This window comes from Rhodnius prolixus, unplaced genomic scaffold (assembly GCF_049639745.1).
Source record: "Rhodnius prolixus isolate KJV_2025 unplaced genomic scaffold, Rpr scaffold_3, whole genome shotgun sequence".
In the NCBI taxonomy this organism is placed as follows: Eukaryota; Metazoa; Arthropoda; class Insecta; order Hemiptera; family Reduviidae; genus Rhodnius; species Rhodnius prolixus.
This window is the reverse complement of record NW_027411603.1, coordinates 51,128,895-51,253,906: the sequence shown is the minus strand read 5'-3', so window position 1 is coordinate 51,253,906 and position 125,012 is coordinate 51,128,895. Positions and strand designations below refer to the sequence as shown.

The 125,012-nt window shown below is 36.2% G+C and overlaps 2 protein-coding genes and 1 long non-coding RNA gene across 3 annotated transcripts; 1 reads left to right on the top strand and 2 right to left on the bottom strand.

Annotated features, from left to right (window-relative positions):
* Window positions 1–26,479: 26,479 nt before the first annotated feature.
* On the bottom strand, window positions 26,480–95,120 carry LOC141452745 (uncharacterized; the record flags this gene model as incomplete). The annotated part of the gene is made up of 5 exons (XM_074125144.1): window positions 26,480–26,815; window positions 26,921–27,019; window positions 33,031–33,141; window positions 87,375–87,430; window positions 95,009–95,120. Coding segments are annotated over 5 exons (633 nt in total), but the record flags the coding sequence as incomplete, so codon positions are not given.
* A 13,258-nt stretch (window positions 95,121–108,378) lies between these two features.
* On the bottom strand, window positions 108,379–110,844 carry LOC141453421 (uncharacterized). The gene is made up of 2 exons (XR_012457986.1): window positions 110,696–110,844; window positions 108,379–108,817 (listed from the first exon to the last, which is right to left on the bottom strand). It is a non-coding gene; the product is annotated as an uncharacterized lncRNA (long non-coding RNA).
* A 2,225-nt stretch (window positions 110,845–113,069) lies between these two features.
* On the top strand, window positions 113,070–118,661 carry LOC141453420 (uncharacterized). Its single transcript, XM_074126634.1, has 3 exons — window positions 113,070–113,213; window positions 114,605–115,805; window positions 118,061–118,661. Exons 1-3 carry the CDS (start codon window positions 113,202–113,204, stop codon window positions 118,063–118,065), a joined length of 1,218 nt encoding a protein of 405 aa, XP_073982735.1. The 5' UTR covers window positions 113,070–113,201; the 3' UTR covers window positions 118,066–118,661.
* Window positions 118,662–125,012: the final 6,351 nt, after the last annotated feature.

Below are 125,012 nucleotides of genomic sequence, written 5' to 3'. Positions count from 1 at the left end.
TGATTATTTTATGACAAATTCCATTTTTGTTTATGAATTTTATACCTCGACAATAAATGACTTTTACGAAATGCGAAATACTAATATTTGTTGGAAATTAACTGCTCTATAAAATCGGTGTCTTATGTTTTGGCGATAAAGTTAACCGTTCAAAAGATATTCATCATCAAACTTTCATGTGTACGGATTTTAAAAGTTTTTGATTAGATATTCGAAAAATTTCAATTTAATTTATAAATTTCATTTCTTGTCATTAATATAAGTATTATTTGAGTTTTATTTTCAAAATTATCAAAATTTTTCTTCATTTATTCTAAACATTTTAGTTTTAATCATTAGAAATCACGAGATCCTAGGGAAAATTTCTTCTCTAGAGAATTTTTGTTTCGTATTTTATTTCATCTGTTTGAATTGTGAACTTTGAACTAGCACCACCTACTTTTTACTTCATCGTTATGTTGTCGTTGGTTTGTATACATTTATTTCTACAGCATTTTTAGTGTTTCCAAAATTTATGGTCTTGTATATGTGATCGATCGATTAATTATTTACAAATATTGTGGTTACTACGTGAATTAACTTGATATTTATCGAAAATATGGATAAAGAAATCCATTTGATCGGAAAACTTGTGCAAAAACTTTCAGAACGTAAGTTACCAACAGTGAAAGAGGTTATGAGTGTTTTTTTTCATCAGCTCAAAGTTTTGAAATGTTCTGTCAAACAAAGTGCCAAAAATGCAGCTGATCAAGTTATTGAATTATGGAAAAACAACCAGATTGCGACTAGTGAATCGACTAGTGTAATAAAAAAAATTCTTCGCTATCATAATCGATGGTTGAAATTGCAAAAATCTTTTGCGCGAAAAAAATCATCAGGACGATGCAAAAATGAAATAAAATTTCAGAACGAACTTAAAGCATTATTTGATATTGTCGATAATAAATCGAGACAAATATACTTAAACATAAATAAAAACTTAAAAAATATTTTGACGTTTCTCAATCGATAACAACTAAAATTCGTGTAAATTTTCTTAAAAATCATAAATTAAATTGAAATTTTTCGAATATCTAATCAAAAACTTTTAAAATCCGTACACATGAAAGTTTGATGATGAATATCTTTTGAACGGTTAATTTTATCGCCAAAACATAAGAAACCATTTTTATAGAGCAGTTAATTTCCAACAAAAATTGGTATTTCGCATTTCGTAAAAGTCATTTATTGTCGAGTTATAAAATTCATAAACAAAAATGGAATTTGTCATAAAATAATCAAAATTAAATCCTTTATATCTTTCAAATGGCGAGGTTTACGAAAAAAATATAAGGTACCTTTTTTGTAGAGCATTAAATTTCCTACAAAATTCATTCGAAACATTTTTTTGTACAGTCAATTAATAGAGAGGTATGAATTTTTTTCTATTGGACTAAAAAAAAAATGAAAAACTGCGATGCGGAGGATCTTCCCTTCAAAATTAAGAGCTCATATTTGGTGGGAATTTTTTTAAGGTGTCTAGGAACCCATTTTTCCGTTGCACTTGTAAAAAAAAAAATAGTCGATTTTTTTGACCCACCCTAATGTGCTGTTCTTGATAATTTCCTAATTATTGTTATGCATTAATTATACTAATGCATTTTGTATATTAATTTAATATGGGTTAACCTAAATTGTTTTCATATTAGACTAAGTGCGCTCACACACACATAACGTGGTCTTGTCTAAAGCTTGGCTTAACACCAATAAGTTTGAGTGCTTCTAAAAGAAGAAAAAAAAAGTTAGATAAAATGTAAGAGAATTTAGAAACGTGGAAGAGGAAAAAGTATAATTTGTAGGGAATAATCCTCTTAAGAAGGAAATCTAATGTGATCCATTCTCGTTTAATGCTAGAAAATTTTCTCAAAGTAAAACATTTTATCAAGTCTTAGCGGTAAAACAAAATGCGTCCTTTCCCAATTTAAGAAAGGACAACCAGGTGTTAAAAAAGGACTGTCGTTTCCAAAAAAGGGCAATTGGCAACCCTACCTTTAATCTATCTTTTGAATGTTAACTTCCATGAGAAGCTCATTTCGGTGAAAATTAAATTTCGAGCCCTTCTAAAGGTGGGCAGTATAGGTAGACTTCTCTCAATGTTATTATGCCATTTTGGTATAATATACGGTCCTCACACTTACACTGGGCCAAAAAAGTCTGTGAACACTAACCTAAATTTTATTACTTTTATTACTATCTTATTAGAAACTTCTTTTATTTTCAAATGAAATATACTATTCGATAGAGAGAAACCAGAGTTTTTCATTTTATATTCAATCTTTTATTTTTGTTCAGCAGGAATATCACAATTAAATGTTTAACAAAACAACACCCCAAACGAATGCAAAAAAAGTCTGTGAACACTTTGCAGAAATAAATCATTGTTACACATTGTACGTGAATTATAAATTTTAAAAACTTGTAGGACCTCCTATGTTCCTAATCACTTCCAACAAACGAGCTTTCATCGATCCTAATAATTTTGTGGTCGTCAATGTTGGAATTTTATCCCACTCTTCTAAAATAGCGTTTTTTAGTTGTTCACGGTTTATTTATTTCGCGGCTGATTTCATCCCACAAATGTTCTATTGGGTTAAGGTCTGGCATTTGTGGAGGGGTGTTTAGGCGCCAGAGTGTATTATTTAAAAGCCATTCCCGAGTTTTTGGTGCGGTATGTTTCGGGTCATTGTCTTGTTGGAAGACAAACGTTCCCTCCAACCCTAATTTTTTTGAATTTTCTTTTAAATTGCGTCTTAATATATCCACATACACATATTGGTCCATCATACCATTAATTAGATCTAACTTGCCCACTCCTTTAGCACTCATGCACCCCACACCAGAATGTTGCCTCCCCCATGCTTAAAAGTAGGCTTCATATTTTTCATTTTCATAGCTTCATTTCTTTTTTGCCACACTTTTTGTCGTCAATCAGACCCACATACATTGAATTTCGACTCATCTGAAAAGATTACGGTTTCCCAGAAACTAGAAGGCTTAGAAACATATTCTTTCGCGAAATCCAATCGGCGGTTACTATTTATTTTATTGATTAAAGGTTTTTTCCTCGGGACTCGACCGCAATAATCGTATTCATGTAATTTATTTCAAATTGTATGTGGTGTTACGCTTACACATAACCACTTGATAATTCTTGACTGATTTTTTGAGCGCTTGTCCTGGGTTCTTCTCGAACAGACTTCAGAATTTGCCGTTTATGAAAGGAATTAAGTTTTGGTGGCCGTCCACTGCGTGGCCTACTAATCACATTTCCGTACTTTTTAATTATATTATGCACCGTTGAAGGGTTTTTTTGAACTATCTTCCCTATTTCTCGAATACTTTTTCTTTCATTTCGCAACGTCACAATAAGTTCTCGAATTGGTCTGGGAACTTCCATATTAGTGGTTAAATATGTACTAATTAGATTATTTATTCACAAAACTGACTGTAGTGGTTTCTACAATACAATAGAGAACTTTGAAACTTTATTCAATCGTTTTTCTGTTTGTTATCTTAATGTTTTTACATATTTATACAGCTGTTCACAGACTTTTTTTGCATTCGTTTGGGGTGTTGTTTTGTTAAACATTTAATTGTGATATTCCTGCTGAACAAAAATAAAAGATTGAATATAAAATGAAAAACTCTGGTTTCTCTCTATCGAATAGTATATTTCATTTTTAAAATAAAAGAAGTTTCTAATAAGATAATAATAAAAGTAATAAAATTTAGGTTAGTGTTCACAGACTTTTTTGGCCCAGTGTATATAGAGCGGATGAGAAAATTAAATTTGTCGATAAAATGCCGTGATTCAAGAAGAGTTCATCTATTCTTATTTTTCTAAACTAGCATCTTTAAAGGGAATTTATTTACTAATTTTTAGTATAAATGCAAAGTTTCAAGAAAATGTGGTAAGAAAACATCGTGTGAGGAACAAATAAAAAAAAAAACCCAAGATTTTTGTGAATATTATAATCAGAAGTTCAATTGTACGATGTAGAGTTCTGTATAACAAGAGGGGGTGGCCAATAACGGTTGAGGGTGGCTAAAGATTGGGGGCAACATCTGGAGGCGTAGCGAGGGCTGCCGCCAGTGCCTGTCAGGTCTCCGTACAGACCACTTCCAAGCGTCATGTAACCTCCGTAGTTCTCGTTCTGCACGTGTTTTGCATCAATTCTCGAAAAAAAAAAACACCTTCTGGTTTCATCGAGTACAGGGTAAAATAATCATACATTTATTTTGTTCCATATGTTTAATTTTTTTCCCCTTTTAATAAACAAATATTATAAATTAATATGAAATTTTGGGCTGTATACTCTCACGACTTTCCCCTACTACTATCTCGACGTTCTAACTCACAATTTTTTTTTGTTTCAAAAATTTTAATTATTTTAGAGTTAAATTTAGTTCTTAACAACACTGTACAGTTTGTAACCTACATTATTCTGAAATGTAACCTAAGGCTGGAAACATAGTGGAGCGGCGAGCAAAGCGGCGCTGATAGCGAAGAGCGAAGCGGCGAAATCAAACACAAGTAAACATATGGGACCGCGCATAGTGGCGAGCAAAGCGAAGATAGAGCAACTCTATCTATTTCTAGTTTTTGTTTTTGCCGCTTCGCTCTTCGCTATCAGCGCCGCTTTGCTCGCCGTTCCACTATGTTTCCAGCCTTACCGAGATTAGTGGCATGACAGTGTTTATATATAAAAAAAAATCAGTTTTTATAGTGATCAAAGGAAAAATAATAAATCTATGTGTAATGTAATTGTTTTTAAAGAAAAATCCACCCTAGAAATCATTTTCGAGAAAGTGAGCAATCCATTTCGCAGGATCAACAAAAGGTCTTCTCCCGCTTTGCGTAGATTGCAATGAGGAGGAGGATTTCAAACATATAATAATGATAAGTCCACCTTTTGTACTAGAAAGGAAACGAATGTTTGGCGACATATACAGGTATTTAGATGCACCCTTTCGCTACGAAAACATAATATTCTCCAGCCACATCTATGTGCTTAAATCTGTAGCAGAGCTAGCAAAGAAATATGAGTGTATATAAAAGTTATAGCCGATTAGAATGAATGGAAGAAAATGATTAGAGAAGGATTACGGTGCTTTTAATTTCGGTTAAGCTATAAGGATGGCAGGAATATAGAGTACTATCCATCCATTAGTTGTAAGTTTGTATGTACATAAATAGTTGTATATAGTAGAGGGATGAATGAGTGAAGCGAATGTATTTATAAGTAAGAATGGAGAGTGAGTGATATTCTAGTGATAAGCACCTAGACGATGCTGGCTGTATGGCGAAAAAGAATCCACTGAGAAAAGATAAATTTTCGATTCAAAATCTTAGCAACACATTTTTCTCCCCTTAAATAGTCGCATAAAAGATATGGTAAATACTTCTAAACATTTTTTTCGTAAAAATATTAAAAGTTGGGACTTTTGGAAAATTACAGAAAGATACAACGATGTGATTGTTCTCACGAGATTTTGTGATACGCGTAATAATTAAGAGATTCCGTATCACAGAGAATAGTGGATATATATTGAAATGAACAAAAGAAAACATATTGAACAGCTTGCAGAAGAACATCGAGAATTAAGTAATCGATTAATTTGTGTTTAATAGTTTTTCGATTAAATAATTTTTGTCAATTAAACAATGCTTTATTGCTTTCCATAAGGTACATAAAAGCATTTTAGTCCATGTACGAGGTGTGTTCAAAAAGTAACGGGAATTTTCGTTTTTTGAAAAAAATATTTATTTATTCATCTACATTAATATTGTCGCCTTCAAAGTAGTCCCCTTCGCATACAATACACTTGTGCCAGCGCTTTTTCCAATCCTCGAAACACTTCTGAAACTCGATCTTTGTGATAGCTTTCAGCTCTTTCAGCGATTCGCTTTTAATGTCATCTATGCTTGTAAAACGACGGCCTTTTAATGTTCTCTTTATGTTTGGAAATAGAAAAAAGTCACATGGAGCCATGTCTGGCGAATATGGAGGCTGGGGCATCGTTAAAGTTTTGTTTTTGGCCAAAAATTCACGAACAAGCAATGAAGTGTGAGCAGGTGCATTATCGTTGTGCAAAATCCATGAATTGTTTTGCCACAAATCCGGGCGTTTTTTTCGGATTGCTTCACGCAAACGGCGTTGAACTTGTAGGTAGTACTCCTTATTGATTGTTTGACCTTGTGGCAAGAATTCATGATGCACTATGCCATTAAAATCGAAGAACACAGTGAGCATAACCTTCACATTCGACCGCACTTGTCGAGCCTTTTTCGGTCTTGGCGATCCAGAATGCCTCCACTGGGACGATTGAGCCTTAGTTTCGACATCATATCCGTAAACCCATGTTTCGTCACCTGTTATAACACGTTTCAGTAGATCCGCATCGTTGTCGACTTCATTGAGTGACTCTTGAGCAACTTCCATTCTCCGCTGTTTTTGTTCGAAATTCAACAATTTTGGAACAAATTTTGCTGCCACACGTTTCATACCCAAAACATCCGAAAAAATTTCATGGCATGAGCCAATTGATATGGCAACATCATCAGCGACTTCTCTGATTGTGATTCGGCGATCGTTCATAACCATTTCTTTCACTTTTTTCACGTTTTCATCGGTTGTTGATGTGCTTGGACGTCCAGGTCGTTCGGCATCTTCAACGTTTTCGCGGCCATCTTGGAAACGCTTATACCACTCGTAAATCCTTGTTTTACTCATAGCAGACTCACCATATGCCTTTATTAACATTTCACACACTTTATTTCATTTTTTACGCAAAATTTAATACAAATTCTTTGATCCATTTTTTTTAACAAACAAAAATCGCCAAGCTCGAAAAACACGTCTAACCTTAACGGCTGCCACTTAAGAAGTAAACAATGAATATTACTGAAAATTTTATCGTACTTCAGGGGCATGTGTACCAACATAATAAAAAAAAAATTTTACAATCAGACTCTCCAAACCCGCGAAATTTAAAAATTCCCGTTACTTTTTGAACACACCTCGTACAAAATTACAAATTACAAAAATAGTAAATAACAAGAACACTAATAAATTAAATACATTCTGCTAACATTTAATAAATTAAAACCATAATAAATATGGGAAGGGATCAGCTGAGTGGACAGCGTCTACTGAGAGATTCCTGGTTCAAATTCAACTTCTCTTCCTAGGATCTCCTAAGGTGTGGTGATGCACAGTACTCTGCAACGAGTGAACACTGTCAGTAGGCCGACAGCGCACTAGAGAAAATTGACGCGCCTACAAACAAATAAATTTTTTGTATTAAAATGCAATTTTTAACACAAACAAAAAACAAAATTCCTGTGGCTAACTTCGTAAATTTATTTTTTCTAATTTTAAGGATTTAGCAGATAAAGCAAGATTATAATTCTCTTTGTACGTACAGGAGTGTTCATTTTAAGACGGCTCAAATACATATCATGCTTAAACGGTTAATCTGAGCAAAAAATGGTAGAGGAAAAATTTGTTGCCCGTCACCTCTAGTTTCAGAATATGTGACTTGATTTTTAGATTCCTGCCCGCATACGCGGCTGACGCGCGACCAAAAGTGAGGGTTCGCAGTTGACCCCAATTTTCATGTACACAGTTTTAAAGAGTACAAAAAGTTATGAAAGAAACGGGAAACCACAATGCGATATCTTCAAAATTAAAGGTGCTAGGCCATTTCAAAATCTGGTATTTATTAATCATATTTCAATTTTTTAACTTGTTATCAAAGAGAAAGAAGAGCACGCGATAGGTCATTTTTATGTAGTTTTTCATCACCCTTCTTCTAAAAAATATTGCCAAGGCAGTAAAGCTAGTATTTTTCTTAATATCGGGAAATAAATAGTCTTCCGAGTGATTTTCTAAGAAAAATCAAATGTTAAGAGCTTTAGATGTTCTCAAGCATACCCAAAATGGCTAAAAATTAATTTTACTTCTGTTACAAACAAGAAGGTTTAATAATTATTTGGTAATTTTGGGATAGTTGCGTTTAATTGCCAAAAATATTGGAAACCTCCTGCCACATATTTAAATGATCAATATATATTTCATTTAAAGGATCAAACTTATTCCATAATTTATCAAATAATGCACTCTACTCAACTTGTGAAGCATGTACTGTGCCTTCAATGGCTCGCAAACCAGGTTAGCCTGGAGGTTATCAACTGCTCTCTGTATCACTTTTGGTCGCGCGTCAGCCGCGTATGCGGGCTGGAATCTAAAATCTAAGTCACATATTCTGAATCTAGAGGTGACGAGCAATAAATTTTTCCTCTACCATTTTTTGCTCAGATTAACCGTTTAAGCATGAAATGCATTTGAGCCGTCTTAAAATGAACAGCCTGTATAATTTCCAAAAATTTGGGGGAAAAAATCGATTAAGCGTACTTCCGGTCGACGGATTTTGGTCGCTAAGTTGTAGTAAAAAAAAAGGAGGAAGTTTTAGGTATCCTGCGATTTTTTTTTTCCAGGAGAATTTGAAAATACGACATCTCTAATATTTTTCCTTAACTCTAAGAGAAAATTAATCAAGTACTAATAGAATTTTACAGAATAAATCCATTAGCCATCCGCCAGGGGTCATCTGAACTCAATATATCATCTTTCCGCTCTGGAGTAGTTTACACTATTACTCGCCCCACTTCCCTTAAACCAACATGGCGCCGGCCAAAACAAATATTTTCCTCTTCCTGCGGGGGGGAGGAGGAGGACGTCATCAAGAGATTTCAATTTCCTTTCGTGGAAAAATAACAAAATGTAGAGTGAGAAATCACTTGCTTCCTCTTATTTCGAATTGGAAAATACATGACTTCCGATAAGCTCAAATCGGTGGCACTCCCTGAAGGTTTAAGGGATAGGACCTTCTTCTTTGGAAAATTTTGTTAAAATAAGTTTCCCCCAACGTTAATAGGGGATAACAAAACTCTTACCAATTTTCTTTTATTTAGTTGCTTATTATATTCTTTGCACCAGCGCCTAGATACGCCGTAAGTAACAATGACAATAACTGACACCACTACAAACTCAATAATTGAGGGGAGAAGTTACCCAGTGATAACACTCCCTAAGTCGTCTCCAGGGTTAGCTACTCTCTTCAGAAGAGAGAAAATCGCGAGGCCCACTGGCTGATTTTAATCGTCTGGGAGGATGAGCTGGAAGGTGATGAGATGGTGAATGGCAGACAAGAGGATTGGAATGAGAGTGCAAGTTCTGGATGAAAACTTTTATAACGAGTTCGTGCAACCTGGACCTACAAATGGAATTTCCAGGTCTGTGTGGATCTGTTGGATTTGAAACGTAAAATGGAGCCGTTAACGATAGTGCGGAGAATTTTAGACTGAAGAGATTGAATTCGTTGAAGATTGAAGCGTTTCGTTGAACCCGCACAGTTGTACGCCCAGGCGGGTTTTAGAATAGAATTGTAAATCAGTCTTTTGTTATTAAGTGAAAGATTTGATCGTTGGTCTAGTAGTCTTTCAAGTAGTCGATAACGTCTGTTAACTTCAATTCGTTTAAGTCGTGTGTGAGGGTCTTTGATTTAATAACTAATTAAGAAAATTATTTTTTTAAATTTGGGCGATTTTAAAGCATTATTTAAATAAAATAAAATAAACAGAATTTTGAAATTGTTGTTAGGTTGGCAGTGCTGGTTAATATCTTTGATTTTACCTGTCGAGGCCCGCGCATCTGGATCTCTGACCGGTTTTGGGGGTTCAGCAGTAGATTAATCATTTTGGTAAAAAGATTTCCGACTGCAACAGACGTCTCCGTCTCGCACTACACTCGCTAAATCTCTTAACACCAAACTGATTAGTCTGCCTGTAATGATGGATGGGAATCCGAAACCGGACAGGAATGAACATGTAACGTGAACATGATGAAATAAATGTTAAAATAGTAGTATGAAGTAAGACTTGAACAAAATTTAACCAATAGATAAACTGATCTGTTTAATGGCTTTAGCAAAAAATCACGAAGCCACCTAGCGCTTCAATGGGAGTTGTTAACTTTGTCACTTTGTTAACGGAATGTTATCAGATCGGACACAAAGGAAATGGAATAGGGTCGTTGTGTAGGAGGCGGGTTTTATTGGTAGCAGAGAAAGAAAGCTATTGGTGATTGATTTTGTTCATAGGATTCTAGATTGATCTGCAAAGTCTTGGGGGACAACTCACTTTCAGATCAGTACCATTGTTTCTCTTTGAGTCTGATAATTAAGATTTTTAGATTAAAAGTGATTGCATGCTCCTTATTTTTGGAAACCTGTGACGCATAAAGCTGAAGTGAGAGGATTGAGGAAATAAACACGAAGAAGCGGAAATAGAGAATATTAGATTATTTCCAGCGCTGAAAGACAGAAGCTTTTTCCTATTCTGTGTCATCTCTATATCACTTTGTTTGTTTGGATGAAGGAGCCGTCACCCGGGAAGCAAGTGCCTACTTTATGTGCATATAAAGGAGTTTCCTTCTCAAAGAGTAACTTGTTTGCATAAACGTCTCAGATGCCTAATTAAAGGAATAATAAATGAGCTTGAGCTTGTCTTCTCTCTTATTGAAGTTGACTGGTTACAGTAAAGTTTCCACTAACACAACTCAACCGCGCATAAAGCTCTAAAATTTAAATATGCACATATATATATGTTCTTAGTAAAATTACTAAGAAGTAGGGAATTTTGAAGAGTGATGGCGGAGAAATAGTTTTGTGCCGAAGCTCCAATGGCTGGATGAGCTTTGGCAAATCCAGAGAGTGAAGCTAAGAAGGCTGCAAGAGCTTTGCTGCAAGTCCAGCAAGCGTCTCTTGCTGATTCCTCTAGTTCTGGTTTTTAGAAAAAGAGGTAACACACTTGCGTACGCTGGACCATACTACGAGTACAGTGGAAATGATTCCAACAGATCTCCAGGAAATGAGATTGGGAAGTGCTATACATGCTAGAAGAGCGAGGAAGTTAGCGGGACAAAATTACACTTCAACGAAATATATAATACATACACTGGCGGGGGAAAGCAAAGTGGCCGCTGTTTGGAGGTGGCCGTTAGAAGGAGGAAGGCAAGTTTCATAATGAAAAAATATGGGTTTTTTTTTTCCAAACATCTATTTAAAAATTGTTTAATATTAATAGATTTAAAAACTTTACATAATAGCATAATTATTTGGCTATACGATATGCATCAAATCTTTCTTAATAAAAAAAAAATTACCAAAAAACTACATATTATTGATTTAATTAATAATTTTTATAATAATCATCACATTTATTCATAACAATAATAATTTATGGCAAAATTATCATCATACTATCATCTATTATTAGAAAAAATAGTACAAACCTTTCGGCAAATTGACGATGGTTCGATTTGATTTTTGCAGTCTTTCAATACATTTATTTTCTCTTCTAGAGTTAAACCACTTTTCGTTTGAGAGACAGACATCAGAAAAAATAATATTGTTCGTCCAAAGTAATATTGAAAAATGATTAAAATGGTACAAGTTGTATGGAGCTTATATAGGAAACTTTTAGGAAAAACCAGAAAAAAAAAGAAAAACTTGAGAGGGGATAATTCTTTTTATCACCGCGTCAAACAAACTTTTAAGAATAAGGTGGTCGTTGGTGGGAGGTGAAACATATAATCTGTTTCCCAAAATCAAAATGTCCGCGGTCGCTATGTAGAGTGGACCGTTAGACGGTGGAGGTTCTTTTATATAGAAAGTGTATAGGGGTAAAACGGGGAAATCCAAAAAAACTGCCCGTAAATGGAGGTGGTCGCTAGTGAGAGTGTCCTTTATGGGAGGCTCGACTGTATTATAAAATATATTTCCATATAAACAAACCATTTAAGAAAACTTAACATAAACATACCATAAAGTTAAGCATTCATTTATTGCGTTACGTGTACCAATATTACAGATAACAAAATTTCAATAATAGCAACGCTATCTTTGAGCACAGCCGAGAACTTTTCACCTTGCCTCCTAGTACTTAAGATGAGTTGCATCAGTTCCAAGATGCATGTATGCACAAACCCCAAGATGTTGGATATAAATAATGCATTAAAAAGTGAACTGAGAACGGAAGCACTAACAATGCAAAGCGGAAAGTAAGAGAAAAAGGAACTTATGTAAAAAACTAATCCTCCCCATAGTGCTCTTGTACAGTTATATCAAGCTGGCCGTGGTCCACTCGACAAGCTTCCGTTGTGAACTTACACAATGCTTGTGCTGATGTAACATTGACGAACATTAAGTACCATTAGCTACCTTTCTACTTTCAACTGATGCTCACTCCCTTAAGTGGGTTCACTTGCTGAATTATATATACAGAGTAAGCTCACGACTACAATCTTAACTTAGTTCTAATCGTCTTACCTGGACATCCTGAGGTAATAGTAGAAGTTTTTCTTTGGCAAGGTTAGTCGAGGTAAGTTCTACACTATTTGTAATTCCTTGTATACTATCTGGAGGAAATTCTGTTAAATGGGGTGATTTTAGGGTCGATCGACCGGGATAATGATGTTGTAGGATAATTCTACAATGTAGGGATAACCTTGGAATGACTCTGTTGCTGCTAGAGTTCGACACACACTTGTGAGGAACGTTTAACTGCATCCTATAATGAACACGTTATGAGATAATATTCTGTTGCATGTGCAACATTATGTACTAAAAGAAATGGACAAGTGCTTATTGTTATTCATCATTGGACAAAGGGCCAAGCTCCAAACACTCCACAGCCCTTCTGAGCCCTTAAAGCTATCCAGAAGAAAAAGAACAAAATCAAAATAAGTTTTTTTTTTTTTTGTTTGTTTGTTGGCTTCCTGTCTGTGCAGATTAGCCAGGGATGTACTAATGTATTATTTAATGGGATGTGTTATGAGTACTATTGTTATTTTTGTTTTAGTTGCTGTTATGTTTTATTTTTTTTTTTTTTTTACTTTTTATTTTCAAAGTTTGATTTTGTTTTTGGTAATGAATTGGAAAATAGCCAGATACGTTTCGAATATTGGTTCTGTGAGGATGGTATGTAGGTTGGCAGGAAGTTGACATTTCGCTTTGATGACTGCATTCCACAGTTTGTCCCTATCATCCTGGTGACTATTGCAATCAAGTATCAGGTGGTTGGCGTCTATAATTGTATCAGAAGGGCAAGAGCAAATTGGAGGGACTGAAATTCCTATACGGCTGAGATGGTGGGGCGAGAAGTTATGGTTGAAGCGCAGTCGTATCAAAGTAGTAGTGAACTTTCTACCTTCTGCGAAGTCAAAGTACCACGGTTTTTTAGGTATTGTCGGCTGCAGTGAAGTGTAAAATTTACCTTTGGCATATTTTGATTTTTCGTAATCTATAGACCATGCCCTGTAGTAGGAACGTTTAGAGAAGTTTTTTATATCTGAAGGGAACAGTTTCTCGAGCTTTAGATTCTCCTGGCGAATTGCCTCTTTTGCCTTAGAGTCTGCAATATCATTGCCAGTTATCCCTGAGTGGCCTCTAATCCATATCAATCGAACTGTCTTTCCGCTAAGACCCGCTCTCTTCAGGAGGTGGACAGTTTCGAGCACCGTGAAATCGGCTTTATGCCCGGGGCATTTAAGCTTGTTGAGCACACTCTTGCTATCAGAAAGTATGACAACTGTTTGTGCCTCTGTCGAGGCCACTAGATTTGCGCATTTATTGATGGCAGTGAGTTCAGCCGAAAAGACTGAGGCATGGCGGTGTAACTTATATAGTCTACTGAGGTTGGTTTGCGGGTCATACACTGAACATCCCACCCCTTCAGGGGATTTAGACCCATCAGTGTAGAGGAAGTACGCACTTGGGAACCTGGCATTTAGTTTTGCCGATAAGTATTCATTATTTGCCGATTCAGAGATACTTTTATCGTATTGGTAGAAGTTAGTTATGACACATTCTGGAGCTCCCAGTGTACACTCAAGGTCAAAAGAAAATGTTGGGAGATGGGTACTCCGGTGTAGGGACAGCATGAATTGCGACAGAGACCAGAACTGATGTACAAGAATTGGTGTACTTTTTTTATACCAATAACTTTCAGTGAGGATTCGGGGAGCTAGTCTGCTTATTTTCTGAATGACGGGTTGATTCAACAAGGGCAGTCTGTCAGCGATGTAGCGCGAGGCTAGTAGGTTCCTTCTTATTTTCAAAGGAGGTTCCTTCGCTTCCGTTAGTAAGGCGTTAATGGGGGTTGAGTTGAGAGCGCCCAGGCATGTACGAAGGGCTTTGTGTTGGATGCGGTCAATCTTTTGGAGATGTGTAGGAACGGAATCCCCATAGAGAAAGCAGCCGTAATCAATCCTGGAGCGAATTAGCTGACGGTATATCATCAAGGATATTTTTATATCTGCTCCATACATTTTATGATTCATAAATCTCAAAATATTCAGACTCTGTTCACACTTAGCTATGAGATATTCTATGTGAGTCCTCCAGAGGAGTTTCCCATCCAAATACATTCCCAAAGTTTTCATCACTGGTTCTAGTCGTAGACTGCATCTCCCGAGAACTACCGGGGATGTCGCATTATATTTTCTACGTCTCGTGAAGATGGTTACACTGCTCTTGCTATCAGAGATAGACATGCCTACACTGATGCACCAGTCATTAAAAGCGTACATAGCCGTATCCAGAGCATCAGTGGCTGCTTTGAGTGACTTCGCTTTACTGTATAGGATGATATCATCCGCAAACTGGGAAATTTTGATGGAAGGACACAGCGTCGTACACATATCCGCCGTATATAGGTTAAACAAAATGGGACTAAGTGCCGCCCCTTGTGGTAATCCATTGTGGGTAAGACGTGGCCCATATGTTTTCCCTTTATGACGTACTGATATCAGCCGTTCATGAAACAGGTTATAGATGTGAGTAGTTATACGAGAAGGAACGCCCATGTTTATCATTTTTTTAACCAAGACTGAAATGCTGACGTTATCGTACGCATTGGTTAGATCTATATTAGCAGCAACAGTGAACATATTGTCTGAGAAACCATTATGGATGTCCATTACGAAGTTGGAGAGTGCATCCTGTGTGCTTCGTTTCTTACGGAATCCAGTCTGATGACTCGGGAGCTTGCCTTCTACTTCAATCCACCACTCAAGACGCGTTTTTATTAGGCGTTCAAAGGTCTTACACACGCACGATGATAGCGCTATTGGTCTGTATGACGTAAACTCAGACGGGTCTTTGTTTGGTTTTAGCAGAGGTACCACAATTTGTTTACTCCAGTCTTCAATTGAAATGTGGTTGATCCATATATCGTTGATGATTCGCAAGAATACCTTTTTTCCTGTATCAGACAGGTGAAAGAGCATTGGGTAGTGTATGGTATCCACTCCAGGTGAGGTATTCGCATTTGTTTTTAGTGCATGGAGCAGTTCTCCATAACTGAAAGGGACACAGATTCTATGGGGGCGTGAGGGGATCTCAGGAGGTAGTTCAGGTACTGTTTCTGGGGTAAGAGAATCTAGGAAATCTGGGAGCCATTTACCATCACTTTGGGGGGAAGGGCCCCCACGACTGAGCGCCCGCACCCCATCCCAAATTTGTTTTATAGGCGTTTGAGCATTAAACGAGTTACAGAACTCGACCCATTTAGTTTGCTTTTTAGATTTATAAATTTTGCGACATATCGCTGTACATCTCCTGCTGTTGATAAAGTTTGAGAGAGTCGGGAATCTTTTAAATTGTTTGAATGCTTGTATGTTATCATTTCTGACCTCGTCGCACTCATCGTCCCACCACGCCTTTTTCAGGAATTTTGGTTTACATCCCTTATAAGGCTTGGCTTGAGGTATCGAATATTCGGCGGCTTTGAGAATGGCACTGATAAAACTGTTGTAATTAGCGGAGGGTTCGGTGGAGAGACACCTATTGGTGAGAAACTGATCGGACAGCAATGAATACTTCTCCCAATTTGCGGATTTCAATTTCCATTTTTTAAAGTGGGGGTTTTGATTGGCTGGTATTAGGCAATTAGTTTTGTCTACATCAATGCGTATGCCCAGATGGTTGGATCCGAAAGGTTCTTCAATTACTTTCCATTCACATCTAGTTACTAGGGAGGGAGAGCACAGAGAAATATCAATTGCGGAAGGTCGCCAGTCCAATCTACTGAATAGTGTGGGGGATCCATCATTCAAAATACAAAGGTCTTCCGAATTAATTGCATCTAGCAGCTGTCTGCCTTCGTAGTCACCGAACCCACATCCATAGCTCTGATGGTGCGCATTCAAGTCGCCGCAGATAAGAACAGGATGTTTAACGCTCCTCATTAATGAAACCCAGAAATCGGAAGATAATTTGTGTTTTGGTGAACAATATAAGGAAAGGATTTTTAGTTCTGTATTTTGTATGTTCAAAGTAATTTCGCATGTCTGAATGAAGCGATTATTAAATTTGCGGTTAAAACTAAGCTCAGAGAAGTATATTTTATTTCTAATTAATATGCAAGAACCTCCGTAGCCATCTTCCCGATCAGCTCGGACTGTAGAGTAGCCAGAGATACGAAAAGGTTTATTATTTTTCAGCCAAGTCTCAGATAGCAAAGCGATGTCTATGCTGTTAATTTTTAGGTATGCCTCTAGATAATTTCTGTTACTTGAAATACTACAAATATTTAATTGTAACACTGAGATCATTATAACAGCCAATTAGCATTAAAGGAATCGGGTAACGTATTAAAAGGAATGACAACTATATGAAGCGGACCATACTGCACAAATATTACTTAGTAGGGACGTGAATTGGGAATACATATAAACGCAGAATGGAATTACGTCGTTTGTTGTGAAAGGTTGGTTGGGCTTATTGCACTGTGTGTTGGATTATTGTTTAAGGGTACGATACTTGGTCGTGTAGCAGCTGTGATTGTAGGGTTTTGGTCCGCTGTTTTTTTACTATTTTCAATTAAAATTTCTTCTAACCTATTAGTGAGTTGTTTAAATATTTCCTCACTGTTGGAGTGATGACTATCTATTTTATCAATTAGATTTATAATGTAGTTGATGTTGCTGCTTTGATTAAGGACCTTTTTCTGAGGTGGCTTCTTAGTTAGGATTGGTGCACTCGCCTCTTCATTTAGAGGTTCAGAGTTTTCCAATTCAGGAGAGTGTTTGAGGCTGTCTCGATACTCTTTGGACATAATAGGTTTAATTATAGGTTTGGTTTTGTTGTTTATTTTATAATTTTTTGATTTGTTAAATGGTTGAGGGGTTGAGTGGGTGTCCGGTAATTGTGGAAAATTTTCAATGTCAGTTAGTAGTTGGTACTTGTTTTTGGTGACAGCTGAGAATAAGGGTTTGTTCAGGATTTTATTTTTAGCCTCAACATTGTGGGCTAGCTTTACTGGGCAGTCCTTGTAGGTTGATCTGTGCTCACCCTTACAGTGTACACAGACGGGCTTCCTCGCTTCGGTTGCTGTACATTCTTGAATGGTGTGAGATTCAGAGCAATGGTCGCATCTAGGCTTACTACGGCATTGGTCTTCAGCATGTCTGAAACGCAGGCAATTTCTGCATTGTCGTATTGGAGGTACATAGGGATCGACCCGGCATCTTGCTCCGTATAATGTAACATATTCAGGTAATGACTGGCCGTCAAATGTTACAAAGCAGACCGGGGTTTTTTCGTGCACTGTGTTATTTTGGTTGTAGGTTCTCTTTGTCACCCTTCGAACATTTATAGGTGCAACAGCGGAGATCAATTCCGTTATTATTTCCTGCTCATCCAAATCGATGTCCACATCTCTGATGACTCCTGTGCATTGAACCCTGAAGTTGGGGATATATGCTGTTATTTCCCTCTCTTTAAGGGTTTCCAGTGTCAGTAGATTATTAGCTGCTTGTGGAGTTTTGGTTGTTACCTTTATTCGGTTTTTACCGCTCACAGCGATGTCAATAATATTGTCTCTAAGCGAGGAAGTAGATTTCAATAGCCACTTTCCCACTGCCATTCTATGCACTTTCCCCAGATTCCCGCGGTTGCCTTCTAGGTTCACTACATAGGGCCCTTTGTCGTTCATTTTATATCTATTATTTAAGGCTTTATTCATATAATCGTCCTTTGTTGTTGCATTACTTTGGTTGACCGAAAGTTTATTTTCATAAATATGCACTTTCCTTGAACCATTATTATTAGAGTCAGCTGGACGTTTATTTGGGTTAATTTGTGTTTGAGAATCCATTTCCATGTCAACGTGTTGGTTACTGTTAATAACATTAATTAGGGTATTGTGAGGAGCTAGTTGGATGTCAGAACTTTCTGTTACTTTGTTACCCATGGCTCCTGATGTATCTGCACTTATCTTCTGCTTTTCCGGAGGCCCTTGGCCCCCACTATCCGCAGACATACTCACCGTTTAAAATAATTAAGAGAAAAACAATAAAAAGAAAAAACAATTCACAAACACTTTTTCCAATATTTACAGGTTTGTCACGAACACTGTTGCCACTATTTACTGTTTTTGCTTTAATCAGTTATTAAATAAGTTAAATACAACTTATTTTTTAAGAGAGCAAAAAACAAACACTTCCACTATTCAAACGATCATATGGAATGCAAAATAAGTTGAGTAATTGCTTATTTTTCAGAAGGGCTTTACGTCCAACTACCAATTAGATGTTGTGGACGGAGGCAACTAGCAAACATACTTTACTCTAAATTTCTTTTATTCACCATTAAATAAAATCCAAGGCCTAATACCGGGAATCGAGCCCAGTACTACAATACATGTTAGCTTTACAGGTCTCGCCTCTAACTGCTCGGCTACCGTGGCGCCTACAAAACCAATATAATTCGGGGTATAAAAGAAAAATTCAGCCCTGGAATTCAGTCTCTTGAATTAAAGACAAATATATTCATCTTGAGAAGGAAACATCCTGAGCTTTTCCACTAAGATCCTGTACCCATCAAAAGTCAAACAATACCTGTAGGGATTAAAGGGAATTTCCTTCTGTCACGCAATAATCCTACAAAACAGGATCTGCCATGAGTTCCAATAATGTAGAAGGATCTGTTGGAACCACATTGCCTAAAAAACAAGGGATTAAAAAGGGAAAGATTAACTTTCCGGCCGTCCATTCCTGAATGAAGTGACAAAGAGGCGGCACATCAACATCAGGTTCGAGACCAGGTTCGAAGAAGAGGCGCCCGATTTTGGCCAAACTTTTCCCAGCTCTTCATTCTCTGAGGCACTCCTTACCAGGAGAACATTCTTGCTAGAGGAAACTTAGCCCAATGTCTGGAATTTACTAGCTCTAATTTCGTTGAAATGATCAATGAATGCTTTCAGTGTAGCCAGGCAGTACGAGAAGATAGAAATTCCATTAGAACCTGAGCTCTAAACTAGCTCTTCCTGGAATTTCAACAAAAACAGAAAGACAGTAGTCTATTCATCATAAGTGTGATGCCCAAGCACACTCCTCTTACAAAATAGACGGCTTTGTTGAGGAAAATGTAATAAACGACGTCGAGCCGCCCCATTAGAAATAAATTTTAATCGACAGGGTGCGCAGGTATCGCTAACCGACTAGCACAAGCGCTCGCCAGAAGGTACTAACCTGTTTTGAGATAACCTTCTGACCTCTTCTTAAGATGATGGATATATATGTACGTGCGTGCTGCCAGTTAGTGAGATCTCTTTAATTATGTGTTGTTTATTTAGTAAGTGCCCAAAAGTAAGTGAGTAAAATTGTCTAAGTTGCAACCAAGGTTTATAACTTATTGTTTTTTCTTTATGTACGAATGTAAACTTTTATTGGAAGAATTAATTATAGTTTGTTTACACTGACAATTGTTATACATTCTGGACACCACACCTCTCCCCGCAGATTAACAACTTCTTCCCAAATCTTCCTTTCTTTTCTGTACAATCATTAACCTAAATGAATTATCGTGAAGACAACCTGACGTTGTAAGAATCTATTCCACTCTGTCAGAAGGTTCTTTGGCAAACATGTTCAGAGGGCTTCAAATTTCAAAACTTTTTGGGCAGATCGCAAATACTTTTGACTTATTTTGAACAAGCAAAAAGTTAGACAAAGTTTTTTAACTAAAAGTAAATTAACAGTTTACATTATACTGTAATTTGGTAAACATTTCCGGCAGTAATTCACTTTTAAAAGAAACAAAAAAGAAGGAAAGAAAACAAAATTTAGCGCCCTTACAGTATGATTACACAGTTTGTAATAATGTAAACTGATATTAAATGTAATTTGACAGGACATGGACTTTTTGTGCCGGGGGGGGGGAAGAGAGGGGAGAGACTGATGGAAATGAATAATGAATGCAGCGAGGGGGCCAATTTGTATTCATTAGCAGGAAACTTCTAGCCCCGCCTGCAACTGCAGAGAGGCGCCCCCCCCCACACTTTTCATTCTTGTAAATACACAAGTTACTTTAATGTCTTTATTTTGATTATTAAAGTTTCCACTTGATCTCTTCGTACAGATTCCCATGATGTATCAATTTTGTGGTCCCCATGATTCTTGATTTTGACTCTTGAATACGTCTTAACAATTTCCCTATCATATGGAGGCAATCCTAAAAAAAAAAATCTAATGATAACAAAAAATCGGGGGATACAGTTTGGCATTATAGTTGCGAATCTATCGTCTACATCCAAAATTAAATTAGACCACACTGGATAGCTAAAGGATCGAAAGAATTCATTACGATAAGCGAGGACTGTGATGCATTGCGCGCGGTGGTGGGGGAAGCGCCACCATTTTTAGATCATTTTGCTGCGTATCGAGATTTGCAATTAGTATAACATTTGACTTGGAGAAGCAATGATGTTCGTTTAAGTTTTAATCGTCAGCTGTCGTCACAATCTATTGATTGTATATAAAACATTGGTGTAAAATAGTGACAGTGAATATAATAAGGTGTTAGAATAAAAAAAAATTATCAAAAATAGATACTGAGATCGTATACGGTTGGAAAGGGCTTCTCAAGAACAATCGAATGGTAATAATAAAACACCATAAGATCGAGTCAAGCTGTAATGTAAAACGTAAAAGAATGAATGCGGCCGAGCGGATCAACGACGACGGTGTCATTACATCTGCAGCTGGGACCGGTTGAAATTATGCAAGTGGATGATGAAATCGCTTCTACATCGACAACGGACTGTATAGGCATAGATTGTGTTCGATCGTCGATTATGAAGATACATTGTTTTCATCCTAAATACATAAATAAAAATATTTTATATAAAAAATATAACTTGTTACGTAAACGTATTCACTTTACAACACACGGCCGTGTCCATGACACAGCCACACGTTAATTTTTTTTGTTTAAAAATTCGTCTGTGTGATCATTTGTAAGAGAGAGAGAGAGAGAGAGAATTCTGTCTTCTGGTTGCCTTCCCAGGGCGCAGTTTTCTGGGATAAATTTCAAAAAAGGTGAAATCAGGTTAGAAGGGATTAGAAAGAAGGAGTAAAGGATGTGAGGAAACCCAGAGCCCCCACTCCGGAACAGCGGCACTCCCAGGGTACCCTTTTAGTCGGCTCTGACGTCAAGCAGAGTTTCCTCTGTGGATGTATTCTAAATCCCTACTCGTAGGGATGAAATAGGACATGGAGCATATGATGCGTAAAGTAATAGTGGGATATAAAGATAAATTTAGTAAATAAACTGCGCATATGTTGGCAAACAAGCAGAGAAAAGCTGTTGTTACGATTTTTCCAAAAGAGTAATCACTATTTCCGGATATGTCTATTAAGGGATACGCTACTTCTATCAAGTGACCTGCATGCAGCAGAACTAAACAGATTCCATAAATTCCAGAGAAAAGTGAAAGAGAACAAGGTCGGCGGTTAACTTACACACACTAGTTAAGAATTATTTAAGAATGCTGTGGAAAATTGGTTAATGAAGCGAGTTCAAACAGGAAATTGTATGCAAGCACTTCCTGCAATCTCAACACATGAATCCAGGTGCACTGTTTTAACCATAAAAACCACAAAATTAAACTAGGTTAGCCTCCCCTAACCACTGCAGCAGGCTCTCGATGAATTAAAAACTTTTATTGAGTATTAATGGAATGATAAAATAAATTAAAAAAAAAAAACTGGGCAGTTTCGAACCCAGTAATTACAACATTAAGTTTTAAAAGGTAGGAGAACGAGGAGTTCCCTAAGGGCAGAGGGAGAGCGCCAAGCGTATTAACAGAGACACTGTGTGCTTGCACATACCAATGAAGGAGCATGCAAATAAATTATGCCTTAACTGCTGCGTAGGGTCTTGCATTTATGATCAACTTTGTAAGTGAAGGGCTAGCTGGCTGGCTTCTCCAATAAACGATTATTTTGTAATCGATGAATATTTTGGTATCTATTTGTGGCGATTTTTTTTTTGGCGACGATAGTAATAATTAGACGATAATGGCCAGTGACGTCAATGCGCTAACGAATAATAATAAAACAATAATCCAACAATTGTTTGGTTATTTTATTAGTTTTATATGATTTTCTAACAATTGGTAACATCCCTAGACATAATCAATTACTTGGAAAAGAGTGGGGGGGGGGGCTAGGCCCCTGAAAGACCTTGAGAATTACAGGAAATTGGTTCACCGGAAATACTATTATCCAGTTTTTTCCAGTTTGTTGGGATTTTCTTGAAAATGGTTCTAATAATTTTCTTCGAACTGTAGAAGTTTTGTTTGTATATCTCTTTTAAACAAAATTGAAACTGCAGAAAATGGTGGGACTATGGGAAGAGGCTAAGAGGTAGTCGTAAGGGAAGTCATACCATTATTTTTTTTTTAAGTATGACTCAATAATTTATAGGTAATTTCCTGTGATGAAGTTGGCGCCAGGGTGGCTACCATAAAGTGGTGTTGGCTAGTCTAGTGAGCAGGAGGTGGCTATTGTCTGTTAGATTAAATAGTGCCATTGTTGTTGAAGAGGTGTAAACTCCTTAACCCTCTACTCCCCCCCTCCAAGCGCCATATTGCCGAACACACGCTTTAATTCTAAAGTACTTTAAATGTTTTTTTTTTTAAAGAGGCGGAAGAGGACTTGAACTTGCAAAATGTTTTCACAAAGTATCTCCTAATGATAATCAACTTATCGCAGTTGGTACTTGGTTTTCTTCACCGGATGTCACATTAGCACCCCCACAACTTTTCCAGAAAGGGGTGGGAAAACTGTATATTTCCAATAAATAAAGACGATCGACTAAGCATATTGTATTCTTGGCAGCCATTATGCAAACAGCATTTATATATTTATGTAAACTTACTTATTTATACATATATAAGTAAGTTTATGTACTATGTAGATTAAATTAGGGGAATGTTACTGGTTGATTTATGTAGCAGACCACCGCTTCCTATTGGCTAGTAATCATTCACCTGAATGCAGTTTGCCTTAATGATGTGTTGCATTTCGTAGCGCACCTTGTTCCGTATTTCAGAGCAAGACTGGGACGTGTGTTAACATTAATTAATTTGACATGCATTGTGATTCAGATAGCATTTGCTACAATGGGATCACATAAATTATAGTAATAAACTCACACGGAATCTTCTCAGTATTGAAGTTGATAACAATATCTTTGATGCTTGACGATTTATTTCCGTTTTTTGTTGAATTGTGGGTACGTGTGGGAGGATGCACTTATAACCTAAGTAACTTCGAGGGCTAAAATCCGATCACTACCTCCTGTGGGTCTGCTGGCAAAACTGCTCCAAGGAGTGGGCCACAGGGACAGTGTGAGGACTTATTGTATAGCCGGGATGACACAACCATCAATCTCACGCCTCTCCCGCTAGTTGAGAAGGAGCAATGAATAACTGCCTTCCCTTTTTCTTCTTCTGAAATAGCCTTTCCTGGTTAACTGAGGGGCTTAGGAGAGCATTTGACCTCTACCGCAAAATGTCAGGAGCGAAGGGAGGATATTTCCTCATTGCCGATATTTTCTCATTATCAACTTTAAATTCCAATAGTGAGGCGCCACGATAGCCGAGCGGTTAAGAGACTAGACCCGCAAAGCTTAGATGTATTGTTGGTTTAGTAGGTTCGATTCTCGGTGTCTGTCTAGGTCTTGGATTTTATTTAATGGTTAATATGAGGAATTTACAGTAAAGTATGTTAGGCGGTTATAGGCTAGACCCGCAAAGCTAAGGCTTATTGTTGGTTTAGTGGGTTCGATACCCCTGGTATAGGCCTTGGATTATATTTAATGGTTAATATGAGGAATTTACAGTAAAGTATGTTAGGCGGTTATAGGCTAGACCCGCAAAGCTAAGATGTATTGTTGGTTTAGTGGGTTCGATTCCCCTGGTCTATGCCTTGGATTTTATTTAATGGTTAATTTGAGAAATTTATAGTAAAGTATGTTTGCTAGTCGCCTCCGTCCACGACACCTGATTGGTAGTTGGACGTAAAGCTCGCCTGAAAAAAATAGGCACTTTACTTTTATTCCAATTGAGGTGTTAAGGTTTAGGCAATGGTTGAAAATTGTTTCTTTTAGTTTTTGCATCCCTGTTTTGGAGCATCTGGAGAGGACTTTGCAGAGAAAGCGGTACAGGAGACCGGGTAATCTGGTTACAGCCAATCATACTAAGGAACCACTGAAGAATTTAGACCCTTCATATTTCACTTCCGCCCCCCCCAAACTTTGAGAGAAATCTCCAATTTTTTTTTTATTTTCTCAAACCATCAGTGTATGAGAAAGTATAGAATTAATTTCAAAGCATCAAATAGCAAACCACTAGAAGGCTGAACTAGCCTCTGTGACCCAGAGTGGAAGCCAGTTGTTCCACCAGGAATCGCGTGATGCATTCCTGTTATTGATGTTTGTCACGTCACGTGCAGGGTCTAACTCGTTTATATAAGTTAAGAGAAAACGCTGTTATTGTCTCCAGAGATCTTTGATAGTTTTGTCAATATTAATGTTTACAATAAATACTTAATGATTTTACAATGAATGTTATTTTATTTTTATAATGAATGTTAGTTTTGAAGACTCATACGATACGAGAGAAAATCATGTGTGATGTAATACTCATCACCTAGCAACCTTCTTATTACAACAAAAAGTAAAAGTTCCAAGTTACCATGAAAAAAAATGCAAAAAATATATTTTCGATAGCAATAAAAAAAGCAATTTATATTTTGATTGGGTGTTGAAAGGTCTTTGAAGGTGGCACAAGAAAATAACTTCCATATTTATGGAGTAGAAGAATCTCGAGGGCCCGGAAGTACTAAGTCCTCCAACTGCCAGGAAACCGGGAATTTAGCTGACCTCTAAGCTAGCACGTCGCCTTGTCCAATACTTTGATTTATGGTGGAGACCAGCTGTCGTGTTCTCAACTTTGTGTACATCAATATTGGACCAACGGGGCAAAAGTAGGCGGACCAATAATTTGGGCAAATTGATCGTGATATTTTTGATCAAATTCATGGGCTAGCTGGTTTTGTTTTCTCTTACAATCTTACCAAGAGAACCTGTTGTAATCGTGCCGGGTGAGCTTCTTTTAAGGAAGTTCTGTGGAGAGATGGTATTACCCGAATATAGTTCGGGAAATATATGTAAGACGGTTTACAAATTAAATTACTAGTTATATTTCACCGTCGTTAAACACTAAGAAAAACTGTAACGTAAACACTCTAAAATGTCGCTAAACCTTCCTAGACTATAACCTAACCTTCAGGCTGTGTGGCGTTGTCGTCAGCCCCCTCTGATGGCCCTTTTACATATAGTTTATTTTGTCTTGTTAAGAATAGGCTAGAAGAACGGCCGGAAACCCCTTAGTCCAGTGGAGGGAAAAGTGAATTTTGTAACAGGAAACTGGTGGACGCGGCGGCCGAGACAGAGTATTGGAGCATCTTTCGATTGAGACGGACATCCACATACAGTTTGATGCCGGATTTTTTTTTAAAGAACTTCTTCTTGTGGAAAATAGGCTAAAACAGAAGTACCCTGCCAGTGTACCTGCCTGGAAGAGTTTTCCCAGGTAGACCACCTCTCAGGGATATAGGGCAACGCCTACCACCTACGTGGAGACGACCGAAAGTGATGCTACTTTAGCCTACGGCAACTGTGAGATTCAACTTCGGCCTACTGTGAGACTATTTTTTATTAATATTGGCCAATATTTAATTAGTGACCTTATTTAATTTAATAGTAAACTGTAATTGTATCTTTTTTGTATTTTTTTTGGTCACTTTAGTTATAAATAAATATTGCGTTTTGTCTTTCTCATATTAACTATAATTATTGCAACCAAATTTTAGGATAATAATTGAGGTAGATTCTCTCTTTTAAAATGCCATTTCGTGACAATGTGAGAATTTAATTTGGTTTTGAAACTGCAAGAAAATGAACAGGTTTAGAACCTTGAGTATTGCTTTTACACTCTTAAGTGTGAATGATCGATAACACAAGATTTCTTTTTGTTCAATATAAAATCTTTATTTAAACATTAATCGATAAATTCCCAGCGATAAACTAACATCGATCAATCCAGTCAATAGTGATGACCATGATGATGATGATGATGATGATGATGATGATGATATCCATAGACGGGAGAACGTTCGACTCTCTTCACTTCATCATTATGATTATCAGCTGTATAGTGTAACTCTCTGATGGTGTCGCCAGACTCGTTCAGAGTGTAATAACCTTTGACTACATCACCTTCCCTGGTCTCATGTTGACTGTTCATGTCGCCGGTATGTGGATCATGGACTTTGTATTCATAGTTGTAGTGGGGTACAGCCTGCGGAGGAATCGTTCCCGCAAGAATTAGTTCTGTTTTCTCTCTCTCTTACAATGATTAAAATTGGTTTAGTAATTACTGGAATTTTTAGGGTAAAATACTTACGTAGTAATCAACGTGTTTACCATAACCTCCAAGTCCTCCAGCCAGTCCGCCTCCAACATCAGCGGCTGCCACAGCGAATACGCCAACTATCACCAAACTCTGAAACCAAAACCCCCAATCACTAAATGCTCAGAGAATTTGATAACCAATCAGTATACACAACTAATCGTGCTAGGTAACATACTTGTACGCTGAACATATCGACTACAATTCTACTCACTGACCACTGGTGATAATTCCATGTAATTCTCATGTATTTATACATAAAAAATTCCACGTGTTATACACATCCTGTTATTAAAAACTGTTTACACGAATTCAACATTCAAAATCATGGAATGAACATTGTTTGGTTCTTTATGTTTGCCTTTCTAATCGAGAACGTAATAATAATAATAATAATTTTATTTGTGTAAACATTTGTTTTTACAAATAGAGTAAGGATCAGTACAAAATATAATACGTACTGATAATAGCATGGAGACAAAATAAGAATGTAAAATAAAAATCAACTTTGATTACAAAATAATAACAAAATCAAGGCTTTGATTACATAATTTTAAAAACTAAAGAAAAACATTATGTTGGAAAGAAAAACAAATAGATCAGAAAATCCTAGGTAATAAAAAGAAAAACATTTATAAGATAAACAAAAAGGAATACATAGAATGAATCTAATCAAACAGATCACGGAAAAATTGCCTATCGCTCCAATGGTTGGAGTCTATTTTGGTTGGCCCCCTTCTTAAAATTTATCAAAATAAACGCGAATGCACGATTTTCTTTTAAGGCAATTTTGTAAGGAACCTTTTAAATATTGATGTGAATACGTCTTTAAATTTTCTATCGTATGGAGGCAATCCAAAAAACCTAATGATAACAAAATCGGGGGATACAGTTTGGCATCATAGTTTCGAATCTATCGTCTCATCCAAAATTAAATTAGACCACTGGATAGCTAAAGGATCAAAGAATTCATTACGATAAGCGAGGACTGTGACGCATCGCGCGCGTTGGACGGGGAAGCGCCGCCATTTTGAGATCATTTTACTGCGTATCGAGATTTGCAAATGGTATAACTTTTAGAAGCTACGATGTTCGTTTAAGTTTTAATCGTCAGCTGTCGTCACAATCTATCGATTGTATATAAAACAGTGTAAAATAGTGACAGTGAATATAATAAGGTGTTAGAATAAAAAATATTATCAAAAATATATAATGTCGGCCTATACGCGTCGAAAAGCCAAATACAGAGATCGTATACGGTTGGGAAGGGCTTCTCAAGAACAATCGAATGGTAATAATAAAACACCATATGACCGAGTCAAGCTGTGCCGGGAACGTAAAAGAATGAATGCGGCCGAGCGGATCAACGACGGTGTCCCGTACATCTGCAGCTGGGGCGGTTGAAATTATGCAAGTGGATGATGAAATCGCTTCTACATCGACAACGGACTGTATAGACATAGATTGTGTTCGATCGTCGATTATGAAGACACATTGTTTCATCCTAAATACATAAATAAAAATATTTTATATAAAAAATATAACCCGTTACGTAAACGTATTCACGTACAACACACGGCCGTGTCCATGACACAGCCACACATTAATTTTTTTTTAAAGGAAATCGTTAAATTATTAAGGCAATCGATTTTCTTAAAATTTGGATTGTTATTGACATATTTTTAATCGAAATGCGTTTCCTCGGCAGAATCCTTGATGCACAAACTCACCTGGTGGCTGCAAATCAACACGAAAACTGCAACAAGCATAGACTGGACTTGGAACAGTTACAGCCCCCGCTAATTAAGAGAAACACTGCTGGCACTGTACTGGCTCTACAAGATGCTCCTTAAAGATCTCTTTTAGACCTGTCCAGTCTGGATTACTACTAAGCTAACGCACTGACTAAGGTTGCGTTCCACTAAGCGCTCACAATGATCACGCTCACGAACCACGAAAGGGTTTTGTCCCTTTCCACTTGTACTTGCGAGTGTTACAATCGAAAAACCCAAGTGGAATGGACTATTAGGGCGTTTTAACCGTTCATGTAAACATTACAAATGGCGACCTCGAAAATAAGTCAGAAGCTTGAAGAGGTTGTTTTTTAATTTTAACCCCGTTTATAAGCAGTTATAATAAACTTTAATAATTATTGGTAAAGTTGACTTATATTAAAAATATATATATAATTCAATTTTTATATTACATTTTCGTGGAGTACTTATAAAATTTACGTTTAAATAAAATTAAAATGTCTTTTGTGGCAACAGTAGGATATTTATTAATGCAACGTAATAATGCTTTAGAAAGTTCTTCATCTAGTTCCGATGAAGAGTGGAATGCAATTTTTCAAAATCGCAATGGTGAAAAGCGAAAACTTAGGCCACGCATTATTAACTATCAAAGTGTAATTGGTCGTTATTCAGTGATTTAATATGTAAAGGGATAAGTGATTTTTCATTTTATTACTTTTTTTTAGACTTCCGAGAAACACATTCAATTATTTACATTTCATTTATCTGATATAATTTTTTCGGTCGCCATCTTTGCTTTAAAAAATTGCGCCAAATTTCTGAACGCTCACTTCGACCTACAGCTCTTAAGGTGGGTGGGCGTTGTGAGCTTCGCGTGAGCAAAAATAATGACGTCATTAGTGACGTTTTCGCCACGACCACAACGACCGCGGTCTGTACGGCTGAAGGTACATTTTGATCGTTGTGAGCGCTTAGTGGAACGCACTGACTAAAAGACTTGATCAGCCTGGACAAATATACCGAGAACTGGACATTCAAGGCCATTCACACTCACATGACCAAAACTAACAGATCTTTTTCTTCCACATCTTCATTACCACCTTAGAGAGCCCTACAGCCTCAAGAGGACTGAAACCAAGATTGTGTCCAAGACCTTTGAAAAAAAACTGAACTCTTAGTGAGCTGGCCCATAGTTTGTAAGTATAAATACCTAAATTATAAACTACCGGATATGATACCTAAATAACAAAGGGGGAGAGCCTCGAGGAGCCTTTTCCGGGAAATAAAAGTTATAGATCGAAATGCGGCGTAATGAGAATACCAAGAATAGCCAAGGAAATCGTTGGTTCCGTTTACAAGGAAATCCTGAAAAATCGATTCAGTGAATTGAGACTTTGATGGCAGCTGATATGATCTTATCCAGGGACCATTGCCACCAATATACGAAATAACAATTCGGAAAATTCAGCGACTTCCTGTTCTTAGCAGATGTACGTACAAACCAATTTGCTGCAAACCACTTTTCAGCAGTATCACGGAAATGGAAAGCCTCGCAAGACTTTCTTTTACACACACAGACACACAAAAGCTGCTAGCATTCCATACTTAATGAAAAAAAAAATCCATGGATTCGTCTTCTATTAAATAACGCACAACTAAGTAGTCATTTGACCGGAAGTGGCACGTCATACTTAAAGTAACAATTCGGTCAGCTGATTTTCTTTCAACTTCCCTCAATATTGTAATACGTCCTTGAAGTGCCACTTCAGTGAGGGGAGAGAATTCAATAAGGGATACTCTTTCCGGTTGGTCGATTCTGGATTTATTTCCATGTGTAGAGAGAGGTCTCTTCTAGAGGTCGTCGCTTTGATGCACATCCTTAAATAAAAATATTTTTCTTTACTAGTAGCCTGGGAAAAAGGAAAAGATCAAAGGTAAAGGAAAAGTCTGCAGTGTACATACTCATATGATTTCCTCTTGATAAGAAATTTTCCAGTTTCTAACCCATCATTGGAACTCGGAGTTTTTTTTTTATTTTCCATGAACTGTCAGCCTCCGGACAGTGTTCTCTCGTTGTAGACAACAATTTCGTAAGCTGTAAAAAGCTTCTAGAAAAAAAAAAAAAAAATTCAAAGGGCCATCAGCTAGAGAATTGGAACTCAAGATCACCGCTGAACTAATTCCTTAAACATTTTAAAGAAATCAGCTTCCATGATGAGGGGTCTTTGAAGCATCATCTTTGATTACATAGACTTGTGCGTATTTGTCTGTCTGTTAACATCATAACTCAATACGGAAAAATCGGAAGTGTTTAAATTTTAATATTTGCTGACACAGTTTGGGCCCGGAAACGAGCTTTTTCGCTAATATCGGTTAATATAGTTCCGCTTTATTGAATTGTAATTAATAAAACATCATATTGTTCCTTTAAAATTTATCCTCCTCAATTTTCCCTATCGAACAATAAATTAACCCATTTAATTGTACAATTTCCACTAATTGCCGCCAATTTCCCGCTGATTTTGGCAATTTAATGGAATTAATATCCACAATATGGATGCAGATAAATTTAATTTAAAGCTAAAATAACAATTCACAGCTGGAGTGGACCAATACCTCTCTAATCTTCCGCCAATCTGAACTGCGGCAACACGACCACCAATTCAATATATCGATATTATGATTTGAGTAGAGACAGTGACAGTATTATTGGAATGCCACAAATTATTGTGATCGTTTTTACTATTGGTGCTAAAATGGATGTAACAAAATTAGGAAATATAACCTCCTAAGTGGTTAACATTAAATAAAAAATTGTGATATTACTGCTTATCCTCTAAATCTTCGACCCTTTTCGACTTTTACTCGAACGTACTTAACAGTGTACTCAGCAATCGTGAGCAAAATTATTTCCATCCGGGTTTCCCCGGAAATAGCCGTTTTTAGGTGCGGAAATACGTGAACAAAAACAAAACAAATTGCACAGGAAACTCGCACCTAAAATGTCCCGAAATAAAGTAATGTAAAGCTACATAACGTTTATCTTTCTTTCACTCGATATTAAAAGTACAACTTCTTTAGTCTTTGCTATTGTTCAGCCAGTTGTTTGCAAAGAACTTCACATTGGTGATTTTAATGCAACGTAATCTGTGTTGTTAGCGATGTGCTTCTAGCGGAAGTCTTGACGAACTATCCCCCGTCTTACAGGAACACTGATCTAAACTCGAATATACAGCTGCTGCTGATTCTCTTGAGACAGCTACAGGAAAAAATGAAGACAAGCGAATCTAGGAGGCCAAAAGACCGCTTTTCCTTAATTAATTTGGTCCCTTATCTGTCTGTTAAGCGCGAGCTTCCTGTCTAGAATTAGGGAGTGATACTTGATAGTTGCTGAACAAGACGTGCCGATCTCCACTTGAACAGAATTGCCACAATTTTTTTTTTGGACTGGACAATCTTCCTGCTGTTAAGGTATTTTATTCCAGCAAAGTATTCAGGAATGACTGGTATCCAGTGAACCCAATCTTCTAGGTTCATGTTAAGAAAAACATCTTAAGATGGAGTGCCTTAGATGGGAGTGGAGTATCTTTATTGGATGAATGCGAATAGAGTTGTGTGTGAAGGAAGGGGATAGGGGAATGTATCTGTTTAGGTGCTTCAAGGAAATGTTTTCTGGAGCAGGGCTAAGCCTTGGGAGTCCTGGATGGCTACCCACCTTTGAATTAGGAATTAGGAGGTTAAAGAAACGTTCAAGGTACTTCGGGGAAGTAACTTAGGCTCTCTACCAAGATCAAACCCAAGGATCGTGAGTTAGTTCGATGGGAGTTCCGTTTTTCCAGCTCATGAGCTGAGGAAAGTTTACGAGGTGACCTCGCACATTGTGAAAATTAGCTTTACAAATTCCATATTACTTTTTTTTTATTTTTTTATATCAAAATCATTATTTAAACATTAATCGGTAAATTCCCAGCGATAAAACTAATCAATTGATCAATCCAATCAATGATGACCATGATGATGATGATAACCATAGACGGGAGCATGATGAGCATGACCGATTCTCTTCACTTCAGCATTGAACCCATTATGTTTATCGGCGGTATAGTGTACCTCTCTGATGGTACCGTCAGACTCGTGCAGAGTGTAATAGCCTTTGACTACGTCACCTTCCCTGGTCTCATGTTGACTCTTCATGTCGCCGGTATGTGGATCGTGGACTTTGTATTCATAGTTGTAGTGGGGTACAGCCTGCGGGAGAATTGTCCCGCAAGAATTAGTTCTGTTTTCTCTCTCTTACAATGATTAAAATTGGTTTTGTAATAACTGGAATTTTTAGGGTAAAATACTTACGTAATAATCCACGTGCTTGCCATAACCTCCAAGTCCTCCAGCCAGTCCGCCTCCAAAGCCGCCTCCAACATCAGCGGCTGCCACGGCGAATACGCCAACTATCACCAAACTCTGAAACCAAAACCCCAATCACTAAATGCTCAGAGAATTGATAACCAATCAGTATACACAACTAATCATGCTAGGTAACATACTTGTACGCTGAACATATCGACTACAGTTCTACTCACTGACCACTGGTGATAATTCCATGTTACTCCCATGTATTTATACATAAAATTCCATGTGTTATACACATCCTTTATTTCATAATCTTATTTTTTTACGGTCAGATTCCTGGGATCAATTTCAAGTTTAATTAAATTCATAATAACAAGAATTATGCATAAAAATTTCCTTAATTACCCTACCAATATTTTTTAATTTCCTAATATTTCAATTAATCGATTTGTATTTCAAAAGAGGGAGTATTGCGTTAATGTCGTATTTTGGAAGTGTTGGGATAGAGAGGAAGATCAGCTGTATACAGGTTGTAGAGGAGTGGAAAGAGAATTCCTCACTCGTGGAACCCCTGCAACGATTGGGTAAATTGCAGAGGAGAAACAGCCTCCTGGATAACTTGAAAGAAGAACGCCGATAAGGAGGAATTAGGGACAAGGTAGAGTAGGTTCTGAGCTGAGCCGGAAGGCGTTAAAGCCACACTTTGTCGCATACCTGGAAGACATCCAGAAAACTTCCCTGGCAATATTTTATTATTTTTTGAAACCTTCATTACCCTCACAGATCTACAGATATGACGGAGATTCTGAGATTTTAGAATTCCTATGAAACTTATTGTCGCGACAAAATGGTGTCAGCTCTACCACTAAATATACTTAGGACCAGTCCTACATCATTTTTTTTTATTAATTTAGAAAAGAATTTAGCCAACAGCGAACTCCAGGAATTCGTGACAGTATATTCACATAATATTTTTTCCCAGAAATTGCCTCAAACTGGAAAAGTGGCCTGGTTTATTAAGTGGGAAGAATGGGATAAAAAAGAAATCCGGCTTAATGAAATTCTAGGTAAGTGGGTCACTCCAGCAAGATGGGTTCTAACCCAATAATTTTGTTTATTAAATACCATTTTACTGTTATATTAAATTCCAGCTCCAGAAAACGTTCCCCTTTTATGATGGAACTTCATTTCAGGATATATGTTTTTCTTCTTTTATTTTTCGCATTAATTTTCTTTTGGAAAATTTTCTTTTACTTCCTCCAATCCCTTTTAAATGGAAATTTGGTTTTCCTGCTGATTTTGCTAGTCTCCGTTTCCGCCGGAAACACGCTGAATCCTAAGACTTCCTCTTATCGTACTGAATAAATATGTCTGTCCTCACACCTTTCTAGAAACGCCCTAAAAGTAATTTTTCTATAGAATTCTATAGAGACTAGCTAAGTGATGATCGTAATGAATTAACACGCGGAGATCTAGGGCTCGCATCCAGCTGATGGTCCTTAGATTTTTTTTTTTTTTAAATATATTGTACAAGTTCATTTTAAGACGGCTCAAATGTATTTCATGCTTAAACGGTTAATCTGAGTGAAAAATGGTAGAGGAAAAATTTGTTGCCCGTCACCTCTAGTTTCAGAATGTGTAACTTGATTTTTAGATTCCTATCCGCGTTGCCTCCTCAGATACAGAGAGCAGTTGATAACCTCCTGGCTAACCTGGCTTGCGAGCCAGGCACAGTACATGCTTCACAAGTTGAGTAAAGTGCATTATTTGATAAATTAAGGAATCTAATTTGATCCTTTACATGAAAGATATTGATCACTTAAGTATGTGACAGGAGATTTCCAATTTTTTTTGGATAATTAAACGCAACTCTCCCAAAATTACCAAATAATTATTAAACCTTGCAGAGTTGGGCAAAAATTTAATCAATTAAAAAACAATTGAATTAAACAGAAATTTAATTTTAATCATGATTAAAATTAAAAAAATTTAATCGGCCAAAATTAGTTGATTAAAATTAAATTCACTTTTAATTTAATCGCAATTTAATCAATTAAAATTTTTAATCATAACTAAAAATTAAGATTAAAATTAAAATTAAATAATCAGAATTTTAATTGATTGAATTAAATTCCAAATTTAGTTTTAATCACTTTGGACGATTAAATTTTTTAATTTAATCAAAATATGAGAGATTAAATTTTTAAAACCAAACATTGCCAACGGTTAAACCAGAATCGGACCAAAGCATCTTTATTCCGCCTAGCTGGTGCCTCTTCTCTATCAATATTATCACCTTTCCCAAACTTGGCACCTTCATTCTACCCATCTGGTGTCTCATCTATACCATGTTGGTGACTCTCAAGACTTACATAGGACCACCTTACACTCACATTTAACCATGTTTACCACTCACTATACTTAGATAGGACCACCTTACACTCACATTTAACCATGTTTACCACTCACTATACTTAGATAGGACTACCTTACACTCACATTTAACCTAGTTAGCGACTCAATAGACTTATGAACAGGGTGACCAGAGTTATGTGTTCCACCCACTTTTTTTTTTAAACGGCGGGAAATTTCAAAAAAATAGAAAACACGTATTTAATCAAATCTAGTTTTTTTCAGTAATTGACCCATTATTTAAACCCCAATTTCCCCAGATACAGTATCTAAGTTTTTTTTTCAAATGGAACAAACCAGATCTAGGCAGGCTAGAGCTATTCGATATTCCAGATCTTCGATTGAAGCCAAGGGATTAAGGTTACTGTACACTTTATTTTTTAGATATCCCCTCTGAAAATAGTCTATTGGGGTTAAATCCGTAGTTCGAGGTCAAAATCGAGCTCTTCTTGAACCGGATGATAACTGGGGATGAAAAGTAGATTACCTACGAAAACATCTTAAGGAAAAGGACATATTGTGAACCCGGAAAACCTAGCCCTCCCACCTGTAAATTTAATTTCACTCTGAATAAGAGAATGTTGTGTATATAGTGGGACATTCCAGGACCTACACATTATGAGCTTTTAAAACCGAACGAAAAGCTAAATTCGGAGAAGTATTGTTAGCAAATACATAATTTAAAGACAGCAGTCCAAGCAAAAAGGCCGGCGATGTTCAATAGGAAGAACATCATACTGCATCACGATAATGCCAGGCCAAATGCTGCTTTAAAGACTCGTCTAAAAATTGCAGAACAAGGCAGGAAAATTCTGTCGCATCCACCATATTCCCCAAACATAGCACCCTCCGACTATCACTTGTTTTTGTCTTTACAAAATTTGTTGAAGGGCGAAACATTTAAAAATGAAGTAGATATCAAACAAGTACTGGTTCAATTTCACGCATCAAAAAATAATACATTTTTCAAAAATGAAATACATAAATTGCGCTCACGCTGGCGAGTAATCATTTCTCTTATACACTATGTTTTTCTCAATTATAAACTATAGTTATTTTGTGCACAGATCTAAAAAGGTAGAAGATATAAAGGGTTGAAAAGTTTTTGGGTCATGAAATTCTGTACAATTATGGCCGTTCTATATCTTCCACTGTGAACCACATATTGATATGAAATTTTGTTCTCTTGTACACTTTGTTTTTCTCAATTATAAACTATAGACATTTTGTGCACAGATCTAAAAAGGTAGAAGATATAAAGGGTTGAAAATTTTTTGGGTCATGAAATTCTGTAAAATTATGGCCGTTCTATATCTTCCACTGTGAACCACGTATTGATATGGAAATTTGTTCTCTTGTACACTTTGTTTTTCTCAATTATAAACTATAGTCATTTTGTGCACAGATCTAAAAAGGTAGAAGATATAAAGGGTTGAAAATTTTTTGGGTCATGAAATTCTGTAAAATTATAGCCGTTCTATATCTTCCACTGTGAACCACGTATTGATATGGAAATTTGTTCTCTTGTACACTTTGTTTTTCTCAATTATAAACTATAGTCATTTTGTGCACAGATCTAAAAAGGTAGAAGATATAAAGGGTTGAAAAGTTTTTGGGTCATGAAATTCTGTACAATTATGGCCGTTCTATATCTTCCACTGTGAACCACGTATTGACATGGAATTTTGTTCTCTTGTACCCTTTGTTTTTCTCAATTATAAACTATAGTCATTTTGTGCACAGATCTAAAAAGGTAGAAGATATAAAGGGTTGAAAATTTTTTGGGTCATGAAATTCTGTAAAATTATGGCCGTTCTATATTTCCCACCGTGAACCACGTATTCGTATGAAATTTTGTTCTCTTGTACACTTTGTTTTTCTCAATTATAAACTATAGTTATTTTGTGCACAGATCTATAAAGATAGAAGATATAAAGGGTTGAAAATTTTTTGGGTCATGAAATTCTGTAAAATTAAGGCCGTTCTATATCTCCCACCGTGAACCACGTATTCGTATGAAATTTTGTTCTCTTGTACACTTTGTTTTTCTCAATTATAAACTATAGTTATTTTGTGCACAGATCTATAAATGTAGAAGATATAAAGGGTTGAACATTTTTTGGGTCATAAAATTCTGTAAAATTATGGCCGTTCTATATCTCCCACCGTGAACCACGTATTCGTATAAAAAATTTTGTTCTCTTGTACACTTTGTTTTTCTCAATTATAAACTATAGTTATTTTGTGCACAGATCTATAAATGTAGAAGATATAAAGGGTTGAAAATATTTTGGGTCATGAAATTCTGTAAAATTATGGCCGTTCTATATCTTCCACTGTGAACCACGTATTCGTATGAAATTTTGTTCTCTTGTACACCTTGTTTTTCTCAATTATAAACTATAGTTATTTTGTGCACAGATCTATAAAAGGTAGAAGATATAAAGGGTTGAAAATTTTTTGGGTCATGAAATTCTGTAAAATTATGGCCGTTCTATATCTCCCACCGTGAACCACGTATTCGTATGAAATTTTGTTCTCTTGTACACTTTGTTTTTCTCAATTATAAACTATAGTTATTTTGCGCACAGATCTAAAAAGGTAGAAGATATAAAGGGTTGAAAAGTTTTTGGGTCATGAAATTCTGTACAATTATGGCCGTTCTATATCTTCCACTGTGAACCACGTATTGACATGGAATTTTGTTCTCTTGTACACTTTGTTTTTCTCAATTATAAACTATAGTCATTTTGTGCACAGATCTAAAAAGGTAGAAGATATAAAGGGTTGAAAATTTTTTGGGTCATGAAATTCTGTAAAATTATGGCCGTTCTATATTTCCCACCGTGAACCACGTATTCGTATGAAATTTTGTTCTCTTGTACACTTTGTTTTTCTCAATTATAAACTATAGTTATTTAGTGCACAGATCTATAAATGTAGAAGATATAAAGGGTTGAAAATTTTTTGGATCATGAAATTCTGTAAAATTATGGCCGTTCTATATCTTCCACTGTGAACCACGTATTGACATGGAAATTTGTTCTCTTGTACACTTTGTTTTTCTCAATTATAAACTATAGTCATTTTGTGCACAGATCTAAAAAGGTAGAAGATATAAAGGGTTGAAAATTTTTTGGGTCATGAAATTCTGTAAAATTATGGCCGTTCTATATCTCCCACCGTGAACCACGTATTCGTATGAAATTTTGTTCTCTTGTACACTTTGTTTTTCTCAGTTATAAACTATATTTATTTTGTGCACAGATCTATAAATGTAGAAGATATAATGGGTTGAAAATTTTTTGGGTCATGAAATTTTGTAAAATTGTGGCCGTTCTATATCTCCCACTGTGGACCACGTATTGATATGGAATTTTGTTCTCTTATACACTTTGTTTTTCTCAATTATAAACTATAGTTATTTTGTGCACAGATCTAAAAGGGTAGAAGATATAAAGGGTTGAAAATTTTTTGGGTCATGAAATTCGGTAAAATTATGGCCGTTCTATATCTCCCACTGTGGACCACGTATTGATATGGAATTTTGTTCTCTTATACACTTTGTTTTTCTCAATTATAAACTATAGTTATTTGGTGCATAGATCTATAAATGTAGAAGATATAAAGGGTTGAAAATTTTTTGGGTCATGAAATTCTGTAAAATTATGGCCGTTCTATATCTTCCACTGTGAACCACGTATTGATATGGAATTTTGTTCTCTTGTATACTTTGTTTTTCTCAATTATAAACTATAGTTATTTTGTGCACAGATCTATAAATGTAGAAGATAGAAAGGGTTGAAAATTTTTTGGGTCATGAAATTTTGTAAAGTTGTGGCCGTTCTATATCTCCCACTGTGGACCACGTATTGATATGGAATTTTGTTCTTTTATACACTTTGTTTTTCTCAATTATAAACTATAGTTATTTTGTGCACAGATCTATAAATGTAGAAGATATAAAGGGTTGAAAATTTTTTGGGTCATGAAATTTTGTAAAATTGTGGCCGTTCTATATCTCCCACTGTGGACCACGTATTGATATGGAATTTTGTTCTTTTATACACTTTCTTTTTCTCAATTATAAACTATAGTTATTTTGTGCACAGATCTAAAAAGGTAGAAGATATAAAGGGTTGAAAATTTTTTGGGTCATGAAATTCGGTAAAACTGTGGCCGTTCTATATCTCCTACTGTGAACCACGTATTGATATGGAATTTTATTCTCTTATACACTTTGTTTTTCTCAGTTATAAACTATAGTTATTTGGTGCATAGATCTAAAAAGGTAGAAGATATAAAGGGTTGAAAATTTTTTGGGTCATGAAATTCTGTAAAATTGTGGCCGTTCTATATCTCCCACTGTGAACCACGTATTGATATGAAATTTTGTTCTCTTGTACACTTTGTTTTTCTCAATTATAATCTATAATTATTTTGTGCAGAGATCTAAAAAGGTAGAAGATATAAAGTGTTGAAAATTTTTTGGGTCATGAAATTCTGTAAAATTATGGCCGTTCTATAACTCCCACTGCGAACCATGTATTCGTGTGAAATTTTGTTCTCATTCACTTTATTTAATGTTAGTGTTCCGCGAGAAAAATATATATATATATACATATAATTGTGTTCCGCGTCTATGAAAAGGTTAAGAACCACTGGTCTAGAGACTCGTGAAGAAGTCCAAGTCTATAAAAATTAACTGAAAAATATTTACTGAAGACGCTCAGAAAAAGGGCCTCGCCAAAACGTGGTTCGAACCATTGGTTGAAAAGCCATAAAAGTGGATGATTAAATTAGTTTGATTAACGATTGAAATTGAACTAATTCGGTGATTAAAATTAAAGTTCAATTTAATTCTCAGATTTAATCATAGTTTGATTAAATTAGTTCGATTAACGATTAAATCTGAAATTTAATTGATTAAATAATTGCCATATGATTAAAATTACGATTAAATTCGCCGATTAAATTCTGATTAAAATTAAAAATAAATTTAATCAATTGAAAAATTTAATCAATTAAATTTAGAATTTAATTTGTTTTTTAATCAGTGCCCCAACTTTGCCTTCTTGTTTGTAACAGATGTAAAATTAATTTTTAGCCATTTTGTGTATGCTTGAGAACATCTAAAGCCCTTAACATTTGATTTTTCTTAGAAAATCACTCGGAAGACTATTTATTTCCCGATATTAAGAAAAATACTAGCTTCACTGCCTTGGCAATATTTTTAGTAGAAAGGGGATGAAAAAATACATAAGAATGACCTATCGCGTGCTCTTCTTTCTCTTTGATAAAGGGAAATTGAAATATGATTAATAAATACCAGATTTTGAAATGGCCTAGCACCTTTTAATTTTGAAGATATCGAATTGCGGTTTCCGGTTTCTTTCATAACTTTTTTGCACTCTTTAAAACTGTTTATATGAAAATGGGGGTCAACTGCGAACCCTCACTTTTGGTCGCGCGTCAGCCGCGTATGCAGGCAGGAATCTAAAATCAAGTCGCATACTCTGAAACTAGAGGTGACGGGCAACAAATTTTTCCTTTACCATTTTTTGCTCAGATTAACCGTTTGAGCATGAAATGCATTTGAGCCGTCTTAAAATGAACACCCTGTATAATAATAAAAAACCTTAAAATATTTTTGGTAACCTAGGCGATATAAACATCGTTTCATTTTGGAATTGCTCCACTCTAATAATTTCTCGTTATTTTCTGGTCTGTGTAAACATAATTATTATATTATACAAGATTTTGTTACATTATGTAACATTTCTTGAAAGGGGATTTTAAGTCAGTCCAGTTACTTCATTGCTTTAAAAATAAATTAATATATTTTATGGAGAAATTCAATGCTACATTAATTCTAATCATGGCAATATGTTAGCGTGACTCCCTTCTATTTAGTGGGAAATAATGAGTTTTCAATTTCCGGCGCGTATTAATAAGATTGAACGTACAGAACAAACTGACTCTATACAAGACACTGCTAAGATCCATCTGGAGCTGAGCTGTGGGGTTCTGCGAAACCTTCCAACATCCAAAGAATCCAATTCTTTCAATCTAAAGTCTTTCGGCATATCGTCAACGCTCTCCTTATTATGTATCCAATTTCAGCCCTCCACACAGTCCTCAATATCCCCTTTTTTGTCAATGACCTAATCCATTCTCAGCTTCCTTAATTTTTATATAATAGCCTAACCATACATCCCAAGGCACAAGCCTTATCCACCCACAACAACCTATCGTGACAGTCCTTGAAAGAAGACGTTGGCCCCGCCAACTTTTTACCAATTTCCTAAACTTCCTTCCAACCTCTAGAGAGTTCCAGAGCATTGGCTGGTGGCCCCTCTCAGCATGCCTTCCCGATTGTGGCGCTGGATCCTCCAGGATTCAGCCTACAATCTGTGCATAATTCAATTAAGCACACATTTACTTGATGTATAAAGGGTTGTAAATAAATAAATTTAAAAAAAAATTAATAAGATTGTTTCTTGCATGAGATTTGTGTCCCGATTTAGAGCTTAAAAAAAGAAGCTATATTGTGTAGAAGTTTGGAGTCCAACATTATTACTCGGGGAAAGTCACAGGAAAAAAATTAAAATCACCTGGAATAAGCTGCAGGGTAATATTAAATCGCAATGTGTTCTCCTCGTTACAGAAAACACTATAAACAGGACAGAGAGCTGTAAGAAGCTCCTAGGAAGAGATCAGCTAAGGGTCAGCAGGTGGATTCGAACCTGGGGTCCTCTGCGTGGGAATCCAATACGCTAATTTCGTAGCTTTACCCTTCCCTACATATAGAAAATTAAATGCATTCCGGAATTCTAATTTTGATGGACATCCTGTACCGGAAGTACTATTTAGTGGGTTAGACTTCTTTTTTTGAGCCTTTTTTTTTTTTTAGGAAAAATCGTTCCTTAGATTTGATTTTTTTTTCGCTTCAAATTTGGAACTTTAGTCACATATCTAATCTAAAATTATCATGACTTGTAAAGTACCGTAGTTATACCGGAAATGGTACTTTGAACAAACTGAATCAAGCTCGGGAAAAATCTTTTAAATAAAAACAGTTTCCCAAACCAGAGCTCAATAAAGGCATGAAGTTGAAAGAAAATCCAAACATCTTGATAAAAAGTAAAAAGAAAAAATAAAATAAAATTGTAAGAAAAACCTTCAGAATCGGAACCAAAAAAAGTCAAGTGAGTGGTCAGAATGATTAACCAACAAGTGTTTTAGCGGTGTTTATAACTCGGTAAGCAGCATGGTGGTTAGTAGAAATGTTAAGTTCCATTGTGTGCACTGAACCGATGAAGTTAGGGACCGCAGCATTTATAAACTTAGCCTGTATAAAGTTGGTGGTGGTGGGGGGTTTAGGAAGGAAAGTGAACAGTTTGTCACTGTTAGGTTAGCCTGACATGGCGGCCATTTAAAAAAAAAAAAAAAAAAAAATGGTGTCTGTTCCAGTTTTAACCTTATAACAGCATCAAGCTGACCGAATGACAAACAGCAATACCAGAACTTTACTGCAAAGGAATTCTTCAATGGGACGAAGTCTATTCATTGTCTGTGTAATTGTGCATGCTGTAATAAAGCTGTTCTTATGTAAGTCTTCATCCACTAGTGCACTCTGGTGGTGATTCAAGTATTGATCCCCTCCATTGTATTTTATTATTTTTATTTATTTATTTTATTTTTTTGTATTTAAGGCGCGTCAACATCTGAGATTACCACCCGGAAACTTTTTTTAGTGCACCTCTCGTTACAGACATCACTGTCCATCTCCGGCTAGTGAGCTGTAAGGAACTCCTAGCTAGATAAAAACTAAGAACCAACAGCTGGATTCGAACTCATGATCTCCGCGCTGAAGATGGTATTCGCTAACCACTCCTTGATTTTATTAAATTTATGCCTATTTTTTCAGGCAGGCTTTACGTCCAACTACCAAATTAGGTGTCGTGGACGGAGGCGACTAGCGAACATATTTTACTACAAATTTCTCATATTAACCATTAGATAAAATCCAAGGCCTAGACCAGGGGAATCGAACCTACTAAACCAACAATACATCTTAGCTTTGCGGGTCTAGCCTATAACCGCCCAACATACTTTACTGTAAATTTCTTTTATTAACTATTAAATAAAATCCAAGGCCTAGACCAGAGGAATCGAACCCACTACACCAACAATACATCTTAGCTTTGCGGGTCTAGCCTATAACCGCCTAACATACTTTACTATAAATTTCTCATATTAACCATTAAATAAAATCCGAGGCTTAGGACGCCGGGAATTGAACCCACTAACCAACAATACATCTTAGCTTTGCAGATCTAGCCTATAACCGCCTAACATACTTTACTGTAAATTTCTTTTATTAACTATTAAATAAAATCCAAGGCCTAGACCAGGGGAATCGTACCCACTAAACCAGCAATACATCTTAGCTTTGCGGGTCTAGCCTATAACCGCCTAACATACTTTACTATAAATTTCTCATATTAACCATTAAATAAAACCGAAGGCCTAGACGCCGGGAATTGAACCCACTAACCAACAATACATCTTAGCTTTGCGGGTCTAGCCTTTGCATACTTTATTATAAATTTCTCATATTAACCATTAGATAAAATCCAAGGCCTAGACCGAGGGAATCTAACCTACTAAACCAACAATACATCTTAGCTTTGCGGGTCTAGCCTCAAACCGTTCGGCTATCGTGGCGTGTTGCAATTGGAATAATATATAAAGTAGTTATATTAATAAATTAACTATACAGGTTGCTAGTTACTTTGTTAGGTAACCCAACTAAAACTGCTTAACCGCTCGGCTATCGTGGCGCCTCTTTTATTTTATTATTTTGTATATATAAAATTAACTTTTACAATAATCTGCTTTAGACAGTTGTGTACATAAAATTTATTTAGGGAAACCTATCTCTAAGACATGATTAAATGGCTTAATTCTCCTAGATTTCCATAGAAACAGAATCAATCTGTATCCAGTAAAACGATGGTAAAAGTTAGCTTCTGATGAAGACACTCATCGAAATTAGCTACGTCATAACTTCTCTAATTACATAATCGAACAGAACTTAGCTTATCGGTTATCCGCCTGGTATTGACATTTCTGTAGGAACTCTATTAACTCTGGAGAGAGTTTATTACGAAATCTTCTGTGGCTCACCTCCACACTTGTACTACTGTAAATTTGATCTAATACAAATCAATATGTGACGCAATATGACGCCATCAATTTGGCTCGTTAGTTTCTAATTTTTATTACTAGTATTGTGATTGTGTTAGTTTGTAATTTTGAATATTTCACGGAAAAATCCGCTATGACATTTTCTGCGTTTTCTAAAAATCTGTGTGTGTATGCGTGTAAGTAAGCAAGTGCAGTGCGATACGGAAGCATTAACTGAAGTAGAATTCTAAATACGAAACAGAATAATCTATCTCTGATGACGAATAAAAGTCCAAAAACAGTCAGTGGTTCAACAAACTACTTAAAATCAGCTGTCATTATTGATATTAACCGTTCTATGAACACAATCAATTAATCTTAAGAAAAACTTACAGTTTAAAAAGTTCATTACAAGAGTTGATAAGGGTTATCTCACTAACTATTATCACTAAAACAATGCAATTAGTATCAGTTATAGAGCTCAGTATTCTCTACAATTTGGTAAAGAAATCATTGATATCTGATGAATAGGAAAAGAGATATGTATAAAGGTTTGAAATTTGAATGATTTGAAAACCTCTAAAATTAAACCTCTTATATCTCACTAACTATAATCACTAAAACAATGCAATTAGTATCAGTTATAGAGCTCAGTATTCTCTACAATTTGGTAAAGAAATCATTGATATCTGATGAATAGGAAATGAGATATACTTAAACGTTTGTAATGTGAATGATTTGAAAACCTCTAAAATTTAACCTCTTATATCTCACTAACTATTATCACTAAAACAATGCAATTAGTATCAGTTATAGAGCTCAGTATTCTCTACAATTTGGTAAAGAAATCATTGATATCTGATGAATAGGAAATGAGATATAAAGGTTTGAAATTTGAATGATTTGAAAACCTCTAAAATTAAACCTCTTATATCTCACTAACTATTACCACAAAAAAAGCAATTCGTATTAGAGCTACTTTTTCTCTAGAATTTTCTTTTATTTATATTTTTGGTAAGATTTCGACCTAGTGACTCAGACTATCGGGAATACTTTTTCCGTCAGGACAATAAATTTACATACTTTTAATGTTAACAATGAATAACAAATTTTAATTGCTAATAATTATAAGTTCAAAAGATTACGCAGTCCCTGTGTCGAAAACTTGGTAAAAAAAATAACAAAAATTATGTCTAGAATTGGCAATAATCTTTCTTCCTTAAGGATATTTCAAGGTCACTGGGGTAATTTTAGATAATCTCTTTTCAATTCTTTTAGCGTAACTTTAGATTTACTTGTCAGGCTTTATTCATAAAACGGCAGTAACTTCTGATCTTAGTAAGACTAAATTGCTATTTAATAATATAGAACGAGATCATTTCTAGCGAATAGTTTGATAACGATGAGAAGAAAAATATTTGAAAAAAGAGGGTAATTAAAGAAGACATAAAAATAGTTAAGGGAATAAGAAACCAGAGGGAATTAGCAAAGGCAAATTAAGGGACTGAGTGATGGTAGCGTGGAGAAGAGAAGAATGTTGCAAAGTAATGGGAAGAATGTCAACTAAGTAACCAGGACTCTACAGGCGTATCTAGGTACCAGCCTGCAAACAAGGTTAATAAAGAACTGAACTGTGGAGCGAATTAAGAAGAGAAAATGAACCAAACCAAGATCAAGATTAGAATCTTGCTGAAATAATCTTGATGAATACCTTGATGTTTCTCTTATTGCTGTCTGATTGATCGTTTACTTCCTCTTACTGCAGGAAGGAAACTACATTTCGTGAGAGAGAGAGAGAGCGAGAACGGGAAATCTTGGATAACCACTTTCCGGTCTCTGATATACATTTAAACTATTTCCACTCAGCTCAAAATTAACTTAACAAAACGAACACTGGGGAAGAAGAGGAGACATTCATTAAGTAAGTTTAATGTCATCCCATAAGCAGTTTAGTTGGGTTACCTAACAAAGTAACTAACAACCTGTAAAGTTAATTTATTAATATAACTATTTTATATATTATTCCTATTGCAACACGCCACGATAGCCGAACGGTTTGAGGCTAGACCCGCAAAGCTAAGATGTATTGTTGGTTTAGTAGGTTCGATTCCCCCGGTCTAGGCCTTGGATTTTATCTAATATGAGAAATTTATTATAAAGTATGTAAAGGCTAGACCCGCAATGCTAAGATGTATTGTTGGTTTAGTGGGTTCGATTCCCCTGGTCTAGGCCTTGGATTTTATTTAATGGTTAATATGAGAAATTTGCAGTAAAGTATGTTAGGCGGTTATAGGCTAGACCCGCAAAGCTAAGATGTATTGTTGGTTTAGTGGGTTCGATCCCCCCGGTCTAGGCTTTGGATTTTATTTAATGGTTAATATGAGAAATTGATAGTAAAGTATGTTAGGCGGTTATAGGCTAGACCCGCAATGCTAACATGTATTGTTGGTTTAGAGGGTTCGATCCCCCCGGTCTAGGCTTTGGATTTTATTTAATGGATAATATGAGAAATTTATAGTAAAGTATGTTAGGCGGTTATAGGCTAGACCCGCAATGCTAACATGTATTGTTGGTTTAGAGGGTTCGATCCCCCCGGTCTAGGCTTTGGATTTTATTTAATGGTTAATATGAGAAATTTGTAGTAAAGTATGTTAGGCGGTTATAGGCTAGACCCGCAAAGCTAAGATGTATTGTTGGTTTAGTGGGTTCGATCCCCCCGGTCCTGGCCTTGGATTTTATTTAATGGTTAATATGAGAAATTTGCAGTAAAGTATGTTAGGCGGTTATAGGCTAGACCCGCAAAGCTAAGATGTATTGTTGGTTTAGTGGGTTCGATCCCCCCGGTCTAGGCTTTGGATTTTATTTAATGGTTAATATGAGAAATTTGTAGTAAAGTATGTTAGGCGGTTATAGGCTAGACCCGCAAAGCTAAGATGTATTGTTGGTTTAGTGGGTTCGATCCCCCCGGTCCTGGCCTTGGATTTTATTTAATGGTTAATATGAGAAATTTGCAGTAAAGTATGTTAGGCGGTTATAGGCTAGACCCGCAAAGCTAAGATGTATTGTTGGTTTAGTGGGTTCGATCCCCCCGGTCTAGGCTTTGGATTTTATTTAATGGTTAATATGAGAAATTGATAGTAAAGTATGTTAGGCGGTTATAGGCTAGACCCGCAATGCTAACATGTATTGTTGGTTTAGAGGGTTCGATCCCCCCGGTCTAGGCTTTGGATTTTATTTAATGGATAATATGAGAAATTGATAGTAAAGTATGTTAGGCGGTTATAGGCTAGACCCGCAATGCTAAGATGTATTGTTGGTTTAGAGGGTTCGATCCCCCCGGTCCTGGCCTTGGATTTTATTTAATGGTTAATATGAGAAATTTATAGTAAAGTAAGTTAGGCGGTTATAGGCTAGACCCGCAAAGCTAAGATGTATTGTTGGTTTAGTGGGTTCGATCCCCCCGGTCTAGGCTTTGGATTTTATTTAATGGATAATATGAGAAATTGATAGTAAAGTATGTTAGGCGGTTATAGGCTAGACCCGCAAAGCTAAGATGTATTGTTGGTTTAGTGGGTTCGATTCCCCCGGTCTAGGTCTTGGATTTTATTTAATGGTTAATATGAGAAATTTATAGTAAAGTATGTTAGGCGGTTATAGGCTAGACCCGCAATGCTAACATGTATTGTTGGTTTAGTGGATTCGATTCCCCTGGTCTAGGCCTTGGATTTTATTTAATGGTTAATATGAGAAATTTATAGTAAAGAAAGATAATTAAACGAACGTAGTTCGGCTTAAAATCGCCTTAAAAAAATAGGCATTACTTCATTGATAAATTACATTACTAAACTACAGTAAATCTCCTGATCCTTACTGAACCTACTACTGAATGAGATGTTATCTCCACTCGTTTGTGTTAATTCAGCCAAATGTAAATATATTCAATTTCATCAAAAAGGTGAGAGCGACCTTTTTCCATTTACTTTGGGTTTATTTGAAGGGAGGCTGCCATAAAAGGCCCCCCGGAAAGCAATTATCACCGATATCACTTGTATAAAGTTCTAATTGTGAAGATTTTGAAGTAGAAACGGGGCACATCACTCAGTCTACAATTAATTACCCGAAGGCTTTCAATTATAGCCGGTGGAGATCAAAGGTCTAGTTTCAGGATAAAGCAATTAATTGGATATCCTGTGTTCTGAACTGGAGAGCCTGTGAGCACTTTACAAGCATCTGTGGTTATGAAGGTGATTTGAACGGACATAGAAAACATTGGACGGGCTTTAATTTAACCTGCAAATTATTCGCTTGGAGAATTTTCTTATCTTTCTTTTAATTCCAGACAGAAAGACTGGCGGTTCTAGAATTTAAAGGGGAGGTTTTAGCTTTCCATTTTAGAGAAATAGATTGCGGAGATCAGTGTTTGGATAATCATAACTGAGGCAAGCCTCGGCCTCACAGGACCCCTCACAGGACATCGACGACAGAGAGGGCACCTGGAAAAGTTGGGCCTAAAGCATGTGATGGCACTTGCAGATTTTGTGGGGAGATTGTGGAAACTCGAATCAGACATCTGGAAATCTACCAAGATGCTGGGGGGGGGGGTACTTTCTTTGCTGGAACCTCTCAGATCCTGGGATTTATCTGACCTCTGGTACTAGAGGGTTTTTTTTTTTTCTGGGTTCCAAGAAAGATCTCGCGGGAGGTTGTCGTTTTTTTTTGCGTTTAGATGTTAATATCGATAAGAGATTCGCTTCTATTCGCTAGTCGATATAATCACTGAAATGGCACGTTATTGGGAGGCCCAACCTCTTCCCTCGCCCAGAAGGGTCCTTAAGTTTCATTAAGGAAAATGTTGCAACTATTGCGCAATAAAAACACCATGTTTGAAAAAAGGAAATCTTATTTCCGTTTAGATGATTTGATCTAATTATTTAATTAAGTCGAGACCCATTTATAAAAACCACTTGTTGGACTCGGAAAACTTAAAAAACGTATGATTTCCGGTGGAAAACTCGCGATGAAAAATTAGACACGAAGGCAATACTTCCGCTCGGGTAAAAGCTACTTCAAATAGTAATAATAGTAGTAAGGGAAAATCAAAATTTCGAAAAAATGTAAGTGGACTTCGCCAAGTGAATGCGTTACACTCAAGAAATGTAAAGATTAAGTCACCTGATACACTAGTTTTAATTGCCAATTACATGATGAGAATTTATTAACTTAATTAAAGCCCTTAGTTTAGATTGTTAGTTGTAGTAATGTGAAACATTTACATAACTCTAGTGATTTGTCGGAGGGGGGGGGTGGCGCCGCAGTAATACGGGGATAGAATATCTCAATCTCATACTACCAACTTGTATTGTAGTATATACAAATTGTATGGATCACGTATTCAATAGAATAACTACACGATAGAGTGTGCTGTGAAGTCTACAGTATATTTACAATAAATACTTCATTTATATAGAATGTAAACAAGTTTATGAAAAAAAAAAAAAAAAAAAAAAAAAAAAAAAAAAAAAAAAAAAGAACAGATCGGTATCCCGCCATTGTTTTGGTCGTACACACGGGCACTGTGCGACAAAAAGCGCGCGCACATACTCTACAGCTGTTGACAATGGTTATGAAATGGAGGGAAATTGTGTTTAGAACAAAAATATATCGAGAAGGTTATCTTTTATGCTGTTTAAATAACACAGACAGAAACATGTTTTACTTCAAGTTTATACTTATCTCCCACCTCTGGTAGTGTGAACAGTGAAGTATTACGCATTTTACGTAATTAAAGTTCGTGGTAACTTACGATTTCCGTACTAAAAAGATAGTTAACTTCATCGCTATAAATGTTTACTGTAATAAAATTTTGGTTCTTGAAGGAATTGAATCTCTATGGTAACTGCCTCGAAAATTATAGCAAACGAGAGAAACTTTTCTGTTAAATCACACTTCCGGAATACTTTTCTTATTCGTAATTTTGGTTTAGACATTTTGTAATCAAATATAGCATAGGTGATAGAACCGTACAATATCTAAAATGGCACCCTGCTGGAGATGGATAGCCTTGCACAGCTTCTCACTAAGAACCTAGCAAAAAAGGATGTTGCTGGAAAATAGTTCAAAATGTAAGTTAGTGAGCTTTCAATGTTTAGAGAAAATTATTATTAAGTTGTATAACAGTTGGAGGAGTCACCATTGTTGCAGTCTACCTAGTTAAACTAAACACGCTTACATGGATAGTTTTGGAGGTGGTTATTAGTTTTGATTGGCCTTCTTCAGACAAATCATTTCCAACTGGGAGAACCCCCCTCCAAAAAAAAAAAAAAAAAAAAAACCTGATTAAAATTCAATTTCATTCATTTTGGCGCGATCGAAACTCTTTCTGCCATCATCAGAAGTCGGGGAAAAAAAGGGAAAATAGGGTAAAAAAAAAAGAAAAGCCCTCGGCAAAAAGTTCCACGTTACTGGATACAGTGAAAACAGCAATAGGGGAAGTTGATTGCAGATTACCTGGACACTTTTCATTTCCTCCCTTAATTAAGATGTAATCCAGTTTTTTTTTCCCCATTTTTCCATCAGCTTAAAGTGTCCGGAAGCTAAAAAGTGTAAAACGCCTAGATTAGCGAGAGACCGGAAAGAGGGAAAATTAAGTCTTCCTTCAGAAATGAAAGTGAAAAAATCAATCTCCGTAGTAGTGTTACAACCTGGGAAAGCAGTTCTTTGAAGATCAGCAGAAGGAGCAGGTAAAAATAAGGATGAAATGTCGATCACGTTGCTGCTTTTGAAGTAGAAAGAAATAGAAACTCACTGAGTGAGGCGACCTCACTTGACTATAAAATGGTAAGTAAGAATTGGTCGGTGCAAGTTTTACAATCCGGTTGAAGTTAGTTGTAAGGATTGTAAAATCCTTACAATCGACAAATATTTTATTAACAATGATAGTTTTGGTTTTACACCTTTTGTTAATTGATGATTTTTGGGGTAATATTGAAGGTAATAAAGCAGGAATGAGAAAGCAGAATTTGAATCATGTTAAGGAAAGAAATAAAAATTAGTTATTCCTAAACTATTGTGTTTATAAATAGCCAGGACAAAAGATACACAAATATTTAATTTTAACAATGAGAAAAACAAATAAATATAAGCCTGGAAGATGACGTAGTTTTCCTGGGTCGAAAGTTTGGCGAAGAAATAAATTTAAAAAAAAATGGCTGCAATTGGCTATAATTTGTCTTCCATTTTGTAAAATAAAATAAGAAGATAGGTATTGCAAGAGCCTTGTGATCGATAGCACAATAAAACTTGAAAAACTAGTTTCCTTATTGTTTATACAACGTACTGTTAGTTTCAGCTTAAGAAGGCATTGTCTGAAATTGTAAATGAAAATCGTAAGGGGGGTTTCTAATTTGGGCGGGGGGGGCCACCTTCGAAGTGTTGATTCAATTGTGGACATTTTGTTGTTGTTGTTCTCTTCCTTTCTTTCAAAAAGAGAGGAAACCAGGATGAGGATGGTAATGGTAATAGGGATCCTGTCGAAGATTTCCCAAGTGGGGTTTGTGTGGATTCATCAGCCGATATTGGATGGTAAGTGATTGTATGAGAGAGTGGAAGAGAGGTAAGTTAGAGGCGTGGAAACCGCCGCTACAAATAGGCCTCTATTTCCCCCCACACCCTCCTAAATCTACACCAATATCTAACCCAACCCTGGTACATCTCTTACACACCACTAGCGGCAGCATCAAATATCTGCCACTTGGAAGAAGTGGTAGAAGATTTTCTCTAGCCAATCATTAACTTCCAATCAGCAGCCCATAGCTAAAGGTTGTACGTCATCCCATTCACTTTCAATAACTGATTCAACTGCTCACTTCTATCCAATCAACTCTTGCTTCTATAACTAAAACTCCCTCCCACCACTCTCAAATAGGTTATTACATCTATTTTAGGACATCCCACCAAATTCTAAGGTCATCAAAAAAAAAAAAAAAAGAAGGATGACCTAAATTAATTTCCTTTGAATCAAATTCCGATATCAGTAATTGAAATTGATTTGGCAAGTAAACAGTGATGTTTATATATATACAATTAAGTTCCCAATTATGCCGGGAGATTATCAAGCAGAATATAGATAGATACATCCTAGCAGGGTGACCTTGAAGGCCTACGCTCTTTTGGATCTACTGTGGCTCTCCCACTGCTCTAGAGTTCACTCCGTTTAATCAGACCCTTAATTCTGAAGAACGGCTCCTTGGCCTTGGTTTTTCATCCTTAAGCCAGAAGAAGGATATAAAAAAAGTCCTAAATTCACGGATATCTTCAAATGCGAACTTTAGGATGAGAAAGTTCATGCCAAATATTAAGTTATTTCTTAACTTAACTCTTTCTTCATTTACGAGTAACTGTTACGTTTCTTTGTATCCGTTGTTTTCATTGAAATAGTTTAAGTCACACTTGTACTAGATCTGTCTCCAAGGCAACAAACAGAAACTTGAACACTCCAGTCTACAGTTCACTTAAAGGACCTGGTTTCGTATAACTTTGGTAATACAATATTATCTGGCAGAGCTCCAAGCTCCTCTGTAGCCAGCAGCTATTTCTTGTGATATACTCTGTCGCCAGTCAGCTGTCATTGTTTCAGTCTGCTTTCTTCGTGGTCCCATCTACGGTGACAACTACGACCTGGTAGAACTTTTTATACTTATTGAAAGACACCATTCAAAAAATGAAATGAAATTCCTACGATCATGCTTATAAACAAAGAGGTATATGAAAATAAATCATGCACTGCCTTTAAATTCTTTTTTATATTCTATTAATTTTGAATGCACAAAATTTATTTTTGCACGTTTACAATTTGAAAATAATCGCCATATCTTTCGATTGCAATCTGAGGCTAAAGTTCATCCAAAAAAAAAAGACAACATTTAGCGCATGAAAATACTAGAAAAGTTGTGGTGACGTCAATTGGTCAGGCTCCAGATCAATAAAACGCGGGAAAACGTGACTCTGAATGCACGCGACTATGTGAAAATTGCATAGATAAGAATATTTTCCAAGTATAGCAGTAACTGTTTTCAAGATAACCAGCCCAATGTGGGAAAAAAAGTTAGCCGTGAAAATTTGAATCGATAGATCAATCAATCCGTATTAATTTCGATTTATATATACAAAATTAATTAGATCAATTCGATTTTTTTTTTTTAACGAAGCGGTTAGAGGGGTCTTTTTTGTGGCCATATTATTTTGTAAGTGTTCCATAGTTTGATTCTAACAATCTCAACGAAATTCCTCAGAAAATGTATTAAATTAATGGGACTGGTACTTATATGAATATGGTCAGCGATTATCGAACAAGCGAACTCTTGGAAAATACCAGGTTCAAATACAGCAAATAAATGTCGCATGATCCTTTTAAATGAACGACAATTAAGACGCTGCAAAAGTAGTAAAAATTACTTTCAACGTAAAAAAACTACTAATATTTATCTCTCCAGCAGATAAAATACTGTGAATAAACAACTTAAAAAAGTAACAACGCGGATAAATTCAAAAGAAAAAAGGTCCCTTAAGGTAGAATTATAGTTATTTGTACGCACTTAAATTTTATTTGAGAACAGAATTGGAAACAGCAGTGCCATCTAGTAGTAGCACCCAACCATAAATTTGTGCTGTCACTATAATTTCCCTCTATCGTACCTATTTATTGCTGTGAATTGGGAAATATAAAACCATCTCTTGTATATATATTTCCATCGATGGACCGTCTTTAATTTAAAGATGTCTGTAATAATTTCTCACAAGAAACTTATTATAGTTTAAATAAAATAGTAACTTGGAAATAATAGTAATAGAAAAATAATAAATTACTTGGTTAACTTTAAGAGTTATTATTGAAATAGGAACATAGACCCCCTACAATAATTTCTTAAGTAATGAAGCTAATGATAAAGATGCTGGTAAAAAAGCTATAAGGTAAGTGGGGGGAAGATGCCACTTATTTCCGTTCTGTAGGAAACTGGGTTATCGAAAAGCAACACCAAATGTATCAACGTCCAGGTTGTTCTTTATTCTTTAATTACATATATATATTAGTATATTTAATTAAATGCAAAACCGATAAAAATGCATTTGAATGAAATTTGTCAAAACTGGCATCTTCCCCCATCATGTGGGGAAGATGACAGTTGATGCCCCCCCACTTACCTTATATGATATAAGTACACGCTTTTCAGAACTTTAAGGAGCCTTAGACTGTCCTGAAAAAGAATGAACTGAAATCTGACCATACAGAAATGAATTATCCACTTGCCGAAGAACTTACCAAGAAATGCCCAGCTATTTATCTCTTAATTTTTCCCGGATGGCTCCAAAATAAACGAATGTGTGGGCTAAGTACCTTGAAGCCACAAATCAATGTAGAAAAATTAATGAAGATTTCAAATATATTTTTTCCGTTCATACTAGTGAGACGATTACTACAATTAGAAGACCTAAAATAAGTTTTACATCCCATACAAAGTAAAGGTGCTGCAAGGACTGCAAGAAGTCAAAGTGCCTTATCTAAATTATCTCAAAATAGACTCGAAATTAAAGACTTATTGATACCAAAATTATGAGATTATATCATAAATTAAAGATTAAAGGAGATGCAGTCAGATTTATACGCAAACAGAAAACAAAAGTGCAGACTATTTAGCTAATAATGCTAGGTAAACTTTGTTAAGACAACCCACATTTACTTTAATTAATAGTTGTTTTATAAGCCTTTTATTTTAGGTTATTTTAGAAAGAGTTAAGCCAGCTAAATCAGTGGATAATTGACAACATTATTATTAATAATATTCTACAAAAATTTTGATAAATACCTTATTCAAACCCAATGCTGGTAAGAAGGAGATTTCTTTTCGGGACAGCCTTGATATAATTCCAAATATAGAACGCTTTTTTGTTTTGTAATTTTCGTCATTTGATTCTTGGGCTATCTCTAACCTGACAAAACAATCAAGATTTGATTTTACTAAACATGCTATTTCACTATATTTCTAGATTCGCATTTTTCTTGCACAACCTCCTGTAGAATGCGCTAGTTGTTAAGGTTCAAATTCAAAACTTGTTTATCCAAAACGCTTTATAAGAGTATAAGGTTATAAGATGGTTATTAGTTATTGAACACTTGCTTATTTGGGCTAGATTTTTTTAATTAATATTAAAAGTTAAATTACTAAAAGGAGTACCTTAAAGTGTGTTAAGTGTTAATTAAACAGTAATGTGTAGAATTAATTATGTTTTTTGTGATTTCTGCTCTCAGTAATTTGATGGATAATTACGATCAAAAGTAAAAGTTATGCTTCTTAAAAAACGCAGAAGACTTCAAAGCTTAATTTAATTGATCAATTTTGTATTTCTGGTATGAAACTTTTTTTTATCTATTCTTATGAATAGTTTCCAATTTCTAATCTTCTCTTCTTCATTTTCTTCAGAAGTAAGTGATCTCAAGAATGGTTTAACTGATTTGGCCCCTTCTATACGTGCATATTAAGCCGTTCGTATATAAAAGACATTGATGATAAATTCTTGCAAAAACATTCTATTGTTCTGAGCTTGGTTTTCTTCTCAGAACTAGTTCTGAAACTGGTTACAAGGAACCCTGGAAAAAAACTATGCTGAAACAGAAGTTCATTTATTTTGTTTTTTTTTTTGTGTACTGTTTCTCAATACTCAAGTAAGTAATTCATCTGGATAAAATATGCCCATTTTGTGTAGTATTTAATTAAGTGAATGAATTAATGATGCGAGAAACTGACGATGATTCTAATCTAAAAGTGTGGAAAAGGAGTTCTGATATTAAGAACGGTTTTGCCAAAAGAAATACTTAAAAGTATTAATACTAAACTCAATAAAATTATGTTCATTTTTTCATTAAAAGCGAATGAAGATTGTTACGTAGATGACACCGTTTAAAACAATGCAATACAATGACGTCAAACTTTTATTTTTATAATTCTGTACCGGTACGCCCTACCTATGCTTCAAATGATTTGTTTGCAAATTACCCTTTTGGCTTGAAAGTACTACACTGTCCTCGAATTCTAAAAATAATAAAAAAACTAGGGTCTAACTTAAGGGCTTGGTGGCCCTTCTTAGATAAATCAAAGGAAAGCTAAATGTTTAATCTTAATTGTAATGTACTGTACGGAAGTATGTCAGTAAACAAAAATTTCTAAAAGTCTGTACGCCTAGATAAATTCATCTTTTCTTTTTTTGCCTCAACTTCTGACGAAGGTCTAGTATTGATTTCATAGCTAACCCATAGCTGTTTTTATCTACACCAACCCGTCGTAAACAACCAGCTGCAATAACCCTTAGTTATATTTCCGTTTTTTTTCCTCTTCGTGTTTTTTTTCCTTTATTACTTGGTGGCATCCCTTACAGCTTCACGTTCTAGATGATTCTCCAACCTGTAATGGAAATATAAAATAAACCCAACTGGGTAAAAGTTAAATCGAACTCTACAAATATCAAAACTGCAAAATCGATACTAAGTTAATTGCTTCGCTTCTCAGATCTATCAATAAATCGTTTAAAACAAGTTTAAACAAGTTTAGAAGTTAGAAGTCAGCGAAGTGGTCAAATATTTAATCCCCCAAGTAGTCTCCGAGTAATTACGTTTATTTACTAATCATTCACAGATTTATATTTGTGTTGACAATGCGTTTTTTTTACCTTTATTTTTTTTAATATTTTTTGATTAATTGTGTGTCGCGACTGATTCTGCAAGATTATGTTGGATAAAGTTGTTTTCAATGTTCTTTAATCCTTCCTAAGTAGAAGGAAGTAAAGTTTTGCCTAATTGTAATTATCAAATTAGGTGTCGTGGACGGAGGCGACTAGCAAACATACTTTACTTATAAATTTCTCATATTAACCATTAAATAAAATCCAAGGCATAGACCAGGGGAATAGAACCCACTAAACCAACAATACATCTTAGCTTTGCGGGTCTAGCCTATAACCGCCTAACATACTTTACTGTAAATTTCTCATATTAACCATTAAATAAAATCCAAGGCCCTAGACCAGGGGAATCGTACCCACTAAACCAAAAATACATCTTAGCTTTGCGGGTCTAGCCTATAACCGCCTAACATACTTTACTGTAAATTTCTCTTATTAACCATTAAATAAAATCCAAGGCATAGACCGGGGGAATCGAACCCACTAAACCAACAATACACCTTAGCTTTGCGGGTCTAGCCTATAACCGCCTAACATACTTTACTATAAATTTCTCATATTAACCATTAAATAAAATCCAAGGCATAGACCGGGGCAATCGAACCCACTAAACCAACAATACATCTTAGCTTTGCGGGTCTAGCCTATAACCGCCTAACATACTTTACTGTAAATTTCTCATATTAACCATTAAATAAAATCCAAGGCCCTAGACCAGGGGAATCGTACCCACTAAACCAACAATACATCTTAGCATTGCGGGTCTAGCCTATAACCGCCTAACATACTTTACTGTAAATTTCTCTTATTAACCATTAAATAAAATCCAAGGCATAGACCGGGGCAATCGAACCCACTAAACCAACAATACATCTTAGCATTGCGGGTCTAGCCTATAACCGCCTAACATACTTTACTGTAAATTTCTCTTATTAACCATTAAATAAAATCCAAGGCCAAGAAGGGGAATCGAACCCACTAACCAACAATACATCTTAGCATTGCGGGTCTAGCCTATAACCGCCTAACATACTTTACTGTAAATTTCTCTTATTAACCATTAAATAAAATCCAAGGCATAGACCGGGGCAATCGAACCCACTAAACCAACAATACATCTTAGCATTGCGGGTCTAGCCTATAACCGCCTAACATACTTTACTGTAAATTTCTCTTATTAACCATTAAATAAAATCCAAGGCATAGACCGGGGGAATCGTACCCACTAAACCAACAATACATCTTAGCATTGCGGGTCTAGCCTATAACCGCCTAACATACTTTACTATAAATTTCTCATATTAACCATTAAATAAAATCCAAGGCCAAGAAGGGGAATCGAACCCACTAACCAACAATACATCTTAGCATTGCGGGTCTAGCCTATAACCGCCTAACATACTTTACTGTAAATTTCTCTTATTAACCATTAAATAAAATCCAAGGCATAGACCGGGGGAATCGAACCCACTAAACCAACAATACACCTTAGCTTTGCGGGTCTAGCCTATAACCGCCTAACATACTTTACTATAAATTTCTCATATTAACCATTAAATAAAATCCAAGGCATAGACCGGGGCAATCGAACCCACTAAACCAACAATACATCTTAGCATTGCGGGTCTAGCCTATAACCGCCTAACATACTTTACTATAAATTTCTCATATTAACCATTAAATAAAATCCAAGGCATAGACCGGGGCAATCGAACCCACTAAACCAACAATACATCTTAGCATTGCGGGTCTAGCCTATAACCGCCTAACATACTTTACTGTAAATTTCTCTTATTAACCATTAAATAAAATCCAAGGCATAGACCGGGGGAATCGTACCCACTAAACCAACAATACATCTTAGCATTGCGGGTCTAGCCTATAACCGCCTAACATACTTTACTATAAATTTCTCATATTAACCATTAAATAAAATCCAAGGCCAAGAAGGGGAATCGAACCCACTAACCAACAATACATCTTAGCATTGCGGGTCTAGCCTATAACCGCCTAACATACTTTACTGTAAATTTCTCTTATTAACCATTAAATAAAATCCAAGGCATAGACCGGGGGAATCGTACCCACTAAACCAACAATACATCTTAGCATTGCGGGTCTAGCCTATAACCGCCTAACATACTTTACTATAAATTTCTCATATTAACCATTAAATAAAATCCAAGGCATAGACCGGGGGAATCGAACCCACTAACCAACAATACATCTTAGCATTGCGGGTCTAGCCTATAACCGCCTAACATACTTTACTGTAAATTTCTCTTATTAACCATTAAATAAAATCCAAGGCATAGACCGGGGGAATCGAACCCACTAAACCAACAATACACCTTAGCTTTGCGGGTCTAGCCTATAACCGCCTAACATACTTTACTATAAATTTCTCATATTAACCATTAAATAAAATCCAAGGCATAGACCGGGGCAATCGAACCCACTAAACCAACAATACATCTTAGCATTGCGGGTCTAGCCTATAACCGCCTAACATACTTTACTGTAAATTTCTCTTATTAACCATTAAATAAAATCCAAGGCATGGACCGGGGGAATCGTACCCACTAAACCAACAATACATCTTAGCATTGCGGGTCTAGCCTATAACCGCCTAACATACTTTACTATAAATTTCTCATATTAACCATTAAATAAAATCCAAGGCCAAGAAGGGGAATCGAACCCACTAACCAACAATACATCTTAGCATTGCGGGTCTAGCCTATAACCGCCTAACATACTTTACTGTAAATTTCTCATATTAACCATTAAATAAAATCCAAGGCCAAGAAGGGGAATCGAACCCACTAACCAACAATACACCTAGCATTGCGGGTCTAGCCTATAACCGCCTAACATACTTTACTGTAAATTTCTCTTATTAACCATTAAATAAAATCCAAGGCATAGACCGGGGGAATCGTACCCACTAAACCAACAATACATCTTAGCATTGCGGGTCTAGCCTATAACCGCCTAACATACTTTACTATAAATTTCTCATATTAACCATTAAATAAAATCCAAGGCCAAGAAGGGGAATCGAACCCACTAACCAACAATACATCTTAGCATTGCGGGTCTAGCCTATAACCGCCTAACATACTTTACTGTAAATTTCTCTTATTAACCATTAAATAAAATCCAAGGCATAGACCGGGGGAATCGAACCCACTAAACCAACAATACACCTTAGATTTGCGGGTCTAGCCTATAACCGCCTAACATACTTTACTATAAATTTCTCATATTAACCATTAAATAAAATCCAAGGCATAGACCGGGGCAATCGAACCCACTAAACCAACAATACATCTTAGCATTGCGGGTCTAGCCTATAACCGCCTAACATACTTTACTGTAAATTTCTCTTATTAACCATTAAATAAAATCCAAGGCATAGACCGGGGCAATCGAACCCACTAAACCAACAATACATCTTAGCTTTGCGGGTCTAGCCTATAACCGCCTAACATACTTTACTATAAATTTCTCATAGTAACCATTAAATAAAATCCAAGGCCTAGGCCGGGAATCTAACTCAATACTTCTTAACCTGGCGAGCCTTGCATCCAACCGCTCGGCTATTGTGGCACCCATAATAAGTCGTTAATTGTGAATAGACCTTTTTTTCTGCGTAATATTTCACATTCACTTCTTCGCTTTGCAGAAATGTGAGCTGAAGAGATGGACTAGAAGAGCCCGCCAGGTGGAATAGTTGAACTAATGGACAGGACAGGTGATTTGCAGAGGAGATGATCCAACGCAATGAGCCGCAGCGCTCTGGAAGAAGAAGATTTTCAAGAAGAGGTAAGACGATTTCTTCCAAGCTGTTTTTTTTAAAAAACAAAACTTAATATTTCGCTCACATGCGACCCCGGGTGTCCCGGACAACAGGTTTTTTTTGCCCATGTAATATTTGTTTAGGAAAATTGATGGTATAACCGTTCTCAGTTTGCGTTTGGTACCACAGTTTTTTTCCTGTAAGGAGCCAAGTTTTACTAACTGCGGTAATGTAATTAAATATTGGGGTTCCTGGAAAATTAATAAGTCACAACGTCAAGTAAGGGAAAAATTTTACTCCAGAATTTTTTGTAACTATGGTTACCAGTACAAACTCCATTTTTTGCACGATTACAATACTTCTCTCTTACTAGAGAGAGAAAGGAAGTAAATAAAGTGATATTGTGTTTTGTGAATTTTTAAAGAGAATTATTATCCATGATGATAATACGGGTTGTAAACATCCAACCCCCACTAGCCGAGGCAATTTAGCATAGTAATGGACGATCCGGCTAGCAGCCGGCCTTGGCCTAACGAGGCCCATTAATTGATTCAAAATGTCATCACGTAGTCTCGAGTTTTATTTTTCAACAGTATTTTTTTCATAACTTCCTCTACTTTTCCCCCTCCACCACGAAAAAAAGGACGAATGAAACGTGTCTTGTTTATTTTACAGCTGATTTTATGTACGTACATAAGTTTCATTGGAACGATTTCACTGTTACATATATCGGCAAACTGCAAATCATTTAGGGAAAAACCTACTAATAGCTTCCTATCTGAGCAATAGATAATTTTTTTGTAAATATTAATCAGGAAAATTCTTCCTTAAAACAAGTAAGTGCCGGTGTACCTCAGGGATCAATTCTTGGCCCCATTCTTTACATCATATTCTTAAACATATTACTCAACCCTAAAGATGTAAAGGCTTGCTTTATACGCCGATGATATGGCTGTCTACACCTCCTCATGGAGGACGGACACCATCGCAAACAGGCTGACCAAAGCTCTCAATCAGATTAATAGATTTTGCAACAAATGGAAGATACGTAAGATAATTAACGATGACAAGACTGTGGCCATACTGTTCACAAAGCGGAGACCGGTGCTAATATAAACACTGTCAAAATTAAAAATCTAATAATTCCCTGGAAGGCAGAGATCAAATATCTAGGTCCTAATAATGGATAGGAGGATGACTTTCTCAGCTCACATTAATGACCGTGTGAACAAAGGCAAAGCAGCTATCAAGAAATTATTTCCTCTGTTATTATCCAAGGGACTTAAATATTGATACCCAAAACAAGCTGTTAATGTACCGTGTACTTGTTAGAACAATGTGGCTATATGCCTGTCCTGCATGGAACCTAACCTGTAATACCAACTTCAAAAAGCTCCAAATAATTCAGAACAAGTTCTTAAGACTGGCCACTGACTCATCCAGGTACGCTTACATCGAGACGCTCCACAAGAATATCGACTCCACTTACATCAAGGACTTAGTTAGAAATAGCACACACAGATTTTTTACCAAACTATATGATAGCGACATACCTATTTACAGCCAAATAGGAACATATGACACCAACTTCCAGTACAAACATAACAGAGTCAAGCACATACTTAGCCTATAATTTAGGATCATAATTAGGCTTCAACATTTTATTTTTACCTTTCAGAGGTGTTTATTTATTTTTCCCTCTAATTAAATTTGTACTCCCTTACTATCCTGTGTACATATGCGATATTGTGTAGGAGTTAGAATACACAAAATTGGTACTCCTGTAAATATTTTGTACTTACTTTGTAAATAAATAAATAAAAAGGGAAAAACATAAAACAACGTAAAAGGGACTTAAATAAACTAGACTAGGACCACCTTAGAAACTACAAAAATATCTAGACATAAATACTACAGAACTACTGGGGATTTTGGACAATGACAATTACAAAAGTAAATAAAACGAATTAGTAATTTCATCCATTGTAATATAATTTTTTTTTTTTTTGCAGTTTTAAATCGGTTTAGCACTTTCATCCATCTTCAGTGATTCACTTTTTTCCGTGACTCCAGATGTTGACGCTCCTTAAATGTAAAAGTTCCTGTCAGGATCAGAAAATTACTATCAGCTGGTTTCAAATGAACTTAATTTATTTGCAAAACTGGGTAATTTATAAATTAAGATTTAATTTAAAAAAATAAGAGTTTATATTAAATTTTAAAAAAACTTTAATTGCTAAACGAAATTACATCTTAAAACTTTTTGTAGCTAAAACAAAATAGCAGTTTGAGAAACTTATAGGATTTAAAGTTGAATAGAAAGTTGCGTCAGAGAGCGTATCATCGAAGTGAGCGAGCGCGTGTCAGCGTAGTGCGGAGCGTACGAGCGTAAGCGTAGTTTTACAGTTAGGTGTGTGTGCATGAAGGAAGGCCTTTTCTATGACGTGGCCTAACTCTTTTTAATACTTAGTAACTTTTTAACAGTACCCTCTGTGAAGAGTATAACTCCCGTCAGTTAAACTTTTCCATGGGTAACGAAGAAGGGGAAGAACTTCCATCCTGTTTGGTCCTTTCACTAACTGGATGGGGCTAGGTGGATCCCTAGGAAGAAACTGGCAAGCCAGTTTCAAAAGGTTTCCTTTAGAACTCTGGAGAGATTTTGAACAATATTCTTGGGCATGGTTCTTTCAAGGTGATTTTTCTTGTACATTCTTAAGATCTGGGCCTCTTCCAGGGGAGCAAAGGCGTGCTCATTTTGTGCATGCTGCTTTCATCTTGGATTTATTGTTTGCGCCTCTTTAAACGCCGGTAAATCTAAGCTTAATGCTGACCTAATCATAAGCTGGCCATGTGTTGGGTGTATCAATGAAAATATTGTTTGTCTTGTTAGGCTGGGGATACCAGCAGGGACGCCAAAATCCCTGAAGAAGTGGCTAGCTTCCACTTCCTCCCCCCTCTACAAGGCTGGACTTTTTCTACGCTGCTACTTCCCCGTCTTTCTTAAAGATGGGTGATGGACCGAAAATGATTTGTTCTCCAGGATACCTCAAAATACTGATATTTCCAGTGGATATTCAAAATTGGAAGCATCATTGGATTACATGATTGTAATGTTCTCCTTAATTGGTGAAAAGGAGATTGTTTAAATTTCCTGTTTCGTTTAGTTGCCATTAACGGAAACGGTAATAAGAATTCAGTCAAAATTGACACTTTGAAAGCGCCCCTGTATTAAAGCGATTACTTGATCTTCTCAAAAACGGCGCCAATGATAATTAGCAGTATAAGAAAGTATTTTTTTTTTTTTTTTTCAATTTATTAAGTTATCTAAAATCTGTATATACATATATACAATAAGTAAATCAGGAAGTACTAAGATTAATTGGTACGTGAAGAGCAGGAGAAGAAAATCTACCCAGTGGTAGCACTCTCTACAGGATATAATGATCTTTAGGTCTTCAGACCTCAAGGAAGTCGCGGGGCCACTGGCGATTCAGTCTGCGAGGTGGATTGTTAGGAGGATTGTCAGAGGAGGCGAGAGACAGTACAAGAGGATTGGAGCAAGTGGAGAGGAGCAGTATGGAATTTTTGGTATTTAATCAGGTCGTTGTGAAGAGTGTGGTTAGTCACCGTAGAAAGGAGCGTCAACTATCTGTTGGAGTAGTTTTAATTGAAATGTCTGTGCAGTCCGTATGTTCTGAAGGTTTGGCTGAATCCCACAGCTCTAGTCCTGTAAGTCCACATAGGTTTGAGGATAGTGTTGTATTATGTTAAGCGTTTGAGTTCAATGGGTAATTTGGAGCGTCGTCCAAGTAGTTTCGCACGTTTCGTCATTGCTTGTCTTTTAAGTCTAGTGTGTGGGTTCCACGTGAGTCGTTTGTTCTATGTAGAGCCCAATATAGCGCACCAGATCTGTACAAGATAGAGGATTGCTGTTGAAGAGGACAGCTGGACAGGAGCCCCGCCGGAGACTGGCATTTCTGTGGGTTCATTTTAATCCGCCAGATTTTTCAGTTTAATGCGTATAAGAAAGTTGAAGCACAGCTTGATTTCAAGGACATTTCGAGGCTGTTAGCATGGAAAATATAGGTTAATTTGCATTTGAAATAAACGGTTGAAGAACAAACGATTATTTCATTCGTGCATAATTTACATCGTGTTCTTGGCTGGTGGCATGCCGACAGTTAGTTCAAAGCAATAAATTCAGGCTTTGTATGCGGGAAAGAGAAGGAAAAGAAAAAAAAAAATACAATCTTATCCCTTAATAGAGAGAAAACATATCTCTAACCCTTACAAAGCATAGAGGAACGAGTATATTTAGACACAACAAGAAGAAGTAGGGTTTGTTGTCGGGCGTGCAGGTGACAGTGGTTGCCGACAGTGTCGCCCTCGCGTTATATAGGATTAAAGCAGCACTCTACCGGCAGTGTTGTTATCCACAACTAATTACATCGCCTACAGCTTGGCCGCGCCCTGTCGACCCCTCATCGCTACGTAAACGCTTTTATATTGCAGGAAAATCATGCCATAGCAACAACAAAGCTGGCTAATAAAGTTTGTTGCTAGCTTACATTGTACGATAAAAGCAATTTTTTTTTCTTTTCCCCCAGCTGTGAGAAAAAATTAATCAAACATGGACTTTTCTCTTTTGTTAATAGTATCATGAAACTAGAGTTTAGTAGCCGTGATGATTATCTGGGATTGTGGCCATAAAACACAGATCTTGAGACTTTACAGTGAAATGGAGGAATATTGGCTCAAGATTTTGTAGAAAGATAAGTTTTTTGACGTGAATACGTCTTTAAATTTGCTATCATATGGAGGCAATCCAAAAAAAAAAACTAATGATAACAAAATCAGGGGGATACAGTTTGGCATTATAGTTTCGAATCTATCGTCTACATCCAAAATTAAATTAGACCACTGGATAGCTAAAGGATCAAAGAATTCATTACGATAAGCGAGGACTGTGACGCATCGCGCGCGGTGGAGGGGGAAGTGCCGCCATTTTGAGATCATTTTGCTGCGTATCGAGATTTGCAATTAGTATAACTTTTGACTCGGAGAAGCTAAGATGTTCGTTGTAAGTTTTAATCATCAGCTGTCGTCACAATCTATCGATTGTATCTAAAACATTAGTGTAAAATAGTGACAGTGAATAAAATAAAGGTGTTAGAATAAAAAAATATTATCAAAAATATATAATGTCGGCCTATACGCGACGAAAAGCCAAAACCAAATACAGAGATCGTATACGGTTGGAAAGGGCTTCTCAAGAACAATCGAATGGTAATAATAAAACACCATAAGACCACAATCAAGCTGTGTAAAATATATTGTGGTCATAATGTATAAAAAATATTTTATATAAAAAATATAACCCGTTACGTAAACGTATTCACTTACAACACATGGCCGGGTCCATGACACAGCCGCTTTTTTTTTTTTCTTCAAGAACTACATAGGGTCGTCAAAGTCTCTTCACTTCACAGGCAAGGGTTGGGTTATGGTTAGTCCCTGTACAAAGTGTTACAAGAACTGGAGGAACTGTCTGCGTCGAAATCGCTAGGTTGCGATGTGAGATACGTAGGGCAGAAGAAACTGACTGGTAAAGAAACCCTGGGACCTTACCAGAAAAAAAAGATTCCTCTTACTTTATCCTTAAATGGTCTCTGAGGCCCTACAATGCCTGGGGAAATAAATACGAGATCTAATCCCTATGTCCTTCAAATCAGTAAAAGGAAATGGTGCAAGAGTTTCACTTCAAGTATTTATTCCGAGATCGTTTTCGATTTAACCTCAACAACGCATAATATTTCCGGTACAAAATGAACTTCGATTGTTTATCCACGATCACTATACTTCCGGTTACTAGAGATAAAAGAGAAATTAATAAACTCAATAATTAAATATTGACTAAAATAATTTGAATGTACAAAGGAAAACCGTTTTTAATGAAACGTTTACTTACCCAATAAACTCACTCCCTAGAGAGTTTTACCTTAAACAGGTATGCCAAATGAAATTCATACATTTTGATTAAACTTCTAAATATTCATGGGAGATTTTGTTTGCTGTAGTGGATGGCAACACTGGTAGAGAGAGCTAGCTACCACTTGGTTTTGTGTAAACACTGGTTCGTTTGTATTCGGCTAGCACCGTCTGAATTTACATTTGGCTTTTGTAAATACTTTGTACATTCTTGTTTGTTGTACTTTATTTGAAATTCTATTTGGGTGAAATTCAAATTTAACTACTTAAATTCTAAATATTTGTCTGGAGTAAACATAGTCCAGCTCTCCAGCGTGAAGCATTCCTAAAGACTTTCACCTAATTAACTTTTAATGGTGCTTAATTATTTATTGGGATACAGGTTGGGTCATATTTCCGTCATATGTCACTTCAGTCAAAAAAAAAGGCTCAACTTACAATGGCTCGTAAAGGTCTGCAAGATTAAGTCTCTCTTCTCAGAGAAAGAACTCAGCCAGTTATTGTGAGATCTCGTTCAGAAGTTTGCCAGCAAACGCATATGGCCGCTAGCGTAACTGATTCATCCAAAAAGCTGCAAGCTGGAACGTGTTCCCCCCGATAACCGCCAAACCTTAGCAAGTCATACGCTAAATAAAGGCGCCACGGTAGCCGAGCGGGTTAAGAGGCGAGACCTGCAAAGCTACTAATATGCATTGTACTACTGGGTTCGATTCCCGGTCTTGGCCTTGGATTTTATTTAATGGTTAAATTAGAAATAGTAAAGTACGTTTGCTAGTCGCCTCCATCCACGACACCTAGTAAATGGTAGTTGGACGTTAAGCCCCGCCTGAAAAAATAGGCGATTACTTTACTTTACTTTACTTCATGCGCTAAATAATGAAGACCCAAAGCCCCCCCTAAGATGCCCCAAATTTAGCTCCTAGAATGGTAACAGTAAAATCTAGGTAACTATTCAGGTCAAAGTAATGCCCAGATAGGTCCTCAATTTTTCACACTTTCACCTTTCTCAAAAGTTTTTATGGCCAGATTTGGGCAACATTTTTTTTTGTGCAGCTAATTATTCTTATTAGAAGGCGCCACGATAACTAAGTGGTTAGGAGGCGAAGGCCAGCAAAGCTAATGTGTATTTTGGTTGCTGGGTTTGAGTCTCATGCAAGAGTTTTGATTTTATTTTTTGGTAAATAAGTAGAAATTCATGTAGCAAAGTACGCTTCCCTCAAACACCTATTTCCGGTAGTTAGAAACGTAGCCCTTTTGAAAAATTAGGCTTTATTTTAACTTTTTTTTCCCCCCCAATTCTTTGGCGGCTCAAGTCCTGGGATAGTTTAAATTAATCCACACTTTGATAAAAACTAGTACAAGTTGAAAATTCATAGAACTACTAGATCCATTGAAAGAAAGAAAAAGGCGAACAGCACTATTAACCTAAACTATGCTATAAATAATTTCCCCGGGCCCCCTCTGCCTAAATTTACCAAACCATTCATTATGGTGTTTGTTGCAATAACTTAGCCCATTTGATTTTCTGTATTCGCCGCGATTATGTATTATAAAAGCGTACGAAAGGCCAAACTTATGTATTACTGTAGTGTTTCCAGGGTTATTCTTTTTTGAATTATTTATAACCCTTTTTGTTGAACTACTTTACGTACAGCTGGTAGTTGTAAGTAGTGTTACTATTCCGTCCTAATACCACTTTGCCCTGAATCACTTCCTGCCAAGATTACGTTAATGCTATTCCTATGTAGAGTAATGTTTTCTATCCGGATAGTGATTTGTATTTTATCTAGCCTGTTTCTTACTTTTTCTTTCTTTGTTAAGGGCAAGTTTACGACGGAAGTGGTCCTCAGAGCGTCACAAATTGTTTTTTACGAAAGATTTTTTTTTTACGTGGAGGGTGTACCAAGGAGTGCATATTCCGTTTCCTAGTACATTTCCCAACCCTGGATTTTGAAAGGTTTAATCCCTCTACTATCCTTTTAGTCCTTTAGAATATCTGCGGAGATTGGATTGAGAACACCTGTGCATGGTATTTTTAGACTTTGGGCTGATCCAAATAACTTTTTTATGACGTTCCTGATGGAAAAATCAGTGCGACTTTCCAGTACGAGTTTTTCTATAATGTTCCTGGATAGTCAACATGTTTAACTTGAACTTGAATCCAGAGTAAGTGAATCTATATTTAACATCTCTTTTTTTTTTTGGAGAACAATGATGAGCGCATGCGGTGAAAGAAAAAAAAATTAGGACCCCCCTGGAAATGATGGAGAATCTGGTCCTGGAATGCACTCTAGTAGTAGTAAAAAGAAACATAAATATACCGAGTTTTAGAAGAGATTTAAAAGCACAAAATAATTTAGTAAACGCGAAGAGCAAGTTCGTAACATTAATTATTCAAGGTATAATAGAGCAGGTCGGCGAGCGAATTTTGGGTCTTTTGAACCCCATTACTGAGCCATTCATTAATCATAAAATTTCCTTTTTTTTAGAATTTTTTCCTCTTTTTTTTTTGTTTTTATCGACAAAGTTCGATGTATCGAACTTTTCTTACGTTTAATGCGCTAGCACAGATTAGAAAAACGATTACGGTTCTGTAATTGATCGATATAATAATTGTATAACATCCTACGAGGGTCGTTTGAAAAGTCCGTGCAAAAATAAAAACTACTTAATTTTTGGGGGTAAACCTTTTTTATTTTTCAACATAGTCTCCTTTTAGGCTTATACACTTCGTCCAACGCTGCTCTAGTCTGAAAAATAGCCATTCGTTTCTGCAATCACCTCCTCGTTTGAATAAAATCTTTTTCCCGCCAGCCATTTCTTCATATTGGGGAACAAATAGTAGTCCGAGGGAGCCAAGTCTGGAGAATAGGGGGAATGTAAAACGAGTTGGAACCCTATTTCCATTAATTTTGCGACCACAACTGCCGAGGTGTGAGCTGGTGCGTTGCCGTGATGGAAAAGGACTTTTTTCTGGGCCAATCGTGGGCGTTTTTCTTGCAGCTCGGTTTTCAAACGGTCCAATAACGATGAATAATATGCACCTGTAATAGTTTTACCCTTTTCCAGATAGTCGATGAGGATTATTCCTTGCGAATACCCAAAAGACAGTCGCCATAATCTTTCCGGCCGAAGGAACGGTCTCCGCCTTTTTTGGCGTAGATTCCCCTTTGGTAACCCATTGTTTAGATTGTTTGCGGATAGCTTTGTCATGTCCAAATGTTGATGCAAAATATTATTGTACCCGTTCATTCGAGATGCCCACAGCACTAACAATCTCACGCACCTTCACTCTTCTGTCATCCATCACCATATCATGGATTTTATCAATGATTTCTGGAGTAGTAACCTCAACAGGGCGTCCAGAACGTTCAGCGTCACTTGTGCCCATATGGCCACTCCGAAAATTTTGAAACCACTTATAAACTGTTCTAATCGAAGGTGCAGAGTCACCATAATGTTTATCAAGCTTCTCTTTAGTCTTCTCAGGCGTTTTGCCTTTCATAAAGTAGTGTTTAATCAACACACGAAATTCTTTTTCGTCCATTTTTTTGAAAATCACTCGACTTCCTCGATTCAAACGAATGCCAAACACAAAGAAATAGACCGATCTGGCTGAAACTTGGTGTGTGTTCTTCCAAGAGATGCTACTAACTAAACATAACCTCGATACGCGCCAGTGGTGCTATCTCTCTGACTTTGCACGGACTTTTCAAACGACCCTCGTATTATGAAGTCGCGGATAATTGAGAAGTCAAAATACAACCACTTGTTATTGTAGCGATGACATCATAACGAAATACCAAATAAATTATCAAAAAAATAAATAAATAAGGTCTATTTGTAATAAAAAAATTTGATAAACCATAAAAAGTTATATGGGACAATGAACGAATGAGTTGGGCTATAAAATAAATAAAAATAAATAAAATAAATAGAACAACTCTTCGTTGTAATGATGATGTTTTCTTGAAACTTTATGAGCCATAAAAATTAATATAAAATGACAAAGAGATTCGCAATAAAATCTGTTACTAGTAATAAAGAAAATAGAATCAAAATCTGGAGCTCGTAAAAAACTATTCTTAGTTATTAGTTTACTTCGTTTAATGCACCAATTAGCTTAACGTCTGGTTTAGTTAATGATACAATTATCTGATTCCCGTTAATGTAATTAATTTGATAAATTATAGATTAAACAAGATGGATGGTAATTACTTCTTAATGGCTAGTAGCGCACCTGGTAGTAACTTTTGAAGTTAGGAGTTATTTGGATTAATCAAACATTTTTTTCATATTTTTATATGGTTAGGTCATCAATCAATTTGGTAATACGAATTTTCTGAGTCGAATTTTCAGTTTTTAAGGAATTTTTTCCCCCGTAAACGGCTTCTACGACTTCCTTTTAATCTTTGGTACTTGTTGCATATACACTATCCTCCCGGATTATCCGGGGATATAATCATTGGGAGGCCAATCGAGAAACATGGATAAAATCCTAAGTATCAAAAAAAAAGTTTCTTGATAAAAAGCCGTATACAGGGTGATCCATTTAAAACGCACCAATCCGCTAATAACTTTTTAGGAAAGCGAAATTCCGAAAAAACCCACGAAATAAACTATATGTTTATTGTCTAGTTTTCAAATTTTTTACCGCCGATGCTGTATCTTTATTTTTGGCGGAGTTACGGGCAAAAACCTGATCGGGATTTCATGAGGACCACTGGTTTTGACAATGATTATGGAAACTACATAAAAAAATTGTGAAAAATCACCTTAACCCCGTTTCGATATCCCTAATATTTGTCGAGATATTTAAGATCAAAATTACAATTTTATCTAATTCGTGATCGGTTTCCAATATTAATTTTCCACCAAAAATACACCAGTTTTGGGGAGCTCCTCTGACTGCAGAAAATTGAGACACAAAGAACAAAAATAATAATAATTGAAGCTTTTAAAGAATGTAGTGTAATGTAATGGTTGTGAGTGAATCAGGATAAATTTGTTTTTGTCGTCAAATAAAAGCAATCATCACATCATTTTAATGTACCCCGAATGCAAGACTTCTTGACCTATGATTCGTTAAGAATATCTTGCCAGGGTGTTGGTCTAGTGGTCATGAGCGTGGCTTTGTAAGTGGGAGATCCCCAGTTCGAATCCCGCGGGTGAGGTCATTCTCAATACTCGTACATCATAATACTTTTTTAAATAAAATGTGCCATTTTACTAATTAAGCAATAAACAGGACTTGAACCAACCAAAGGATCTGTCTGTAATCTTTATACCTTCAAAGGATTATTTAGATTGGATTAGATTCTAGCAGGGCGGCCTTAAAGGTCTACGCCCCCGCGATGGATCTATTGTGGCTCCCACCACTCTAGAGCTTGCCCTTTAGTACCGTCCCTTTAATCAGACTCATTATTCTGGAGAGCGACTCCTGGGTAAAGCTCTCAGGCCTTGGTTTTTTACCTCCCCGAGGAGTAACATCCTTAGCCCAGACACAACACTATACAGAGTGCCGTTTCCCCTTCCTCCTCCTGACATAACCTACAAAGGCTAGCCATCTGCCAGACCCATGCTTATGCTTCCTGAGCCTGCAATGGCCGGTCAATAGGCCTACAATTATCCTGATAACCCCACGGCCTTGACGGATTAGATCTGCAGTCAGCAAGGGATTATACACTGGATTTGATTCCCGGTTCATGGTCAAGGATTTTTATTAAATCATGTAAAATCAAGAAATTGATGATAATGTATGTTGCTTATCCATGTCGGTGCAAGACTATGGAAGTAAAGTCCTCTTGGAAGAAAGGGTCATACTTTACTGTACTTTATTTAAAGAAAAGGTTGCCACTGGATGATTCCATACAAAATATTAAGGAACAATGCAGAAGATCCCTTTTTCTCCTTCTATTACGTCCATCTTTTCTTCCTTTTACTTTTTTTATTCTTTGCTGAGTTAAGTTTTAATTTTCGTTAAAGGGAAGCACGGCGAGAACAAAGGAAGTGCCTCCATTTCTTTTAATACTTCTTTCTTAAAGACTGAGCAGCATTCCTATTGTTTCTCGCATTCAGCGCCAAAGGAGCGAGCGAGAGAGGCAGAGAGAGATAAAGGAAACCTTCAAATAAAGATTAAAGAAATTGAAAGAAAATTACATTTCCCTCTTTTCTGACAATTTGAGAAAAAAAATTACTTATCTAAAACTTTTCCAACCAACATCGTTGTTACCTCATTATTATTTTATACATTTCCTTACTTACTAGGCAACGGAAGTGTTACGATCAAATCAAAATTTTCAGTTATTGAGTTTTCTATAGAAAATGCGGAAATAGCTTTTCTCTCTCTAAAAAAAAAAAACAATTTTAGTGTACAATGAAGGGTTTTTGCGTCTTACATATTATGTATAAATGTAGGTTAAATTAGTTGCTCCAATTTCAGATTTGTCTAAAATACTGAAATCACTGTAAAATTTACTGAATGCATTTTCCGCTTTTCACAATTCCCTTCCCCCCCACAAAATGCTATCTATCTACAATTTTCTCGTAAACTTATTCTGTTGATGAAAAGTTTTAATTAGGAAAATCTTTTGAGATGTACGTTAAAATATTCTTACCGGAGAGAAGACGACTTAGTGTGTTCGTAACCAGCATTTTCTTGCTGTTAGGAAGAAAATTTTCCACCCTTCTATTTCCTCAAACACCTGTAGTGTGTATAAAAAGCTGTTAGAAAAAAAAAAAAAAATCTTATAACAGTAAATAAGTTGATATAATTTCCTTACCAAGTGGCGATATTGATGCAGTGATAGTGGAAGAAGTGGGACAGTAGTTCGGCCCCCAACCCGAACTCTCTTCCAGCTGGAGGCGGCTCTGGCCCTCCTGGCACTCCGCAGTGCCGCCTCATTGCTATGCCGCTCAAGAAAAAACGTTCGCTGCCAGCCAACCCATTTTCTCCTTCTACAATGTGTTACCGTTACACGTTTCCATCGTATTCCAAAAAAGTAAGAATGTTTCCTATTGGCAAGGCAACGATTGCGGGGGAAAACTCGAATCAATCAAGGACTTTAGCTGGAAAAACCCTCTTAAATTAAAATTTACATCATGCTGGCAGTGTGGTTCCTTCCTGTTTGAGTGTATGCGTGTGTATTTCTGTCCGGGGCGGGGGTTGTAGTGGTAGCACTGCGACTCAACACAGGAATGTCAAACCTCCTTTAGGATACTGATGAGATCTCTTACTCCATAGTCCCCCCCCCCTGCGCCGGAAATTCTGTCGCTACAGGAAGTTGAGTTGGAAGGTAATTTACCCTTACGGAAAGACGATTCCACCATTATAAAAGCCGGCGAAATTTTACTTATTTCCCAAAAACTTTGTAAAAATAAATTCTTAATTTTATTTGATTATTCGAATAAATGTTTTCACGCAATGAAATAAAAGGCTTACTTAAGCTGCAAAACAGTACTCATGCATCAGTAACAGGCTTAAGGGGATCAAGGTTCAAGGATTCTTTTTTCATTAAAGAAAGAGCTCAAGGATTCTTCTTTCATTAAAGAAAGAGCTCAAGGAGATTCTTCTTTCATTAAAGAAAGAGCTCAAGGATTCTTCTTTCATTAAAGAAAGAGCTCAAGGAGATTCTTCTTTCATCAAAGAAAGAGTTCAAGGAGATTCTTCTTTCATCAAAGAAAGAGCTAAAGGAGATTCTTCTTTCATCAAAATAAGAGCTCAAGGAGATTCTTCTTTCATCAAAATAAGAACTCAAGGATTCTTCTTTCATCAAAATAAGAGCTCAAGGATTCTTCTTTCATCAAAGAAAGAGCTCAAGGAGATTCTTCTTTCATCAAAGAAAGAGCTCAAGGAGATTCTTCTTTCATCAAAGAAAGAGCTCAAGGAGATTCTTTTTTCATCAAAGAAAGAGCTCAAGGATTCTTCTTTCATTAAAAAAAGAGCTCAAGGAGATTCTTCTTTCATCAAAGAAAGAGCTCAAGGAGATTCTTCTTTCATCAAAGAAAGAGCTCTAGGATTTTTACTTTAATCAAAGAAAGAGCTCAAGGATTCTTCTTTCATTAAAGAAAGAGCTCAAGGATTCTTATTTCATCAAAGAAAGAGCTCTAGAATGCTTCTTTCAACAAAGAAAGAGCTCAAGAATTGAACCGAGAACCTCTGAACTTGGCTTTGGTGATAAGGCTTTCCATTCTACACTACAGCTTAAGGTATTCCTCTCGCGTGATACAAAAAACAGCCGAAATAAGCTCTAAGCAGGCACCTTGCCTGTAGCTGATCAAGTGCTAAAGGGGCGGTCAACTTAGGACTAGACAAGAACTTAATCGAATTGGTGTGAACTTGGAACTATGTTGTCTACGGAAGTCGAAGATTGCGAAAGCCAAGGAGTTTGCGCTTTAGCGGGTAACTACCTGCTAGCAGACCTGGCAGATACTACATCTAGACCCATCCCTGACACCACCTGAACAAGAAATCTACCCTAAAATATTTAAAAATAACTATTTTTTTTGCCACAAATTTTGTATACTTACAAAATGCCAACACATATAAGTTAGGCTGCTTAATTTAGATTTCCAAAATATTTATTTCTGCAATACAAAAAGTGAAAGATCTAGATTATTATTAGCGACCACCTGTGGCTGTAAAAAAATATCGTTAAAATAGAATACTTGGCTTTCAAAAAAATCATCTAGGCAATTTTGAACCTCGTTAGAAGGCTATAACGTATATGGATGATGTCCAGCATTCATCGTAATCATTAGAAACGTATTTACCAAGTTTCACTTGTAAATAAATGTAAGAATTTTACATAAGTCGCGGGATGTTTCCGTCCAGCCTATTGGCCATTGGCAGTACCGATCTGAAGTAGAAGCAAGCTTTTGTAGAAGGCGGTTGTGGTAGGCTAAAGTGACCTTACTACAATTAGAGAAGCCGGAAGGAAATGTGAAACCCTAAATGCTTAAGGGTATTGAATTCCTTCAGGGTATACTCCATTCAATCAAGTACCCCATACTCGCCTTCAGCGCCCTCAAGACGTGAATGCTTTCATCCCTTTTGTACTTCACATATCAATTTATCTCCTACCAGAGGGGTCTGTCTACTCGCCTTCACAAATACATAGCGGCCTTTCTACAAACTATTGATGGATTTGATAGATAGTCGTAATTTGGCAAAAAGTGGACGCAAATATTGAAGTATCTAAAGCACAACAGCAAGTTTTTTTTTACTGTAATTTTTTTTAAGAGCATTTTCATGCTGTTTCTTTGACAGATAACACATCATTGATACAATAAAGTGCATTTTTTTTTTTTTAATGATAAACTGGCAAAAAAAAGAAAAGCGCATCCTCCACGCCCAATGGAATTTTCCTAGAGTCCGATGGTACCAAGATATCAGATTTGCACTTCCTATAATACTTCCTTTTCGAATCATGCACTCACTGTTGGACAGACCAATTTGGTTTCTAGGAAACCTCGAAACAAATACTTCCGGTGATAATTAGATATTGTTCGCACGATCGCATCAATTTCTTTTAGCCACTAATATGTTAAGAAAAAGCTCACCAAAAAAAAAGTCGAAACTTTTCCAAAGGAATTAGCATTGTTTATTGGGAAATAATTTTCCTTTAAGAGAAACCAAAAAAAAAAATTAAGGAGAATCCTTGATAAAAGTTTGAAGAAGTTTGTACACAGAGAGGGGAAAAAGTCACAGGATACCTAAAAGTTGGTAATTGGTTGTTGAGCTCCGTCTGACATGATTCTCTGTTAAAAACAGTTTGCATAATCCTGATAAAATAATTTGTAATAAGAGAAAATGTTTTTGACTTTTACCTCCCTCCCCCCCCAAAAAAACAAAAAAGCTTCCACGACAAAAAATTAACCACGACAAGACAAACGCTATACTCTTCACCCAAACGCAGACCCTCTCTTAACCGACAAATCAGATGTAATAACACTCTCATTCCGTGGTCTACCCACGTGAAGTACTTTAGGGCTAACTTTAGGACAACAAACTGAACTTCACTACGCACGTTCAGGGACAAAGTAAACTCAGGCAAACTGGACTAGTCAGACTATTATTTCCTCTTCTCTCACGTGACTCCAAAATGACTGTGGACCAACAAACTATTCCTTCTACAAAGTAGTCATTAGGCTCTGATGTTGCTCTACGCCTGCTCCGCCTTGGAGCCTGGACTTGTAGTAGGTAACATCAAGAAACTCCTGGGACTACGCAAAACAAATTTCTGGAGACTCGCAACAGACTCTCTCCACGACGCACTAGAATTGACTCACTACACGAGACTGCGCGTCCATTATCCCCCGTACACTCCTTTATCCAAAATCGGCTGCTCGAACTCCTTTCCATGCTAGACTGCCATCCCAATCCACTCGTACAGATCCTTCTACAACATACAGACACAGAAGACTAAAACATATCCTACTCTAACTCTCTACACTAGCTGCAGGTTTTTCCTCTCCTTTTTTCCCTGCATTCCAATCCTCCTTACCTAACTTTTCTCTTACTTCACTTAGTTAAGAAGGTTTTTTTTTGTTTTTTTTTGGAGGGGGGTTCTCCCAGTTGGAAATGATTTGTCTGAAGAAGGCCAATCAAAACTAATAACCACCTCCAAAACTATCCATGTAAGCGTGTTTAGTTTAACTAGGTAGACTGTTTAACTAGGTGACTCCTCCAACTGTTATACAACTTAATAATAATTTTCTCTAAACATTGAAAGCTCACTGCAGTGGAACCTCGCATAACGAGCACCTCTCTTAACGAGTAATTCGCATAACGAGTAAAACAAATTGATTCTTATAGCGAGCGATGTTTCGCATAACGATAGTTTTCTAATGACATTTCGCTGACTCATCGAAAACTGCGCATTCTCCGATTAGTCATTCATATTCTCCACGTATCTAATGCATTGATACAGTCGAAACCGAACTTCACCGAATGAGTGGTGTATAGGGGAAGTCCATATAGTGATATTTGTGTTTAAATATTATTGTGTTTATTTTGTTATCCCTCTAACAAAATGGCTTCGAAAAGAATTAAAATAACGTTAGAATTGAAACGTAAAATCATTGAGAAACCAGAAAATGGTGTAAATGTGGCTGATCCCCTTTTATTTTAATTTATATAAAAAAATTGTTTCGCTTAACGAGTATTTCGCTTAACGAGTAAGGTTCTGGAACGAATTATGCTCGTTAAGCGAGGTTCGACTGTACAGTGGAACCTCGCATAACGAGCACCTCGCTTAACGAGTAATTCGCATAACGAGTAAAACAAATTGATTCTTATAGCGAGCGATGTTTCGCATAACGATAGTTTTCTAATGACATTTCGCTGACTGCGCAGTTTTCGCTGACTCATCGAAAACTGCGCATTCTTCGATTAGTCATTCCTGTTTACGCATATGCGTTTCATATTCTCCACGTATCTAATGCACTGATACAGTCGAAACCGAACTTCACCGAATGAGTGGTGTATAGGGAAAGTCCATATAGTGACATTTGTGTTTAAATATTGTAACGAAGTTGACCTGGGCAGAGAAGAAAGGCTTAGATTGTTCTAGGGGTTGAACGATCATAGTCAAGAGCTATCCACAGAGGAACTTGTTGAGTTGCAACACATTTCACAACAAGAATTGGTGGAAGAGAATTTATTAGACAAAGAGGAGAAAATATCAGAGGAACAACAATCTTCCAGCGCAATAAGAGAAATGTTGAAAGCATGGGAAACTGTTGCAACACACGTAGAAAACTATCACCCGAATAAGACTGTGGCTATGCGATCTATAAATTTATTTAATGATAATGCTGTGTCACATTTTGAAGACATTTTGAAGCGACGGCAGAAACAAGGAACATTGGACAAATTTATAATTAAAAAGGATTAATTATGAATGTACATATTTATCTCAATTAATATATGTAATTTATATTATATTACATCATATGTATATAATTTTTTCGAAATAAATGTTATAAAAAAAATTTTTATCAATATTTTTTTTGCATGGAACCAATTATCCCCTTTTATTTTAATTTAAATGAAAAAAATTGTTTCGCTTAACGAGTATTTCGCTTAACGAGTAAGGTTCTGGAACGAATTATGCTCGTTAAGCGAGGTTCGACTGTATTTTAATAAATTGCGTGACATTTTGTACTAATGCATTGTGGGTAAGTACAGAGACTGGAATCAGTGAACGATTCCAACCCTGGAACTGATTCAAATCCAACGACTCCAAAGGGGCTGATTCGTTCGTTCTTATTTATAAAAAGTACGAGATCCTCATGAGTTTTGTTCTCGAAAGTTTCTTTTGTTATTAATTTTCACATCTACTGACCGCCATCAGTAAAGTTTAGGAGCTCTCCAATACATTTAAAAATAAATGATTACGATAATGGTAGCGTTGGTGTGTTAGTGTGTGCGCGCGCATGGAGGGGGAGAGCTTTGTGCAAGTTGTGCTTTTAGCCTCTCTTCTCTTAAGTTCCTTAATTACTCGACCAGATATTCCGCACAGACGGCTTATACAATATAATTGATGCTGTGGTTCAACTATAACAGATTTCAGAAGGATTAGTACTCTGGGTGGAGTGTGGTAGGGTGGGGGAGAGAGCAGGCAGGCCAACTCTCCCATTGTTAATATTAAATAATCGTATTCAACAGAATTTGTTGAAGCAATTCACTAAAATCAATAATAGCTGTGAGAGCAGCTGGCTGTATATTGTTATGTTAGATTTGAATTCTATTAAAAAGTTATTATTTATTTATTTATTTTTTACTGTCGATATTCAATTCCATAACTGTATGAATATATAAAAATTAATTAAAAGTATTGGCTGTAGTTGTACATTTATTTGGAAGGCGGCCATTACTTTTTTAGTCACTTGTGAATTAGTCATTTTTATTCAACTATAACTTCTGAAATCAAGACAGACTGTATTTTTGTCGCCACGATAGCCGTGCGGTTATAGGCTAGACCCGCAAAGCTAAGATGTATTGTTGGTTTAGTGGGTTCGATTCCCCTGGTCTAGGTCTTGGATTTTATTTACTGGTTAATATGAGAAATTTGCAGTAAAGTATGTTAGGCGGTTATAGGCTAGACCCGCAATGCTAAGATGTATTGTTGGTTTAGTGGGTTCGATTCCCCTGGTCTAGGTCTTGGATTTTATTTACTGGTTAATATGAGAAATTTGCAGTAAAGTATGTTAGGCGGTTATAGGCTAGACCCGCAATGCTAAGATGTATTGTTGGTTTAGTGGGTTCGATTCCCCTGGTCTAGGTCTTGGATTTTATTTAATGGTTAATATGAGAAATTTATAGTTAAGTATGTTAGGCGGTTATAGGCTAGACCCGCAATGCTAAGATGTACTGTTGGTTTAGTGGGTTCGATTCCCCTGGTCTAGGTCTTGGATTTTATTTAATGGTTAATATGAGAAATTTGCAGTAAAGTATGTTGGGCGGTTATAGGCTAGACCCGCAAAGCTAAGATGTATTGTTGGTTTAGTGGGTTCGATTCCCCTGGTCTAGGTCTTGGATTTTATTTAATGGTTAATATGAGAAATTTATAGTAAAGTATGTTGGGCGGTTGTAGGCTAGACCCGCAAAGCTGAGATGTATTGTTGGTTTAGTGGATTCGTGCAGTTTTTGACGATCAACCCTTATACAACTGTCCTACCGGACAGTTTTAATGAGAAATTTAACAGTAAAGTATGTTTGCTAGTCGCCTCCGTCCACGACACCTAATTGGTAGTTTTGGACGTTCAGCCCCCGCCTGAAAAAATAGGCAATTACTTTTTTACTTTTTTTTTTAATCGAGACATAGACTGTTTTTTTTTGTGTTTTTTTGAAAGAATGCAAATTAAAGGGGCATTTTTTTTCCATTTCATCTTTTCAAATAATTGAATATCTTTCCATCTGGGGGTAGAGGTTACAAAGCTTGGATAGAAAGAGGAATATTCCCAGTTCTAATCGCTCATGTGCTTCCATCCCGAACTTGGACTTTAAAGCCCCGACTGAAAACTTAGCCGATTATTTTACTTCTTTACTTTACTGTGGTAAAGCCGCCTTCACCATTTATCCCTGATAACCTAATTTCTCCATCGATTGTCTACTAAAATCGATTTGTTTTCTCGATAGGTATTGCAACTGATACTAGGTTAGTTTATTGTTGTAATTGTTTTTATTGTTGAAATCCCTTGTTTTTAAAAAGAAATGGCTGCCATTACTTTTTATCTCTAGCGAATAATATTGTATAACTTTTTGTTGTCTTCACTTTTTGTTTTACAAATAAAAGAAAAAAAAAAAAGAACATTGGAGTGGGGGAATCGGTGTTATGGCTAAAGAATATATTTTGTGAAGATAATAAAAGAAAATTCACGCATATTAAACACCCGTCTTCTCTCTCACTCTATCTAAAAATAACAAAAAAAAATGCTTACACATGTTTAAGATGGCGTTGCTATCGCTTGGTTTGGGTGATGCGCTCTACTGGTTTGTAATGAAATTAAACTTCACAGAAACTGTGCGCTATCTAACGCGAATAATGGAAAACAATGTTCTCATTATTTTCAAAAAAAATAAATAAATAAATAATGCTCTTACTGTTGCTGTATTTTCTATTTTTATTTTTTTTAAAGAAACCTTTATTGAAAATGTCGGTAGTGATGGGTACTATCTTTTTATTTTTAGTTGTATTCCTAACCTGGTTTTTTTGGATTTTCTTCCATCATCAGAGAGTAAGATGAATCAGTTTGGGGTAGAGATTTCGACACTTTACTTAGGTTACTATCTCGCATTATAGGCAGCAAGTGTATTTACGATCTTTAAAATCTTTACACCAAGCTGTTCAGTCTACCCCTGATGATACATGAATGTCTGAAATCAATAAACATCAGTGCTATGGTAGATCAAATCAAAGATAGAAACATTTTATTTATTTAAAAGTAGAGAGTAAAGTACTTCTTTTAATACAGAGGTTGCCAAAGTGGTCTATATAAGACCCCGGGGGTCTATTTAACAAAAGTAGTGGGTCGATCTGTGCCAGGGGGTCGAAGGAAAAACAATTTCGAACCCAATATAGCGGTTCTCTCCATTAATTAAGAAGCAATACTTGTAGTTACAGTACTTATTTATAATTACTTATTATTTATTCAAATATTAAGGTATTTAAATTTCAACATTCAAGATATTTTTCATAAAACTATTTGGTTACACAATGTAAAATTACTTTAATAAATGTTTAAAATCATAAAATAAATTGTACAAACACAGTACCTCATAGATAGTTTTATTTTTAATTAACTGAAAATTTACTTTTATGGGCGGGGGTCGATGGAAATTTCTGAAAAATTATATAGTGGGGGTCCCTGATCGAAAAAAGTTTGGTGACTTCTGTCTTAGATCGAAGTCAAGCTATGTACAGATTTTTATAGCACGATGGGTTAGGGTTTCAGTACTGCTTTCTAGATTGTAGTAGATTGATAATGTATTCTACTGAAGCAACCCTTTTAGCGACAGGCCTACCAACCTTTGCCCTTAGTCAAACCTTTTTTTTTTTCTTGGCGACCCCCTGTTTTAATAACTAACGACGCAAAATGAAGACAGCTGTTACTTTAGTGAATTTCAAATATTTTGTTTAATGATTCCTAGATCGATACTGACATCGATCAGCAGCATCGATGTCAGTATCGATCTATTTTGCACTGATCTTGGTTTTTTTTTTTTAAAGCTGCTTTAGAATATAAACTGAAATAATCATTTTTATATAATTAATTCGACTTTTCGTCCATTTTATTTTAAAATTCATTAGGGTTTGGAAAGTTTCCAATTTTTTTTTCCCGCCATTACCGTTTCCATTGCAGACTTGATATTTTTTGTTTTCTTTCTTATCCTTTGCAAAGGGATTTTTTGGTTTGAGTTGTTATCGTAAGTAGATGATTTTTTTTTTTTTTTAATCATAACGAACTATTGTGTTTGTCTATAGAGTATAAGACGTCCACGCTTTGAAGGTCAATCAATTTACCCCGGAAATGAGATTCTCTAATTAGGCTAATTTTCGAGTTTTCTTCAATTCGTCTAAAAAGGAATTGGGTCAAAGGTTTTTCAGTTTGAGATACCAAGATTTTTTTTTTACGAAGAACAATATCTTTAGTGGCGTGGGAGGGTGAGTGTTGGTGTTTAGTGGTCAAGAGCGTGGCTTTGTAAGTGGGTGATCCCAAGTTTTGAATTAAGCGTATGACTAATTGTGGAAGTTAGACGTTAAGCCCCGCCTTATATAGGCGATTACTTTACATATTTTTACTTAGAATGGTTGTAGTGTGGTTCTGAGCAGAAATTACTTACATAAAGAGGGAAAAACAAAGAAAAGTCTTGTGGGTTTTTCCATAGCAGTTTTCTTTTAATAGATGAAGTTGGCAGTTCACCAGTTTTCATTTCTTTTAATTAAATATAAATCTTCATAGAGATTGCAAAGAAAGGATAAAAATAAAGAATGACGTAGATAAAATAATTCTAGTCAAATAGAATTATAAATTTTAGGATTCACAAACAGAATAGATATACATAGTTGTTGACAATGACAGAAAGACAGAGAGGGTAGAGAGAGGAGTAAAGGCGACAGTTGAGTCCAGCCTAGAAGTTAGTGATCGGTGGTGGGTTTGTTTTGTTGAAGAGAGAACCCACAGCTTCCCACAGGAAGGCGCGGATTCTGTGGGAGTTCTGGCGGCGTCGACCTTGACCGTTAGCACCACAGCCAGCGCCTCCTGTATCGACTTCCACCACACTGCCGTCGAGTCACTCTCTCTCCATTGTTTGAACGTCTTTCTTCTTTGAACCGGGAAAACACAACCATTGCAGTGCCCAAACTTTGGTACCATGAATAATAATGATTTTTCTTTATCCATTATCGATGTTGTGGTGTTTACATTTATGACTGTTTTAAACTTCTTCTTCGCAAGAGCAGGTGTTGCAATCAATCAGATTTCTTTTCTTGGAAGTAAAGATAGATTAGATTAGATTAAACTCAACCTCAAGGCCTACGCCACTGTGACCTGTTTGGATCTATTGTGGCTCTTCCCCACTCTAAAGCTCACCCTCCCAGACCCGTCCTTTTAATCAGTCTCTTAATGATGGAGAGCGACTCTTGGGTAAAGCTCACAGGCCTTGGTTTTTCCTCCACCGAGAAGTAACATCCTTAGCCATACGAGCCCCTCGCACTGGCACAACACGTGCAGTGCCGTTTCCTCCTCCTCTTCCTGACTGAACCTGCAAAGGCTATCATCTGCCAGGCCCATGCGATGCATGTGTTTCCTGAGCCTGCAGTGGCCAGTACTTTAAAGGATAAGATTTGTTATTAAATCAGAAATACTGAGCTTTGGATCTCTTATTTTGTGGCTCCAGATAAGATTAAAACGGAAAATTCTTCAGATATTGATCCTGAATTCATAAAAAAAAAGGGCATTTACGAAGAAGGTTGACTTGAGGGAGTCCATTCCTAAGCCGCCCGTTTACTAAGAAAGGCACCTTACCTTCCAAGGAAGGCATCTGGTGTCTTTGAACCCAATCACCACTGGGCCATTCCTCCATCGTCTTAGGCTAGAAAAAGTGCTGGAAAGAGAGGAGAACCACCAGCTTTATTCTCTCTTCTCTTAAATGCGTATCATCCAAAGCCCAGAATCAGCAATTGCTGACCATGGAACGACTAAAGACTTCACGTCACCATCCTGATGTCGCAAAAACACGCTGTTTACTCTTTCCTTTTCACTTTTCAGCGATTACTTCCTGTGTGCAAATCGCTAATAATGGGAACGAGGTAAAATGTAGACTCCAAGCAGGCACTCTACAAATGACATTAAGATAAAAGCACCGCGCAGGATATCACCACTAATCTTTCGCAAAGAATTATAAAGTAAACTAGGAAAATCTTTTACCAAAATCTGACAAGGAGCTCGTAAAACTGTGTTCTTTAAAAATGAGCAAAAAGAAAAGAAAAACATTAACTCGGTAATTAAAAACAGGAAAAGACGGAATTAATGAAGGCTAATTCCATTTTACGCAATGCAGAATGGCCGCCTTGTAGTTAAACTTATCACAATAATGGCCGACATAAATTAGCCAACAATACGGAGAATTAAGAGAATTAAGGTGTTGTAAAGTAATAGGTCAACTTGTTTTCGGTGGGGGGAGGGCTTGCCTAGCTTAAGGGCGGGGTGAACTAAGAGCTAGTGCCTACAAAAGAAGTCAGGGTAGATGAATGGAGGACCAGTAAGTGGGGTAGAGTTAGGAAGGGAAGATTGAAGTTGTAATAAAGAGCTTCTTGCTGGAACAAGATGTTGGAGAGGTGTAAATATCGGGGATTTCAGGAGATACTCGGTCCATGTAGTTCTTTAGAGGATAACTAGGGGACGATGAATAGATAGGAAGTCTACGGGGTTGGATAGCTGCTGATGGACATGCTGCCATTTGTCTGTCACAATCTTCTTCTAACTTTACTCTCCCCTCAGAGTGTGTGTGTGTGTCTTAACAATAGACCTACAAAAATGTGGTCGCAAAAAATCTTTTTGGTGAGATCGCTGTATAGTACTTCCTGTGTAAGGTGGAAATGAGTTTACATAATAAAAAACAAAATCACACAAAGGAAAACAACGAAAAAAAATAAATCGAAAAGAAAATTCATGAAGAAAAATTATTTTTTCCAAGAAGAAATCTGGTTTCTATAAATCCCTGTATGGTTGTTGATAAAGAATTCTATTCTCTCACACAAGTCTAGTCTGGGGCTCCTTCCTTCTTCTCTGCCGCCATCTAAATCACTGAGAATACAATATAACCTGAACACCAGCCATATATATATGGAAGAAATAGTTCACCTCTTGAGCAATATACATCCGGTAAATAGTTTTCATGGAAAGCTACCATTTGAAGCTTTACTTATTTTATTTTATTTATTAGTTCTTTGTTGGGCTTTCGATCCGCTTCTAAAAGCATAAAATATGTATTACTCTGACTTTGTTATTCATTCAAGTCAACCGGGACCAAAGCTTTCCCAGACGGGTCTGCTAAATAGTTACGTACTCGTACTGATATACGAGTAATAATAGCTGCTGATATAATAATAGCTACTGATATAATAATAGCTGCTGATAATAGTTACTGATATAATAATAGCTGCTGATAATAGCTACTGATATAATAATAGCTACTGATATAATAATAGCTACTGATATAATAATAGCTACTGATAGAATAATAGCTGCTGATAATAGCTACTGATAAAATAATAGCTGCTGATAATAGCTACTGATATAATAATAGCTACTGATATTATAATAGCTACTGATATAATAATAGCTGCTGATAATAGCTACTGATATAATAATAGCTGCTGATAATAGCTACTGATAATATAATAGCTGCTGATAATAGCTGATAAAATTTGTTTGGTTAAAAATACATCACAAATTTATGTCTTAATACCTAGAAAAAATTAAAGTAAAAGTTGTAGTTCTAAATTTTTTTAGATTTATAGCACCTAGTTGCCCAGTCAGTACATCGTGAAGTGTTTTTAAGAAAATCTTAATGAATTAGAAAAAATCTATCCAGAAAAGTGATTAACATCCAATCAATTGTGACCAAAAAAAAAAAATGGCGGCCTAAGTGAAATAACCAATCAGAACTCTCTTCTTTGAAAGGGGGCGTTGGTTAAGGTTCCACCTCTAAAGTGCTGTTACTGTTAAAACTGTACCAGTTTGTCACCTGTATATTAAATTTTTAAGAATCATTTCTTAAACTGTTGACCAGAAAACCAGCTTACCCAAAAGTGCACTTTACTTTGATCGAATACTTTTATACCGGAATCTTTTTTTTACCGGAAATTGAATTAAATGTACTTTTTTTTTATAGAGTGAGAGGGGGAGGGGTTAGTAGACTCCTTCTAAAGTGATTATACTTAAGTATGGACTCAAATGTTTTTTGAGTTGGTGGAAATTTTTTTTTAAGTTGGAATATTGAGTAGGTATATAACATTAAGAGAAAAGTCTTGTGTTTTTCAATTTTCATTTTGTGGATACACATTTTCTCATTTCCTCTCTTTTCTCGTCCATTTTTTACTTAATTTATCTTACAAATTAATTATGGACTATTTTTAAATAAAAAATAAACTTAATGACCAACTGCTCAGCTATTATTAGATGACCCAATTACACAGTTATTTCTTACCTTAATAATGAACGTTTGCTCCTTCTGTAGGATACCCAAACCGAGCTGTCTTGTTACTAATAAAGAATAAATAAAAATAAACTTAAAAAATAATAAAGATAAATAGAAATAAAGTAATCTAAAAATAGTTATTGTAAACTACTCAAAAGTTGCTAAGGAATTTATAAATAACATCAAATATAATCAACTTGCACAATGTTTTGATGTTTATCTCGTTATTTTGGCATTCAATATTTGTTTATATTAAGGAATTAATGCACTTGTTAGTCGTACAAAGGTTAATTCATTTTGATAAACCACAAAAACAAACATTGCTAATTTTGTCCTTTAAAATGATTCAGTGTTCTAATGCATTTGAAAGTGAATGAACCTTTTTTTTGCTTCTCAATTCTAATTTTTTATCATGGAAAGAAGACCTCTAAGTGATGAAAGGGCAGATTTAATTGTCCAGTTTCATTTACAGGGCCTTTCTCAGCTTGAAATTGCTAATGCTTTGAACATTGCGCCAAGTGTTGTTTGCCGAGCATTGCAAAGATACCGTGAGTTTGGAACTGCACAAAGACGCCATGGCGGTGGGAATTTTCGAAGAACCACTGAAAGAGAAGACCGCCTAGTGAGGATGAATGCCCGCAGAAACCCTTTTTTGACCGCCCGACAGTTACCAAATCGTCTTTTTGAATCCTCTGGGACTCAAGTATCTGATCAAACGATTAGAAATCGATTGAGAGAGGTTGGTTTGCGTTCGTATCGCCCAGTTAGAAGGCCCTCTTTGGATACTCGGCACAGAAGAGCAAGATTGGAATGGGTAAACTCTAGGTTGAGGGAGAACCAAAACTGGGAATTAGTATTGTTTGGTGACGAGTCAAGATTCTGTGATTGCAGACGTTTGCGAGTGTGGAGAAGGCCAAACACTCGTTTTGAGCCACAATTCATCCAACCGGTAACAGCACACCGCGGTGGCGGTGTCATAGTGTGGGGTGGAATTACTCTCAACAATCGTACTGAACTACACATCATTCAGGGCACTTGGGATCAGATACAGAGATGACATTATTCGGGGGTTTGTCTCAGACTTCCGAGACACAATATTGGGCCACAATTTGTTTTTCTCAACGACAATGCCCGCCCTCACCGCGCCAGATGTGTTCTTGAAGAAATTCGTCGTCTCGGCATTACCCACTTACCACTGCCAGCACTATAACCAGACCTAAACCCAATAGAGAAACATTTGGGAAAATTTTCAGAGACGACTAAATAACCATCAGCCCCAACCCAGGAACACTGGAGAGCTTGCTAACGTTTTAACGTTACTATGGGGAAGAAATTCCGCAAGAAGAAATAGCTGCCGTTATTTTGAGTATGGCAGACCGTTGTTCAGCTGTTCAGAGAGTAAGAGGAGGCTACACCAGGTACTGAAAAACTAAACTATTAATTGGATTAACAAAATAAAAATTGTGGAAAAACCAGTGGAGATGTTTTCCACAATTTGTTAGGCGACACTCACGGCTTTTGTTAAATCCTGTTTTATCTTTGTTTTCAAAAGTTTTATTTCTGAAAGATAATGTGGTATTAAAAGACAAATGAAGCAACTTTTATTTTAAAAAATATATAACTCTTTCTGTCTTTTTTTGATCTTTTTATTGCAATTCCTCAGCAACTTTTGAGTAGTATTTATTACAAATAAAGAATTGTAAATAATAGAAATTATTCCCCCATTGTTTTTTAAAGAATTTCAAAGAAAAACTTTAAATTAAGAAGTACTGGCCGTAATGAAAAAGAGACACTAGTTAGTAGTAGATTGTGCTGGCTAAGTATTTTAATAAGGTAAACAAAGAGAAGTGGTATTCTCTCTCTTGACTAACGTAGTCCTTTTGTTTTGTGAGTTCACTTCTATTCTTTAGAAGACAATCCATTACTGCAGGGGTCTTATTTTGTAAACAAACACTAGCATTGTTGTTAAATAATAAATAAAAGAAGTAATATAAAAATTCAGAAGAACATTTTACATTGTATTTTTAGTTGTCCATTTTTGTATTTACATATTTTTAATTTTATTTTTGTTACTTTCACTGGCTAGTTAAGGAAAGTATGGTGAACGTGTACAAATTTTTGGAATTTACGTTTTTACATTTTACGTTTTTACATTTTACGTTTTTACGTTTTACGTTTTTACGTTTTACGTTTTTACGTTTTACGTTTTTACGTTTTTACGTTTTACGTTTTTACGTTTTACGTTTTTACCGGAAGTATCTAATTTAAGTTAACAGTAAGCCGGAAAATGAACTCAATATTGTGTTTGTGTGTGTGTGTTTTTGTGTGTAAACAAAATATCTCATAAACTGAAAAAAAAAAAAATCTCAAGGGGGGAAGCTATCGATCGGAATCTCTCCAACCGGAAGTACCACGTTTCTGAGCGAATTTTTTTTTCCCACTGTTTTCAGATTTTCTCTCTCTCTCTCAAAAAAAATGGCTCTTTAACGACTTTCTTTGAGCTTTAAACTTTCAATTTGAGCCATTTTTACCCCCTCCCCCTCCCCCGGGGGGGAATACGTTTTACGGGTGCAGGAGCTTTTGTGTCCAACGTATTTTGAGTCAATCTTAAAATAAATTTTTTTTAAAAAAAAATCTATTTTTCGTAAAAGTTGTACTTTCGGTGGTAGAATTTTCTTTAGAGTGAAAAGTTCAATTCCTCACACTATCATTCCTCCTCCTTTACAATGGGAACCCCCCCCTAAAATCCTAGGCCAAAAAAGGGGACCTTAATTGATTTATCCCAGAAAAAATTAAAAAAAAAATGAGATTAAAAATTGTTGGCCAACCTGATTATTATAATGTTTAAAGAAGATCGTAGTCTTCATTTCCGGTAGAGGAATTTGGAGGAAGTTACAGTCGCGGGTCCTAAGGTGGATCCAATTCCAAGTAATAAGTTTCATTTTTCGGCGATTTTTGTTTGCCTTACAGATGTTATTTTGAACAAAATCACACACGTACGAAGACCACAGATATTTCCTGTGCGTAAAATAAATTTAAAAATTTGTCATAGTAAAGCGGAAGTTGAAAATTTGTTCCAAGAATTATCCACAAATAATTATTTTTAACTCAAATTAAAAAAAGAAAACGTTGCCCACTAATAAGATTGGTTATGAAAACCGGAACCTTTTACATCGTTTTAAGGACACGTCACTGGTTTAATGCTAAGTTTAACAATGTTACAATTAGAGAATATCGTGAGAGAGGGAATATTTATCGATGAGAAAAATCAAGCCGCGAGCAGGCTGAAAAAGAGAGAATATCGCAGCACTAAGCACTGAAAAAGGCTGATTCTCACTCTCTATCTCTCTCTCTGCAAATTCAATTCCATTGCCCAGACACCGCCAGCTTGATGAAATACCTTATCAGGTGTTCCGCGTCACTTAATACACCCATTACTTGAATAGCTGTGAAGGTTTTGATGAGAGAACATTATTAAACCAGATACTCGGTGGTTTTGGCGAAGTGTTTGAAGTTTTGGAGCTTCATATAGATTTCCCTTTTTTTTAAACATAAAACATGCCTAGGCAGCTCCAGCTCGTGTGAGCCAATTTAGTGGCCTGTTTGAACGGAAATTGATTTGAACACAATTACCAAACAGGGCGTATGGAAAATTCCGGCGATTTATTGTTCCGCATGGAAGGTTACAACCTTCAAGGTTAGAACACGTATTTGTGGAAATAAGAACAAGGAAAAAATTAGCTATGCGGTTAGCGTACTGGACTCCCACGCGGAGGACCCGGGTTCGAATCCAGCTGCTGTCCCTTAGATTTTCTCTTCCTAGGAGCTTCTTACAGCTCACTGTCCGGTGATGGGTAGTGTTGTCTGTAACGAGAGAACCTTGTCCGGAGGCCGGCAGTGCACTGAAAAAAGCTCCGGGCGCCAATAACCTTAGATGTTGACGCGCCTTAAATCATAAAAAAAAAAAAGAACAAGTCTAAACCAAGCTAACTGAAAAGAAAAATGACGTAAATGTAAGGAAAAGCGCGCTTTCCCCAATTACAGCTTTTCCTACTTACACTCTGACATCCCTTGAAGGGCCTGAGCCTCAGCCAATATATGTATATTTGGCTGACCCGTTACAATAGTTTTTAGTCGTTACCCTCGTTGCACAACCCCTAACCTGTGAACGTCTAGGATTTTCTGTAGAAATTAACTCCCTTAGCTATAATCCCAGCGCGCTCTGACCCCTCAAGGTAGTGGGAGTACAAGGATTAAAGGAAAACAGATAAGGGACCGGAGATGGAGAATGGGGGATAAGAAAGGGCCTGGGTGAAAGGTCAGCCGGACAGCTGTCCCTTTTAGTCGCCTCTTACCGCAAGCGGTAAATACTGTGGACCTAGTCTAACCCTAGAACTACCAGGGGTAAGCACACCTTTCGGGGATCACTATCAGGACGCCTGGTCCGACTTCTGGACAGAGATTCACCTCCAATTAAAATTGGTACAAGCGTAAGTCTAGATTTACATGATCCTGGCAACCGTGCCAATCATGACAGCTTCGGTAGCTTTAACAAAACGAGATGAACAGCTTCTTGGAGCATTCTTCTTTTCACGATGTGTTCGAAAAAACTGGGTTAAAGTGAATTAAAAGCAGGTTAAGATTGATGGCTGGCCCCCCGTTTAAAAAAAAAATAATTCTAATGTACTTTTAATATCTATTTGGGCCACTTTAAATGCCGAAATTTTTAGCGTGAAATTAGAATTAGAGGTAACAAAGATGATCAAGATTTGAATTCGCGTCATCTTAAGGTAAATAGTTTTTAATCGTCAGATTTGAAGGCATCATCAGAGCAGAGAGGTTTGGCGACTGAAGTCTGAGAAGAAGAATGAGAAGCTGATAAGTCTAGGCCTGGACTATTGACAGAATCTTTTCCAGCTTATCAAATTATTGTGGTGCCGAAGGAAGCCATAAATCTTGTATAATAGGGGGGTTGTACTCATGGTGTTGAACTCTGCAGAATTCTGCTATACCATTGGATATTATCAGCAGTAACTTACCACCAGGGTATAAACTAGATATAGACCTATTCGTAAATGATGTAGTTTGAGGTGTGAGTGAGACGTGCGTGTGTATGTGGAGACTGTAATCGTGAAGAAAAGAAAGATTGGCGTAGGATGTGCCCAACTAGCTGGAGTACTGGTGACCCATTTTCAGCTGAGACCTAAATAATTCAGCAGTTTGGCTGTGACTTATCGTCTCATAACAACATGCACGTCAACATACTCGTACTTTTATGTTGATAAATATGGTAATTAACGTTTTATCAGCAACATTGGTGGGCGTTAAGTGTTTTTTACCAAATAGTCTCGAGAGTATATAATCTTTAGCCGGAAATAGTTCTTTACTAAAGGGATTTTCACTGTTTTGAAGTTTTCTCGAAAAATTGTACGTACGCGATTTTCACGTCAGGTGAAAATTCAATATGATAAAAATATTTGGTGTACGAAAAAAAAAAATTGAGGATAGCAGAAAAAGTCATGGGAGTACTTATTTCAGGGTTATTGGGGTTTTATAGGGGTCTTAATAACGATTGTAAAATTTGTTGCCTTCATGTTAATTTATATAACCCAAAACAGAACATATTTTTTAATTTAATGACGTATTTTTGTACAACCAAAAGCTGTAAACCTTGTTATGATGCAGAATCTTTATCTAATAAAGTTATTAGCCTCTTTAATTAATCAACTTTAACATGCTTCATTAAGTTAATGGAGTCGTTTAGATGAGCTTGTTTTTTGTTTTTTTTTGTTAGTGTGTGACGTTCATTCGATCTATGTGTGTGTTGGGGGGGGGGGGGGGGGTAGGAGAACAAGGTCTGACTTTATCGCCATTCGATACGCCTATTCGATAAACTTACTTCCAGTCCAGACTGTACCTTTGCCATCATGTTGTCCAATTTGGACATTTAGGGCTCCTACTTCCTATTTGTTTACTCCTGATACCTATATCGTTTAATTACTTCTATAAGTAATGCTTCACGGTTTGTGATTATATAAACTGAAAGCTCCTATTGAATATGATTAACCTCTATGCCACAATTACTACTTTGTCCTTCTAATTCGGGTATTTCGATGGCTCTTCTTGTATAGAACACAAAAGAACCTCTAGAATTATAGTAAAAAAAAGTGGTTATGAGTATTTCACCGCAGCTTGTTTATTTATTTGCTCTTTACGTCCCCTTAGTAACACAGGAAAAAATGATCTTGATTTTTTTTTTTAAACTTTTATTGGAATTTATTACTGCAACAATTGTTGCAACAAGCAAATGTGGTACCTGATAAAAAAAAATTAAAAAATACGTGAAAATCACGAGTGGAGAAGGTACCTAGTGCTTTGCTTATACTGCTCTCACGATAAGAGTAGATCACGAGGCCATCTTCTCTTCAATCTCTTTAGAGGATTACCTGGAGTAATGTGGAGGAAGATAGGTGTTCTATGAGAGGGGGTTAGGATGAGCTGCTGTAGAGTGGAATGAAATTTTAAGAAAACGAGTGTTAGCAAGATCTGTAATGAAAGGGATTTTGAGCTCATTATGGATAGTGGTGAGGTTAGATACAATAGAACGGAGCGTTAAGAAGTTTTCGAAGTATTTTTAGACTGTAATGTCTGGGAGGCGTAGTGAGTTGGAACGGTTCAATCGATCCCCATACTTTGATGACGTATTAAATCGTCAATATTAAGTTACCACTGTAAAAAAAAAAATTAATGTTGTGGTAGTTAATGAGTTGCAGTAAATAGAAAACTCAATATTGTAACGAAGTTGACCTGGGCAGAGAAGAAAGGCCTAGATTGTTCTAGGGGTTGAGCGACCAAAGTCGGTAACATGCCGCCACTGTGTGAACAAAAGGCCGGTCTCTACCTGAGCCAGAGGAGAAAGGGCTAGATTGTTGTAGGAGTTTAGTGACCGTAGCCTGTAACGGACCACCGCTGTGTAAAAGCCAGCTAAGAGAAAGGCTCCAGTTGGGGTGGTGGCAGTATGTGTTTTCCCAGCCAGTGATTGACAGGTAGGAGTGAGACAGACAATTGGAGGAGGCGGCCCCAGTTGGGGGTGGTGGCAGTATGTGTTTTCCAGCCAATGAGCGGCAGGTGGGAGCAAGGCAGACGGAGTTGGAGTGTGACAGAAGGTTGGAGGAGGGCAGACACAGCTGGAGAAGTCAGTTTTTTAGTCAAGTTTTCGAATAAGTTAGTTTTGAGTTAGTCTTTGAGGGACAGTTTGGAGAGACACTTTGGAAGCGACAGTTTTGAGAGAGTCAGTGTTGCGGAGTGCTTCAAAGTTAGCTAGTCAGGCAGTTAGTCAGTTGTGTAGCAGAGTCTAGCGCAATTTGGGGCAGTGCGGACCAGTGGTCAGTCGTGGAACAGTTTTGTGGCGTTACGTAGTGAGTAAGTAACAGTAAACTGTTGTGACTGTTGTAAATGGTGACTGTAATGAATAGCGTTAGTTGCTAGTAAATGTTAATGTGAGTAAAGGTAATGTGTTAATAAATCAGGTTGTTTGGTCTTTGTAAACAAACGCGGTAAGTGGACTGTATAGAATAGGGTGTAGTTCTTAATGCGGGCAATCAAATGAAATTATACAAATAAAATGAAATAATAAAGCTTACCTTCCAAGATGTGGACACTGGCGTGACAAAGCTCTAAGGAAATGGAAACCCCAAAGGGAAAAGAGAGTCGACTCCCCCACCCCCTGGCCACAGATACCTTTATGAGCGTAGATTATGTCCTCTTGACTAAAGGCGAGCTAATTGAAGGCCAAATAGGCGTTAATATTCTTTATAGCGGTGAACGTGCGGTGTAGCGAGAATAGCGGAAAACGGAAAACACTTCCGTACGAGTGCCAGAGAACAAACGTGACGAACAGACTGCGGTAAAACGAAGAGAGAAACTGAAAGGGGACTGCACAGAGCAATGAGCAGCCGGGAACTGTCGTAAGCACGACAACTGCCGAGTTCGATGCGTGCGATGCGGTTAGCATACATTGGAGGACAGAAAGGAGTTAAAACTGAGACGAAATACAGGTATTACTTACAAATTTAGCGAGTTTTATTATTTATCAAACCCACATATTAAATTAACTAGTGGCAGGCACTAGTTATAGTCGTGAAGTTTTTAGTAAAAAGATAGGAAAACTTTACAATATTAATAATTAATTCGTAAAGTTTCGTCGGATTCGACACGATGGAATACTCAAAACCGGAAATACCATTATATTGAATAAATTGTTCAATTTTCTCTCTCACTCTAAAATGACGTGATTAATTTTCATTAAAATATTAACGAGGTTTAAACTTATTGCTAAAATTAGGAGTTTAAGTTAATAGATACTGAGACCTTTCTTTTTATAAGTCGTCTATTCGGTTGAAGATCTATTGAAAAAAAAAGAAGTTTGTTGAATGAATGTTGTTGAATGGGGGTTTTTAGGACGTCCTACAATTTCTTGTAAAGTACTTTTATTTTAACTGAAATTATACTAAAAGCTAACCTTTAGTTAAGCTAAGTTTGAAGAAAAAAACCTTGGAAAGTTTTCTGTTAAGTTGTTAAAATATAATTCAGCATATTAAACTACCTTTCTCAAAAGACGGTTAATAATTTTAATTAAAACTTTTTGCCTTATTTACAAAGTACCCCCATCAAAAAAAAGTAAAGATATTAACATTATTCTTGGGAATGAACGCTCTCACTTCATTGTATGGGAAGATGTTCATATAATATTTCTCAGAATAATTCAGTATAACCTAACCTTAAGCTATATAACAGCTTTGTTTGCTTAGCATTACAGAGAACGCTCTCTAGCCGGTGTTCAGTGTACTCGCTCTAATGAGCAACGTTTCAACTAGAATGCGCTCTCTACGCACTACCAAGTGAAATTAGTAAATATAGACTTTGTATAATAAACTTTCATCTCTCACTTCCAATTTAATTCTGTTTTATCTGTTTTAACTCTGAAATTGGACTTTTGTTTACTTCTATTTTATTGCTCATAAAAACAATGGCGTATTTTAGCGTACATTTACTTTTTACAAACATTTTTATTAAAAAAGTATTTAACACTTTTAATAATTTTTTAACACCTTAAAGAGTTTAATTGTATTTATAAAGTAATCGCCTATTTTTTTCAGGCGGGGCTTAACGTTCAACTACTAATTAGGTGCCGTGGACGGAGGCGACTAGCAAACATACTTTACTATAAATTTCTCATATTAACCATTAAATAAAATTCAAGGCCTAGACCGGGGGAATCGAACCCACTAAACCAACAATACATCTTAGCTTTGCGGGTCTAGCCTATAAGCGCCTAACATACTTTACTGCAAATTTTTCATATTAAACACATTAAATAAAATCCAAGGCCTAGACCGGGGGAATCGAACCCACTAAACCAACAATACATCTTAGCTTTGCGGGTCTAGCCTATAAGCGCCTAACATACTTTACTGCAAATTACTCATATTAACCATTAAATAAAATCCAAGGCCTAGACCGGGGGAATCGAACCCACTAAACCAACAATACATCTTAGCTTTGCGGGTCTAGCCTATAACCGCCTAACATACTTTACTATAAATTTCCCATATTAACCATTAAATAAAATGTGCCGGAAAGGCAAAAGTGAACAATATTAGATTATTTTGAGCTAATTACAAAAATTTTTCCCCCGCCTTATTTGTAATACGTATTTACAACTAGTTACAACAAAATGTAACAAGTAAATTTGATAATTACCAGTAGTTTACTAAAGATAATACGTGATACGTTTTACTGAAACTCAAATTCTATCGATTTAAACGGGGGCCACAAGTTTAATGTTGCGGTAAACCATTGTTTGTCCGTTTAAACTTTGATGTATGACGTCATGTGGTTTGTAGCTGCCAACTATGACGTTACAAACCAAACATACTGATGACCATGTTACATCATCACTAATTATGTATGAGCTCATCTCTTGTGATGTTTGCAGAGAGAACACAATGTACACGTGCCCTTTTCCAAGTCTATTGGGAGATTAATTGTGTAGAGCCATTGTACATTCATGATAATTATTCATGGCAATCAAATTATGTTCCGTTTCCGTTTTGATAGTTGGTCTTCTTTCGTTACAGACAAACAAATATTTTGGCGTCTCCTTTAACTTTTATCCTTTTGAAAGGAGATCTTTCTATGGCAAGTTTAAGCATGTTTGTATGGTGTAGGTACACAAGGAAAGATCTCTCTTTTTGAGGGATGCGAGAGGTATGGAGTTGGTCGTCATGGCGACAGGTATCGACGCATCATCCTTCCCTCTATACTTGGAGATGATAGCAAAACATTTACCCTTAATACTCCCAAATTATATTTCTTTTTCCCCATTTTCTTCTCCTTTTTAATTTTTATTCTCGCCTATCCCTGGTAGTAGGGGGAAGATTCTCCCCTAGGGACGTTGCAGATTTCTTTGCGATCTTGAATCTACACCGCAAATATCCATTTTGAGATCCCATGAGTGAGTGTGTGTTCCATCAGCGGAAGTGCCGCGCCACTTTACGGAGTTTTCACTCTTCTGTGATTTCCTCTTCTAAAAAAAATATACCATTTCATGATAATGCGTAAATTTATAATAATCCTAGACAATTTTAGTAATAAATTATATAAGTAGGGAAGGTGCCACGGTGGCCGAGCGGTTAAGAGGCTAGACCCGCAAAGCTAAGATGTATTGCTGGTTTAGTGGGTTCGATTCCCCTGGTCTAGGCCTTGGATTTTATTTAATGGTTAATATGAGAAATTTATAGTAAAGTATGTTAGGCAGTTATAGGCTTGACCCGCAATGCTAAGATGTATTGTTGGTTTAGCAGATTCGATTCCCGGTGTCTAGGCCTTGGATTTTATTTAATGGTTAATAAAAGAGATTTACAGTTAAGTATGTTTGCTAGTCGCCTCCGCCCTCGACATCTAATTGGTAGTTGGACGTAAAGCTCTGCCTGAAGAAATAGGCGATTACTTTACTTAACTACTCGTATTTATACTATTTTATTTATTTTATTTTAAACTAACATAAATTATGTTAATTTAACTAGACATACAACTAATCGTAGATGTTGACGTGCTTTAAAAATAATTTTTACATAACGGCGTTAGAACTGTAAGAGTGATGGTAAGAGAGTGTCGTGTGAGTGTCACAGCAGATTGTGTTCACTTCCTCTCACTTGCATTAACAGGAAGTATTGCAATAGAGGGCGCTCTCTATCAAGTATTGTAAAAAATAGAATCCATTTCCGTCTAATTAATAATTAATTATTAATTATTTACGTTTAATTAATAATTAATTATTAATTATTTACGTTTAATTAATAATTAATTATTAATTATTTACGTTTAATTATTTACGTCTAATTTATTTATTTACATTTAATTATTTCATTAAATAGGTTAAATAAAAAAATCCATTTTATCGATTCCAAACGATTTCAATTTACTCATTGAGATAACATTTTTTACTCCCACTAGTATTTAATCGATTTTCTCAAATACTTGAACATGAATGTTGTTTACCACAACCTACATGATTGTGTAATTAAATGTTGTTAATTAATTATGTAATCTAAACACAGATAATAATGTTTTCTTCAAATATACAATATATATTTATTTATTTTATTTTTAAATATCTCATTAAAAATTAGGCTAAATTCCAAACATTATCAATTTGATTAAAAAAAACAAAAAAAAAACACAAATCTGCTTTAGAAGTCTCTGCTCATATTGCATCATATAATTAGTTTTAATTTTTTTTATTTTTAAATTTTTTGGCGCGACAACATGTGAGGTCATTGGCGCCCAATGCTTTTTTTCAGTGCCATGCCGAGTTCAGTGTTCTCTCGTCACAGACACCAGACTGTGAGCAGTAATGAGAGGAAATCGTAAGGGTTCGAACCCAGGATCTCCGTGTATTGGAATCCAGCATCAACATCTATGGTTATTGGCGCCCGGAGCTTTTTCCAGTGCACTGCCGGCCTCCGGACAGTGTTCTCTCGTTACAGACAACACTGTCCATCACCGGACAGTGAGCTGTAATAAGCTTCTAGAAAGAGAAAATCTATGGGTCAGCAGCTGGATTCAAACCCGGGACCTCCGCGTGGGTATTATTATTATTATTGTTCTTATGTGTGTTCTTGCTTTAGAGACAACACTGGCCATCACTATTTCTCAAAGGCTGCGAATAAGAATCGATTATATTACCCACTGAGCTAATTTTTACTAAAAAAAAAAAAAAAAAATTTGGGTGTCACACTCTCACGACTTCCTTTAATTATAATTAAACTAACAATTTTCAGACGTATTAATTTTTTAGTTGGTAAAACTGTATTTTAAAGTGATGACGTCTTAAAGGAAATGCACCTATTTAATCTAGAAAAGTACTAAACAAAAATTTCCCTTGTTAATAAAAGTTATGGATCCATGTCTAGGTACAACAGGAAGTTAGCAAAAGCCATCGGCCCCTACAGGGCTATATCCGGTTTGTGACATTCTCTTAACCAAAAACGCTCAATCATAGCCACTCAATCTTAGCGCTCCTTTAAGTCCTATAGGACCGTACATTGTACTAAAATGGTACTCTACAGGACAGCTAAATCCCCACCCACCCACTCTTCTCTTATAGATTTTCCTTAATCTTGAAAACAATGTGAGTAAAACGTATTCCATGAAGTGAAAAGAAAAATTGTTTTAAAGCCATTTTGAAAAAGAAAAGAAAGTAAGGTACTTCCGCTCTGCTCGCTGAGTCCCCTAAATGTTTCAGCTTCCGGTGATTTTCGTCTTTTAATATTTTGCTCACACACACACACAGATGATTTTTTTAAAAAACACTTCCGGCCTCATGGGACCTGAAAACAGAGATATTTCCGGTATTTGACACGTAAGAATAAAGAAAATGATCTAACGGATCTTAAATTTTTTCTCTCTTCCTAAAAAGCTTCATATAAAGCTCACTGTTCTTGAGTTATCTATAACGAAAGAACACTGTCCTGAGGCCGGCAGTGCACTAAAAAAAAAAAAGAAGGTCTACGTGTCTATGACCTCAGATTTTGATGCGTCTTAAATTAAATTTAAAAAAAAACAAAAAAATATCACGTGACTTTGATAATATTATGCGAAATATAATTTATCAATAATCAATGCTTATCAATCATGAGTAGATAATTAGTAGTTTTAATTTATCATTAATGGTATTTCCACAATTAGTTGTTTAAAGAAAAAACCGGCAAAAACAAAATATTTATAGTAAAAAAGGGTGAAAATCTTGTCAGCAAGTGTGGTGTGAGACGGATACGGATATATATAAATAATTGAAGTAAACAAAAAAAAAAGTAATTTTTAAAAGTAACCTCTGATGATGGCTGAAAGTTCGAAACAGGTCAAACAAGGATAAAAAAAAAAAAAATGGATAAAATCTGTGCTATTATCTTAACTCTCCAGACGTAACCAAAAATTTTCCTCAAACTATAAGTGAATGGAAAAATTTTTAGGGGAAAATCAGAAAAACTTTAAAAAGAAAAATAAATTGGTGTAAGACGATGTATTAAATGAGGGGGGCCACCAATTTCAAATTTCCAAAACTATATACAGCTGGCGGTGCTCAGCTGAGATCAAAGGAAACAAAATAAAATATTTTCTCCTTTTTAAAGCCCCTCAGAATCCCCGTTTTTAGCTTTTCCTTCCGGCCCCCACCACCACCGTCTCCTAGTGAATAATTAATCACCCGCAAGTTTTTTTTTTTTATTTTAATTTTCCAATTCATTTTATACTTTGTGTGTTTTTCCTAGCGCTTACACTTTTACAGCCAGAGTGATCTGTTTGCCCTATTTCGTTTATGCTGGACCGCGGTTTATGGGCAGCTCAGTTTTTTATGACCGGAAGCTACCGTCCGTGTTCACCTGCAGAGCATTCTCCCTCGTTCCGCTTACCCCTGCAATTTTACTAACATCAGAATTTCCACCATCCGTTTTGTACGTGGCTTTTTCTTTTATTCACCCAAAGTATATCCTCTAGTTTTGTTGATCTTCCAATTCTTCCGGTTTAAAATAAATAAACGTCTGAAAATAAAAATAAACACTCTTACGACTTACTCAGTTTACTGAAATAAAAAATAATACCTAATTTTTTATTATTTATTTTTTTTAGGCTGCCTTTACGTCCAACCACCACTACCAACAGTTGGTTTAAGTTAGAACCTTGGTAGTAGTAGTAGTAGTAGTAGTAGTAGTAGTAGTAGTAGTAGTAGTAGTAGTAGTAGTAGTAGTAGTAGTAGTAGTAGTAGTAGTAGTAGTAGTAGTAGTAAAACAGGAAGTCGTGTGAGTGTTCTCGCCATATTTATTTTTACAAGTGCGTCAGTTATTAAAACCGTCCGGTACTTTCTATCGTATAATCAGTCACCTAACTTTCTAAACTATAAGTTCTAGTTACGGAGTCATTTGCCCTAGACGTCTCTTCAAACTACTTCTTCCTCAATCTGAGGAAGTGAGAGCCTACGAAAGGTTGGCCAAACTTCCGTTTCCGCTCTTTCAAGGCAACAAGACGGGTCTTCAAACCCAAAGAGTGAACGTATCGCTTAAAATTTGTACCATTAGAGACGCTACTCTACCAATGAACCTTTTTTGTTCAGGTTATAGTTCATTATTTACCATTATTATAGCCGAATATTTGTTCGCAAGCTCGTTAAATGATTATTAACAGTTAAAAACAAAAGATTTTGGTAGTTAACAGTGCTGGACAATAAGTGAAGTTGAAATCTGGAGACACCTCACTTATAAATTGACTCTGAGCATGGATGAAAGTCCGAAACCGTGAGCATGCGCATTAAGACGGATCAAAGGCAAATATTTATTCAGAATTTTTACTTCCACTCCCCCAAATACTCTTCAAAAGACGTCATTAGCGGCCATTTATCTGATGATGATAAATACGAGTACATTCTGTTCGGTTCTAGTGGTATCGATTTTTCACCACTAATCCTGATTAACATATTTATTGAGAGGGGTGAGAAAAGCGCCCACCCAAAAAGTGAAAACAATTTCCACTCTCTGCCATATTGCATTATTTCCACTCCAATCACGCTCTGTTCAAGGTGTAACCCTTATTTTAATTGATAAATATTTGGACATTGAAAATAGGTTTCAAAGCGCAGATATTTGCAACAGCCAGGCGCCACGGTTGCCGAGCGGTTAGTGGTGAGACCTGTAAAGCTTTATAGTACTGGGTTCGATTCCCGGGATCTGGGCCTTGGATTTTATTTAATGGTAAATATGAGAAATTTAACATTAAAGTATGTTAGGCGGTTATAGGCTAGACCCGCAAAGCTAAGATGTATTGTTGGTTTAGTGGGTTCGATTCCCCTGGTCTAGGGCCTTGGATTTTATTTAATGGTTAATATGAGAAATTTATAGTAAAGTATGATTGCTATTCGGCTCCGTCCACGTCACCTAATTTGGGTAGTTGGACGTACAGCCCGCTTGAAATAATAGGCCATTACTTTATTTTACTATTTACAACATACGCCTCATCTTAGTATTGGTGTTCCGTAATTACAGAGGAACTAAGCTGTAATTTACCAGGGTAATTATCGTGATCATTTATTTTTCGTATTAAATCCACTTTCTGAGCGCATTGCGCATTTCCTAATGCTTGGCTGTAATATGACTGGAAGGTCAGCTGGAATGGTGCAGCTGATAGAGCCTCTCTTTTAGTGGAGCTCCTGTCCTCTCTCTGAACCTTGATCTATTGATTGATTTTTGATCAATTACAATTAGGAACTTTAAAATAGAACTCTCCAAGGTGCGAATGACATGGTTAGCTCGAAGTAGGACTTAAGTCCATAGTCACGACAACAGCCTGCTGCGGAAACTGATAAAAAGTTCTGAAACTTGGTGTTTTTTCTTTCGATGTTATCTAAATATATAATAGTTATTTCTAAGACGCGCTTTTACGATATATATCTTTCACATGGAAAGCAACCAAGCTACAATAAAAGTAAAGTATGATTGGACTCAAGCGAATCAAAGAGGATTGAGTTTCAGGGAAAAGCTCGAGGAGGAAGGAAAAAGCTTCTGAATGGAAAAAATAAAGTAAATAAACAAAGAGGGAAAAGCAGTTGAAAAGAATTACATATAGAAGAAAAATATCTTACGGTTTATATAGAAGGGAAATTGAAAAACCTGGTACAGCCAATAGGAGAGTAGAAGTATACAACTTGAAAGGAGGTATTACGTAAAAAAAGAAAAACAGGAAGTTAGTGTATTTGCCGTTAGAGTGCTCTTCCATCTATATGGAAATGAAAATCTTCTTACCAGATTTTCGCCCTCGAGTTTCTTTGAATGGAGGTATTTGCTGGTATTTCCGGTTGTAAGAGTGGGCTCGATTCTATGCTATCACCAGAGATGCGAGTTGCAATCGTTTAAGTAATCGTCTGGGTGTTGGGGGCTTGCATGTTTAGCCGTCGTGGGTATCTAGGTGTCGGATGAGGCTCTCGTTTATTATCTCTTTTTCCTCGGTAAGAGGCATGCCAAATTTCAGTTCCTCAATGTTTACCACCGGAAATGCTGTTTCGTGGCCGCTTTTCCGAAAATCCTGTGCTTCTATCAGTAGACTGTAACCACAAAAGAAGAATCGGTGTAGGTCTAATAGTTAGCGTCCAACTTCTTTAACCTTGTTCCTGGGTTTACCCATTACACATGTCATGGGTCAAAATTTCTATTCCTGTGGGAGTTTTCTTGCTTAATACGCATATACAAAGGTACAAAGGCTCGACGGTAGTCGAGCGGTTAAGAGACTAGACTTGCAAAGCTAAGATGTATTGTTGGTTTAGTGAGTTCGACTACTCTGGTCTAGGGCCTTGGATTTTATTTAATGTTTAATATGAGAAATTCATAGTAAAGTATGTTAGGCGGTTATAGGCTAGACCCACATAGCTAAGATGTGTTGTTGGTTTAGTTGGTTCGATTTCCTATCTCTAGGCATTAGATTTTATTTAATGGTTAATACGAGAAATTTACAGTAAAGTAAGTTAGGCGGTTATAGGCTAGACCCGCAAAGCTAAGTTGTATTGTTGGTTTAGTTGGTTCGATTCCCTATCTCTAGGCCTTGGATTTTATTTAATGGTTAATATGAGAAATTTATAGTAAAGTATGTTAGGCGGTTATAGGCTAGACCCGCAAAGCTAAGATGTATTGTTGGTTTAGTGGGTTCGATTCCCCTGGTCTAGGCCTTGGATTTTATTTAATGGTTAATATGAGAAATTTACAGTAAAGTATGTTAGGTGGTTATAGGCTAGACCCGCCAAGCTAAGATGTATTGTTGGTTTAGTGGGTTCGATTCCCCTGGTCTAGGCCTTGGATTTTATTTAATGGTTAATATGAGAAATTTACAGTAAAGTAAGTTAGGCGGTTATAGGCTAGACCCGCAAAGCTAAGTTGTATTGTTGGTTTAGTGGGTTCGATTCCCCTGGTCTAGGCCTTGGATTTTATTTAATGGTTAATATGAGAAATTTATAGTAAAGTATGTTAGGCGGTTATAGGCTAGACCCACATAGCTAAGATGTGTTGTTGGTTTAGTTGGTTCGATTTCCTATCTCTAGGCATTAGATTTTATTTAATGGTTAATACGAGAAATTTACAGTAAAGTAAGTTAGGCGGTTATAGGCTAGACCCGCAAAGCTAAGTTGTATTGTTGGTTTAGTTGGTTCGATTCCCTATCTCTAGGCCTTGGATTTTATTTAATGGTTAATATGAGAAATTTACAGTAAAGTAAGTTAGGCGGTTATAGGCTAGACCCGCAAAGCTAAGATGTATTGTTGGTTTAGTGGGTTCGATTCCCCTGGTCTAGGCCTTGGATTTTATTTAATGGTTAATATGAGAAATTTACAGTAAAGTATGTTAGGTGGTTATAGGCTAGACCCGCCAAGCTAAGATGTATTGTTGGTTTAGTGGGTTCGATTCCCCTGGTCTAGGCCTTGGATTTTATTTAATGTTTAATATGAGAAATTTACAGTAAAGTATGTTAGGCGGTTATAGGCTAGACCCGCAAAGCTAAGATGTATTGTTGGTTTAGTGGGTTCGATTCCCTATCTCTAGGCATTAGATTTTATTTAATGGTTAATATGAGAAATTTACAGTTAAGTAAGTTAGGCGGTTATAGGCTAGACCCGCAAAGCTAAGTTGTATTGTTGGTTTAGTAGGTTCGATTTCCTATCTCTAGGCATTAGATTTTATTTAATGGTTAATATGAGAAATTTACAGTAAAGTATGTTAGGCGGTTATAGGCTAGACCCGCAAAGCTAAGATGTATTGTTGGTTTAGTTGGTTCGATTTCCTATCTCTAGGCATTAGATTTTATTTAATGGTTAATATGAGAAATTTACAGTAAAGTAAGTTAGGCGGTTATAGGCTAGACCCGCAAAGCTAAGTTGTATTGTTGGTTTAGTTGGTTCGATTTCCTATCTCTAGGCATTAGATTTTATTTAATGGTTAATATGAGAAATTTACAGTAAAGTAAGTTAGGCGGTTATAGGCTAGACCCGCAAAGCTAAGTTGTATTGTTGGTTTAGTTGGTTCGATTTCCTATCTCTAGGCATTAGATTTTATTTAATGGTTAATATGAGAAATTTACAGTAAAGTAAGTTAGGCGGTTATAGGCTAGACCCGCAAAGCTAAGTTGTATTGTTGGTTTAGTTGGTTCGATTCCCTATCTCTAGGCATTAGATTTTATTTGATGGTTAATATGAGAAATTTACAGTAAAGTTTGTTAGGCGGTTATAGGCTAGACCCGCAAAGCTAAGATACTCATTTTATTTGTAAATCCATGTAAAAATATTGAACTCAATTAATTTTTAAGTACAAAACTTAAAGTTCCAAAAAGAATTTGATCATTTAAATTGTATTCAGTAAAAGTCTAGAGTGTAGATTAGAGCACGCTTCTAGGGTCAAAAGGTTGTGCAAAAAAAAAAAGTTCAAAAAAAACTAAAAATTTTATGTTATCTCTTGAACTTTTGATGGGTTGTTTATTTAATTTTATGATTATTATTTCGGTTATTTATATAAAAAAAAAGTAAAGATAGTTTCTTTAATCAAAAGTTCACGCGTAGATAAATCGATGTTATCGTTTTATCGTTTATCTCGTTCTTACGATAAGGAAGAATGTTGAAAATTTAAATAATTAATCCTTCGTCTTAATTTTCTTTTGCATATTATCCAATCAAATTGTGAAAAGCGGTCATCATTGTCTAAAAGTTATGATCTGATCGTAAAGAATAATAATTTTTAAAGACGAAAATGAGCGATACAAAATCGATTTTAATTGCAGTACAGTTTGCAATTTTTTAACACTTAGGGAAATTATCATAAAAGCTAATTGCCTTGTTCAAACGATGCAAGCTGATTGGTTAAGCTCATATGAGTGGGAGGGATACCATTTTATTGCTCAGAACAACCACAGAGAGTGGAAAAAAAAAAAAATCTCTGCAGATATAAGGAAGATTAATGTAACCTCTTGGCTGATGTGAGACCAGGGGTTTTGAGCAAAGTCTAGAGCTTAATATCTTGGGAGGAAAAGAAAAAAAAAAAATAGAGCCAGAATATGGATCTGTTCGTGGAAATGGTGTCGCGGAAGGATCAAGAAGTTGGAGATTTTATTACTCGACTAGTCCAGGAAGGGCCTCCTACAACCCGGGAAATGTTTGGCAGCTCCCCCCCCCCACTAGTCACTAGTTGATATTCTAGAATTTGGTGACAGTTATATCCGAAAATATTACCAATTAAAGATAATTCTGAAGATCTTATTAATGAAGAAACCAGAAACGGATGGAAACTCACTTTTTAGTGGACGATCCACTTCCGGTGAGGAGAGGAAATATTTTTAAAAGAAATCTTCCAAAAGTGGCTTATCTGCATATCAAGAAATTTTTTAAAGATTTGCAAAGCAAGAGCCAGCAATCTTCTCTTCTAATGGCGAGATTTTTTTTTTTTTTTTTTTTTTTGAAACCTAAACCAACCGGAAGTGCTGTGGAACTTGTCGATGAATCGAGTTCATTGCTTCCGTTCGTTCTCGAATAAGAGACGATGAGGAGGAATAAATTCTGTAAGCATAACATTGTTTCTTTTTTTTGATTTTTGACTTAATCAAAATCTTTTTAGTTTTTATATCATGAATTTGATTTAAGTTTCTCATGAAATGTTTTAATGTACATAAATTTTTAAAAAAATGAAGAAAATTTTACACCATAAAAAGGCAGTTTTTCTCTTTTTAGAACCGAATTAAGTTACGTGTCTCCTTATAACGTGATTTTTCCACAACGCAACATTTTCAAGGAACGTAGGAGGCCTTCTTACCTGTATACTTAGAATTGAGTACCTACATTGTTTCGACTGTAATGGGCTGGACTTCCTGAGAATGTTTCCATAGTGATTGCCAAGTCTATGGGTTGTTTACGATAATAAGCAGGCTGAGAGAGAACCACGCGGTGTGCGGATCCGTATCTTCACAGGATCAACAAAAAGGTCCACCTCTCCTCTTTGCGTACACTGCAATGAGGAGGAGGATTTCAAACATATAATAATGGATATGTCCACGTTATGTGGTAGAAAGGAAACGAATGTTTGACGACATATACAGGTATTTAGATGCATCATTTCGCTACGAAGACATAATATTCTCTACCAACATATATGTGCTTAAGTCTATAGCAGAGGAAGAAAGTGGGGTGAAGGCATCACATGTGATTTTGGGTACGTGTTGATTGAGAAGGCTTTGCAGTATTTAAGATGCTGACCGGAAATAAAATAATCTCAAAGAGTGTTACAAGTGTAGGAAGCAACGTTTAAACAAAACGAATCTCTGAAGTTGGATGAAATTTCGAAGCCGACTATAATGAAGCAAAAAACAGGCATTCTATATTTTGGTAAAAATACCAAGTTTATAAAAAAAAAAAAACCATAAGGTGTAAAGGAAGTCTATGCCAGCTTGAAAAATTATTTATTCTTATTTTGTGCACATTTTTTAAATTATTACATATCAAAAAATTCTTTAATCTTTATCAATTCTGTTTGGTCCTTTTTCCTCTTCTTCTTTTAAAGATTTATTAAAAAAATCCAAGTTTTGCAAAAGTGCTATCAATGGTGTTCATGGTGTTCGTGTTGATGTTCTTGTTCTTGATGTTTTTGATGTTCTTGTTGGTGTTGTTCTTGGCTGTGTGCGTGCGGTTCGTCGGCTTGTGCATGCTCTTCATGTTCATGTTGTTGTTGTTGCTCGTGTTGTTGTTGTTGTTGTTCATGTTTCTGTTGTTCTTGTTGGTGCTGCTGTTGATGTTGTTGCTCGGACGAGCCGGAATGGTCTTCTTTGGAATGGTGGTCAGCGATCGCATAGGCGAACAAGCATAGTCCAAGAAGAATCAATGTCTAAATTAAAACAAAAAATAAATATAATTAAACTGAAATGATTAATAAATACAGTTAATAAATTACAAAATAATATTATTGGAGGGGGGGGGGGGTGAAACTCTGTATTTTTAATTTCCCGTCTTCCGTTCTTTATGGGATCCTGGATACAACCGATAAGATGCGAAGGATTTTTTTAGAACGCTTTGAGAGATATTGTTTGCGTTCTTGCCTAATCCCCAATAAGACTTCCTTTTTTAAAAAGGTAATCATTATGAGTGCATAGTTTTACGAAATTTTGTAGAAGGATGTGGGAAATTATTTTGAATTCAAATTCGTCGAGACTAGATAAAATACTCATTATCTACATGGTTGGATTTCCGATTTAAATAGATAAGAGAGCATTTTAGGATTGAAAAATTGTCTTCCATACTAGGAATTATGCCAAATTTTTGAACGAGTTCGAAACTCAACTAGGGGATGGATCATCCATCTGTCTTTTTTTTGCCTCACATTCAAAATTGGAACTGTTATACTGTCTTCTTTTTTTTCACGATGTTTATCACGTTTATTTGAAAATAACGCAAGCATGAAAAATAGACTATAAAAAATGGAATTTTAATTTAGACTATTTTCATTAATAACAGTCCAAAAATTAGCTTAAATGGCTGAACTCTCTAAAATCTGTACAGAAACAATCAATTTGTTGACTGAATTCAACTCGCTTCAACATCTGCAGGCTGTTGACCGCCTGGAGCTTTTTTCCAGTGCTCTCTGAACAAGTGTTCTCTCTCTTTCCTTACAGGACAACACTGACCATCACTAGACAGTAAGCTACTAGGTAGATAAAATCTAAGGGGCCAGGCAGCTGGATTCGAACCTATGATCTTCGTGTTGAAAACCAGTATTCGCTAACCACTCAGCTAATCTGATTCCTTGACTGCCCATTGATTTTTATTTAATTAGCTGCCAAAGATCTAATTGCTTAAATTTATTTTATAAAAACATATTTTTGGACACAATCTAAAGAAAGTGATAATGCGGTTTTTTGTTCTAAATGAAAATGAAATGAAGAAAATTCATGCAATTTCACTGAAAACAAAAAAAAAATTATATAATTCTACCTCGGAAAAATGTAGTTGCGGTACTGGTAATGCTATATATACTTAGTTTTAAGGGTATTAGTTAAAAATTGGTTTTCCGGAAATTCACGGAGAATTAAAAAATAAGAATCGGAGAAAATTTTTACTTTCGGTTATTCTGTTTTATTTCCTGTTCTGAATATTAGCCAATCATTTATGATATTTATGACCAATTATCGTGAACGGAAGCGGAAGCACATAATTTACTACTAACATTTTTTGTTTTCTAAGAAATTTCAGCTTCAAGCTGGATTCAAACTTCTCGCTTTATATAACCCACTAGATTAACGCAGGCCCCAATATTTCGTGTGTAAAACGAGCACAAATTACAGTAAAAAAAAAAAAAAAAAGGTATTTAATGGAGTTAGCTAAATAAAACCTTGAGATCTTGAGATCCGTTTTTTTGAAGGCTGAAAAGAATCAAGAAAAATTCAAGATTTTATTAAAACTTGGTTTTAACGGATGTATTCAGAGAAATTATAATTATACCACGTAAATGGTTCTAAAAAAATTTTCATTTAACTTTGTTTCCGGTAGAAAGTCTATTTCGCTAATTCTCCCCTCCCCCCTTTAATCTCTTTCCGGTCATGTTAGCCATGTACGAAATTATGGCGGCCATGATTTTAATTCTAAAACATTTTCGGACGATACAATGGCGGCTTAAACCATTACCAGAGATTCTAAATAAATTTATTTTAATAAAAATAATTGTAATAGATGAAAAAACAAAATGGTTGAAATAAAAATGAGTACTTACAAATTTGGCCATTTTGGGGGGGGGGGGGGTTTCTTTAAATTGATTGGTTTAAAAGCTAGTTTAAAAACTCAGTTTGTATTAAAACCTGAAGTCACTAACTAATACTGGTGGTTATAATGTTTCGCTATTTATATAAAATGTTCATATGAACGGAATTAATAAAAATATAAAAAAATCATTTAAAAAAAATAAATAAATAAAGGACCCCAATAATCCGGAATGGTGTGATGATAACCCTGAGCAAGTTGTGATAATGCCGTTCCTTATCACTCTTTCTTCTGAATAGTACCTCAATAATTCTATTAAATAGATTTATTCTATTTCACAGATTAATTAAAACAAAAGGAAGTTTTATATAATATGAAAAAAATAAATATAATCAAAATAGATTCTTCCTTGGGTTAAGATTACTAAGGTCAGCTGACCTGTCTGGTTTGTTTTTAAATTTTGGACAAGAATCAATTTTAGCCTGATCTGGATAATATTTGGTAAAGAAATATTCAAAATGGGACGATTGATGACAGCAAAATGCAACTCTAAGCTTAATTTTCTATGGCTGAAATTAAAGCAGATTCCCTGACCAATGGCAAGGACCGTTTAGGATTTATTGTCGTAATCAAACTCACAACAATTTTGCTTGCATTTTATTTTCTGCTTTAAGACGATAGTTATTCAATAATTTTTAAATGGATGTACTTCAGAAATGATGTACAATTAAATGAATACATTTTTTTGGAATACCCACAAACTTCTTATCCCTTGATCTCGAAAGCCGTTGAACATGATGATACCAAGAAAGCTTTCTTTGGTCGGACCAAACAGATAATAAATAATAAAGTGAAGTAAAGTAATGGCCTATTTTTTCAGGCAAGCTTTACGTCCAACAACTACCAAATTAGGTGTCGTGGACGGAGGCGACTAGCAAATATATTTAGTGTAAATTTCTTTTATTAACCATTAAATAAAATCCAAGACCCTAGACCAGGGGAATCGAACCCACTAAACCAACAATACATCTTAGCATTGCGGGTCTAGCCTATAACCGCTTAACATACTTTACTATACATTTCTCATATTAACCATTAAATAAAATCCAAGGCCCAAGACCTGGGGAAATCGAACCCACTAAACCAACAATACATCTTAGCATTGCGGGTCTAGCCTATAACCGCCTAACATACTTTACTATACATTTCTCATATTAACCATTAAATAAAATCCAAGACCTAGACCTGGGGAAATCAAACCCACTAAACCAACAATACATCATAGCTTTGCGGGTCTAGCCTATAACCGCTTAACATACTTTACTATAAATTTCTCATATTAACCATTAAATAAAATCCAAAGCCTAGACCAGGGGAATCGAACCCACTAAACCAACAATACATCTTAGCTTTGCGGGACTAGCCTATAACCGCCTGACATACTTTACTATAAATTTCTCATATTAACCATTAAATAAAATCCAAGGCCCTAGACTAGGGGAATCGAACCCACTAAACCAACAATACTTCTTAGCTTTGCGGGTCTAGCCTATAACCGGTTATTAAGTTTTATTTCTGTGTCCGGAATCATTATGTTATAATTAATATTATGACCAATTTAGATATCGTGGACGGAAGCGGAAGAACTTTACAGTGTCTCCTGTGCTGTACAAGAAGTTGAACATTGTCTTGAAGAAGACGCTGCCAAATTTTTCTTTTCTCATCCATCCCGGACAAGCGTCAGCTTGTCTTTGAACTCGAAACATGTCTGAACAAGTACAGGAGTTTTGCAAAAAAAAATTAATAAACAATAATAAAAGGGAAACAGATCCGTGTGTCTGTTGTAATGTTTAATCTTGTTTATTTTCTTGTAACAAGTTTTCCATTAATGGTTAATCATGAATGATTGCAATTCTATTGTTTTGCGAGTGTAGTACGATAACAATAGAGGCTTAAAAAAGAATACGAAGGATAATGGTAAAAGCGTACATATTATTATTGTAGAATGTTTTTTTTGCTTTTATTTAATTGGATTATTAATTTTAAGATAAATCTCGTTGTGTTCAAAATAGACGAAATTTTATTATTAATAATTTTTTCTTAAAACTATTAAAATTGACCAAATCTTTACATAGCCATATAAAATAAGAGGAAGTATGATTTGGCACAATTTTGAAAATTAAGACAAAATCGTGCGTTAACTCGAAGCATGTTTTATCTTGTCAAATTATTTACTTATTTACATTATTTTAACCAAAAATAGAAAAACATTCCTGGCTAAAATTAAAATTAGGAAAAAACTAAAAAAAAAAAAAAAAAAACTTTGTCATGATAACTTTCTCTCATTGTTTACGATTGCTCTGTCAACTTCCTTCCTGCACACTTTAAATACGCGCCTATGACCAGCCGAAATGTACAGAATGGTAAAGTGATTCTCCTAGTGGATTTGCAAGTTATGACCTGTTTGTAGAAAGAATAAAAGGTGAAATAACTAATCTGTTTATCCTGAAATAAACATCATGTTCAGTATGGTACGTATTATTATTACTATTATTATTTTTGTATCACTTTTGATATTTTATAAATCGTCTTAAAATCTTCATTCTGGCGGCTGGATTTAGTAAAACTCATTATAATTTATGATGTAACTTTTTTTATTATTATTATTGCTATTTCTTTTTTTTATTCATCATCTGAATATTCTTTGGAATTTTTTACCAAAAAATAGCTCTGTAAACAGCCTTCTTAATACTTTCAGAAAAAAAAAATCGATTGAAATTCTTTGGGGTTTTAGTTGTCTGCAAGAGTATCGATAGATAGTTTTTCGATTACAACCAACCCGGTGGTGTTGTGTAGTTTTTGTTTTTCGTTAAAAATAAGACTCCGTTTCTTTTTTAAACTTTATTACACTAATTACATGCTTACATTTAAGGCGCCACGGTAGCCGAGCGGTTAAAAGGCTAGACCCGTAATGCTAAGATGTATTGTTGGTTTAGTGGGTTCAATTCCCCTGGTCTAGGGCCTTGGATTCTATTTAATGGTTAATATGAGAAATTTATAGTAAAGTGTGTTAGGCGGTTATAGGCTAGACCCGCAAAGCTAAGATGTATTGTTGGTTTAGTGGGTTCGATTCCCCTGGTCTAGGTCTTGGATTTTATTTAATGATTAATATGAGAAATTTATAGTAAAGTATGTTAGGGGGTTATAGGCTAGACCCGCAAAGCTAAGATGTATTGTTGGTTTAGTGGGTTGGATTCCACCGGTCTTAGGCCTTGGATTTTATTTAATGGTTAATATGAGAAATTTATAGTAAAGTGTGTTAGGCGGTTATAGGCTAGACCCGCAAAGCTAAGATGTATTGTTGGTTTAGTGGGTTCGATTCCCCTGGTCTAGGTCTTGGATTTTATTTAATGGTTAATATGAGAAATTTATAGTAAAGTGTGTTAGGCGGTTATAGGCTAGACCCGCAAAGCTAAGATGTATTGATGGTTTAGTGGGTTCGATTCCCCTGGTCTAGGGCCTTGGATTTTATTTAATGGTTAATATGAGAAATTTATAGTAAAGTATGTTTGCTAGTCGCCTCTGTCCACCTTCGCCTAATTTGGTAGCCCGCCTGAAAAAATAGGCAATTACTTTACTTACATTTAGCCGGAACATTTTCTTTTAAAATTCATTTTTGAAAGTGTGAAGCAGACTTACACCATTTTAGTGTAGTAGGGCTTTTTCCAGAGTTGAAGATATTTTTTAAAGTCAGTTTCCACTTTCATAATAGTTAATTGCAGTTAAAGAAGGTGTGTTCTTATTGGTATTGGAGACCCCTCTCCATGATTGTAGTGGCCAGCAATGAAGTTTTTAGGCAGACTAGTGATTTTAATTCCTACTCTATTAAAAAAAAAAAGAAATCTTGATTTTTTACTTTCAGCATTATCTACAGTCAAACCTACTGCTCTGCTGTTTGGCCGGAATCCTTCGGTGTACTTCAGTGGCCGAAGCTGGTGAGATTCCTTTGAACAAAGATGGCCTCCTGAATGTAGATACTAGTAATACTCGCGCACTAAACGTTTTCAACGAGAACATGAGTATGGCAAAGTTAGGAAAAAGAAGTATAGAAGCAATGGGTAATGACAAGGAAAACATGATTGGAGATTCTGGCAATAAAGGATTACTTAATTTAGGAGCGGGAAATTTAGGACTCGCGAACTTAGGCTTGTTCAACAGTGGTGCTTTAAACATAGGCGTAAAAAACAAAGGCCTTTTAAACTTAGGAAGTAATAATACAGGGGCAGCTAACATCGGTAGCAATAATGACGGAGTATTGGGCATTGGGGATGGCAATTCAGGACTACTGGGTGGCTTGCTTGGAGGTCAAAATGGAGGTGGAGGTCATGGCGGAGGCGGTGGTCACGGTGGAGGCGGTGGTCACGGTGGAGGCGGTGGTCACGGCGGAGGCGGTGGTCACGGTGGAGGCGGTGGTCACGGAGGATGTCCATATCCTCCACATACTTGCTGCCCATGGCCAGGATATGGAGGCGGTGGCAACTCAGGAATTCTGAACGCTGGTCTAGGAAACGCAGGTCTCTTGAACGCTGGTATAGGAAACGCAGGTCTCTTGAACGCTGGTCTAGGAAACGCAGGTCTCTTGAACGCTGGTGAAGGAAACACAGGTGCCGTGAACGCTGGTCAAGGAAACGCAGGTGTTTTGAATTTCGGAGGTGGAACTACAGGTTTCCCGCCAGGGCACTGTCCTTATCCCCCCACTATGCCGCCTTCTTTTCCTTGTACGTGTATCTGCTATCCTGGATTGGGAGGAAATAATCTTGGTCCAGGCAGTGGAAACTCCGGACTAGGAAATATGGGCACAGGAAACGCTGGGTTATTAAATATGGGCACAGGAAACGCTGGGTTATTAAATATGGGCACAGGAAACGCTGGCGTATTAAATATTGGCGGACAAAACACCGGAGCAGGAAATATTGGCGGCAAGAACAGTGGCGCTCTTAACATAGGCGGTGGCGAATCTTCTAGACTTCCGGATTGTGTGGAAGTATGCGATTGTTCTGAAGACGATTTCGAAGACCCTGATGACGAATGTTGTGAGACCTGCCTGTGTACGACGGATTGCGGTGAGTGCTACTTGTATCGCTTAAAAATCCCATTTGTTCGATTCCTCTGCTAACTAAATATTGTTACCATACATCCTTAAAGCACACTCAACTTGAGTTATCCTGACTTTAGACTGGAGATTCAATCCATTGCAAGCTTCTCTCTCAAATTGTGACCAAATATAAGATGAATAAGATTTTGAGCTTCCAAAGGACCTCTGGCTCTGGTTCTCTCATCAACTTATTCAACATTCAACCTCAGTCTCTTCTGTGAGGATCACCTTGATGTTGTCCGGCCCCCCTTTTTAGCTAATAAAAACCTCATTAATTTGAAAATAATTTCTAAACTTAGATTTAGAAAACTTGCAAAGACTCCCTGAAAGTAATTCTTCGAGCAACAATTAAACCTCTTTTGTCACACTATAAAGAATTTGAATTGACTCTTAAGAGTTCACGGCCTACCAAATCATTACGAAACACCGATAATGTAAACTTTTCAAATCATAGATGTCCGACCCCTTGATTCTCAAATAAGCATCATCTGCTTGGAAGCTTTTTTTGGACTTCAGAGCTTTCTGGGGTTCCTACGACCCATGATTCTCAAATAAGCATCATCTGCTTGGAAGCTTTTTTTTTGAACTTCAGAGCTTTCTGGGGTTCCTACGACCCATGATTCTAAAAATAAGCATCATCTACTTGGAAGCTTTTTTTGGACTTCAGAGCTTTCTGGGGTTCCTACGACCCATGATTCTCAAATAAGCATCATCTGCTTGGAAGCTTTTTTTGGACTTCAGAGCTTTCTGGGGTTCCTACGACCCATGATTCTCAAATAAGCATCATCTGCTTGGAAGCTTATTGGAGTGCAGAGCTTTCTGGGGTTCCTACGACCCATGATTCTCAAATAAGCATCATCTGCTTGGAAGCTTATTGGAGTGCAGAGCTTTCTGGGATGCATGACTCAATAACTTCTTTTTTTTGGTGGGGGTTTCCTAAAAGATATTCTTCTGATCTTAAAGGTTAAAGTGAATCAATCTTCAGATCTGGCTCCATCACCCCCTAAATCTAGAACTTACCTGGAAAGCCTGGTCCCCTCTTAATTTAGGGGGTCTTCCGGTGCATGTTGATGTGATGGGAAGGGTAAGTTGCACTAGTTATCCCTATCTGCCGCTCTCTGCTCTGCCTGGGGCTTCCTGTAGCAGTAACCGAGAATTCCAGCGCAATCCCCCGTTAAAGGAAAACGAAATCTTCTAAAAAGTGTTCCTAACACCATTGAGCTCAGATATTGATGCGCCTTAATTATAATATTTATGGCGGAAGTAAATCTCTTTGTTTGATTTATTTATTTTTTTCAAGTTATATATCATCTTTATGCAGATATAATGTAAACCCAGTAAGAAGAATAAGATTAAGATAGTAGACGGGACGGGACCTATGCCCCATGGCACCGCAGCCACAGAAGACTTATTTTGCCAGCCCCTTCTTAGTTCTAGTAAGCGAACCCTCCCCTCCTAAAGAGATTGGAGGACTTTCCCTACTAGTTCTTTTTGCGCTACTATCCTCCTTCGGTCTCAGCGATCCAAAGGTTTCATAACGCAAACACTCGATTGCAACGCAATCGAACAGCCAGTGAGAGGCCGTTTCCTCCTCTACCTGACATAATCTGCACAACGGTTCCGAGCTGATAAGCCCCATCTTGCGCAGATGCTTCTTAAACCTACCATGCCCTGCGTAAATAGGCCTGTAATCAGATTAATCTGATTTCTGTCCAAACACAGGGTCTCTTTGGATCTTTGCTTACACAGCCAAGGCATCAAGGTCTTGCTGTGTTTAACCCCAGGACACATCACCCAGTTCTTTTCGTGCTCCCTTCCCAGATCCAATCTCTGAGAGCTGCACGAACTGAACCCCTGGTGATCCCCCAGGACTGGCTCCGGACCGATGAATAGAGTGGTTAGCTCCACTCCTAGGCCAGATAATCAGCTTTTTCATTCCCTTCAATACCCACATGACCCGGCACCCATTCCAGCCGAACTTTGTTGTGCCGCGCCAGTAGTTCTAGGGCCTTCCTGCATTCCCAAACCAGGGAAGAGGTCATTCTGAAGGATACGAGAGCCTTCAGTGCAGCCTGGCTGTCCGAAAAGATACGAATCTCCCTATTTCTAGGTTCCATCCGCAGGTTTTCCTCAGCACATATGTAAACCCAGTAGGGCTTAAAACTATAATTTTACAAAATTTAAACTAAACATTATTATAATTTTTTTATAAATTTATTGCAGACTAGTGAGATTTAACTAAGGAATCGTTACGAGGCGAAGCACAGAAAAGTATATAGATTGTTTCAAATTATTCAAAACATGAGGATTAAAACTATTTTGGGACTAAACAAAAAATACTCCAGGAAATCCAGGCTCCAAAAATTGGGTTCAATATGAAAAGGAAAAAAAAAACAACGAACTAGTTCCAGAAAATCCTCTCCAGCAGCCAGCATGGGTGGTGGTGGGGGTGGAAGGGTAAAAACTTTGGGAAACGGAAAATTGGACCTTTTATTTTATTCCAGCGGAAATTGACGATGTTCATCTCTGTTCATGTTCCGGTTTGTGGTGATGTAAGACATGATCATTTTCTTAAGTCCTTACAAGTGTTTGTGTTTCGTTAAAAGTGTTTGAATTCTTTGATTTTGGTCAACCAAAAAAAGTTCATTTCTTTTATCATATTATTACTTTTATTATTATTAAAATATTTTTTCTGACTTTAATTAAAAAATATGAAAAATTATATTAATATTTTATTCATGTAAATATTTTCTCATTTCTCTTACTAGATATTTTGTAATGTCTTTTTCTCTTTTTGTAAAATATATTGAAATTATTGTCCATCTTTTTGGTTTTAACTTTATCCAATTCCTTTTTCCACGACATTAGTCATCTGTGTGAAGACATACGTCTTGTGCATTGGGCTCACCAAACGGCAAGCAAAGAAACACCAATAATGGGTGTAGAACATGAGTCCCAATCTGGATTTAAACCTATCCTAGCGATTTAACCATAAAATTCTCAATATCAGAGTCTTGATACGGTGATCTTCTATCAAGCCACCTGCTCACTCACTAGGCTGGTTGCTTCGAAGCTGGACATCCGAAGTACATGTACCTAAAGGAGATAACCTCGGCACTGATGAAGAGTGAAAAGTGGGACCCAAAGGAGTCTTTCAAAATTTAATCTTTCAGGGCATCCCAGTATACGGTGAGTTAGTTGCCTGTGCCAAGGAGTGATTCCATTTCACTCAAAACGTCCGTAAGTCAATTCTGTGGAAACGATGGACCATACATTAAAGTCTATGGTGACGATAAACTGAACGGAACACACTGATCTGCTAGCGATTAATTGCTGGAGGTCCAATGAATTGAGGGCGATAATCTTTTCCTAGACAGAGAGGTAAATATAAAAGAATTAAAGAGATTACTTTTTTCTGCAACCATGTCGGGAAGTTCTCATTACTCCATTAAAATCAGCTGTGTAATGCCCAACTTCCCACACTAGTGGGGAAAAATTCCCATTAGTGTCACTTTCCGCACTAGTGTGTGGAAAAACTTTATTGTGCTTCCTTGATATAAGAAGTTTTGTTATTAACATAAATATTTTCTGTAAAACTTTAATAAGCTTATTCAACGTAACTAAATAATTAAAAAACGAATATTAAAAAATAAAATAAAAATTGAAAGGAATATAGAAATAAAAATAATACTTTAATAAATAATTAGATATTTTTAATTATAACAGTTAAAAAGGTTATAGTGTTACCTTATAGAAATTTAAAATGGATTCTTGCGATTCCTGTTTAGAAAACACTCCATCAATAAAAGAAACAGCAGAAAATGTAATAAGTAATGTAAATACGTAAGTAATGTAAATAATTGTAATATAACAATAAATGTTTATAATAAATAAATTACTTTTTGTAGACTGTAAAAATGAAATTTTTAATTTTTTTTAGTTAATAAATCTAATGGTTGCAGAAAAAATATAATATTTAACTCGAATGCAAAGTATTTTCCTCACACTCGGCAATTTGCACTTGCACTCGCCTCGCTTCGCTCGCTCGTGCAACGCAAACACTGCCTCGCGTGAGGAAAAGTACTACTTTCCACACTTGTTAAATAAATAACTATTTAATGACGTATTTCGTCATCATCATTAACACCGCTTTCTCCAACGTGACGTAACTGCTTCAAATAGAGGTGATCGATGGTCTCTAGTGGCGAAAAGCTAGTTCCTCTTCAGTAAACGAAAGTCTTATGCGCGAGCCCATTATATTCAGGAGAAGGAGATTGCCTAGGCTAATCTTCTACCTACCTATATGGTAGAAAGGTGAGATAAATGAGATAAAGCAAAATGAACAACGAATCCTAGGGTTGAATCTGTTAGAAGCTGGCCCATTTCAATAACGGAATCAAAAAACTGGCTTAGTAGTCTCGTCAAAGAACCGGTAAGCATTTAACCTGTCTTTGAACAAAGATCTAGAGATTTATCTAAACCCAATTCCATGGCATCCATACCATCCATGGTGTTAATGCAGCCAAGATCCAGCCTTTTATCCCGGAACATCTTCTTCTGTCTTAACCTCCCAATCATTTTGCTGCAGCTAACCTAGAGTCCTCTAGAGAGCCTAACCATTGTCTTTAGCGGTTAATCCAAATCTTTACCAACAAAGCTGATGGACGAAAGCACCCGCTTAAATTTATTTTCCGAAGCAGAAACCTGATGAAGTTTGGTCTTTGATCTTTTCCTAAAAACTGATTCCCTAAAGACCTTTACAAAAATCTTAATTTGTTTAGTAACCAAATGTTCTTCTTTTTCTTGACACTAACTGTTTTTATCATTCTAGAATCAATAACAAACCACATTTTTTTTGCTCTTTGATTACGTTACAGTTGTATCCGGTAAGGCAAAGCCTCTGCGCAAGCCTACAACGTGAAAACAATTGGAAGTGTTTCATACTTACATCACTGATTATTGGCTGCCTTGGAGCTGTAACTTGGTGCAGGTTGACCCACGTCACGAAGGTACTTTTATTTTTTTTTTTTAGAATAATATGGTACTGGCAACACTGTTTTTGGTTTTTAACTGGAAGGTTTTATCCATGTGTTACAATTTATTCTTAAGTTAATTTATTTAATAAGTTTTTCTTTCTTAACACTGCTAAGAAGAAGTATAGCAATCTAGCAGAATTTTCTGTGTTGAAGTTTTTCATGGTATTAAGTATTTTACTGCACGATTCCAGTACTTCTTTTTTTTTAAATAGGGGGATAGACATACTAAGATACCAAATTCATCTGGCACAATACGTCAATTAAAGCCGACTTTAATGGGCCCAGACCTCTTAGCCCCCTTAAAACAAATTTAAGGGGCCGGATCACTCCGATTTATCAATACAAGAAAATAGTTATTACGTGTTTTATTACGAACAATGGTATGTTTAGTTAAATTACCAAAAGTGTACAGTTTTGTATCACGTATTTTCTCATTTACCCAGTTGTGTAAATAGTTAAGTAAAGAAATGCCTATTTTTTCAGGCGGGCTTTACGACCAACCAACAAATCAGGTGTCGTGGACGGAGGCGCCTAGCAAACATACTTTACTATAATATTTCTCATATTAACCATTAAATAAAATCCAAAGCTTAGACCAGGGGAATCGAACCCACTAAACCAACAATACATCTTAGCATTGCGGGTCTAGCCTATAACCGCCTAACATACTTTACTGTAAATTTTTCATATTAATCATTAAGTAAAATCCAAGGCCTAGACCAGGGGGAATCGAACCCACTAAGCCAACAATACATCTTAGCATTGCGGGTCTAGCCTATAACCGCCTATCATACTTTACTGTTAAATTTCTCATATTAACCATTAAATAAAATCCAAAGCTTAGACCAGGGGAATCGAACCCACTAAACCAACAATACATCTTAGCATTGCGGGTCTAGCCTATAACCGCCTAACATACTTTACTGTTAAATTTCTCAAATTAACCATTAAATAAAATCCAAAGCTTAGACCAGGGGAATCGAACCCACTAAACCAACAATACATCTTAGCTTTGCGGGTCTAGCCTATAACCGCCTAACTATACTTTACTATAAATTTCTCATATTAATTATTAAGTAAAATCCAAGGCCTATACCAGGGGGAATCGAACCCACTAAACCAACAATACAACTTAGCTTTGCGGGTCTAGCCTATCTAACCGCTCGGCTATCGTGGTGGCTTCTGGTAAATTAGTGAACGTGCATAATTTTTTAGACCCCTTTATAGAACACATTCTAAGCTTTAAGTAAAATTAAGCACGTGACTTGTGATTAAAGTATGGCGTATGAAGGAAGATTCTGTAGATTTTTTTTGACCTTTTTTTCTTATTTCTGTATATATATCCGCTTTATAGGTTAGTAAACATATTTCTATGCTATTGTTTTCCTCAAATAGCGGCACGATTAAGTAGCACATTGTCGTCTTCAAGTGAATGCAGAACAATGAATGTTTTATTGTGAAATAATTTTGCTTATCTAAACATTTTTTTTTTCAATGTTTTTCTCAATAAGTTAAATAGAATTAAATAGATTGTTAGACAAACGCTCTAAACTTGCATTGTGTAACTGGAGACAACTCAATTGTGGGACAAACGGGAACTGTACAGAACTGCCAAACGGACTAGACTTACAATCCAAAAATCCTACACACCATAATCCAGTGCTCCTATTTGCATTGAGAATCCCCTTCGTATCTGACTTAGCCAAATCCCGTTACCTGCAATTCCATTCCTAACTAGCTCCTCATCCTAATCCGCTCCCACCATCCCCAGTAACCAGCCATTGGTCACTCCGCGACCATTTGGAACCCTAACGATTGCCACGCAGTGAGCCAGCAGCACGCCATAAAACCCCTTAAGGGCCTATTAACGGTGGTGATCACCGCTGGATGGCCGCCTTACACGAGTCCAAGTCATTGTATGGGCTCTGGCCTTTAAACTACTTTAAGTACATTTCACTTGTTTTACTTATTTTACTAGTTGTAAAAATTCTTTAGAATTAAAGTACCTACAATAAAATGTTTCTTACAAAAACTGGCTACAGTTGCCATGACAATATTGTTGATTATTTGATCAATTTGAATTTTTTAACGATTAAACTTTATTTCTCCAAAGTTTAGACCCAAAATCTTTTCCGTTTCTAACTGGATTCTTTTCCAATTTTTCAACCCAAATGTATTCACCGAAAATATGGATTTTGAAAGTGCTACCATTTCAGCAGTGAGTGTGGTCTTATATACTCGTACTTCTAAGCAGGTTTTTCTAAACGAGTTTGAAGAAATTAGAACCAGAAGTACCCTTTCTTTACTGAGTTTAAATACTTCTAAGCAGATTTTTCTAAACGAGTTTGAAGAATTTAGAACCAGAAGTACTCTTTCTTTACTGAGTTTAAATACTTCTAAGCAGGTTTTTCTAAACGAGTTTAAAGAATTTAGAACCAGAAGTACTCTTTCTTTACTGAGTTTAAATACTTCTAAGCAGATTTTTCTAAACGAGTTTGAAGAATTTAGAACCAGAAGTACCCTTTCTTTACTGAGTTTAAATACTTCTAAGCAGATTTTTCTAAACGAGTTTGAAGAATTTAGAATCAGAAGTACCCTTTCTTTACTGAGTTTAAATACTTCTAAGCAGGTTTTTCTAAACGAGTTTGAAGAATTTAGAATCAGAAGTACCCTTTCTTTACTGAGTTTAAATACTTCTAAGCAGGTTTTTCTAAACGAGTTTGAAGAATTTAGAATCAGAAGTACCCTTTCTTTACTGAGTTTAAATACTTCTAAGCAGGTTTTTCTAAACGAGTTTGAAGAATTTAGAATCAGAAGTACCCTTTCTTTACTGAGTTTAAATACTTCTAAGCAGGTTTTTCTAAACGAGTTTGAAGAATTTAGAACCAGAAGTACCCTTTCTTTACTGAGTTTAAATACTTCTAAGCAGGTTTTTCTAAACGAGTTTGAAGAATTTAGAATCAGAAGTACCCTTTCTTTACTGAGTTTAAATACTTCTAAGCAGGTTTTTCTAAACGAGTTTGAAGAATTTAGAACCAGAAGTACTCGTTCTTTACTGAGTTTAAATACTTCTAAGCAGGTTTTTCTAAACGAGTTTGAAGAATTTAGAATCAGAAGTACCCTTTCTTTACTGAGTTTAAATACTTCTAAGCAGGTTTTTCTAAACGAGTTTGAAGAATTTAGAATCAGAAGTACCCTTTCTTTACTGAGTTTAAATACTTCTAAGCAGGTTTTTCTAAACGAGTTTGAAGAATTTAGAACCAGAAGTACCCTTTCTTTACTGAGTTTAAATACTTCTAAGCAGGTTTTTCTAAACGAGTTTGAAGAATTTAGAACCAGAAGTACTCGTTCTTTACTGAGTTTAAATACTTCTAAGCAGGTTTTTCTAAACGAGTTTAAAGAAATTAGAACCAGAAGTACCCTTTCTTTACTGAGTTTAAATACTTCTAAGCAGGTTTTTCTAAACGAGTTTGAAGAATTTAGAATCAGAAGTACCCTTTCTTTACTGAGTTTAAATACTTCTAAGCAGGTTTTTCTAAACGAGTTTGAAGAATTTAGAATCAGAAGTACCCTTTCTTTACTGAGTTTAAATACTTCTAAGCAGGTTTTTCTAAACGAGTTTGAAGAATTTAGAATCAGAAGTACCCTTTCTTTACTGAGTTTAAATACTTCTAAGCAGGTTTTTCTAAACGAGTTTGAAGAATTTAGAATCAGAAGTACCCTTTCTTTACTGAGTTTAAATACTTCTAAGCAGGTTTTTCTAAACGAGTTTGAAGAATTTAGAACCAGAAGTACCCTTTCTTTACTGAGTTTAAATACTTCTAAGCAGGTTTTTCTAAACGAGTTTAAAGAAATTAGAACCAGAAGTACCCTTTCTTTACTGAGTTTAAATACTTCTAAGCAGGTTTTTCTAAACGAGTTTAAAGAAATTAGAACCAGAAGTACCCTTTCTTTACTGAGTTTAAATACTTCTAAGCAGGTTTTTCTAAACGAGTTTAAAGAAATTAGAACCAGAAGTACCCTTTCTTTACTGAGTTTAAATACTTCTAAGCAGGTTTTTCTAAACGAGTTTAAAGAAATTAGAACCAGAAGTACCCTTTCTTTACTGAGTTTAAATACTTCTAAGCAGGTTTTTCTAA